The sequence below is a fragment of the Orbicella faveolata genome, unplaced genomic scaffold (assembly GCF_042242905.1).
Source record: "Orbicella faveolata isolate gen_17 unplaced genomic scaffold, um_ofav_v1 contig_3, whole genome shotgun sequence".
Lineage (NCBI taxonomy): Eukaryota > Metazoa > Cnidaria > Anthozoa > Scleractinia > Merulinidae > Orbicella > Orbicella faveolata.
Genome location: NW_028301558.1, coordinates 1,262,220 through 1,400,000, shown reverse-complemented (window position 1 = coordinate 1,400,000; position 137,781 = coordinate 1,262,220). Strand labels below are relative to the sequence as shown.

Here is a 137,781-nt window from a genome sequence, read left to right as displayed (position 1 = left end):
TCCAGAATTTTGATGTGTAATTTGCACTGGTGTTACACTTTTTGCACTGATGTTACACTTTTTGCACTGGTGTTACACTTGAACTGCACTGCTCTTAGCCAATCAGAATCGAGTAATTTTTTCATGTGTATTATTAAAGGAGTAATTGTGCAAGTAATTTCAAAATTGGCTGAGCACAAAGCGCAAGGCCGATTTGAAATTACCAGCATGATTACTCTCTGCACTGTACAACATGAGGTCCAATTACTAATTAATCATATATATATATATAACAAATTTCGGAGTTAAAAATGTCTTTTGAGAAATTCTTTTGAGCGAAAACGTCTATAGCACTTTTCGTAAGTAACTGTAAGAACTGTAAGAAACATTGCGAAGGAAGCCATTAAAGTGCATGTAATTGATGTGCGAATCATGTGGGTATCCAATTACAAGTATCCAATTATAAACAGTTCAAATTGGATACCTGTAATTGGACACCCACGTGATCATGCACCGATTACGTGACGAATAGGTACGTGGAGAACCAATCACGATAGAGAATTTTGCTATCGACGCGATTAATATTTTAATAATACACCATGTAGTTACCCCACGCAACCCACAGGTGTAACAGAATGATTAGGTTCAGCTTTCTTTGTTTCTTCTTTCTTCATGTAATTGGCTTCAACAGAATCTTCATCAACAGTCTTTGTAACTCTGAAAAAGCAATTAAAATATTCTGATTTTTTAAAAACAAATCAGTCAGAAAACAGAATTTCACAGAAATGCCTGTTACCTGGGTGGCCTGTACAGTGTAATGTGGTTAGCTGAAAGCCAGTTCATGATGAAAAAATTAATCAGGAAAAGAGTCAAGAATGAAGGGTAAAAGTATAAATTAAAAATTAAGCCAAACTGAGAAGTTATAACACTGATGTCCTGTATGTATAACTTTGCAAATTTTGTGACAATTTGCAAAATAATTTAAATTATAAAAGCACATGCAATTTCCTGATGTTTTCAAGCATGATCTAGGTTTTCATTATCATAACTTCTTTTTACACAAGAAAATAAAGTGATAATAATCTGTAGTACACACAATGATCACAGTTTTGGGTAATACCTTGTCAGTTGTTCTTGTCTAATTTCAGAAAATATCAATACCCCCAGTTCACTTATTAAAGTAGGCTGTTGGAAAGTCCAGTATAGAGAAAGAGAGGGAGAGAGAGGGATTTCAAAGTTATAAGCTCAACTGAAATTTTAGGGAGGGGTGGGGGTGGGGGTGGGGGTGGGGGCTCCAAAAAAATAAAACCCTTTTGTAGGAGGGATACACAGTAATACCTTTTTCAATCTGAACAGCAGTTTATAAAATTGGTACCTTTAACTACATGTAATAACTCCAAACTAAAATATCAGGTGTCATAAACAGGAATGGAATAGAATGTTCCAGAATAACATGGAAGGACACCAGAATAGCACCAGAATGGACCAAAAAATGATCGTGAACACTCCTGCATTAATGGAGATGAAAATGAACCGGAATAGTCATGATAGTAGCAGAATGACATCAGAATGACATGACTAACACTGGAGTAAACTGAAATGATACTGAGAGGAATCACAAATCTTGGTGCAAGTTATAATAAGGAAAATTATTAGGTAAGGCCTACATGACTCCTGCTGCTCAATGTAGTTTCTTTGCCTTTAGAATATGGATCCCAAGAGTGTGTCCTCCAGTGATTTTCTCTTTTGTATGAGACAATAATTATATATTTAAATTTTCTCCAGCTTCTCATCAGTCTGGAACCCTAAATCCTTGTATCTGATTGGCTAATCACATGCACTCCAGTGGTCCTTTTTTCCCATCCAGAACCTGAGTACTGACCACTTCAAAATTTCAAACTACATGTACGACAACTTTTCAAGCTTTTTGTTACCCGTAAAACAACCAAAAATGTAAACATTCAACAGTCAGATAATTATGCAAACAGTATTGCTTTCTGTGCCCTAAATGTCACATACAGGGGTACCCAAAATTTGAACTGAACCACTTTAACTGAACAGCTTTAAGTGAAGTTGTCAAAATTGCTTATTGTGATACTGTTCTCCTGTCATTCTGGTTCATTCCAGTACATTCTGGGTCATTCTACAACATTCCATTCAGTTAGTGAATGGTGAATGGTAAATGTAAAACTTTGTGAAAATTCGAGAATAGATATTTTTTCTGCAAGCCTGAGACATTTTGCCTTCTTCAATTGTGAGACCAAGATTTCAAAGTGTTTTAAATGTGAGCTTGAAACATTCAGAGTTCAGGTTCTAAGACACTCAGATGTAATTTTTTTTAAGAAAAACCAAACAAACATACAAACAAACAAATAAATCGGTACTTTGAGACTTAAATAACTATAGCCTTGCATGAATGCAAGACTATGAGACAGCAGTCACCATCCCTTAATTTATCTTATGATTCTTGACATACTTACATAACAGCTTCACCAGCAAAATCATATGTTTTGGTGATGGACACTTTTTTGCCAGAGCTAGAGGAAGGCTAAATTCAACAAACATGTATCAGCAAAGTGTTAGCATTATTTGGGGTTAGTATTTAGACTTCGTGTGTTCATACATAGAAAAGACAAGGCTCCAAACAAGCAAGATTACTAATTTTCACAGGCAGTGAAGGAAGGTGTTTTTTTCTCAGAGTCCATATTTCTGCAATATTGCTTACAGTATTTGATGAGGAACTTTACTGTACACAACGGACAAAATAGCTTATAAACCCAACTACACAACATTACCAAAGTATGAAGCTTCAAGGGGAGTAAGGATGGCACAGTGGTGAGAGTGCTCACCTCCCACCAAAGTGTCCCAGGATCAAATCCCGAACCCGGCATCATATGAGGGTTGAGTTTGTTGTTGGTTCTCTACTCTGCTCCAAGAGGTTTTCTCCGGGTACTCCAGTTTTCCCCTCTCCTCAAAAACCAACATTTCTAAGTTCCAACATTCAATCCTTGAATGCACAGGCATTTCTGACTGCGTTCTTGTGAACTCCTTGGTGCTCCGTAGGTAAACAAACTACATATTTACATTACATATTTCATTAACAAACAAATGTATGTGCTCTTCTCCTAAAATTTAATTTAAATACATTAATGGTATTGTTCCTTAACAAAAGCAACTTAATGGTGGCAACTTGCAATTTAATCAGGAACCATTACTCCGACTCAAACAACTTGTTGTTTGATGACGTTTATGAGGGAACACTGCCTTGCATTTGGTTACTCATTCAACATCCTGCAATTTCATGACAAACCTCACTTGTGTCCCCAGCACTACCAGCTAAATGTCTGACAGCAGGTGCTGGTTTGGACAAGAGTATCAGTGAGCTGGTCACATTTAAAGGTGTTCAAAAAACCAAGTTTGGGGGACGTTTACTGATAAACAAGAATTAATTTTAATAGACTAATAATAATATCAAATAGTCACAGAATGCATTTTCTCATTCTGTTGTTACTATTGATCAAACTATCTTTGGTTTTAACAATAAACATTGAGAAAACCTCTGGGGAATCTTCACAGCAAAAGTTCCTTGCAGCTTGCATTTCATGTTGTTCATATCACTTTGCAGAACTGATAAAATTCATGCTTGAAAGTTCTTTGAGCTTGCTCTTGTGCTTACTCTCAAATGGAAATTCCCAAAACAGAAATAAATCCTTCAACAAAAAAATAAAAATAGGCCCAGAAAAGAAATAAATAACCCATCTCTGTATACGAGAGGAAGAAAAAATGGAAAGGCTCTAGGTTTGGTCAAGAGCCCTTGACATGCATTGAAGAAATGGAGCAGTCTCCAAATACCCTTGGTGTCTTTCCCTTCAAAGCTTAGAAAGACAGAAAACATGTCTGCAATGCGATACTTTTCCTGTGAAATTCTGATCCATATTCATTGATGCAAGAAGGTCCTATTGCTCCATTGGTCTAGGGTTTCCTGAGATGAGATATCTTCCAGCGTCAAACAAGCTAAAATCTTCCATTTGATGTTGGGAAAGAATACATCAACTTTGAGCAAATTTCTAGGGTGTGTATTTGTGTAATAGATTTGATGAATTTTTGTGAAATTGTGCCAAAACTTTCCAGGGATATAGACAAATAGGAAATTTTGATTTTTCAAACATTTTTTCCTGCAGCACCATTAATATGCAATATGTCTCTCATATTCTTAGCTACTTCAACTTTAGATGCGGTTATCTACACTTGCAGACAACCAAACAGGATATTGAAAAAGCCTTGACACTTTACTCTCATAGTGCCTCCTTCCACCTAGGTATCTAAACAGGCACTGCAGAAATAAAATGCTGGGGTAATCCTGTGATGCACTTGTATCCCATTTGTGGGGGTGGGGGGGGGGGGGGTGGACTGGTAGAAATTCTCCTAGTTCTTTCGTGCCACTGAAACTAGAAACAAGGGCCAGCCTGACAGGTCTCTTGGCTCGTATGAAGACTTTACCTACCTTTTATGAACTTTTTGGTCTCTTCCATAGAAACCATTAATAAAAGCAAGAAATAAACAAAGAAAAAGAGTTATAAATACAGCGGTTATGAAAACAGCAGACAACATTCCTTACAATGAGATAGGGGTAATTTCAAATGATTTTCACCTTTGCACTAAAAAGGGAGAAGTGATGTTACTTGACATATAACTGCTGTGCTTGGGCAAATGATAGACTTTCTCAACGTCCTTCATGATTGCAGGTAGTCCCAACCTGGAGGACTTTCTTCACCTGCAACATGCCCCATTTGCAGGAGGAATTTTCCTCCAGTGCCATTTAGCCAATCAAAAGCATGAATTTCTAACTGAATGTTAGTCATATATGACAGGGAAAAGTGTGACTGCTTATAGATTATGGCTGGGTCAACTACATTGATTTTGAACATCTACTAATGTCCACCTCTCTACAACATTTGGCCACCTCTCTATGATGGCCACCTTTTTTTTTGGTTCCAGCAGATGATCCATACATTTACTCTTATTTCAACCTCTCTACAACTGCCACCTCTCCACAATGGCAACCGCCACTACAATGCATCCCATCTGCCAAAATAACCTCTTAACAATGACAACCACCACTACAACGCATCCCATCTGCCAAAATAACCTCTCCACAATGGTCAGTTACTAATCGATGACTCATGAATGGTGAATACAAAACCAAATTTTTATTGTAGAGGATCGTACTGTGCATTGTCTGTCTCTGTTTGGTTTCTGTCTTAATGATATAATTATTTTGATTGTGTTACATAAATACCTACATATGCTACAATAAGCATTTTTTAATGACAAAAATGTTACACACCAAAAAAGGACAGGTGTCATATGACACACCTGTATGGCACTACTTCCCAATAACTGCTACCTCTCTACAACATCACTAGTTCGTCTGTCCCTAAGGTGGTCATTTTAGAGAGGTTTGGCAGTATCACTTGGCTTTCATTTGACCTTGATCAATAGTTTGTTATCAAGAGATGAGCTGGGGAGCTGGTGCCTTTATTATGGGTGAAGCTGGGCACCAATTCTGGCACAGGAACCCTGTGTGTAGCCACCACCGAGTAACCATCACACTGAGCCAGTCAGTGCAATACTTACCAAATACAAATATACAGAGTTAGCTTGAATTAAGCCTTTTGATTCTTGAAAAATCCACATACCGGTAGCTTAGATGGCTAAATTAATAAGCTAGGGGAATATCTTTTAGTGATCTCACCATTTGTGAAAGAGTTGCTATACTAGAAGAGTTTGATGCCATCATCCCTGTGTCCCTCTTGAAAGCAGCCCATAGATCTTCTTCTTTTTCTTTCTTGGCAGCTATTTCTTTTTGTTGTTTTAATAATATCTCCTCTTCTTCTAAATCTTGTTTGCTTCCCTCATCCTCATCCTCTGTACTACTGTGATCAGCGTCATCTAGTTTAATTCCACCCTGTTGTCTAACAGATGTTAACAGTAACATACGTAAAAATGGAAATACTACCTAACATACTAATGTACTAAATTAGGAATAATGATGTAAAAAATACAATATTATGTTATTGAAACCTACATGATGTAGAAGTACATCAAGTACATGTTAGTAAGAATGAAAATGTAAGATTTCAATCTAACCAGCATTATGATCCATCAAATGTTTTCGCTCGCACACGATTGGTCTAAACATGTCATGTGACCGAATATTCCCCAGCTAAAACTGGGGAGTAGCCGAGGATGTTCCCCAGTTTTCAAAACCGTGCGTGTTGCTAAAAATATTTGAAGTATAATAAGCACATTAGCCTCCATTTGGCACAAAAATATGCTTAGAGATTTGTCCTTGAACATTATCTGTTCCTCGAAGCTCACAGTTTTGCTTCTCAGAACAGATAATGTCTGCGGACAAATATCTGAGCATATTTTCGCACCATATGGAGACTATTGGTTATATATTATCCTAGATTATGTTAAATGCAACATTTTTACCTATATGTAAAGATGTGTGAACTGGATTGAGTAAGCCAGTTGATGGAAAGGACAGAGAAGGGATAAAGAAAAAGGCTGGCAAGAAAAGTGGAAACAATGGCAGAATTGATTATAATATTGATACAATCAATAAATTGAAATGCATGGTTGATTGGCCTGTTTCTAGTGCTACAACAGTGGAAAAAAAAGCCTTTGAAACAGAGCAAGCGTTGGCCAAATATCAGTCAAAGGTCAGCTACTAAATCTGCCACCAATTGACTGTGGCAATCGCAGGCTGATATGTCCGGAATGAGGCAATGATAAGACTTGCTTTATGATTTTTGCTGGGAATCAAAGGTGAAGAGTCTGTGTCATAACTTTTAAGATACAAGTGTAAACATATATAGCAAGGAGACGCGAGTAGACCAATGAGATTAGTACTTGTAAAAAGTTACTTTAGGATAATTTGGCTCGCAAGAATAATTTTAATATGGAATAAAAAAATTAATTGGTCCATGAAGGTTTTTACAACAATAACATCCTTTATTTTACCCTTCTCATTACAAATTGACTAAAATTAATTAACGTTATAATTAAATAAGGGCACTGGCAACCTGAAAGAAACAGTGGGTTAACCAATAATGCCAGGTTGCCAATTTACAAGCTGGATATGCATAATATGGTGGGACAGACACACACTACACAACATACACAGACACATACACAACTATACAGTATGATATACACCAGAAAAACAAAGAAATGAGAAGCAGAGATCACACCTATTAACCATATCCTAAAGTATATAAATATGTTATACATAAACTAAAGTGAGAAGCAAGATACATATACACTGTAGTTAAGGCATGGCAAAGACAGTGATAACATTTCAGAGTGCAATATAGAGAAAACCCAATGTTTGCCTAGTAGCTCTCTGAAACAGGTTTTTATTTTATTTTGTGTCAAATATCATTCTAATGAATGTTGGACTCCATGACCCCAAGTTGAATACAGTGTATGAGTTGACAAATAACAAATAATATTATGTAATATGTATCCAACAAGAGCGAATGGAGTAATTGTTTAATAGACTGGATGATGTGAACATTTTACATTTGATCTAAATAAAGCAATGGTCTCAAAAGGGAGGGAAAGTTTGACAAGCATTGCTCACTTTTTGAGTTGAATGAAGCAGACCAGAAAAGCAAGTGAGACCGACACAATTTTTTTCTGAAATATTCTGCCCATAATCACCTCCAAAGCTTGAAAAATGTGGCAAACAACAAAAGGTTTATGACAAGATCTTAAGTAGTGGCATATTTGCCGTACTTTATATGCCTTGTTCAAGTCAAATGAAGCAAGAGTTTACTTGTTTACATGGCCGTCAACATCAAGACTACATATTGTGCTGTTCAGAATTGATCAAGTTTACTGAAGTATAAAAGGACAGGATTTAATATTGCAAGGAAACAAACTTCACAGGAGTGCTCAGATTAATTTTATACTGAAAATCTGTTTTCACTAACTGAACTGGAATGATAATGAGTCAGTTTTTAGTTCTTCCTGTGATTTTTTTGGCTCCTTTTTGATTCATTCAGTTGCTTTGCTGAACATTTACAAGACCTTTCAATTAATAAAATTTAATATTTTATGTGAATCTCTAGGTAGCTGAGTTAGTTGTTACATTTTGTGGCTTAATGTAGATTCCAGGATGGCATCACTGGCATTGTCTATTATTTATTATTGTATTTTTGTAACAGAAAACTCACCAAAATAATGTGCTGCTTTCAGCAATTTTTTTCCTGACAGAGCTTTCCTTTACTAGTAAAAATATTTTACACCAAGTGACACTTGCTGTACTCATTATCTTATGATTCTTCTTTCTCTCACTGAGCTTCTATATTAAGGAACAATCTCCTGATATCTTACATATGTATGTATTTCCTATGTAAGGTCAAACACAGGCATACTTTTGGCTGGTAACAGGGATTCAGTGAACTAATGTAGAAAGCTAGAAAATTATCAACAATCATCTGATGTTTACAATTTGATAACTCTCATTAAACCACACTGAAACATTTTCAATACATCAAATTATTTCATTTAGTGTTTTTTTCTACAGTGAGTAGTTATGCAGATTATATGGTAAGGTTCATGAAGTGAAACTAGAGAAACAATTTCGGTACAAACAAAACCAACTGAGATGTAAAACAGCTCAAGGACATAAAATGACAACTGGTGATTACACATTTGGTGGTGGCTCTAGAACATGCACAGATTGAACCCACGCAACAAGATACTTAGTAATAGCCCTTTCAACTTGGTAATTATTGTAATAAAAAAAATTAGTGTGATTGTTTTTCCACCTTTTTCTTAATATATTAAATACATTTGACAGAATTAATGAATAATGCACCAGAAAGGTGGCTAATTATGTTCTAAGGTCTGAATGGCTCTAGAAATCTTCATTTGGTGCGACTGGTATCCATGTGGTAGAATTGAATAATTATTTCTAATATTGAAAAGAACTAAGCTTTGTTCCCTTGTAATCTGTAACTATGTAAATGGAGATATCTCTTAGACACAAGTAGTAATTGATGCATTCCAGTAGGAAAAAAGTCTAACTTAATGAAGTTGAATTATGATGATAGATTAGCTATGCTTCAAGTATTTTTACCTTATTCTAGTCTTTGTTATGGCCCTTTTAGCACTGACTTTCTGTTTTTCTTCATCTCCACTATCTCCTTCATCACTGTCATATTCTTCTGTTAATCAATGACAACTAAAATTATATATTACAATCATTTCAAATAAGTGTACATCCAACATAAAAACTAAAGTTAGATAGGAATTGACCACCTGGCACAAGTTCATTACAAATATCAGGGACCCCAAAGGGGGAGGGCTGGGGGGATTTAGCCACCCCCTCCCCATTTTTTAAAGCAAAAAAGAAAAGATATGATTCAGAACTGAAATATGTATTTCATTGTACAAAAGTTGGATTTGACACTGAATTAAAAAAACTGGATGACAAATTATTAAGGTTGAAACCCTGATAATTCCTCAGAAGTGCATTGCACGTCCATACTGCATATGATTTTTGTGTCATTAGCATACACAAAATCAAGAGATTTCCTTCAAGCTAAGCTTGGCAGGGAAACAAATGCTTATTTTTAGCTCATTCATTGTGTCATAGCGCAATGGATGAGTCTTATGGGGGCTAAATATGGACAGGAAGGGTTCAACCATAGATGGAAATACACATGTGCAAGAATTTAAATGTTTCTACAAACTAATAAATAAACAAATAACATCAAATCACAATTTCAGGACTTCCAAGTGTGCAACATGGATCAAGAAGTCGAAATCTTCCAACCCAGGGGACCCAGAATGATTTTTTTGACACGCTCGCCTGCACAAGGCAGGCCACAAAACTTGCCTCGAAGAGGTAGATTGAGGCAGCCATTATTGGAAGGTCCCTTGTTTGTCGCAGATGTGCCGTGACATCACGTCACACACTATGTTCACAATGTAGCATGGATAAGAATGGAATGAGCACACCTTCAAGATGGTGTGGTAATGTTGTTACAAAATGTTATTGGAAAATGAGCCTTTATTCTGTCTTGAATGATTGAACAAACCGCAAACTACAAGAAAGCAACAACAGATTTTCAAATTTTGAATATTTTACACTTTTTTGTTTTCCATGTTGGTAAGTAATCAATACTTTGCTATTGTGCTTTTCCTTTGGAGCTCTTCAACATACAATGCACACATCAATAATAGCAGCCAAGATAGTCACACTAAGACATTTTCTGAGCTCCACCAGTTTTGATCCAGACTCGAGGTTCGCTCATATCAACCGCTTTACAATCTGCTTTACAAATTACTTTACAATCTGCTGAAAAATATTTGCAATACAAACCAATCTCTCGTTAAAAGTGCTTGAGATGGATATTAGCAGGACTTAACTAGTCTCGACCTTGATTATTCCGGATGTCACAAAAACCTCATCCAATAATTGTGTATAATTTGTGTCAACAGAAATTCGAACTTAAGGCATGAAGGAGTAGAGCAGTGTCAAAAATTCCCACAACCCAAATAAAGCGTCTTCTCCAAAAGAGTACATAAGCTGTAACTAAAGTACTAAAACATGTTCGAAAAGTTGTGCCACAGTCATCAAAGCTTCATGCATACTTGCGCAAAAAAAGTGCATACCATAGGTTAAATAATAAATTTAATTTGTGGAATGTGTGATCATAAGTATAAATCAGCTAGAGAGCAGAAGTTGAACCTCAATAAAAAAGATTATCAACCTATATCACTGCTGTCCAAAACAACAAAGACTGTTTGCTTTTTGTACAAACAAGAACACGAAAACACAAAAAGTCAGTTGCCTGTGTTTATACTGATGAACTTGGTTTAAAGAAATAATAATATACATGAAAATTTTTTTCATGTTTATACTATTAATAAGTAATCATACAGTTTTTCTCGTTCAATTTGGACTTAATTTGGAATTAAAGCTGAAATTGCACTCACTGAAGCCGCTTGTGCAATTTCAGCTTTTTGAAAAACTCACTCGTGCAAATTAATTCCAAATTGAACTCGAAACTGCATGATTACCTATACTTTAAGTGCTCCTGTGTACAAATACTATGGGTAGTTCATTGCATAATAGCATTAAGATGTAGAGGAGAATCCTGGGCCTTTCACTCAAACAAATAATGACAAGAATGCTCCATGTGCCAAACAGGTCAATTCAGTTTCACTATTGGAATCCAGATTATCTGAACTTGGTAGACTTCTAGTCAATGTATTGGGAGATGGAAACTGTTTAATGTAGAATAATTAACTACTTGTTTGTAAATTCTCAGATTATAACACTACTCAGTTTCAATTACCATTTTGCTGTTCATGTTTTTATCTCATTTTGAAAGAAAGTTATCTTGTATTAACTTCAATTATTTACGTGAATGTGGCAATTATACCAAAATAACCACACAACATTCCACCCTACTTTTCTAATCCTAAGACATTGTACATTTTGATAATGCATGGGGATACTCCTGGGATTCAGGAAAGGGGGGGCTGTTCAAAATTGGGCTTCAAAGCAGGGGACATTGGCCAAAAAATAGGCTCCAAGTAATTACTATAAAGTGTACTATAACGGCATGAATAATGTGCATTTCCAGAACAACACAATGAGGCAAAGTAACCCATTACACCCAAAATGCCATTTCTGAATTTCTGAAGATTTAAATTTTTCCCAGGGAGCATGCCCATTAACCCCCACCTCTGTCGTTTGTTACTTGAATACAGTTAACTCACACTATCATAATGACCAATCTAGAAGCAGTGCTTAGGAAATTATCAGCAGCCGGGCTAAGGCTGAGACCAGAGAAGTGCTTGTTCAGGGTGCCAAAAGCCACCTATTGTCAGTGGTTATGTGATAAACAGGAGTGGTTTTTAGCAGATAAAAGCTAAGGTGGAGGCCATTCAGTATGCCCCAGCACCTGAAAACATCACACAGCTGAATGCATTGCTGGGAATGCTAAATTACCACGGCTTCCTGCCAGATATTGCCACAGTCCTTCAACCAGTCCATAAACTACTTAGAAAGGGCAAAACGTGGTGCTGGAAGAGAGAGTAGCAAAAGGTATTTGGAGAGTCAAAGAAACTCCTGCAGTTTGCAGAACTCCTTGTTCATTTCAAGCCAGATCCAGAACTGATCCTAGTAGATCCTAGTAGAAGTACTTATGAGGTTTAGAAACTTGATACCTATTGCAGCCAAATTAAGAGTTTTTAATATTTGCGACCTCTCACACGAAAACGTACACTACGGCTATCCGTTTGAATGCCTAAAAACCGTTCACTTTCCATTTGCCATCCATTTGTCATCCATTCGTGATTGATAGGATGCCGTTCGAACAGATTGGATCATCCGTTCAGAAAAATTTCTAGTCGTTCGAACAGCTACTGCTACCCGTTTGAAAAAATCTTCATCCCTTCAAACAGCTGAGGTTATCAGTTCAAATAAAATCTTCACCCGTTCAAACGGCTGAGGTTATCTGTTCAAAAAAAATTGTCATCCTTCGAATGCCTGAGGTCATCCGTTCAAATAAAATCTTCATCCATTCAAATGGCTAAGGCTATTTGTTCGAAAAACTGGTTATCCGTTTGAAAAAATGGATATCCCTATTTTTTCGCTTGCATTTTTCGTGCTGCACTCCAACTAACTTAACCAAACAAACTTTGAAAACTTGAAACTCAGACTCTAAAGGGCCATTGGAAAAGACGTTCTTTCTTTCTCTTTGGAAAACTCAAATCTGGAATATTACAATAAATCAAATCGATTGACGAGGTATTACCAAAAGACAGACAGGACATAATATTATATATAATATTATATATAATATAATATTATTGAAATATTTGTCTTGACACCTGTGCCTTCTTTAAAATTTATGAATTTCCTGGTACACCTTGTCCATCTGGGGGTTAACTGTTGCAGTACAAAATTTTGTGTTGTGTACTGTTGGCCACAAGAGTGTTTTGGTTGGCTATTATGGACTGATAAGTTATGCCAGCAATGTTTCCAAAAGCTTTGATTATGTTCAGGATTCATAATTTTGCTGATATGAGTGCTCATGGAGTTATAGAACCCTCACAGGTTCACCCAAAGTTCCACTCACAGGATTCACTTGTAAATAAGGCTCACCATCCAGCCCGCTGGAATTTATCCCCCCCCCCCCCCCCCACTGTGAGCTTGAAGGATCTACAAACAAATGTGTTAGAAGTCATAGACTCTTTGTATTCACATAGTTAAACCTACATGTACCTAAGTTGTTTCAAACAGCTACTAGCAATGACTCAGTTACATGTGTACTGACTGCAACAAGTATCAATTGAAGAAAGGTCAAAGTACATTTCAATGCATTACACTGTGACACTACTTTGAAAAGTCAAAATGTCTGAAAATCGATATTGTTCATTGACAAATCGATTTGATTACATCTGGGATGGGTGAGTGACAATTGGCTGGATTGGCTGGCGATGTTCAAAAGCCCTGTCAAAAGACGGCTGCGAGGTCGAAGGCTGCGAGTCTTGGGAAAAAATCTGCGAGCCAAAGGGTGGAAACAAGACATTCCCATACTGAGAATAATCAGGTGAATAGTGCAAATTTGTAAAATTTAGTATGGGTTGAAATGCGCCATAAGGACCAGATCAAATGTTTGTAGAGAAAACCACTGACTAAAATTTTGAACCGATAGCTGTAGCTAGCTGTGCACACGCGTTGTCTTTGAAGAATTGCAAAAATCCAATTTTTGCCAGTATTTCAGATTTGATTGACGTTGCGACAGAAGAAAAACAAAAAAATGTTATTTAAGGCCATTAGACAAGATATGACCAGCTTCAAGGCAGGACATCGGCTTTTTTGATCTTAAGGTCCTTCGGACATAGTTATGTCTGGTCGGAACAAAAGGGTCGCACTTGTCGCAAGCACGCGATGACAGATTTTATGTCCAATGTAGACACCAAAAGCACTAGTGTGACCGCTGCCATATTCAACAACCAAGGGGACCGCGGACAGCATCGATGGCATTTAAAGCTTTTTACACTTGCTTTACTTGAATGCCGGTCCGTCAACCGTGTTTTCGCGAGCCTTATGCTTTCAGAGTGTTCCGGTATTGTAAAACTGCTCCCGAATATGTCCTACAAAATTTATTCGAGTGGAAGGGTATTCTGCTACCAGGCAAGCACTTGATAAGCTGATCAACACATCTGAAAACATCGAGCGTGTGCCAGAAACTTCAACAGTCGACCCTGACTCCTTTCGGAGATCCCCACAATACAGACACCTCTATATTTAGGACAGTTCAATCAGTCCCCACGAAACCAGAATTCATATGAGCTTAAATCACTTCCTTCATATAGCACAGGCACTCAGCTGGTTCGACTCGGTGAAAGCCCGACGTTTCGGGTTTGGCTCTTCTTCGGTGCAAAATATTCTTATACCCTCGCAAAAAGCCGTCCAAGTAAATAGAAGTTTGTAAATTTTCAGTTAAACGTAATTTCAGAAGCAAAGTGCCTGCTTACCTGGTACATAATCCTCGTCTTCCTCGCCGCTGCTACTGTCGTGTTCTGAGCCAGACATCTTTTCTCTGACACTTGTCCCTCCTTACATGACGTGTTGGAGTAAATCCAGAGAATACCCTGGCGACGAGTAGGTCGGTCGATCAAGGAAAACATGTCTGGGAATTCTGCTGATATAACTTGTGCCTTTGTTATCATAGGAGGGGGAATTTCTGGTGTTTCTTGCGCGGAACATTTATCATTATTGTGTCCAAAAGAGACCATTGTTCTTATTACAGCAACTGACGTAGTCAAAGCTACCTGCAACCTCAAGAAGTTTGGTAAAACATTGGAAGAATTTGATGTTGAGGAAAGATCAGCTTCATTAGTGTTCAAGGACAGTCGTAATGTTGTCATTGTAAAATCACTTGTCACCGCCTTTGACCCTGAAGGTAGGCAGACACAATCTAGTATAGAAAGATACCTATATAGAAACTTTATTAACTTGTCAATACCTTATTGTGTGGGAAATCTCATACTATATCAAACACCAGGGGTAGTTACTCGATAAAAATCGATATCGGAAAACCACTCGATAACTCGACAATAATCGATAAATTGAAATCAAGTGTTATCGATGATATCGGTCACTCGAAAAACTCGATACTCGCATGCTTGCTAGGTTCAAAATTATCGATTTTATCGGATCTATCGATCAATGCGTTTCCTTAGTTTACGCTTTAAGGTGGCTGAACACAGTTTTCGGTACCTGTGTTTCATTCACCCTTTTCTCTAAGACCCTTGATCTCTCGGTCGCCAAAAATGGCAGCAAGCAAGTTAACAACACAAACTTTGGTTTTTTGATGGTTAAGCTGACGTGGGTGACGTTGCCATTGCAACATCAATAAAAATAAAAAGGCATTTAAAATCGGTTTTGTTTATTTGTAGAAATCATTAGATTCTCTTTATAATTTGCTTGCAACAAACTTGAAACGGTTCTCACAAGTTAACACCATTTTGCTAATAATTTAACAGAGAGATCTTTAACTATCCCTTGCTGAAGGTTCACTGGAATATCGAGAATTTCCCTTGTTAAAGTTCAATTATTTTCAAAACTCCAGTTACTTATTTCCTAAAGTATTTTCCTGCCAAATTTTGTGAAATTCTAATGTGTGGTTCTTGAGAAATAGGCGTATTTCCAAGAGTGCAATTTGTCATTCAATTGCAATTTTTTGACTTACTACGCATGCGCTGTGTTTAACTGGGTTCTTTCGGTAACAAAGAAAAAGCTGAGAATTGCTGGGTTCTTTGCATCGTTACCTTTTTTAACATATTGTTGTGATAAAAGACTAAAGCCATCAATACACTGCGTTCAATTATAGAGAAAAATAGAACAGATAGTGCGGGTGCTGAAGGTCCCGAAAAGTTTGCGCACCCAGAAAGCTCTAGCTAACTCTCAAACCTTATGATTACAGAACTGTTTTATTCACATGTTCTTGATGTCAACAGAGGTTCTTTTCATACAAGAAGTTTCAGACATGTACACCTCTCAGTTTTTATATGCAGAGTAATTGAATATGGCTTTACGGGCCCAAAAAGTTTCCGGGGCTTTCAAGAAACGGGCCCCTGAGCTTGAAGTAGCAGAGTGTTAACAACAGCTCTTTTATGTTGTAGATGATGTTTAGAATGAAAATTTAGGTATTGATCAGTATTGGTCGGTTTGTGGTATACAGTGATCTTGGTTGAGCAATCTTTGTTCACGTATAGGCAGGTGTCAAGAAATAGAATTCTGTTGGTTTTTTTTTCCTCCGAAGTGAACTGAATGTGGCTCTCAGCTTTGGTCTTGTCTTTCAGTTGGCTGCAAGCATGCTCTATAGCAGCAATAATATCTGCGACTGGAATCTTTGAGGGAGTAATGCTGAGTGATCACCAGCTATGTGGTATTGATATATTGATGAAGCAATTTTATTATCACCAAAATTCATGAATACACAGTGAGCTCATTTTCCGATAATCTCAATGCCACTTATCCTTGTTTTTTGCTATCACTCCAATTTGCATGACCAGAATGCAGAAATATGTCTTCGTATGGGAACGCTATATATGCAGGGTACAGGGTAACCCTCCTTGAGTCATGCCCACCACTTGAATGTTAAGAAAATTGAAAATGTTTGACAAAAAGCGCCAATGAGAGGGAAGGTCAATTCAAGAGGACAGTTTCATTTAGTTTATTGCCTGACCTTAGGGAATACAAAGATTATCTGTCATTAAGGTCATTCCCAAGTATTGCATTGCGCATCCCTACTGCGCATAATTTCATGCATGATTAGCGCGCGCACATTAAAAAATGGCGGCTTTTTCTTTATGGCTGAACCTCGCCGTAGGGGTAAATCGTGATTTTCTCACAAATGAGTATGGCGACCTATCATTTTTTCTGTTGTTTTGAATTGAGTAATAAATTTCTCGTTGTAAAATAAATATGGACCAATTCTTAGCGTAGAACAAAAAACAATAGTCAGAAACGTGAATTTAGCAAGCAATCGTGACTACAGTCATGGTGCTATCATAAGGATTTATTGGGTATAAACAAGGTGCTGTTGCTCCTAAATGAACATGGGGACCGCTCATTTTTATTTCAAAATTTAAGTTCCTATAATATAAACAATCAATAGGCAAAGTTTCACAAAAATCTCAGTGTAGGTTCTATTTCAGTGGAATGACCCTAAGTGTTATCAGAGAAATGTTTGTGTCTAATTAATATATTATTGTACATCAAAAGCATGTTTGGCAAACTTTAAAGTGTTTTTGTGTTTCATTATATTATTATTATTATTATTATTATTATTATTATTCTTTTTATTGGAAGATCCATGTGCTTTACAATACTAACGTTACCTACAATGCTAACGTTATTTACATCACTAACATTACTTACAATAGTAATATATATATTTTTTAAATTAATTACTTCATGGCATATATTACATTACAAATACAAAATACTAACTTTAAAAGCTTACAATTTACAACACAGTATTAACATCGACTTATTACTTGATACAGTACTAAATTATGATTATCGCTTACAAAATGCTATTTTACCTACTTAAAGTGCATCATATTTCTTGCTTACAAAAATGATTTACTACGTATGACATTAACTACTTACAAGAAGTTGCATAAAATCACTGTTATATTACTTACAATACGTTATAAATCTTACTTACACCAATCACTTGCACCAGGTGGTAACATAGTGACTGTAGTGTGGTTATCATTACCTTTTCTAAAGCAACACGCACGCGCGCACGCACACAGTACAGATACACGACTAAAGCAAAGCGGCCCACGTTTCTTTAAATTGATCAAGTTCTTTGTTTTTAACAGCCAAAGTGCAAAGGATACAGAGTTTGTCTTTTAGGCGCAAAAGAAAGCCATCAAAGTCTAGGGAGCCAACGTGTATGCTTGAAGCGAAAATATGATATTTTGCAATTATTAGAGAGTAGTTGAGGGCTATGGAGTTAATTAAGCTACAGTTATGATGCCAGCCATATAAGATTACTTTTTCTGATAGAACTATATGTTGGTGCCACCAGCGAGTAAAAAGGTCCCAAAATTTCATGGACTCACAGCATGTGATCAGCAAGTGAGCCAATGACTGGCTTTCTAAATTACATAAAAGGCAATTATCGAGGTCCGTCAAACCGGCGCGAAACAAACTGGATTGTGTAGGTAAGATGCTGTGGATGATTTTAAGTTGAAACATTATGAGTTTTGCTTCTTTTAAGATACGAAATGGGAGCAAGTAAACATTATGAATGCTCTCATTACTAAAACCGTGATGTAGAATTTTGGGTTCTGCTGTTGGTGGTAGGTATCTTTTTTCAAGTAGTTTTGAGTATGCTAATTTTGTGGAGAAATGTTGTGTAGGTGTTGCGACTCTAGGTGCTAAACTGTTGGCAGAGGTGGCGGTATTGTGGAGAGATTATTTGCAAGTTTTTGGAATTGCATTTATGAGGCCATAGCATACTGTAAATGGGCATTTTACATGAAATTTTTCTATAAACCCCGTTAGAGACAAAAAATTAAAGTCTGCATTGAGCAGATCTTGGATGTAGATGATGCCTTTGTTGTACCATTCATTAATAAAGATTGTCTTTCCATCCAGCCAGATGTTGCAATTATTCCAGATTATTTGATCATATACGGGTATTTGAATTCTTGCCAATAGCATAGAACTGTGCAGTAGAATTTAGGGAGTTGTTCTAAGTTGAGCGTCTTTACATCGTAGTCGCAATTAATCAGGAAATCAACACCACCGAACTGTCTGACTGCGTAGTTTAGGATGGTTTTCCACGACGCATCACCACCTTCTATAATGCGTTTGATTCAGGTTATTTTCAAGGCGCGTTCCATGATTTCAAAATCAATCATTTTCAAGCCACCGCATTTCTTTTCTGCAATAATGGTTTTTTTCTTAATTTTGGGGTTTTTGCCTTCCCAAATAAAACTAAAAAGAATTTTGTTAATACTGTCTACAAGCAGCTTCAAGATTGTCAAAAGTGAGGTGCTGTATACAAGTTTGGCTAGACCTAGTGTTTTGACAATGTTTATCCTGCCAATGAGAGTGAGGTTTCTACTTTTCCAGCTGTGTAGAGTTTGTTCTAGAGTGTACACCTTTTCTTTGAAATTTAGCTTATTAGCAAGTACAGGGTCATACAAGAAGTGAACACCCAGGGTGTAAATTGAGTTTTGGCAAAACGCAACTAGAGGCATTGTTGTAAATGACATCAAACCAATTTAGGATGTCAGGACCGAAATTAAACCTTTGTAACGCAGCTTTTAAGTAGTTCCATTCAACTGTGTCAAACGCTTTTCGGAAGTCTAAGAAAATGGCAATACCGGGTTTCTCCTCATGCTTAGTGTGAAACAGCGTCTTGAATTAGCTGAACATTCTCGCCTATGAAATGGCGTTTGATATAAACGGTTTGATAAGGGTTGATGATTTTTGGAAGAATTTTTTCTAACCTTTGCGCAATTGATTTTGTCAAAATTTTATAATCGATATTAAGTAGTGAGATGGGTCTGAGATTTTCAAGCAGGCTTTTATCCTTGTTTTTCTTGAGAATTAACGATATGATCCCGCACCTTTGGCCAATAGAAAGCATTCCCATTTTGAAGGCGTAGTTGAAGCTACCGATTACATCAGTACTGATTTCTGACCAAAAAATTTGTAAAACTCCGCAGAAAGGCCATCAATGCCAGGGAATTTACAATTTTTAAATTCTTTTAGAGCTCATAGGCATTCATGTTCAGAGACTATGCCTTCACATGATAATTTTTCTTCTTCGTTTAAAGAGGTAATGTTTTCAGTCTCAAAAAAGGTTGGTTTGGACTGCGTGTGGGTTTCAGACTTCTGTGATTTGTAAAGTGTTTCGTAGAACTTTTCTTCCTCCCTAAGAATTTCAAATTGGTTGGACATATACTCATTATCAGTTATCTTTAACTTTGTTACAGTTTTTCTGCAATGATTCCATTTTTCGAGGTTAAGAAAATACTTTGTATTGTGCTCGCCTTGCTCTTGCCACCTGGCTCTGCTCCTGAGGATTGCTCCTTTTGTGTTTTGACGCATTAGTGCTTGTAAGTATAGATTGGTGGCGTAAAGTTATTTAAAAGCTTTTTGTCACTGGGGTTCTTTTCAGTTTGTTCCAATAGCTGATTGGCTTTATTTTGTAATATAGATTCTTTATTTCTTCGTTGTTTGGCCTTAAGTTTTGAGAACTTGATTGTAAAACCACGAATTTCCATTTTGACAAGGTCCCATTTTAGACTTAAATTTTGGACGTCTGAATACTTGTTCTTAAAAAGTGGAATCTCTTCCTGAAGTTTGTCAACATATTCGCAATCTTCCAGTAAAGAGTTGTTGAATTTCCAGAAGCTGGGTCCTTTGGGTTGCAACAGGATTTCGGATTTAAGTGTAGCATGATGGCTGAGTGATCTGATTCAGGAGCATTGATTATGGTGCAGGATTGCACGTCTGTGGAAAGGTTATTTGAAATTAGGGAAAAGGTCTAGCCGAACCTGAATTTTGCAAGACTTGTTTCTCCACGTAAATCATTCTGTGTCCGGGTTGCAACGGCGCCAAATGTTGGATAAGTCATACAGGTTGATAAGGCGTTTGATTTCCTGAATAACGTGAGCTTTTTTCAAAATGGAGTTCCCTCCCTTCTTGTCCATGTCCATCAAGCGCAGTTAAAGTCTCCCGCAACAACAATATTTTATTGCGCGAATTCTGCAAGTAGGTTTTGGAGATCTTTAAAGAAGGTTAACTGCTGATTAACATCATTCAGTGCATAAATATTAACAAGTATAATGTGGTACTCGTCGACGATTAAGTCAAGTAGAATATTTCTTCCATTTTTGTCGGTGATGCATTTTTCAACTTTTAACTCAAGATTAGGGTTAACAAGTATCATAACCCCTTTAGTGTTCGAAGAGCCGTGACTGAACAAGGCTTTCCCACCCCACTCTGCTTCCCAGAATTGAGCGCATTCTTTAGTGCTGTGCATCTCTTGTAAAAATGCAAATTGATGCCTCTGGTTGTGCAACCATCGGAAGATTGATCATTGCTTGATTGATTTACCAAGCCCTTTCACATTTAGTGACTGAATTTTAATATTCAGGTTCGGGTGTGACAATGTTATTGTGTCAGTCAAAGAAACAGCATTCTGGAATGCATTGGCATGAGACTTTTGGAGCCATCTTTAGGCCTAATTAAATGTAGGATTGGTAGACTGCAAAACAGTTGTATTTTTTTGCGAACACGAGCGACAGTCAATATTCGAATGAAAGGTCTGGAGCGAGTGTAAAAACGGCGAGGGAGAATGGGGAGAGATGCTAAAAATTACGACTGTCCGCTATGCACATGTTAAATTCGTTCAGAATTTCCCGTTCTTCCAGCAACGAAAATTTTTACAAGTGCACCGCTGCAAGGTTTCACTTTTTCAGGTAAATTTTGCACACAGTCGGCAACGACACGTCCACCAAAACTTAGGTTTTGTCCAGACGCTTTTGTGCTGAAGGTCGCGTGGGATTGATAACCGCTGGAAGATGTGGGTGGAGCTGTCAAGCAATTTCTGTCACCTCAGCGACATTATAGGACCCCCGCTCAGAACGAATTCGTTGTATGAAAAGCCGACAGTCGTTTTCTTGCCTCACATGCCCTACGGATGCGTGAGGCTCGCGCGCTTCACATGCGAGGATCACACTTACAGCGCTTCGCGCCTTCTGAAAATGTCCGAAAACGACTGTTTTGCAGTCTATAGGATTGGCAAAATTAGCATACTTGTGAACGCGAGCCAAAACAGAAAACAAACAAATAACGACTACAAACAACCAAAAAAACACAGTAGACGACGTAAAATAGCGGACAACACATGGCATAACACACCGACAACTAAGAAAGGCTCAGTAAATGGCCCTCCAATGCGCCACAATAGAGTGGTTTCATGTTCTGTGCTGAGCTGCATCATAGAAATAAAAAGTATTGACACGATTAACGCTACCGCTTAACAATTCTCATGACTAGTAATGTTTGTGCACTTCGAACTAAAGAAGCGAAAACTCGGTAACTATTAATTGGCAACAGGATTTACAATGTTTTACACACAAACACAGTTCTGATTATGAAATGTCTCATACCAAGTGGGTCAAGGGCAGAACTTGACAGAAGACTTCTTCATGCCTGTCATCTTCCTGGGGCTATTGACACATATTGACACTTGAACCATTTGCAGTGGGTTTATAGTTGGCGGCCATTCATTATATTATTGATTGTGTTTATTTGTTCAGAACACAGTGTCGGTACTGAGATGGGCAACACATATTTTTACAAGAAACTGTGTATCTGCACAGGAGGAAAACCAAACATCATCGCTGAACATCCTCGCGTCATTGGCATCCGTGACACAGAGAGTGTGCAGCAATTGAAAAGTAGGCTTTCAAAAGCTCGCAGAGTGGTAATTGTTGGCAATGGGGGAATAGCATTGGAACTTGTGTAAGTTCAAAGATATTTATCGTGACCATCGTCGTCATCATCATCATCATTTAATGCCTCACATGAAGTATTTATTAATTCCATTAGCTTAGACAGGGTGAGGAGACTCTCAGAAAAACCACCAGGCTAATAGGGGAGGCCACCTCAATAAAACATCAAGTTTTATATGGCTTGGTCAGTTCTGTGTTATTTTATTAACAAGTAAGTAATAAGAACCTAACTTCAGAAAACTATAAAGTATGTCAAATTGTTTAATGGTTTGGGGGTTAAAAAGACTGAAACTACTGTCTACAAGGGTGGTGGATGTTTATTTAAGGTTATGCTATAGGTTTGTGGGTCATTTTTCTTTCACGTGACACAAAAAATCTTCTCTAGTTGCATTGCTTTTGTATATTTTTATCAGCCATTCAAAGCATGATGTGAGAGATTTTTTGGGGCTCAAAATTGCAACTCACTGGTAGCCAATGAAATTCATTTCTCATGTAGGGTAGATAGATAGATAGACACCTTTATTTAAAGGTTAAAATCTAAAGGTAAAAATTTCAGAGTAGTACCTTCAGGGAGCTTACAAAGCATCTCCGCAATCAATAGGAGCCCTGATGCTATTACCTGATGTAGATTACACAATAATAGGATATATACAAAAGTAACAACATAAATATAGGAAAGTATATTACAACAAATATCAAAAGCCTATAACTACCATAGTAAAATCTTCAAATTTAAGTACATTTAGAGTATTTATGAAAAACCGTACTTCCATGATAATAAAAAGATCTCCTGGCTGTTTCCGTTCTTATTGCAGGCAGATGTAAAAGATTACTCTGCCGGGTTGGGCGAGCATTAATGTACTTATTGTAAACAACCGTAAACACCGATACCGTATTGTAAACACTGACCATCTATGCATTTCCTCACAAGCTTAGGGATATGTTCATCGTTCCTGGTCCTAAGGCTTGGCCATTTTAGAGTTCCATAGCAGTGTCACTGCTAGATGTCTTTATTACTATTCTTCCTACTCGCTTCAGCAGAGCTTCTAAAGTTCCGCTGTTTACTTCCCCGCAACACGCCCAGGCCCTAGCGTAATACTCTAATATGGGTCTAATCATTGAAATATAAATGCCATTAGCACTATGTAATGTGATGTAGCACCGTGCACAACCTAGCATACCAACCCCATCTACCAGCCTTAGAAACAATAGCTGTAACATGTTCATTCCAACTGAGGTGTTAATCAAAGATAACATCCAAATAATTAAACTCAGTAATGCACTTTATGGCAGACCCACTGATAGTGACTGAGAACTGATTTATCTTAGCAAGTTTCTGCAGAATCCCAAACAACATTGCCTCAGTCTTAGTTATGTTAATAAATAAACTATTTAAGTGAAGCCAACATTCAATGGCATGCAGCTCCTTCACTAAAGTAGCCCAGATAGCAGATACTTCAGGAGCTGAGAAAAATTCTACATTATGATGAGATGAGAATGAGAATACTGCACTCCACCACCGCACTGGGAAGATCATTCAGGTGGAGTATAAATAACAGTGGCCCTAAAATTGACCCCTGTGGAACTTCAACAGATACAGGTTCAGCAGCAGTAGACACACCCTGAAATTCTACAATTCGGGTGCAGTACTGTAGGTAATTTCTAAACCACTCATGTTTGCCATTCATCACTCCAAGACCCCGCAGTTTGTTCAGGGTGACTGCATGACTAGAATTTTATTGCTCAGGGATATTTCGTTACTTGAAACATTAGCAATACATATAATGATTCCTACTCAATCCAGGTTCTCAAGGGTTCTGAGTTTTTGAGGTCTAATGTCTGTGGTCTGAGGTTTCAAGGTCTGAGTTTTCAAGACACCCCATTTCAACGTCTTATGCTCTGTCATTCACTGACTGAAATTATACTCAGTGATGCACAAAATGGCAATGTCAAAACTAGTAAATCAAAGGCCTTATGGCTGGGCTGTCTTGTGTCACTTGTTTAGTGCAAAGAAATCCACTGTCAACCCAAACAAGTGCAAGGCAAACATAACGCTTGATCAAGTAGGCAGGATACATGTGCATTTTCACTTCCGTTAATTCGTTTTCATTTAGTGAGACTTCAGTATTTACAACCCTTCATCAAAAGGGTTTCTTAAAACAGATTGTCACAGATGTCTTCCATTTCAGGACATTTGTGCAGCTCTGTATTTAAGACAATTTTAAGCTTACATCTGTTGTTTGTTGCTTTATGTCATGGATTGAAATGATATTGATATCAAAGGAATCGACAACCAGTCAGTGAGAATAACATCTGGGTAATTTGCGTATTGCTTCAAAGTTTAGACTATGTCCTCAAACTAGCCTGTGTACAGACTACTCTTGTGCAAAGTGAACAGAAGGCAAGCGATTCACTTCTGGTAGCATTACAAAATCAATGCAAAAATATTCCATCTGGCGTGATGCCCTGATCTGACTCATGGTGGTATATATACAGTGATATATTGATCATAGACCTAATGATTAATTTTTGTGAGTTATACCTGTTTGTTTATTTGCAGAAAATGCACTTTAGAGGTTAGTTTTTAATCCACTTGTTGTCATCTTTGGATTTTTCTGCATGACTGAAACCCATCACTTCAATGTTTTAAGCTTGTGATTTGTTGTCAAATTTGATTTAAACCCAAGCGAGTTGCATGAACAGAGGCCTCTGACACTAACAAAATAAAAGTAATGCTAAAAATGGCCTGTCACAAATGGCTACAAATGCTCAAGTCTATAGGGTCTACTTCCCAGTCCCGGTAAAAAAATAATTGAACATTGTCTTGAATCTTTACAGCATGGGTGAATTCGCACCAAATGCTGTCAATTCATGGTTGGTTTCATACCTGTCCTTGGTAGCCAAAATTGATTAACCTGCAAGTTGCCTGAACCACCCTTCACAGGAATCTTACATCAGGAAAGCAAAAAATGGTTACACAGGAATGTCTTACACAGGAATGTACCTAACTCACTCCATATCCTTGTGTCTACGTGGCTTTGGTCACATGGACATGAGGTAGAAAAGGAAGAGTTCAACACAACATTTGTTGCTTCCAAGTTTTAACACAAGTGGCATGATGACTTGCTCTCATACTAACAATAAAACAGTAAAACAGACTTACACAGGAAAGCAGCAATTTTGAGCCCTTTTTTATCTAGCATATATTATTTACACAAGGCTTGCAAAATAATTCAATACTGCTTCTGATCACTGGTCCCATGTCTGGAGCAGTTGACTTACTAACTTAACCATGACTTCACAGCCATATGTTCATGGCAACAACATTCAAATGCAAACTTGCACAGGCAGTCGTCTTGCCTACACAAGTGAATTTCATTGTCATTATTGTTGATGCAAAATATGGGTGTGAAGTAAAATTGACTTCTCACAGCTTTATTGCTTCTTATAACACTTTGTCATTCCTGTTCATCGCTTAGAAGATGTTGACTTGTGGAAAGTCTGTCTCTTTTGCTAAAACAAATGATCACACAACAACATTTACATGGGGATATCGCAGATTGATGACATACTATGTGATACCATTGTGAACACCATTTTTGTCTGTAACATAATCATTGCAAACTGCATGTGGGTGTACATTTGTTGCCCTGTTTGCAGCACATGGTGTGATCATATAAGACAAACATATTAAATGAAAGCTCAATAAAATTGTTGTTGATAAAAAGCTACCTTAGTTAACTTATTAATTTACTGCTCAAGTTTGCTTAAAAAGACTTGTGTTTGCTTTCAGATATGAAATGCATGGCTGCCAGGTGTTGTGGGCCATTAGAGATGATGCTATAGGCAACACTTTCTTTGATGAGGGTGCAGCTACTTTCTTCCTTCCTCACCTTTGTCCTAATCTTCCTGTTTTGAGAGAGAAACAAAAGTTTATGGAGACTACTGTTAAAAGAAGGAAATATGATATTGAGACCATGCAGAATGACAACTGTGGTCAGTATGCTTAACTGTGGTCAGTTATTTCTATCCCAATGTAGCCACTGTAGAGAGTGTCACCTGTAGTTTACCTGATCTGGAGAGAGTCTAGAAAATAAAGATTTAGTCTTTAATTAATGAAAGAGGTCTGGAAAAGGTCTGGACTATTTTCCAAGCTACAACAGGCTTAATTGTGCAGTGAAATCCTTGTTAAAAAATTTCTCTTTTTGAAAATGTTCAATTGCAGATCTAAAATCACAAGGACTATCTCTCTGTCTGCTTTACCTGCTGACATCATTATTGTCCACATTCCATTATGGTTTCTCTGTTCCCATTGTGTCATGTTTTTTTAAATAGTAGTTTGGAGGTAGTGTATCAATCATGCAAGATCATGTTTGACCACATTTCCAAACACCGAGAAGAGAGTTGAAAATATGATGTGCAGCAGAGTATTTTTGACGAACTTCGAGGTGTTAAGAAATGTGGTCAAATGCTGTCTTGAGTGTTTGATATATCTTCTGAATCAAAACTAAAACTAAGGGGAAAATGGAGAAATAAAGTGGTAAAAATCTATGTTAATAAGATCAGATATCCAAACACCGGCACGGTCATGATGTCCTATGTTTAAACGTCATTAATTATTAATTAGGTATTGCATTTTGTATGTACAAAACAGCCAAAATGATCGTACTTTGTGAAAGAAGGTTAAAGCAGAAAAGGTGTCAAACAACAGCACATTTTGTGTTAAATTGAATTTTATCACAAGCTCACCATCACCTTGTGGTTACAGTTAGGCACCCTGTGAGGAATTAGATGTTCAATCAGGAATTACTGCAATGCTCAATTAATTCAATAATACTGAGGCTTTTGAACTGATGAAAAACTTGTATTACATATTCGCAGTTTACAGAATGATTCAACAATGTTCAAATCATTGTGTACACTACATGTATTCCTCTATGATGGAAAAATATAAAAGAAGATGCAAGATACTGAAAACAATAGCGTGCTTTTTTCAATGCATTGCTTTATTATACAGGAATGTAGTACATATAAATGTTATATATGTAAAGTTTGTAATGATGGCAGTTTTATTGCTTGACTTGAAACATGTCACTAATATCATGACTTATTGCAGTTAACCAATTTTCTTTCTGATAGTGGAGCCCCATACTGGTATATGAAAGAAAAGGAAACCCATAAATTGATTTTCTCATGGTTATCATGGCCAGCGGTATTGCTCCTGGGCGCGTATGCGCATCAACAATGTTGTCATGCAAGGTGGCGGCCATATTCCAGTTAATAGGTTGGCATGCAGCCTTGGTTTATAGGGTCCTTTGAAATTAGACATGCCTGTTATGGTCAATTGACACCTGTCAAAACAAGGTATCTGCTGACCAGTATCACATGACCATGTTGTGGGCTCAAGGTTTAAGCTTGTCAAGGTCACTTATTTTTTTTTAAGTTGACCACTGGCCAAGTGCTGGTTTTTGATTGGATCACAGGCTCATGTCAGGTTAACTGGTTGTAATCAGGGCCGGGTTGTTTGGAAGCCGGTTAACGCAAACCCAAGATTAAAAGTTAATTGAATTATAAATTTTTCTTGTAAACAAATGTTTTTCACTGCTTTTGTTTTGTGTACTTTGAGATTACTCAAACTCAAAACAGAAGGCCAAACAATATACAGGAAACCTCACCGCAAAGCTGCAAAACTCAAATCAAAATTCTTGCTTATCCTGGGTTAGCTTAATCCAACTTTGCACAACCCAGGAGCTCCGCTTTTAGGCTTGGCTAAATCTATGTATTAAAACTTTATACTTATCTTTAAATTCTTATGGTGACATGTAAGTTAGTTGCATTTTGTTGTTTTTTAGGGACTGGTGGCTGTATTGATCGTTCTCAGAGTATGTGTGGAGGGGCATTAGGACCAGACTGGAGCTCTGACCTCACTCTTTGTGGTGCCCGCAGCAGTCAAGATATAGCTCAAAGACAGGTTCACGTTGAATACAAGTGTAAAGTAAAACAGATGTTTGAACCAGAAGAGTTTAAAATGTCTGGACTGAAGGAGTCACCTCTTCCGTCAAATAGTAATGGTTCAGACAGCAATTCAGCTTCTGATTGGCCAGTGTACATTCAACTTTCAAATGGGAAAATTTATGGTTGTGACCTCATAGTTTCTGCTACAGGTGTTATTCCTAGTACCCAACCTTTTATACTGTGTGCTCCATTTGATGTTGCAGAAGATGGTGGTCTTTCAGTTAATTCAAACATGCAAACAAGTATTGAGGATGTTTATAGTGCTGGTGACGTTTGTACTGCATGCTGGAACCCAGCTCCTTGTTGGTTTCAGATGAGATTGTGGAGCCAGGCACGACAGATGGGTGTGTTTGCAGCAAAGTGTATGTCAGCACATTTGTCAGGCGAAAAAATTTCTCTGGACTTTTGTTTTGAGTTGTTTACACATGTGACTCAATTCTTTGGATATAAGGTCATTTTACTAGGAAAATTTAATGCTCAAGGATTGGGAAATGATTATGAATTACTTGTAAGATATACAAAAGGTGATGAATATGTTAAAGTTGTCCTACATAGAGGCAGAATGTGTGGAGCTGTCTTAATTGGTGAAACAGATCTCGAAGAAACCTTTGAGAACTTAATTTTGAATCAAATGGATTTAACTGCAATGAAAGACCTTTTGCTTAATCCTGACATTGATATAGAAGATTACTTTGACTGACAGAGCTCCTATTGATTGATTGTTCAAATAGTTAGACACCAACAAGTGTGAAGGATGAAGTTAAAGGAGGTCACTCCAAAAACCGTGTATTTTTTTCCATCAGCAATAAAAAGTTCACATTGAGTTGAGTTACTTACCGTTGTTTTAGCTTCTGAAGTGGATGCGATCCCAATGAAAAAGAAGTGAAAAGTTTGACACCGGGAGCCGCCATTTTGAAAGGATCTTGAAGGCCGGGCCGCATATCCGTGACGTCATTCCGTCCGAATTGGTGCGAAGCTCTAAGGCTAAAGCTCTTCTTTTCTGTTCTAAATCCGTTTATTCGGTTGTGAGCTAAAATGTAAAACCGGGCTGTAAAACCCGAACTGAAAAGGATAGGGAGAGAGGAGTGACTTTCCTTAATGTGCCTGCAAAGAACAAAAAATTGGTAAAGAAGTGGCTTGAACAGCTTCGCAGGGATGAGAGATTCATGCCAAAAAAACCCTCGAAAATGTGTATGTGTGCAACGAGCATTTCACAGACGACTGTTTCAAAACTGAATACCGATTTGAGGTTGTGGTGGAAACACAAGAAGGAGGTCATTGAAGAAAAATGCTTTCCGACAATTTTTCAAGGGAAGACCCTTGTTTGGCCGGCGATAAAACCAGGAACATGGAACATTTTGGAACATCCAGGAACATTCCGGAATATTCAGGCGGCTTAATATATTTTCACGAAAAAGACGTTAAAACGGCGTGAATCACGTATAATCGTGTATAATCAGTTTGCCGCTTTTTTCTATAATAACAGGGAAAATGGCTAAATGAAATTCTTCATTTACCAGTCTTACGAGTATTTATAAAAAGTTTCCAAGCGTTTTGAGGAACAAGTAGCAGGAACTTGTCCCAAAACTTCAAACCAGTTTGAATTCGTGGGACTAGTCGCAAGGACCAAATTTTACTCCCTGCGACCAGATTTTGTAGTAAAAATGGCTAGTACTCACGGCTGGAGATAAATGGAACATAAAAGCGAAATATCTGCTGAAAATTCGAAGAGGAACGATTTTGTTTTATTCAAAACGCAAATCTTCATTTCACCGATAAACAAGAACTAATCTAATCATCAAATAGTCACGTCGAGTCACGGAAGAGTACGTTCTTATTGAGTTAATTTTTTTATGACAAGATACGTCTTAGTCGGCGCGTCAGGTATGTTATGGACGGGTCAATGGATGAGTGAGTGAGAGATGTATGTATGTCACACCAATCAGATTGGATCTACTATAAACAGCCAATCAAATTTCTTGTTGTAAAGGTAAATGTTATGTGAGAAGATTTGATCCCGATGCCGTTCAGAACGGCCATACACATTCTTCTATAAAAGAGGAGGAAGTATTCATATATTGGGCTTACTTCGACATCTTCTGTGGGTTAGGCTGAGGATTTTGTGGACGGGTTTGATAATCATTTGCAATTGGATAATCAATCAAAGAAACATAGGGTTTGGCATATAACTACGAGCATGCGATAAAGGGTGAGCTTTTCCCATTAGATAAGGTTTTGAATTAAATGAGTCTTATCCGTTCTACTACTAGGTTTAAGCTGTGAATGAAAAAAAAGTTGATGTGGTTTCTATGATAGGGACGGAATGCACTACTGGAAATTTGAAGAGGTTACTGCCAGGTTCAAATCGTTTGCGTGTTATATTGAAACCTAAATATTGCTTCAGAGTTCGTATAATGAGTGTTCTGGGCGTGTCGTTAATTTCAGCACCCATTGATAAGTTTCAATGTGAAAAGCGAAGAGACTACAATTAATTTGGGGATGTTACTAGAACGGGGAATGGGGAATGGGAAATGGAAAATTGAAAATGGAAAATTGAATTTTTTTTTTACATTAACTTTTTATAATGTGGAATAATTTCTTTCAGCGGCTATTATCGACATCCACGTTTTATTTTTTGCAACGTTCTGCGCCAGAATAAAAGGATATGATAATGGAGGGGTCACCCTGCCTTGTTTCTTTATTTCACTACCTGTAGCTATATTTGTTATCGGCCGGCTGTGAAAAACTGTGACCGAGGTCTTGAAAATGCTGCCCTCGCCCTGCGGCCTTGGGCAGCATTTTCAAGCCTGAGGTCACAGATTTTCACTATACGGACCGACCCTGAGCCTTTTCTTCCAGCAATAAATTGGCTTACAAGTGGGTTTGAATACGCAACTTTGTCATTTTATCGGCTTACGCGCCGTCTACGGAACTCTATTTCGAGTCTATCTTTTTGTCGAGGGTCGCGGGTCGAAGGTTCATGTCGAGGGTCGAGGCTCCAGGGTTGAGGGTAATATTTTTTCTGGGTTTGTTGTTTTACTCCTTGTAGGCTCGATTTCCGCCGCTCAGTCGAGTCCGGTCTACATTTTCTTCCCCGATTTGGTTAAATGTAGTCTTCTCGATTCAGATGTCTTTTTGGATCCACTCCCATGCCGAGAGTTTAATAATATATCACAGACCTGATTATTTATCTATAACCTTCTATAACATTCAAAGTCCGGTTTTTCATGTGACTTCATCACGCTGGATGCTTTGGCCGATGTACTAATGCCATCAACTTTCGAATGGCTATCCGCGTAGAAATAAATCTAAACATTAAGTTTTGCAGTTGTAATTTCTTCAACAAAAAGATAACACATAGGGATAACAGAATGTGGTTCGCGTTAATATTTGTATTGATAGTGATAGTGACATATTGCCATTCGGCAGGTGCGAACTGTGTGATTTCTTTCATGACAATTAAGCTTACATAGCGTTGACCGGTATTTCCAAGCGCGGAAGCTACGTCTCTTATCTTGGCAGAGGTTTCTTCAAGTTCTTATCTTTTAGCGCTTGCTTCCTTTAGTTTTTGCCTCTTTTCAGGGGCACCCAACAACCGTTTTCTCTCAAATGCTTTTAAATGCTTTTAAATGCTGTTTTAGGCTATCTGGAGTACTTTTAAAGCTCTGTAGGTTAATTTTAGGTTGCGCTAAAAAAAATTTATCTGTTCGGTTGTTCTAGGAGAACTTGAGTGTTCTCGAATTTATTAGGGCTTTTTTGTCCATTCCCCGAAAACCTTAGGTCTTATCGCCTTTCCGAAAATGGTAGCTGACCGTTTTTCGGTTCCCAAAACGACATTTTTTACAATTCGAAAACAACAGACATTAAATTTTTCACATCACGAAACTTCGAGGTGACAATTCTCTTCAGAAAATCAGAATGGATTAAAGGCCTTCCGAACAGAACATTTACCGAAACGATTCGTTGGGTGCCCGTCTTTTCCTCAATGAACCTTTCACATGGGCTAAGAAACTGACGCCTGCTTGTCGGAAGAGAAACGTCGCTCGTTTTCGGTACTCGATACTCGTCCGCATCATTGTTCAGTTCACCTCGACGTGGAGACCTTTTTTCGTGCAGGAGATTTTAAATTTGATTCAGGGCTTTGTAACTGCTGTGTTGACGCTGTTTGACGCTTCAAGCTGCTTTTTACTCTCTCAGGTGTTGTTAGCCGAGCAATCATGTTCAAGACTAGTCTTTTGTTACCTTTTGTGGCCTTCAGGGAGAAAATGAAGATCATCTTTCGCTTGATACCGCGCGGACAATGTTGAGGTGAACCTTTTCTTCCTTAATTCCCCTGGATATTGTGAAAGATCACAGTCGATATCCGACAGAAATTTCTCTTTTGATTTCCTATAATTCATTCTGATTTTCAAAACTACAAAAGACAAAATGCCCGTACGCGTTGCTGACTTTGCTCCTCTTCAAGTGTTTGCGGAGTGGCGCCAAAACATTTCCAAGTGGGCGGGTAAACTTTGAAGTTTGATTGTCAAAACTTTGAATTTTGATTGACCGGCAGTTGAAAGGGACGGTAAGATTTTTTTTGAACGTTTCCTCCACCGGGCCCTTCCTTTGTAATAGCTAGTAGTTACAGTGTAGTCACGGCGTGTATTTCAGAAAATTTATTGAAAAGCTCTACTGATCGTGTGACAGGAAGTCACGCCAACATTTTACCAAATTAGGTTTGATGTTAATGACAAAGCAAACACACTTCTATGTAGTGAATGGGGTTGACAAGCCTCCGATTCACGACTCCTACGATTTGTGACATTTGAAAAAGAAAAAAAAAAAAACCTCAGAAAAAAAAATTACCCTCGACCCTCGACCCTCGACCCTCGACCCTCGACATGGGACCCGCGACCCTCGACACTCGACAAAAAGATAGACTCAACGTTAACCAATAATTGTTTCGCTCCTTGGAACTAGAAGGCTTCGTCTTGCTCGTTGTTTTCAGGATCACAACGAACAAACAAACATATGAAGAAAAGAACCAACGAACTAACAAACATACGAAGGAAAGAACCAACGACAAACGAAGGAAAGAACAAACAAATGAACGAAAGAACGAACAAACGAAGGATAGAACTAACGAATACGCCAACCAATGAACAAACAGACGATGGAAAGAACTAACAAATAAACGAACGAACAAACAATAAGCGAAGGAACGAACAAACAAACCAACGAACAAACGAAGGATAGAACTAACAAATCAACGAATAAACGAATGAAACTAACCAACCAACAAACTGACCAAACGTCAACAAAACATCAGTCCAATATCATCTGATATCATTCTTTCTAGCTTTTCTTCGCATTAGACAGCGTTTGCCTGTACATATCCGTCGATTCACTGCGAGTTTTATCGTGTTGTTGGAAAAAAGACTTTTCCTCGGTCTCTTTAAAAAGGTTTTAATAAAGTATTTCAATGAAAAACTCAAATAAAACTGTGTACCAAGCAATTTATTCCCAAATATTTGCATGAAACAAACACAGAATAACAACGTCCGTTACTAACTTTGCCGGGCTTGTTCTCACTGCAGTCCGCATTTACAAGTGAAAACTTACAATGCTAACAACGTGCCTCGAATTTCTGGAAAGAGTCACACAATTCACAGCTCAGTAGACCGACAGAAACTAGCAGAATGCCAGACAACGCTAAGCGAAAGATGACCAAAACCCCTGCCGAACATCCGAAATACGAAGAGATGATTAAGACTGCTATTCTCACGTTGAAAGATCGCAACGGTTCTTCACGCCAAGCGATCGAGAAGTACGTTAAGGCCAACTACAAGGTGGGAGATACAGCATCTCATCACGTCGAGACAGCTCTGAAGAAGGGTACAGCCAATGGAACCTTCATCCACACCAAGGGAGTGGGAGCTTCAGGATCATTTAAGCTACCAAAAGAGCAGAAAAAGCCGACCAGAAAGTCTGCTACGTCGAGTAAAAAGCCGGTGGCTTAGCCAAAGAAACCTGCTGCTACATCGAAAGCTTCCACCAAGAAACCTGCGGCCAAGAAAGAGACTTCCTCTAAGAAAAACTCTTCCACAAAAAGTCCGTCATCCAAGAAAGATACGTCCAAGAAGCCTGCAGTCAAGAGGCCATCAGACACAAAGTCACCAACAAAGCCGAAGGTAGCTGCGAAGAAACCTAGCACAAAGAAAGAAGTTAAAAAGCCGGCCGCAGTCAAGAAAGCTAAGGTGACCAAGAAGAAATAAACGAAAAGATATCTTCGCCCGGCGTCCAATAAACCAAACGGCTCTTTTAGGAGCCACAAATAAACAAAAGCAATGACCAACTTGAAAAAAACATATATTTCCTTCCATATATTTGACGGAATAATAAAGTAAAACTAGGTGCAACACACACACTCGCACACAGAAAAAAAAACAAACAATCGAAGATCAACGCCCGAAAGCTGACAGATCTCGAAAAAAAAAACCGAAACAAGAGAGATCTTGAGCGTTGTTTTATAAGTTTCTCTGATGCTTGACCAGAGATGAAGTGAAACACTCGAGCGCTTGCGGAGAACGTGAACTGAACCGTGCACTTCGGTCTAAAAAATCAAAAGAAAATAAAAACTGAAACCCGATAAGGTAGAAAAATGTCAAAGGTTCATCATCTTGTGAAAAATCACAAACGTTTCTGGCATAGGCTTTCTTCAGTGTGAAAACCATTTTATTTTATAAGTACTGAGATTTATCCACAGAGATGACAGAGATGAAAACATCGTTCTGTTTTTAGTCGCAGCCAATCAGCGACGCGAATGATGAAATTTCACTAGTGAAAAATCATAGTTCGCGACGTCTGATTGGACGAACAGTGTTTTTCACTAGTGAAAAGTGATCGTACGGCAAGCCACGTCATCCTTGGCGCGAAAACTGGCAAGCCGCCTTTTTATTTTCAAGATGTCGGAAAGGTTTGTGGACGTCGGTTCAGTTGACAATTTTATTGCAGAACAAGAAAACAAAGCCACATTACAAAAAACACAACGAGATGTAAAACTTTTGCAAACCTTTTTAGGAACCAGGAATGAACTTAGAAAAGTTGAAGAAATTCCAGCATTGGAGTTATTGTACTGCAACCAAGACGGCGTCCTCGTACGAAAAAGCCAATCCAGCGATTTCTCCATCTACTTCTGAATCACAGCAATCTACGGCTTTGTTCAGCGGGGCTGTCATTCAAGGGGGTAATTTTTCAATCAACATATACACAGTTAATCAGTCACCAAAGCTCACACTACAGGAATCTAGCCCACCAGAAGCGTTGCCACGATGGAAGAAACTCAGGCCTTTGGAGGACAGTGACGATGAGTAAAAACATCGCTATGATATGAATATGTTGTTATATATCACTAGCTTTAAAATTTCCCTTTTCCCTTTGCTGAAGTTTTGAAAAGAAAATGTTGAAGTTTTTACGCTTTCGAGTGTATAAAACTCATTTCATTGTCTAGAAATTTTGAAAAGATGTTGGATTTTTAAAGAGCGTATGAGTAAATAAAACTCATTTCATTGTCTTATCGCTGTTAATTGTTATTATTGTTTGAAAGAAATCTCAGCACTTATAAAATAAACAAATAACTTCATGGTTGGTTCGCTTGTACGATTTTTATTCACTTGTTGTGAAGAATCGCAAACGAACGAGCGAGTCTTCGAGCGAGTGAGTTTGCGATTCTTCACAACCCGCGAATAAAAATCGTACGCACCCACCAACCGTGAAGTAATCTATATATATGATACTTCGTGCGAGTGTTCATTGGAACGTAACAAACGGAAGCTTTAAGCGCGCGGAAACTGCCTGTTAAATTATGCGCGTGCGGAGAACATGACATTAAGTGCCACTGGCTTGTTGATTTTGGCGGGGAGTCTTATAATAGTCCACGATAAACGTTGATGGCACACGGAAAGTTTGCGTGAAAAACTGACCGGCAGCGAGTCTCTCTCGAAATAAAAACGTTCTTGACTGACTCTCAACCCGAGGAATGTTCTGGAAGAATTTTTTTAAAATCTTGGTTAATCTCAGCCTTAACGTTCTTATATAAAAAAAAGGTATAGTTGTCTCAGTCATCTCATTTGCCTACTGAAAGACTATTGCAACTTAAAATTGTTAACAGATTGGTCTTGAAAACACACCATAATTTAACTCTTATCTCGACGGCCTTGTTTGCAAGCGCTTAATTTGATCAACGCTCGACACCTAAAACCCAACACTTTACATACACAGAACTTTGATCGAAAAAAATGTCAGCTATCTTTGCAACTCTTAACTTCTGTTTTACATCACTAACGTAACGCAAATCAAAGCTCAACATAGAACTGTTTGTTGCTGTTGTTAAAAATGTATCGCATTTATTGCTGGTTGGGACTTTCGTTAGACTTGTTGGTTCCTAAGGAGCCGTTTTTTAAGGGGGAGCTTGTAGTCAGGCACTTCCTTAACCACCAAATCCGTAGAGAGTACTCCTTGGCGTTTGAGAGCGTAGACCACGTCCATGGCTGTCACTGTCTTTCGTTTGGCTCTTAACTTGCCACTCTTTGCACGATCAGAAACATTAAATCCTTATCCCAATCAATTCTCCTCGGGATACGGATTCGCCTTTGCAATATCTTCAATAAATTTACGTCATGAGATATTTGCATATCGTTCATATCCTCCCATTATTGATCTGAAATTTCAGATTTCAGATTTAGATTTTTAAGAAGAACCTCTTTTGTAAGATAACGGTAAAGGTAAACCTCGACAGTTTACATTCTCGTCCTGTGAAAAGCTTTTGATTAATTTTCTATGTAGGAAAATTACTTCTTCTATAAATTATTAGGCAAATATTGGACTAACCCCTAAAAAGGAGCTGCGTCGTTATTTTGTTCTACTTTATTTTACCTTTTTTGTTATTTTTAGTGTTGAAAAACTTCTCCCACGGTCCCTAGTCTTCAGCGAAGAAGAAGCAACAGCTCGTTTGTACTCTTTCCGAATCCAGGATGATGGTTGTTGATGTAACAACCCATTGTCAGTGTTTGCGACGCCACCCACAGTGATGCCATCGTTCCGGATTATTCTTATGTGATAGATCTCAGCTCCCTTGAGCAGAATGCACGCCGCCTAACTCAGGAACTGGGATAACGAATCAATGAAACACACACTTGGTTCTATTTTATTTATACTTATTCCCGGCTAGAACAGGGTCAATTGCATGCATCCTTAGTTATAAATTGTGAGGGGAGAATTTACCGATATTCGTAACCATAAAAAAGCCAACAGTTAGCAGTTAAGTGAAAGTCCAATAACCATGGTAGCCAGCTGTCCATCTGTATTATCGTGTAACACCTTGTAGTGAGAACTACCTGAAGTTGTAAGTAGTTAATATTTACGAGCAGAATAACTGACTGCCCATGATGGAATAGCCTAGAACAACAATGAGCTTATTGGCAGCCAGTAGGGGTTTAGGATTACTAAACGAAAAATTAGATCACTTGTTTAGAGTCTAGCATAAATACAGGTGTTTTGTAAATCGTTCTTCGGTTACGCCCCCGGTGGTGGGACGCCGGATACCACTATCCCGTATTGGTTAGGTCTTACGTTCTATGTACGTTATTGGGTTAAACTCTACTGTTGGACCCAAGTAACTGCGTATTCTCTGTCTTCCCGTTGGATTGTTTTGCTGTAATAGATCCCGAGACCTCTAGGAGTCTGACAAACTCCGTCGCTGCAAGCGCGTTTCCCTCTGGATTGTTGTAACAGGGTTAACCAAAAAGTTGTTAGGTGTATCACAAAATACAGAATTCTAACTCTGCAGAATCATTACTTTACTGATTGTAGAATTGTTGCTCATGACCTCATATCATCCTCCACTGCCATTAGACATTCTACACACAAATAAATGAATACTTATCCTTGCTAGTATTATAGAAATTTCGGGAGCTGCATTTTAATTTCTGCGATTCCCGTAAAAAAAATGTATAAGTATCAGTTTTCGTGAGTATCAATTTTCGCCTTTTTTCCCAAAAGGCGAAAATCACGAAATTTTGTACGTTCCAAAGTTAGTAACAATAAGGTGAACAGCTCATTCAGTCTGAAAGATTTAAACATTTACTTTTTAACTTAGAAAATATTTATATTTCCCACGTTGTAGTGGTTGGACGATGAACAGAAAAGAGAATTGAGTAGCATTAGAACGACTCAATTCGCTGTTATTTATACAGTATTGTAAAGAAAGACTTCAAAGATAAATACGGACATGGCGAAATGATTTGAACAAAATAGTTGATAAATAGAAAAAAAAGACATAACACAAGAATGGGGGTTCAGAAGTTATTACAACAAGAGTTACTCCATCTAAGGAGGAACCCCGCCGAACAGGGCTTAACTTTGTTGAGCGGACGAGACGCGGTGCTGTCCTAGTGGTATTACCGTAAACGTCCAATAGTAACGACCCCCCGAAAGCAACGTAAAAAAGTCGTTACCTCTAGTAAATCCCTAAAGTAGCGAGCCTAGCCCCACGCCAACTCCACCTTCCCGCCAAAAATAACGAGACCAAGGTTTAACACAACGTTATTTTAATTTTCCAATCAATAGTCAAGTGAACAGGAAAATGAAGTTTTCTTTGCATTAAAATTCAAAATTCTTTATGTCATTTTCAACAGGAACGTCGGTAATAACGGAAACGTTTCAGCTTAAAAAATATTGAAAAATCGGCTGATTCTCTTATGCGGTAGTCCGGTCAAAGCAGGAGTGCGCCCGAGAGTGTGTGAGTGCAAGGAGCTTAAGGAGGAGGAATAGAGATTCCTTGTTTCCGTGAAAAAAGTAAGGTGATTAAAGGGCTCAGAAAAGAACTCTGGGAGAAACTTGCACAACTTGTGCCTGCAACAGAAGACACGATGCAGACATGTAGAGGACAAGTCCTCTCTTTATGAAGGGAAAACCGGAATTCAAAAAAGTCGCTTAAATCAAGTTAAAACGATAAAATAACCACACCAAGAGCAAACAACATACGTACGGAATAAGGTAAGCCATTTTTATTGATAATTTTTACTTTTAACTACCTCCATGGATATCTTGTAGAAAATCCCATATAAACCCTTATAATTCGATGCCGTATTGTATGGCTTGTGTGGTTCATAGAGAGAGCTTGGGCTGCCTGTGGTGAGAGGTACGTGTCACGTGATAGCTTGTGCATGTGGCGAGGCCTCGCAATGTTGTTATTTTCCCCTCAGCTGTGTTCGCACTTTGGAGTGAAAGAACAGCTGGAGATGAAAGGAACCTTGTGAGTAGTTGAATTTTATGTCTAAGCTTTGCATTAGCTCAAATGCTTGATAACTTACAGCAGGTAGGATAAACGACGAGTTTACTTCGCTCGCGGTACTTTTAATTGCAAGCCTGAGATGTGTTCATCAGTTGTCTTACGATAAAAAGCATTCCCGGACCTCAAGTTGCATGTAAAACGCTGTGAAGTTTACTTGTTTTAAGTATGTATGGAACTTTGTCCAGTCTGTTTTGTGCTTCGAGCGTATGTTTTCCTCACTGTCGTCTCTCTTGTAAGCAAATTCGGGACAAATTCTTGTGTTCTCCGCTTTATTAGCTAGCGATATTCTTCGTAGCCATAGTTAAATGTGTTGCACAAACGTGTATAGTATTACTATATGTGTTTTTAAATGGCCTTTGGCGGATTGAGTGGCGTCGAACCCCCTAAACTGATTCTCAAACGTTAAAAACATGAACGGGTTTGAAATAGACCTTATCACGGTACTTGCAGCTAAATACAGGAATTGCACCGACCAGTGATTGGAAGTTAAGGTTACTGTAGACCTTCAAGGGCCTATATTGTTCAAAATAATTATTTGCACCAAATTCAAGACTTCTACTTTATCTGAATTTTGCGGAAAAAATTATTTTAAAAACTTAAAATGCGAACGAGTTATCTACAATAACGTAAATTTTTAAAACCAGTCAATGAACCGCAAACTGTTATCAGCCAATTAAAATGTGTCAACCTTTGAGTTGAGCAGGAACAATTTTTGCGGCAACTGATTTCATCCACAGAGTAGTATTTCGCTTCTTTTGGTCTTTTTATCCCGTACGTCTTGCAATTTCTCGCACAGAAATCTTTGCTTTTGTTGATTGTTTTTGTCTCTTAAGTGATAGACAAGGCAATTTTGCACGGTCTTCGTGTTCCTACATTTGAAGTGCAAATTGCACTGATCTTCAAGCGAATGTTTCGTCGATGCCCTGCTCTAGCTTCTTCTGGCACAGACGTTGATTGCCACGGACTTACCGACGAATTTTATCACTGATATCTGACAAAGCAGCTTCTCCAAACGCTCCTTTCCTCTGCTTCAAAGAGTGTTTTTCCATATTCTAGTAAAACAAACAGGCCGATGAAATACGCGTTTAGAATTTTTAAAAAATGTGAAAATATCCTCACTCGACTCGGTAGGCCTGTTCGAGGTCATTCCGCTAGGCCTATTCCTCTTTTTTCCCTTTTCCTTCTTTGCCATTTATCTGCTGATTCGGTTTATAAGCTGCTGAATGTTTCACAGCAGACTTCCGATGTAAGATATAAAGATATACTGTAGATGTAAACATTGCACGTTTATTCCTGGGAAGCATTACTGTATCCCGCCGGGGAGTTCAAAGCTGCTTTTCATTGGTTGGTGGCATGGCCACATTGACAACCGCTTCAGTGAGGTGCGAAAACTGTGAAAACTGTGAACTCTTTAGGCCGAAAACATAGGGTTTATTTTTGCGTGAATTACCTCTATTTAAATGAAATAATAGGGTATGTAGATTTATCGGATTTTAACGAAACTTGGCCAAAATCTTCGTCAGATATTAGCGCACCAAAGTTTGTGAGGCTTTTGTGAAAATTGAAATAGTTTTCCTGTGACGTTCCATTGAGTAACAGCAGTCAGAAAATTTCCTATTGTCCAACGTTAAAAGGGATTTCCTAAGCAACCAATAGAAATATCGAAAAAGCGTCACACATTTTGTTAGCCCATCAACTCCTGATTGATAATGTCCAGTCAGTTTGTCCGTGGTAACACAAAGGCTGGCAATTCAGTTTAGCCAGTACGGTCATTTTTGCTTCTACAGGCTTGTGCGTGCCTATCAAAACAAAAGTAGCAAAATATATTGTTATTTTCGGAATCTACAGTTTATTAGCTTAACAATGATATATAGTTTACCGCAGTTTTCTTTAAAGCAGTGTGTAAAGAAAGCATTTTCCGGCAGGCACCCCTGAAGGTCTACAGCAACCTTAAAAATAGCATTAGTCACGCTGTTGAGCTCAAGAGACCTGTAAATCATGTAGGCATTTGTGGACGAAAGTTATGTTAGCATTAAAAATGTTTCCTTTTTTCAAATCAAATAAACACAAGCTTTGATATTATCGCTGGAAGATCAGTTTTCGGGTCAAATCTACATCGGTAAAGGGGTAAATTTATGGCGTGGATTTGCTACCTACCATTTGTTATTCATCGTCGAAAATACACCACTGAAACAGCAATAACATTTGTTTTTGCTTCAGTATCGAGCAGTTTGCGTTTGTTAATTGACTCGCTGTGTAATATGTTCTATTAGCAAACGTTTTGCTCTTGGTGCAATTCCTTTCTGTAATGCAAGTCTTAAGGTCATTCCTCACATTTGCGTTGCGCATCACTGCGCATAATTTATGGCGTCATTAGTGCGCGCTTGGGCACGCGCATATTGAAAACATGACGGATTTGCCTTGATATTGAGCTCTGTCAGTCGAAAAATGGCTCTAGCTCACCAACGAGCATGGGCACCCCAATTTTTTTTTCCAGTCGTTGTAATCAACTAATCATAAGCTTTGCGTGAGAAAAGACTGATCTAAGTTCTATTGCTGAAAATTGAATAAATAAGAAAAATAGCAGATACACTGTGGTCTTTTCTATTTTGCAGTTGGTAACCACGTCAAGAAATTTGGTTCAAATTTTTAATCAAGGATTTAGCTTTCTGTCTGAATCAAACTTAAACGTTTATTTGTGTCCGACACAATGTATTGACTGTAGTTTAATGCGTGTTCTTATGAGTCCGGGCTTACAAAGATGTTACAATTACTGGGAATGCGTTCTTATAATAAGCATTAAGTAATGCAAAAATGGGGCATTTTCGATGCCTCACTGCTCCTTAATGAGCATGGGCACACCCCTTTTTTATTTCAAAATTGAAGTTATCATATGACAAATATTCAGTGGACAAAGTTTGAACAAAAATCTATTGTCACTTTTATTTCAGAGGAATTGCCTTAAATACAGGAATTGCACCGGCTCGATTGGCCGACTTCCAGTGGTGAAAAAAGAAAAAGCCGAATGCGATAATCTTTCTTCCTTCAGTCCAAAGCCTCTGATCTTCACTAGCGAAGTTATTTTGTCCACAGCTCCCGTTCTGAACCTGTGTTCAAGCGGCTGCTTTTCCTGCCTTTACGCTTTCAATAATTAAATACAGGAATTACACCAGAAAGAATACTCGACTTTGGTGTCGATTACATGACTTAATTACGAGATACCGCTGTTCAGAAGCCTCGCACATTCACCCAAAATAACAAGAGCAGGAAATACAGAGGTAAGACTAAGACTGGAATGTCCCTAATTTAATTTCGTTTTTAATTTAATGTGTGGATGATATTGTTCGGGCGGGACATATATAGTGGCGAAAAGCGTCTATGTAACACAAAACAGCCTTCCGAACACAACGAGTTTAATGACAACAGAGAGAGTCACTAGCAACACAAACAATGTCGACCTTTCATCTGGGATTACAACCTTGTAGCAAGCTGTAATAACCTGCGAAACATGACAAAGATTACCCTGCAAAGTGAAACTAGAAACAAATTATCTAACAACTTACCACATGATGAAAGGACGGCGTAAGGGAGAGAAATCACAACTTAAGTGTACTATACATGAGCGCTTCTCCACGTGCGATTGAAAAGTGAACAAGCTACTGAAGCATTATGGTCTTGCGTAATCTCTGTGGAAAATTCTGGAACCATGGAACGGACTTAACATTAACGACTTGTTGTAATTTATTACAAGACTTCAAAGTTATCTATATTGTGGTATCAAGATGAAAATGTTTAATTTAATTTCCGAAGTGCTTCATATTATACCATCTCACAAGGTCAGTGGGGATTCTAGGTGTTGTGGGTTTTCAATTTAAGCAAAACTATTTTCCAAGGAAAGTTTGAATCTAAAAACTGGATTCTGGAAGAGGATGGGGGTGGTGGGCAAAAGGTACATACAGAGGAAAGGGTATTGGCACAAAGCAAATGCTACACTGATTTATTACCTGCAACATCATGCCATGCCGGCTGCAAAGTAGAACTGATTCAATAACATGCCAACATTAAAAATATTTCACTGCAAGTGTATGATTATCTGGAACTAATAATTTTTTCAGTGACACTATATAAATGCAGCTGTGCATGTGGTATTGTAGGATCTAGCCCTAGAGTAAATTGAAATTAATGACTTGTAATCATAAAAAATATCAGTATATTATATAATAAATTTTCAAACTTTTAAGGAGCTCTGTCACGGATGGCACATCTTGAAAAGTTGAGTCTAGGATTTTCAAGTTTGTCAATTACAAACCTTCTTCAATCTGCCTCTTTCAAAGCCATAAGTCGAAGTTCCTAATAAAAGACATATAATACAAGAAGTGCTTCGAATATGTTCTATACTTTACCTAAAGTAAGAACAAATTATGGAATATTCAACATAAGATTTAAGGGCCCCAAAGTATGGAACTCAATTAGTGAAAATGAGCAAAACATTTGGAAATAGAACATTTTACACAGAGAGTCAATCAACGAAGGAAAACTGCTTGATACTGAGGTGAAAACAAATATTATTGCTATTTCAGTTGTGTATTTTTGATGATGAATAACAAATGGTAGGTAGCAAATCCACGCCATAAATTTACCCCTTTACCGATGTAGATTTGACCCGAAAACTGATCTTCCAGCGATAATATCAAAGCTTGTGTTTATTTGATTTGAAAAAAGGAAACATTTTTAATGCTAACATAACTTTCGTCCACAAATGCCTACATGATTTACAGGTCTCTTGAGCTCAACAGCGTGACTAATGCTAGTTTTAACTTCCAATCAGAGGTCGGTGCAATTCCTGTATTTAGCTGCAAGTTATTCAAGTATCACGGTTTTTGACGCCATCTTGACAGGTAGGCAAAACGGTGAGAAATTACAATGTTTGTATGGTTATCCGATGGCAAATAATGTTTTCCATAATTGAATTTGTGAATTAAAACCTTAAAATACTTGGTTTCAAGAAGATTGTATTCACCATTCTAATTAATTTATTCATTGAACCCCGATTCAACAATTTTCTCCTACCTCCCTTGCTAAGTACTGTTTTTGTCCAAGAGTGTTCAGTCGTCAGGAAGGTTCTTTGACGAGAGGGGACTAGAAAGGCGTGCATTTTTGCCTGATAAATCGAGAGATTGGGGTACGAGTTTGTTGAACACCTTGAAGATTGAAGTTGGCCATTTTGTTTTCATGTGATTTTCTTTCGTAAATATGTTGTTTTTGGCCTATCGGCTTTTGCTCACACCTAGATGAAAGCTAGTAGAGGTATTTATGACTGTGGTAATGTATCGTTCACAACAGCACGGTCGGCAAGGTCAAAGAATTGATACAAGACACCCGGGAAGATAAAGCCAGAAAGTGAGATCGTGATTAGCTTTTTTTCTTGGCAAGAGAACTTGATGGTTTCCACTCGCTTTCTCTCATTATGTAGTCTAAGGTAAGCTTAAATTCTTGCAAGGTTTTGGTTTCATCGTTTCTTTATTGTTTTATTTTGTACGGACACATTGAAATTCTGCCAGTGTTAGTATCGCAATCTCCAAATTTGTAAGCTTGCTTTTAAATACTTGGGGGGCAAAAAATTCGAACTGCCTTATCTTTTAGTTTTGTTGTCGTTCATACTACATTTCTTTTGTATTCCATGTAGTTCGACCAGAGTGAAAATTTCTTCACGGATGATAAGCAAGGCAACCTACATGTACAATTGAGTTAATACACAGTGCAATATTTTAGTGATGGATGAACAAATTAAGTTTAAGAGACTGTGTAGATCTATTTTTTGCGAGAACGATATGCTGTCCAATTGTGTCGAAAAGCCGGATGCATGGTGGCTGGTGATGTGGAGTTTTTTTTTTTTGTGCCCCTAGAAATGAGAGATTTAAACAAATTGACATCAAAACTTGAATTATGGAGAAGAGAATGCTTGTTGCTTGTCAACATAAGTATGTTCTGTAATCGTTGCAAAAATCTATTAGCAGAGACATATCTGCAATCCTTTTGAATATTACTGCATTGCTAGTGAGACTGGCACAAACAATTACCAAGATATACAGGAATAAGATACCGTGATTTTTGTTTCCAAGAAAAAAATTATTGTTATTTTACTTGCATGCACTATAATATGTAGTATCCTTATTATCATATTGCACCAAGCTGGGGGACTTCTTCCTACAGTTGACCAAAGGTGCACTTTTTTCAGGCTGGAGGTATTATAAGACTTAACAGGACAGGGATTTCAAACATCAATAATTTTGATTATTTATCCCAGAAATAAGATCTGGTGGGTCACATTACAGTACCGCTCAAAAGTAAGTTACCACCTCTCGTCTCGTTTCTCGCGAGACGAGAGTCTCGTCTCAGGAAACGAGAGTCTCGTCTCGCAACAACCACTGAAGCGTATATTTTGGAATAAATTACAAACCGTTAGCTTGTAAGAAAACGATTAATTTCTCGCAAAGCGGTGAAGTTTGCCCCGTGAGAGCATTTGGTTTTGTGGGCTCTTGTTTTACATGCCGCTTCAAGGGAGCCAACTTTAACTTACAAGCGAAAAACTTAAATGAAAGTGATGAAAAACGAAGGTCAAAGACGTTCGCCAAAACTGTAGTTCGATGGTCGCTTTAATCATTTCATTGCAGCATGTTGACTTTACGTAAGTATGAACAACAGCTCTTACGTGAAAACTTGCTTCGCAAGACCCAATACTATCATCGCAAATGAAACAACTGAATGGAAACATTGTTTTTATTCTCAAATCAAGACGGTGGTGAAAGTGCTTGAGTAATCGATGAGTAAAGTGTCAATAGTTTCCCGATTATTATTAGTCCGTAACGCAGTGAATTTGTATAAGTGTGTGTGTCCTTTGAACTCGCTTTTGAATCGTAAAACCGTTGTTTTCATCAATAAAATTGAATGTAAACAATCGTAAAAAATTGAAGTATTAACCACTGCAAAGTGAACTTCGGTAAATCTGTACATGTTTCGTCTGACAGCGAGAAAGGAAGGATCTCTCATGGTTTCTGGTAAACCAGGCTAATAGGAAGGAAGGATCTCTCATGGCTTCTGGTAAACCAGGCTAATAGGACTCGACAAAAATCGTCTCGATATAATGGGTACTCGATATGCCATGAAGACGTGACTCGCTCAGAAAACAAGACACGTTTGGGAAACATTCGGAAAAACGAGACTCGTTTCGAATAACGAGTCTTTTTCCAAACGAGTCTCGTTTTGAAAGTCTCGTTGAAAACGAGACACATTAGGAAAACGAGACACGTTCGAAAAAGAAAAACGAGACTCGTTTGGAATAATGAGACTCGTTCGGAATAAGTTCGGAATAACGAGATTTAAAACGGGACTTGTTCGGCAGAGACTCGTTAAAACGAGACTCGTTAAGAAAACCAGACTCGTTCGGGAAACGAGACTTATTAGCAAAAATACTTCGTGAAACCATTTTCGTTTGTGAAGGGAGCCTAGTTAATTATTACGTTCATTGTCTTTTCATTAAATTAACAACCCGACTAATTGATTTTGCTTTTAATTTCAATGTTAATTGTAAATTTTAAATATTAAGCAAAACGTTTTAGTCGCAGTCTTACAAACGATATAAAGGCAACCAGAAACTGTGACTTTAAAAATTCTTAACCTTGAAGCCACTTCAGTTGTTATGGATGGTGTCAAAAGCCTTGATAATTTAACAAATGAAACGCGAAAAAATTTTATCTCCAAAAGGAAGTCTGAACATGGGGCGCGGAAGGGTTTATTTGAAATATGTGTCAGTTTCATATTTGGCAACGTTTTTTTTTTTATTTCATGAATAACTAAGAAATTGATTGGCCAAATATTAAGCTTGCTTTAAATTGTTGTACTAGAAACTACATCATGAAAGCTACATTGTGTAATACATAAGGTAAAGAAATAAAAGATGATTCTAAATCAACATTCTTATCCATGAGTTGTGCCTTTTTATGTCATTAAAAATCATTTGCATCCTTAAATTTTTTTTTCTCAACAGTAACTCAAATTTGGTAGCCCATAGGTTTCATAAAGGGCTTCTACCATTCTATCTACAAACTGCAACTTGCTCAGTATTGAATCACAGACCTAATTGGTAAATAATTAAATAAACGATCCGTGTTACTTTAATTAAATAAGAAAACGATATTAATTGTCAGAATAAAAACAAAAATTGCCAATCGAAGTTTTGAGGAGGAGATTAGCATAAACTTCCAAAAGGACTGAAGAAGCCATCAGGGATAAACGTTTACGGGCGCCTTCCACTTGAATGGTGGAAAGTTAAAAGGAAAAGCCTTTTCCACTAGATTTTTTCAACAAAAATAAATAAATAAATAAATAAATAAATAAATAAATGGAATGAACGACTGGTGACACTAGCAGAGTGTCCAATGAATAAATGACTCTCTTGTTGCAAAATGCAGAATCCAGGTTCTCACACGCTTGCCCGGTTCCTTGTTCATGAGAAATTAAATCTTGCTTTTCTTTTAATAGAAAATTGTCATCGGTTTTTCTAAACAGATGGATAACGTCTCTGAAAACCACTTCATTCTCGGCTAAAAATGATACAGGCGATTTAAAAAGCTTGCGCTTGAAAGTCTATTTTTTGTTTGCTAAAAAAAATACCACAATAAACCATTTTTTTAGTCACTAGTCACTACAATCTGCGACTAAATTCAGTAAGCAACTTTTTAGGCCAGACTTAAAATTGAACTTTAAAATCAACCACACCTCGAAATACAATACTCCAACCCTTTCCTGCATTCAATGTTGTACAAGCACAGAAGGAAAAAAAACGAATTTATCAAGGGAGAGTGGGTAAAATTTAAGGAAATCAAGGCTAAAATAATTCAGAAATATTGTTATCTCAACGGCAATGTGTGGGCTATTGTGTCGCAGATTGTAGGCAACTTTTTCGTTCAGACGATATTCTGTCAATATTATCCTAAGGAAAATACATGCATTATTGTATGTACAAACTGGAACACGATCTATCTATGTTATCCTAAGTAAAATACATCGAATTTACTGTGCTTTAAATAACATGTTAACGATGGAGTTGGAGATTCATCATTGAAAATACCCCATCAGTCATGCTGCGGACCTCTTTGGAACATGAGCTATAATTCAGAAGTGAGGGTAAAAGAGATATCATGCCCTTGAGTCGTGATTGTAGGATTTTGATCTATTTTGTTTGTCCCTTAAGATGTCCGTTTATATGATAATCGTTTTGTAGGCAGCATAAAAAGAAATCGCAAATTTTGTTCTGAACCTCAGAGTTCGCACGTTAATGAAAGGCGCAGTAATGAATTTAAAATCTGTTTAAAAATGACAAGTTTAAAACGGACAAAATATTTTTAAATCAGTTGTCAGTTTTGTGGTTTCCTTCCTTCTCTTTCTTTTTCTTCAGTCTTTTGGCTGTTGTTCTGTTCCGGTCCTTTCTTTTCCTTTTTTTCCTTTCTAAAGACGTGCCTGGCACGTCATTGTTATCATCGCTCTTCTTATCGTCTCCATCTTCTTTGGCATCAGTTTCTGCATCTGCAAGGATAATAACACCTTTGTTACTAACCTCCAACCAGCCCAGAGTAATCGTAAAATATCGTTCCCAAACACAAACACCCCCTATTTAATTTTTAACAGTATTAAGTTTACATAATGGCTGAAGGGGCACGAAAAATAAGGAAACAAATAATCTATAGAACAAAGAGAAAGATATTCAAGACAAAAGGAAAATCGTAGCCTCGTACCTTAAATGAACGTTTCGAGTTGATATTTTTTTCAACAGAAAACTAAATGAAAAGTTCTTACCTTCCAGGGTTTTTGACAGTGCACCTTCTTGGTAATTATAATTCCCCTTGAAGGAAACCTGTAAAAGAACATAGAAGGGAAGTATTCTACCCACAAGTGTCAAACAGTTATCCCGGACCCTTTAAACGTAGGATGGCTGTTTGACACATATGAGTAGAATACCCTCCTATCAATTTACCGAACTAAACGGCCAAGAAACAAAGAGATGTATTGTGGTTACGTTGATATTATAAGAACCTGCCCCGATTAATTGATTTGATATGAAAATTAATGCGCGGTTAAATTAAGTTTCTGTGTATCCTTACTACTCCTTACTTGAATATGGATGAAAGTTTGGAAGAATTCTAAGAATCTGGTCCCAAATGCCTCCGCTCACGAGGAGGCTGCTTTCAAGTGTTATGGCTCTATTAGAGAGTCTATCGAGCGAGGGTAAAATCTTAAGAACCTGTTCTCAAGTGTCTTTGTCCAAGTCTATCGACCGGGGGTAAGGTGCTTCATAAAGAAACTTGTCTCGAGCGATCCAGCAAAAATTACTTAATACTCGTTAATACCCCTCCCATGCCCACCAATGAGTTTTTGAATCTTAGATAGACTCTTAGGAGCCTGGTCCCAAGTGTTCTGGCTAGATTAGGAAGTCCATCTACCGGGGTACGTTCCTAAGAGCCTGGTCCCAAGTGCCCTGGCTCACGAAGAGCCTGGTCCCAAGTGTCCTGACTCGATTAGGAAGTCTATCGACCGAGCGTGAGTTGGCTAACAAAGAACCTGATCCTGAGTGACCACGCTTAAAATTAAGGACATCTTCACCGCAAGAAGTATGGATCTCGAAAACGTCCCATTTTCAAAAATGCTCCGAAACTTAAGCTGCACATCCAGGATAGTTATTGTAAATTTTCACAATTTTGAAGCGAAGTTAGAACTAAACAGTGTCTAGTACATTTCAAATACGTTTCTCGTTTCCATTTGTTGGTTCGAATATTAGATCAATCTACGTCGTTGTTCTTATTACACGGCATGATTAACCTCCACCTCACCCGGTTTATGACCAATCGGAAGGAAGAAATTTCAAGTTTTTAGATGGCTAAAACGCCGTGAATAAACAACCATATCAAATTTTATATTTCAAATCCCAATTTGAGATCTTGTATAGATTTGATCAAGCCAAAGAAATATAATACAATTTCCATCAATTAAATATGCATACGTTTGCACCAGTTTTTTCGGAGCAAAAGTTTTCAGAAACGCGAAACAAATATTATGGCTGTCTTGGGCTTTGAAATAACTTTCGAAAGAGATAGTTTTTGCATCAATCCGTTCGGTACTTTCCGAGAAATGACTTTCAAGCAGGTTAGAAATTTGAGTCTTGGCGCTTTGTGTTAATCATTCATACAGGGGAATGACGTAAGTTCTATTAATTGTTTAACTTTGGAGAAGCATGTATAATTTTCCTGCCTTGTGAGCGCTTTGAAAATATTTCCAATGCTAACAGTATGGTATACATGTAGTTTATCTTAACCCCCCAGATTTTCAATTTCGTATTTTCTATAGTAGTCGCGACCCGATGACACTTGGCCATTGCCTGCGCGATCTTTGACAGCGTGATGCGAAGCTTAACATAGATCGAAAAAGATTATCATAAGGCACGGGGATGTGTGCTCTCACCTCATGCTTTAACCTAATTCAAACTTGCGCATGGTACAATTTGGTAAATAGAAAATAATACATGGACGCGTCTGTCTTCAAGTTTCTATCAGTAAAACGATCACGGTGGGCGTTTGTCAAGTCACTTTGTACGTACTTGATATAAATTTTAAATTTAATTAATTATGAAGTGAATAAAAATCACATGAAGCAATACGTGACAATCGGCGCGCCTTGAGTTGCCTCAGGATGCGAGTTACATCGTTTATATAAGAAATAGTTTTCCCGCAAAATTCATAAGGGATTTAAAAAGAAGGTTGAAATGTTTAATTAGCACAATTAACACTTTCTATTTAGCAGCGTGTCTACATTTGAAAAATGAAATAATACTTAAAATTTTTTGATTACATATATTTCTTCAAAAGACTGAGCACAACATTGAAAAAGTAGCTGATTAATTGTGCTCATATCTATAGTGTTATTAGTTCTATTTTTGACGTTGGTTGTGGGTTACAAGTCAGCAGTAGCATTCTTCATGCATTAGATATGTGTTTATGTTCTGTTAAAACCAGTTTCTACTACTGAAAAGTATGACACGTGACTAAGTAAATAATACGTAACAATTATTGTACATACGAAAGCATGATTTTAAAATAAACGGAATACGTACAAAGTAAAAAGTATGTTTTCCTTCTGTTATCTCCCAGAACTTGTATTTGCCTCTCAGCTGCCTTTAGAGCTGCCGGTTAATCCAACCACAAAACAAAACAACATTGTATAAAAAGCTCGATTTCAGCGCGGGCAGGTTCGTAAAACGAGATAAGCTCGAAAATAAAAAAAATATATATCTATATGTATATGATTTTAACATTTTTAGCATCAAATTTTTGTTACAAAAGAAACAATTATCTTAAGACGGATTTTATAATTCAGTACTTTATCTTCTCACTAGACTGTTCAAACATTGAATAAGCGCGAAAATGAGAAGCGAACAGCAGGCTCATACTCGCGCGGTGAAGGGTCGTAGCATGAAGGCCATCTCGTTCCCAGGGTCTCTGAGCTTACCACTCCCCTGGGGGTGGTAAAATGAGAGACCCTGGGAATGAGGTTGGCAGAAAGCAAGACCTAAGTGGAATGCACGTCATGACGTCACCGGAAATGATCTTCACTACTTGCCGCCGTACTGCCACCTAAGTATTAAAGGTGTGTAAGACGGTGTGTACAAATTCTCTTACATTTTGAAAATAGTGATCTGAAAATATATATGTATATCGTGAAGATATCATGAACTGGTTTTCACACATCATCCATCATGGCGGGAACATAGAGGCACGAAATATAGGGCAAATCAAAAAAACATTCGTCTCTGAAAATAATTCTGGGGGTGGGAGTGCTGGGCTTTGTCATTTAATTACTCATTGAAAGACCTCCTGTAGCGAAACGTTTCTCGGAGCACGCTTTTAGTCCAAAGTGTAATCTTAGTGTTTCACTGCTCTTCACCATTATAAATCTTTCATCGAAGACGTTAAGCATGGACCTGCGATATTTTACCGATTTAAGGCAAGCTTCATCGGTAAGAGTAATAAATTGGCTTAAAAACCGATCTTTACTGGCAAATCCGCTCCACTGTGGAGGATGCAACCAAGCCATTACAGTGGTTGAAAGATCGGATGTCCACGTCGACGGATACCAATGGTTAGTATAAAGAGAGGGTATATTAACTTAAGAGTTGTATAATTTAAACCATTACTGAGCAGTAGGGCTGCAAGCACGCAGGAATGCTGGGTCCGTTTCTAGTGAGAGCGTAAACCATGGCTATAGCGCGAGCTACAGAATGATTATGCGGGAAAAAAAAGTCCGTAAGCAGTCTAAAGACATGCGGAATATGTACTTTATCTTAGTATATGCAAACCCGCGTCGATCGGACAGAGCATTCGAAATTCCAATAAAAAATCGTGAAGCGTGCTTCTTTACCTGAATGATTTGAACTAGCGATTATACGTGGTCTGTTGAACGAAATGTAAAAAACATCGCTTGATAGCCTGCTGCGAGCGTGGCACTATCACGCGCTTCATGTTCGCTCCTCTCGAGCTCTCCTTCTCACTTGCCATGTTGGATGGCAAGTCACGCAAGTTGGGTATACTCGTATTATATGTTGAACCATAAATGCGAGCTTCATTATTCCATTGATATTTATCATACGTCATTTTCGGCTTCTAGTTTTTGAAATACAAAAATCTAAGGGAACGCAGATATAAGGAGCGTGTAAATTAAGAAAACAAACCACGACCGCACAGAGAAATACGGGCACAAAGTTTTGGCGCGTTCTCTTGACAAAAATGGAGTAATAGTGCTGGGACTACTGGAGCAATATTGCGGGAAACGCATTCGTTGGGATTTCACACCTCTATCTCGAAGATCGTGTTTCGTTCTTGCAGGCTAACCGCATTGCTATTGTATAGCAAACGTCCAGAAGACGAGACTATGTCATATCTCGGATATGTCATTGCTAAAAACGCAGACTAAATAATTCTTCCCGGAACCCCATAGCAAATCTCTTACCCAAAACGCACTCCGTTTGAAGCTGTAGAGTGAGCCATTCCGCTTGGGCGTAGAAGATATGAGACCGAGAACTACTGTAGTAATATCCCTTTTAAATCTCTAATAGGGGCGTCCAAAGGAATTCTGAATTTGACACTGGTTCTATTCCTTTAGGAGATGCAGTACTTGCAGGAAGAAACGAAGCATCAGAACTAACAGTTTTTTTTGCCAAGTGGCCAAAAATCCCATTGGGGGAACTTTTAATGATGATTTACTTCTGGTCCACGGACCAGAGTCGTAAATCCACCGCTAACATGATGTCCATGAATAACAACCTAGTCTGCACTGTTTTCCGAAGTTTGGAGGACGCATGTTCAGCGGACATCGCAACACACCCTTTTATTCCGTTTGGGGGAACAGCTGTCGTGAAGTGCGACGAAAGCAAATTCAATCACAAAGCAAAGGTTAGTTAGTATACATGTCTTGGTTGTGATATTGCTGCTTTGTCAAATTTGGTTGAATTCTTTGACAAATAGTTTCACTAATCAACAATCGTTAACTCTATTAGTATAACCGAGGAAGAAGAGCTCTCGACTTGTGGGTCTTTGGAGTCATTTCAACAGCCACGAGGCCTGCAAAGGGTTATTATGAAGTGGTGGCGAGTCGGGATCGTGCGACACTGTTGCCGATTCTTGCAAAATGTCTCCAACCAGGCAGTGAAGTGTACACCGATGACTGGGGGGCCTACAGAAACCTGGACCAACATCGGCCCAACCACGTCGCTCGACATCGCGTTGTTGTCCACGCAGATAACTTCGTGGACCCAGTAACTGGGGTTCACACTCAGGAAGCCGAATCTGCGTGGGCAAATTTGAAAGGCCCCCTCAAAGGACGGCGTGGTATCTCTCGCGATGATCTCCAGGCCTATCTGAACGACAGGATGTGGAGGCAATGGCGAGGACTGGATCGCATCATAACAAATTTTCTCCTGGCATTGTCTTCACAGTATAGAGACTATATTGTGTAATACATACTTAATCACTGGTCCCGAGGGAAGCAGTTAGCTTTGTTTTCCCGAGAATGTCGATGTTTCCCGAGACGAAGAGGGGAAGGGGATTGGGGGGGGGGGGGGGGGTGGTGTAGGGCGGGAAACCAAACAAACTTTTTCCTAAAGGACCGGTAATTAAGTGCTTTGTTATATAGCTGGAGCCTGTGTCACAGTAGCCTGCGTGTGTTTACTATTTACTACTTACGTCTTGCGTCACAGCCACCCTCCCCGAAAGAAAAAATCGGTGAGGAACCTCTACGTTTTTTTCCTTTCGGGAAGAGTGCCTGCGTTGCAGGCTACGTTTAGTGAAAAGTAATAAATCAAGTAGAAGAAAAAGTAACCTCTGGTTAGTGAGAGAGCGCGCAATAATTCTGTAATTGTAATTTTTAATTTACGGTAATTGTAACTGTAACTGTAATTACGTGACCCTAAATCAACCAATAAGAACAAGCGTGATATTCAAATTAACTCCAGCTATATAACAAGATGCACTTAATGGCTGGCCCCACTTGAAACAGAGTTTTGTTTCTCGTAGGTCAGTCATGAAGTATTTGTTATACCTTCCAATTCAAAAATAGAATAAATCTAAAATGTACCTCATGCTTACTAGTTTTGGTTTGTTTAGTTCTAAGAACTTCATTGTTCTTAATTCTGTACAATCCAAAGGTTGTTTTCAAGTTTTTCTCTTTTTTTTTTGGTTGCTTTACTAGGGGATTAAGAGCTTTTTTGCTTAACTTCCTCTGTTATGACTTGAAAGTGTTTCTTTGCCGTCACTACGACGAGCAAGTTATTAGCTTGACTGACGCACAAATTTGCCGGATCTTCAACACGTTCGAATTGAAAGTTCGAGTTGTTATTTTTATAGGGCGAGAAAAATTACACGTGACATGTATTTGAGTTGGGAGGTATAACAATGAACTTTGTATTCCAGTTCATTACAGGATTAGTTACCCTTAGCTATAACAAAAACATAAAGTGTTGCGAAAGCTTTTGAAGTTTATTGAAATGAAAATCAGTGGAACAAATTGATGCGCAGTAGAATAATTAAGCGTAGTAAATGCGATGTATTTTGCTCCGGATAACAGATAGATCGTGTTGCAGTTTGTACATACAATAATGCATACATTTTCCTTAAGATAATTTTTACAGCATATCGTCTGAAAGAAAGATGGGCCTACAATCTGCGACACAATAGCCCACACATTGCCGCTGAGATCACAATATTTTAATATTATTTTAGACTCGATTCCCTTAAATTTGACCGACTCTCCCCTGATAAATTAGTTTTTTCCTCATTTGTGCTTGTACAACATTGAATGTAGGAAAGGGTTGGAGTATTGTATTTCGAGGTGTGTTTGGTTTTAAAGTTCATTTTTGAGTTCGGCCTAAAAAGGTGCTTACTGAATTTTGTCGCAGATTGTACGTAGTGTCTAGGGAGTAATTCAAAAATGTTTTATTGTTGTAATTTTTTAGTAAACAAAATATCTTGCAATTGGTGGAACAAAGCGTTTTAAATCGCCTGTATCGTTTTTAGCCGATAATAATGTGGTTCTCAGGGGCGTTACCCATCTGTTTATAAAAACCTATGACAATTTCGTATCAAGAGGAACAGCAAGATTTAATTTCACAGGCACAAGGAACCGGGCAAGCGTGTGAGAGCCTGCACGTGTGGCTTCAAGGTTAAGATTTTTTAAAGTTACAGTTTCTGGTTAGCATTTATATAGTTTGTAAGATTGCGAATAAAAACTTTTGCATAATATTTAAATTTTACAATTAACATTGCAATTAAAATCAAACTCAGTCTATTGATCGGGTTGTCAATTTACTGAAAAGAACTTGATAATTAACTAGCCTCCTTTCACGAACAAAAATGGTTTCACGAACGAGTCTCGATTTTTGAATAAGTCTCGTTTTCCAAACGAGTCTCGTTTTTCCAAACGAGTCTCGTTTTTCCAAACGAGTCTCGTTTTTCCAAACGAGTCTCGTTATTCAAAACGAGTCTCGTTTTTCCAAACGAGTCTCGTTATTTCAAAAGAGTCTCGTTTTAACAAGTCTCGTTTTCCAAACACTCCGAACGAGTCTTCCGACGAGTCTTCTTCTTTGAATAGTTTTCCGTCAAAACAAGTCTCGTTTTCCGAAAGTTTCAAGAACGAGCCTGGTTTTTTAAACGAGTCACGTCTTCGTTGCATATCGAGCACACATTATATCGAGACGATTTTTGTCGAGTGCTATTAGCCTGGTTTACCAGAAACCGTGAGTGATCCGAAAGGAAGTGAATTTTTGATTACATAACAAATCGGAAATGTGACTTAATGCATCCTTTGCTAAAATAACAAACACACGTGGCGGAAGTGTCCAAAGAAATGGAACGTGAAATGGAATGCAGAAGACGTCAGTTTGAATACTTAAAATTAAGTTGATCTTAATTTCCTCGTTAAACGCGCTTACCAAGAAAGTCAAAGTTTGTTGAGCGATTAATAGAAGGTTGCGATCTTTTGGTCAAATTAGTTGTGTTGATGTTGAACTCGCCTACATGTACCTCGATCGATAAAAGACTTTCGGAGAAACCCACAAACAAAGAGAAGCATTTCAAAGATGAAATGGCTTTATAGGAGTTTTAATAGCAAATGCTGAAAGATAAGAACAGAACTCGCTTAACTGCAAAGTTAGTAACGTGCGTCGATCAGCGATCGAAACACGGTTATGAAAATTGTGAACCGCTCGAAGGGCAAGAACGGTCCTGAACGGTCCGTGTTTGCTTTTAAACATGACACTGTTAACCTTTCTTTCATGTATACAGCACCGTTCTACTGAAATGAAGTTAATGACTTCATTAATCGCGGCGTTTGGTGAAAGAAGCCACTGAGATCGATCAGCAAAAGAAGCAATTTCAGCGTACAGGTCTGGACACCGCGGAAATCATGAACGATATGTTTTCGCTTGAAAACTGAAAAATGTGCAAGCGAAGCTTCGTCAGATCGCGCAAAGGTTTGCTGCGTTGTTGCTGCATCGTTTGCTTTACAATAGGCTATTAAAATCTCGCGAGAAGTTCAGGCAGCCGTACTTACAGTTTTTTCAAGCTCTCACGAGACGAGACTCTCGTCTCGCGAGACGAAAGTCTCGTCTCTGGAGACGAGACTCTCGTCTCGCGAGATGAGAATCTCGTCTCACTAGAAGGTGGTAACTTACTTTTGAGCGGTACTGTAGGTCTGTGAAAGGGGTTTCAGGCTAGAAGCTACATGTATATGAAAGGAAAGCCTTTCCTGTCAAAAGCACTGTAAAATGAATAGGTCTCTGACCTTGGGCCAAAGCCTCCTTGTACAAAACTTTGTTACTTCCCTTCCTCCTCTACATGGACATAGTTCTCTAGAAAAAACCGCTTATAAATTGTAATAAAAACATTCCCTTCACTTCAGGTTCATGATTGAAACAAAACTGTCTGAAATCATTTTTATAATATTGAAGGAAATACTTTTCTTCTATAGATTTCCTTTTTACCCGCAAGCTATAATCAAATTGTTTACGTTTGACTTAGTTGAAAGCAAACAAGATTTTGCCAATATCCATGTCTCACTTAGTGAAATTGGGAAAAATACTCTTGGCAGTCCTGGCATTCTCAAGTTGATTGTCTAAAATAAATTTCAAAATCATGTATTGTAATTTTTGCATACTAGTAATCATTCTTATACAGCTGTTTCGAAATGTTAACTGAACAAGGACCATAACTAATTTACCTTTACCCAAAATGTACTGCTGACTCATATACATAATTATATTGTCAATGTTGGACTGACTGGTAAATATGGTGAACTCTTATTTAATGATTTCATTTTGAAACAGACTGTTGTTATTATTTGACACTACATCATGTACAAGTTAATATGATAAAAATGTTCCAGTTCCAATCAAAATTAATTATTATCCATTTTAAAATTTATGAGCTGTCTGTGGAAACAACCTGTGAGTTGATTTTTGTATTTCTTTTCTATTTCGAGCAGTCTGGCCTCAAGCCCTGGCTGGGAACATTTTATCGTGTTCTTGAGCAAGACACAACTTTCACAGTGCCTCTTTCCACTCTGGGGTATAAATAAGTACCAGCAAATTTAATATTGCAGGGTAACCTGCTATGGACTAGCATCCCATCCAGGGGGAGTAGAAATACTCTTAGTTGCTTCGTGCTACAGAAACCGGGATAAGCTCCGGCCTGATGGGCCACTTGGCTCATATGCAGACTTTACTTCCACTTCGGAGTTGCTGTTTGCCTCTTTTAGAACGAATGCTTGTGCAAAACATTTCACATAAATATGACTTGATTTTCAAGAGAATGAACATACAGGTGACATGCATTTTGATATGAATAGTTTTGCACAAAGACTTGTTTTGCCACAGAGGCAAAAGTCAACTATTCATCCATGAGCTGGCTCAGGGAGCCTTTGATTTTTCCCTCAAACCCCGTCTAGACCATCTACCCAGCCAAATTTTACAGACAAATGTATGGATACTCCAGGAGTATTGAGGAAAGTCTTTCTGCAAAAAATGGATCGCTTCTTCGCATTGTTGGCCTTGTTTGACGTTTGTCTGAAATGCACCTTTAAGAAGATTGTCTTCCTTCCACGATGAAAACCTGTTATTCGCCATCTTCGAGAGAAGGGGCCTCTTGTTTACTCACCGTAAACAGGTTGAATGTATTTCAAGTTCCCGCCATTTTAAATCTCTTTACAATGCACGCAACGCATGCTGATAGTGGTAGCTCTCGGCTGGGTTGAAAATTTTCATTTTATTTTACTTTGGTTTTATTTATTTTTTTTTTTGGATTTCAATTGATTTTACTTTCTCTTTTATTTAACTTAAAATTAGATATATAAATAAATTGGAAAAATAGAACAAAATATACAAATCAAAAGAAAAAATATTAACAAAAATAATAAAACAATTCTTCCTTCAAAATACGGGTAAGGTAAGGTAAGGTAAGGTAAGGTAAGGTAATTTATTTTACGTCAAGAACACGGGGAGCGGTTGCCCAAGCCTCCCGAGCCAGGGGCTCATGATAAAAGTGTTTGACATACATGTTAAAAAAAAGATTTAAAAACTATATATTAAAAAATACAAAATTATCATACTATTAATATCTTAAAAATATGCGTTAAAAATACAATATTAAAAAACGATAAAAATACAACATGTCTATAAAGGAATCATTTAAGACAAGAACTGCATTGGCAGCCACCAATGTTTGTTGTATTAAGATGATTGATAAAAGCTGGAACGTTTGCTGCATTTTTTGCTGCCGGCGGTAACTGATTCCAAATTCTAGAGATGATATAAGAATACGAGCCGTGGAAGAATCTACTATTGAAAGGGCGTTGTTCTACGTTTAGCCCGCTGCTTCTAAGATTGTATGGCGTGACCCGGGGCTTGAATAAGTTGGTGATATAACGTGGGCCATTTTCTTTAAAACACTTAAAAAATATTATCAGAGATTGTTCAATACGTCTATGTTCTAGCGTTCTCATGCCCAGCAGTTTGAGTAATGACTCATAATTAGAAGTTTTCCCCGTGTTCATTACTGTTCGTAGACCGTAGTAGTTAGCGTCTTCCACTTTTTTGTTGAGCGTTTTACCTATACCAATCAGTAAAGAATTACAATACTCAAAATGCGGTATTATAAAGCTCCTGTATAAAAGTAATAAAGTATCTATGGGTACTAAGCGCTTGAGGCGACGAAGTGCGGCAATCTTAGCGTATGCTCTTTTCAGCATTACATTTGTGTGTTCTTTGAAAGATAACTTATTGTCCAGACATACTCCAAGGATCTTTAAATGTTCTTTGATATCGATTAAGGTGCCATCAAACTCCAAATCGTAATTGTATGTTGAATTCCCAAGAATCATTGCTTGTGTCTTGTCCCCGTTGGCTTGAAGATAGTTGTAGTTAAGCCAGGTAGATAGTTTTTCCATGTCTTGATTTAAGACGTGTTGAAGCACAAGAGGACTTTCGTCCGCCATATATTCGGTTGTATCATCCGCGTAGATGCGGAGGGAAGAGACGGAAACAGATTCGTTCATGTCGTTCATAAAGATGTTAAACAGTAAGGGGCTAAGGAGACTTCCCTGCGGGACGCCGCACTGTAAAAGTGACCAGCTAGAGCACGTATTATTGCATATTACCCTTTGTTTACGGTCATGCAAAAATGATCTTAAAAGTTGTAGGGCTGGTTCTTGCAAGCCATACGCTTTTAACTTTGCTAGCAGCAGATTGTGGCAAATGCAGTCGAAGGCCTTGGAGAGATCGATAGCAACTACACCCACTTCTTTTTTTTCATCAAGTGCGCGTCGCCAATCATCTGTTAATTTGATCAACGCTGTAGCGCAGGAGTGTCCCTTAAGAAAACCCGACATGTTGGGCGAGAAAATTGGTGCAAAGGAGGCGTACATCTGGTCGAACAGCACTTTCTCAAATAGTTTGGAGATTGCAGAGATAACGCTGACTGGTCGGTAATTGTTTTTATCGGTCACATCGCCCTTCTTACGGATGGGGGTGACATTACTCATTTTCCATTCTTTGGGCAGAGTACTCGTGCGAATACAGTAATTAAACAAAGACGTTAACGGAGTAGCCACGGCTATAGCGGAAAGTTTAACAATCTTTGGAGAGAAACCGTCGGGGCCAGTGGCTTTCTTGGCATTCATTTTTAATACGTAGTTGGTTACGGTTTCCTTGTTGATTTCCTTAAAAGCAAAGTCAAGGTTGTATGATTTGCTTTTAATTGCTGCTATGCTAGGATGGTCGCCGAAATTCTGTTCCGTTAAGCTCAAGGCTGAGTCCTGTATTCTTGGATTTACAAAGAAGTCGTTAAATACGTTGCTGGGATTAGATACGAGTTTCCCATCATCCAGAAGATGGATGTTAGCTGTGCCATCAGTGTTAGATTTATTGTTCGGAAGAAGAGGTTTCATCTTTTTCCAGAATAAACCAGCAGATGATGCTCCTGAGGCTGCATCGGCGCAGAAATTTTTTACTGCTCTTCTCTTTAGACCTGTAACTCTGTTCCGTTGTTCTTTGTACTTACACCAGTTTGAATGGTTTTGGGTGGCAGTTCTTGCGGATGATATTCATATCTAAGTTGATTTGGATTTTAATAGAATCTTGGCGATTGCTACTTCTTGGCCACCATACAAGTCTCAAAACCTAAGTTTACTGTATAACACTGGTGCATTCTCTCAATAGGTGAGTAGAATAGTCTGTCTTTATCAACAGGGACTCCTCTTATACTACAGTATTCCACTCGTACTGAGTTGACAAGAAACAAATATGGTTGAATTGACTCGTGGTAGCTATTGTCTAGAGGGGTAAAAAATGCAATGATTGTTTTAATCTTTTTTGCAAAGCCTCAATTGTTGCTCCAGGTTGTCCAATAAACACAACCCAAGTCTAATTATAAGGATTAGGTTGTACCCAATTGTGCACACTTGCCGGTTGATTATTCATGTGAACTGCCCAAGGATTTACTCGCTGAAAGATGTAGCTTCAAACTAAAAATGCTAAAACTGCAGTCGGGGATGGACATTGGTAATTTACATTGAAAGTTGTGTTTGACCCTGATGTTATTAAAACAGAAAACAACATTTATAGCAACTTATAGAAATATGTTTGGACCGAACAACTTTGCTCATGCTACACCAGAAAAATGGAATGAGTTAATGCTAGCATTACAAATCATGCAAGTGACTTGTAAATACTTGGAATGTTGCTATGTTTGTTCCCACATTTCAGTATCTGGGAATACCAGGCCTCAAGAGACAGTCTCTTGTGCTAATCATGAGTCTTGTCCATGACAGTGGTGTGATATAGTGAATATCATGGTCAAACTGATTTGTGAGCTATGTGGTTGGTCTTCCATTAATGATGGATTTTACTTCGCTTGTTTATACCTTCATGATTAAGACATGTTCTTTGAGGAGTACTGTTATGACTTTCCATACTGTTCTTATACATCTTTCGAACTCTCTTCTTTTGTGCATTGAGTCTGTAAAATATCCACTTGATGTCTTGTAGCAGATATCAGTGTTCTCAGGATGATTTTGCCTTGGGGAGTCCCAGGGCCCCCTCTGCTGAGAATTAAGGACCCTGTAAGAACATTAGGGGGACAAAAATACATGCGGTCCACAACCGGTGTGGAAAAATTCTTTCTAATTTCTCTGCCTTCCATTTCATCAAAGCACATTAAAAAAACACGCACTATGAATATCCCAAGCCTGCAGTCAAAATGGTCTATGACATGAAGTACTTACCTGATCCAATATGGCAGACTAGGTGTCTAGGATTCAATGATGATGCATACATCAGTCTTTGCCACGTAGGTGGGACCAATGAAAGTAAAGGGAATAAAATTAAAGACTTTGAATCTTTTATCATGTTTTTTTATTCATTCGAACAAGCAAAATACTGGGGTGTTAGGTTGACCATTTAAACTACTTAATTATTGTAGACGTTCTAAAGTCTGTTTGACTCATAGCTTGCCCTTGCGCCCTAATGGGAACATCTTCTTGGCTCTTGATGTGCCATTTCAGTTTTTCTTGGGGAAATCCCACAAGGCCATGGCCTGGTTAGAACACTGAGATATTCATACATCTGAGGATTATTCCATGCCAGAAATGCTTCACACAGTTCCTTTTCACCTTTAACAGAGTTACTTCTGCTGTCTGACCTGATTTATTAAAGACATTGTCTCCTTGCAATGAAATGCCCAAGAGCATTGATTAAAGATTTGGTGTCCAAAGAATAAACCACTTCAATATGGACTGCACGGATGGGCATGCATGTAAGCAATACACTGTATCTCTATACAACATTGAGTTAATATCCGATACGGAGCCAACTGCTTTGTCTTAGAATTGGGTTAGAGCACCAACCAGTGTGTTGTTTAGATTTGGCTCCTTTGACAACTGGTCATCAAGAGAGGCGCCATGATACTTTGCTGAGCAGCTAAATACAGTTCAAATGTCTGACTTCTATGGGCAGCAAGAGAGAAGTTTGCACCAGTCACCTTTTCAGCATAGGTGTGGTGCAGGTTCATCAAACCTTAATATTTATTTTGTAGGATTGCATCTCTTTGTGGGTGCCTCTTCAGTGTCTGGAGTCCATATTTTCCTTGAGACTTGTTCTCTAAACACAGCGGATCATTTGTCCATGGGAGACTGATTCTGCTTCACTGTGCGACTGGAACATGTAGACTGGTTTTGGGAGGTGCACAAAACTGTTGCTGCAGGAAAAAAATGTATTTGGTTTAACTGATGCCACATATGTATAATTTACTTTCTCTAATTTTCACTTGAGTGTTAAAAACTGTGTTAAAGAAAGAGGAATTTTGACCAATTTAGCAGGAAAATGTTTATGTTGTGGTTGAACTTTTTGTTGAATATCAAACTGAGGTACAGCCAACAAAACTGTATTTTGTAAATAGCTGTTACCGTGATTCTAAAAATATATGGCCCTTGATAGTTTTCTCTCTGTGAAAACATATGAGCCATGTCGACATGATGATAGAAATGATTTTGAAAAACATTTAAGTGAGAAAATTAACGAACGTAAAGTAACGTGATGTTACAACAACTTCATGTCATCAATGACAAATAAATAAATTAAAAATAACAGGAAGGCATATTTATAGAAATAGGGATGTAAGGAAATAAATTAGCAAAGGTGACATGAATGGAATCCCCTTGATTGTTCAGTTTTGTTCTTTTCTTAATATGCAGCATTTCAAAGATCAAACATTCAAGTCTTTATGACTGTAAAGTTCTTAATTAAGTCGTCAGGTGTTAAGCTGTGCTCCCTGAAATGTTTTCCTCACAATGTAGAAGAATGTAAACATTCTGGTATATCGCTTTTGATAGATAAAATGTGGGCAGTGTGTAGCATCCTCTAGGTAACTTAATTGAAAGGTTAATATTGAGGTATCTCATTCTGCCATTCAGGAGCTTCTAGGTTCAAAGGAAGGGATTGACCTACAGGTGTGTCTTTCATAGAACTAGGTAGCCTTCTAGACAGGCTGAATTCAGTATCTGCTGATAATCGTTCCGAGTATCCATTGTTGTTTTCTCTGAGTATGTGTACACCTGATGCTGCGTTCACAGGCAGCTGTCTCACTATAGATTAACCAATCTTTCAGTGTTGCTTGGGTTTGTAAAAGTGAAACACTTTCCTTATCTTGCTCAATTTCTGAAGTAATTTTGCAATCAACTTGCTCTCAGTATGAACATAAACTGGTTCTTTGTTCTCTGCCGTCACCTTTTCAGTTTTAATTTTTAACTGGGTTTTGTGTTGGTGCAATTATAGTTATTCTTTCATCTCGTGTAGCCTTTTTAGCAACGCAGTGTGAGTGTTTAAAACACCCTGTTTCTCTGCAGCTCTCACTCTGGTACTCGTAGAGTTGTGCAATGTGTGTGACAAGCATAGCATGACAGACTTAAAACTAATGTTTGATATGCTATCATCAGGATTTTTTCAAAAGATCTTCTTAGCTTTGAGGCCTCCACCCAGCTAGCCAAAATTCTGTTGTCTTTAAATGTTCTATTTGACTGAGAACTGACCCATAACAATTTCCTGATTCTTCAATGAACTCTCAGTCTTCTAATTGACTATGAAACACCTGACACGCCTCTTGAAATTTCTTAAACACTTCCTCCAGTTCAAGTGACTTTTTATTACTTTGTCAACATTGCTTTCATTAGTCATTAATCATTAGACTGGAAATGTCTTTAATTAATCTTGTTAGTCAAGATTCCCTTTGCACTGCTATGTACCTTCTTTGTTTCCATGGGACCATTACAAGAGTTCCTCTCTTAAGATCTCTGTTGCCAAACATCAAGATCACAACTGGCTTCCACTTTCTGTGACAGATATTTTTGACAATGTTAGCTATTGTAACATCTGGTACTGAATGGAAGGAATATGTCATTGGCAGTCTGAGTCACAACTTTCACTGTGGGTTTTTCTACCTCCTATGGACATGAGCCATGAAATTTTGGTCAGAGAGTAAATTATTTGTCCCTTTTGATAAATGAAAGCAAAATAGACCATTTGGGGTCAGTCTCTTAAATTGAAGTACAAATTTACTTAGACACAGTTTTTTCAAAAAAATATCCATAAGAATGAAAGTAGTTAACTTGTGAGTTAATAACTAGTTTAAAATAGTTTTATAAAGTCCTTGTACAAGGGTGGATATTTCCTATCCTTTGAAAAAAGGAAAACAATTCTTTCACAAGTAAACTTTTAACAATCCTTACTCTGAGTGTGAACCTGAAGTATTTTGCAGATTTCCATAAGATGGGAAATTGCTGTTTTGTTAAGTCTGCAGGCTAAAGCAGACCTGTTTTACAGCTAAACCTGTCTGTAAAATTGTTAAGAATTATGTGGTATTTTTACAAAAGTTGCTCCAAGAATTGAAATTTGTTGCTACAAAATTTCATCATCAGTTATCAAATTGGTTATGTTAAGCAATTTTCTAGCCAAAAAATATAAAATTTGTTACAGCATCTGAGGAACCAATACCCATCATTCTTCTTCCATACCCTGAGAAGAACTTGAATTCCTCTCTTATTACTATGCCAAGAAAGGTGTTAATAAAAAAAAACACACAAGGAATTCAAGAGTAGTGATATATGCTCTTAGGGGCAGTAGCCAATCAGGAGGCAGGGATTATACCACGTGACCAAGGTTTTCCCATACATTCTCTTAAATTTTCAAGATCCAAGATGGCGCCTGGGTAGGTAAAACATGGCGCCCGTGACGTCACAGCTCTTGCATGCCCAAATAAGGAGATAGACCGGAAGTGAATTTCACAATTGATTTTTATTGATTACAGGACGTAAAAATTACAATGGTGAGTATCCGTATGGAAACGACATGAAAGTGTTCGTGTCTATGACGCGTTTGTCGAAGACGAGTCCGTAGCGTTTAGTCCTTGTGATGACTCTGAGATGTTTGGTGGCTGGGTTTCTCCAGAAGAAGTTGGGGTTGACGACGTGGATATTGCGTCGTTCATCCTCGAGAGGTTGTGTGAGTTCGTCGAGTAGATTTTGTCTCATGACGTCATAGTTGAGTTGCCTGGATCCTCGTACATTGAGTGAGAAGCCTCTGACTTTACAGCAGACTTTGCCTTGGTGGGTTCTGTAACCGTAATTTTTGGGTCCAGCGGCGGTGAAATCGGTGATGAAATCGCCGTTGTCGAGTTCGTTGGTCATCTCTCCCAGGTAATCTCCTAACGGAACATCGGCTTGGCCTGGTTTGTGCGAGTAGACGACGGAGTCAGTGTCAAAGTAGAGAACTTGTTGTTTTAACTGTTCTAGGTAGCTGTATAATTTGAGACGTGCCCAGCAGGTGGTGAAAGCGGCGACGAAGATGTTGATTCGTCCGTTATCGGGTTGATTGTTTTTGAGTTCGGTGTGGACGACTTCTAGGGCTTCGTCGTTGGCGATTCTGACTTGTCGTATGTCATTGAAGGGATTGGAAACGAGGTCAAAGAGTTGCGTGGCGTTGTAGACGACTTGGGTGGTGGGTTTGTGTAGGTTTTCACCGAACTTGCCCCAGAAGGAGTTGAGCATGAGTTTGGCGGTGGCTTTGCGTCCTGGATTTTTCTGGATCATGGTTGGATCTAGAGCGATGCCTTCTTTCTGTTGGTATTGTTGCACGTACCGTGCCTCGTCTTCGTGGGTGTTACACCAGTTGGGGTAGCCAGCGGATTCCTGTTTGATTTTTAGCCAGGTATTCACGTAATCGGCGAAGAGGCCTTTACGGCGTTGTTCTGGCGGGAAATGGTGGACTTCGTGTATTTTGTTGAGCGTGTATCGCGTGGCAACGGCTTTCTGGATTTCTGGTGTGCACCAGGTCCCTCGTAGCGTGCGTTGCTCGGGCGTGTGAGGGCAGTGATGCGATTTCTCTAGGAGGGGTTTGGTCATTTCGTGTTCCACGCACGAGCGGCAGAGGGGGAAGGTGAGTTTACCTCCGTGCCTGAAATGTAGAACGGGATGGTATAGTTCGTGAGGCGGTAGTATGTCCACTTTGGCCATTCCGAAGTAGTGATGGATGTCTTGATCTTGGGGGTTGACGATGACTTGCGGGTGTCCTACAGGGTATTCGCCTTCCTTGTTGGCCCAGGGGTAGAGCGACGTCACGTCGACGTACTTGGTTTTTTCTCCTTGGGCCATGTCGGTCACGTGATGCAGTTTGACTGCGTTCGTACGGCCTCCGAAGAAGGCTTCTCTGGGCTCGAGCGGTTCGACGATTTGGAACGTGTCTAGGAACTTGCGGAGATCTGGGTCGGTTTTGACCTCCAGGTCCCAGTCGCATTCCCACTTGACGCAGAGCTGGTAGCCTTGGCGACTGAGAAGGTCGTGTTTCTTGAGCGTGGACTCGTAGACTTCCTGTAGGGTGCGATCGGTGTGACAGATGGGATATCGGTCTCGTTTTCGGGGGAAACAGCGAGGACATCCGTGCCATAGACATCCGTGGAATTCGTAGACGGTTCGAGTGTCTGGATCGTATCCGTCCACGAGTTGATTGGCTAGACGGATTTCACCTCCGTTTCTCACGGTGCGTATACGATCGCCTTGGTCAGTGTGTTGTAACAAGTGTTCTTGCCAGGCTAGCCATTTCAGGGCTTTGACGGACTGATTGGATCGTGCGCCGTGCCATCCTCGAGGTGGTCTGGAGGCGATGGTGTTGGGTGGTACGAGTTTCTTGCGCCAGAATCGGTTGCAGGCGGAGGCGATGGTGACGCATTTCTCCATGGGGGTCAAAGTCGGCTTTTTGTTTGAATTCTTGCCGGAACTTTTGGCAGCCCACTTTGAGAAGTTTGACGTCAGACTCGCAGTAAGCTTCCATTTCTTGTCTTAGTACGAAATGGTAGTTGTCGTTGACTTTCTCTTGGTACCACTGTTCGAATTCGGCTTTCTTTTTGGCAGACATGCCATCGGGATCGTACATGTCTCTCGGCGGCATGGGTCCTTCGTACTCTTGGTTTTCTAGGGTGTTGAATTTGTGAGGGAAGAATCCCTTGCAGAGTTCGTGGATTCCGAAGGTGGCTGGAAAGTTGGCCAGCGGGAACGGGAGAAAGCATAGGGAATCTTTGAAAGTCAGTCTGTCAGATCTCAGGGACAGTATCTTGGTGCCTACGGTGATTTGGTCTGTGACTTCTCGATGCGTGGCGTAACAGTGTTGTAAGATGAACATCCCGTTGTAGCCTTTGAGATTGTGAAAGAGGACGATGACGTCCTGATCGTCTCCGTCCACATCGACGGCGAGGGATTCGAGGTGGTCGAACATGTCGGAGGTGCAGTTGGGACCGTAGAAGGAGCAGAATTGATCCTCTTCATCGTCTTCTAGGCAGAGTAGAATGGGTGTCTGATTCCCTTCGGCGTCGGTGATGGCTTCGTAGTCGCAGTATACTTGAAGGGGCGGATCTCTGACCACCCAGACGCGCGTGTCTGGATCATCGGGTTCGGGTTCTTCGAAGGGTCGACCTTTGACTTCGTCGCGTGACACGCGTTTCTTTTTGGGCTCGTCTTCGTCTTCGGGGATGCGTTGGATGTAACATCGGTGCGTCTTCAGAAAGACTTTCTTTTCGCAGATGTGGCATTCGCCCCATCCGCATACGTGATCGGGGGTACGACGGTCACCTCCTCGTCCAGTCCTGTGTTTAGGTTCGTAGACGTGGCAACAGTCTGGGCATTTTTTGTAAGTGTCGCAGATGGATGGAATGTTGAGGCTCCGGCGTTGCAGGTGGTAGTTGTAGCATTGGTCTCCGAAGAATTTTCTGTGACATAATCGGCAGATCGAGGCGGGTTCGGGAAACTTGCCTCGTGCTAGGGGTCGTTTGGCCTCGATGAAATCGGGGCAGTCCTTTCGTTTGCAAGCGGGACACCATTTACCGTTGCAGGTATGACTTTTAAAGTCGTCGTGATCGTAGCCTCGATTGCATTCGTCGCAGAAGTAGGATTTGTTGAGGAACCCACTGAACGAGTTGCATCCGTCGTAGTGACTGTCTTCTTTGATGAGGCGAATGATCTTGTCCGAGGGTTCGGGTCCCGCGTAGATGAGCATGTGGGGTGGATCGATGGAAAGGACTTTGAGTTGGTACCCAGGTAACGCGGCCTGAAACTGCTGCAGTTCTGGAATGCCGCAAGGTCCTTCGGGGACGTGGGCTAGACGGTGGAGTTCTTTGGCCAATCGCTCTTGGATCGGTAGCCCCTGTTTGAGGTTGTGGTAATCTGGGTCTCGCGAATTTCCGTTCGCGTCTACCAGGGCTTTCATGGTGACGATGGCGCGAGTGCAGAAGAGATTGTCTTTGTTTTTGATGGTCACGCGCGACCGTTTGACGATTCCCCGCACGGCAGCACAACTCGGTTTGTATCGTTTTCCGTGACCACGCCCTGGACCTGGGGTGTGTATGAAAGTGGTTTCCATGGTAAATGTGTCGTCGAGGGTGAATTCTTCGTTGGAGTTGAGTTTGGCCGCGAGAGACTGGAGATAAGTGTCTAGTCTTTCACTCCCTTCTTCGAATTCGCGCACGGTGAAGGTGGTGGATTGAAAGGCGTGCGTGAAGGCACTGGACTGCATGGTGAAAAGGACCGTGGAGTTGGGTGTCAGGGTAGGATCCTGAGCGATTTGTTGCTCGATGGATCGTTGAAGGGCCTGAGTCAATTCTTGGCCTAGATTGTCCCTGGGAGTCACGTCTCTGTGTTGTCTGAGCGTGGCTTCGAATCGTTGTTTGTTGAGGACATTTCTCCAGTTACGTCGAGTGCCTACGGGTCTTAATTCAAATTCTACGAGGGGTCTTGTACCACCACCTCCGGTTTGGATCATCACTCGGTCGAGAGCCGGATCAAAGATCCAGTCGTCATCGTCGTCGAAGAAGGCTTCGTCGTGGGTCCGTCTGTTCTGTGAAGACATGAATGAGACAAATGTTACGAACATCGCTTTTTAATCATCTGAGAACGCATACGCTCTTTTGTCATTTACATCACGGAGTGCGTCTTTGAAATTATATCCTAAAAAGACTTTCTTTTTGCTGTTATGAATGTCTACATAATGACCGTGGATGGTCATGTGATCAGGCTTGAATCGCCCGTACATCTCATTACAAGCGTCGAAATCGCATTTTTTGGTTCTTAATTCTATGTGACCGTACCCCCATCGTATTTTCAACATATCGTAATGTACAATTTCTTCGTGAAGTTTGTTCAATAGTTCATTGTTCCTGCGGTCGAATATGTGTTGCCAGGTTGCCAGGCAAAGTATGTGACACTTTAGTTCTTCTGGTAGCCTATCCCAGTGACTCTGTAAGAGAGTGAGAACGCTTTCTTGACCACCTATTATTGGCGTACTTGGTGGAGAGATCAGGGTAGAGGAAGGTCTTTTCTATGGGGACGCGTTTCTTGGCCTCTTTTATAGTGCAAGATAAATACGTTTTTTGGGGTTTATCGTCAATGTCGATGTAACATCCGTATATTCTTATATGTGGAAATCTGTCTATTCTCTTCTTTTTTATACAACATGGTGAATTACATCGACATTGAACAATCTTAATGTGTCCTATGCCCCATTGTTCTTTCAGTTTGCCGTATTCTATTATTTCCTTGAGAAGACGTCGTAACTTTTTGTTTCTTCTGCGCTCGAGTAGGATTTGATTCCTGGCTAGACGCATTATGTAGTCCTGTAGTTCATGAGGTAATCGATCCCAGTAATTGCTATTCTGTGGGGGGTGAGGATATCAATCTCTTAACGTCCGGTATTCTGAGACAAGCATGATTTAACCCGTACCCTAAAAATATGGCTCGCTTAAAGTTGCGTTCGTCTGTGTAGAATCCATTCATGACCATGTGCTTGTTTTTCATTCCTGGAACTCTTCCTTTGGGACAATAATCTAGCAGACATGTCTCTAGAACTACTTTGATTGCACCTAGCCCCCATTCTGCTTTGACCTTAGCGAAGGCTCGAATCTCGTTACAAAGCTCTCTCCTCATTTCACGTTCGCGCCTCTCGACGAGACTGGGACTCTCTGAGGTGAAGGATGTAGGCCTGCATCTCAGGGGGAAGACAATCCCAGTAACTCTGTGAACAAAGGCGTGCCAAAAAGATGTCGTCAGTTGTCTAGGGAAGCCACGACCGCACTTAGATAGCACGGTGTGTGACAGATCTGACAGTGCAACTTCTCGTTGTTCACCCCCTTGTTCATCTGATCATCGAGTGCATCGACGAAGCAATCGAAATGCACGTGGTAACGGCAGCACTTGGTACGACCGCAGGTTTCAGTTCTAAGGATGACTTTCTTACATAGGGTGCACGTTATACTCACTGCTTCATGTTGATCCATCAGTTGGTTCATCTCCTCGTCGGTCGGCTCCTCTGCCATGATTTTAAGCGCTCGATACAAGTCAAAAACTCAGAGTGCCGTGAACGGTTCGAGCCGATCTTTTTATACTTACGGTAAAAACTGGATCCCAGGTTGCACTCGACCTGGACCCAGTCTCCGACCGTGAGGTGGGCGTGGTAGGGGGATACCCCCTATCCCCTGGGTCTACCCTGCACACGTGATGTCGGCCTTTTTCGTTTGATTGGTGCATGATTGACATAAAGCGAGGCAAACGCATTCGGCATTTTTTCAGTTTTGGTGATGGAGACTGAATCTGGATGCCGCAGCCGCCGACCTCGAAGTCAGTCCCCCGAAGAATCACTGAGACGAGTACGTCGTCGTCGTCGTGCACGATCACACGATGACGATGAACCACCGAGACGTAGTCGTCGCCTTCAGGGTCATATACCCGAAGAAACACCGATTCAACAAGTGTGTTTTATTTGTCAGAGAGATATTCACGTCGATTCTCTGGCGTCGTGCCAGCGTACTCCTTGCTGCGGTGTGTGGATGCATCGACGTTGTTACCAGGATATGGAGAGATGGGTTCTGAACTGTGGCAACTGCCGACGCGTGATCGGCGACAATCAGCCTGAGGTCGTGTTGGAAACCGACGAGGAACTCGAGGAAGATGATCATGAGGAGCACCAGTTAACGGCAGGTGCGAATGATCGTTTAGTTAGAATGGATCGAGAGATTGAGCGATATCGTAGTGAGGGTAGACCTAACCACTGCCAGTGCGAGGGGTCGTACTTGTGGAATAATTTGCCGTATGACTTGGACTCTGGCGTTTGGCTACGTTATTATACCTTTCTCAGAAATTTCGTGACTCTGTATCGGGATCGAGACCTGTACATTCACGGAAGTGTGCGTCTCCCCGTGGAACCGACCCGAGAGGTCAGAGCTATTTTGTACCGTCTGTTCATTTACAATACCCCTTATTATACGTATAACTTGATCCGAATTCAAAGGTTCAGACTCTTCTTTAGACGCGTAGAAAAACAAAGGGATATTGAGATTCGACAACTGTGTCTACTACCTTTTCCTGGGGGTCCCTCGCTTTACCAGGAGGATGGACTATGGACCTGACACTGTTTTTTTCATTCGCAGTGGACACTCATCGCAGAATGATTCATGACGCCCTTACCTATATGAGAGACCATGGAAAACCCTTCGACACGCACAATTCCTTGACGCGTTCCTGGAATCATTTGTCTTATCCCATTCCTGTCACGGTGTGATTCCAGTACTATCGCGAGATGGAGGACTTTGTGCGATCCTTGGAGTTTCGAAGTCCCATGTACATTCACGGCACCGTGTTCTTTCCCCTCAATGTCATTTCGTACGATCATATACGCATGGAGGTGTATCGCATGTTTTATTTCAACACCCCTTTCTTAGTGTTCGAATTCACCTCCAGAATTAGGTTTCGGTTGCTGTTCATATCTTCGTCGACATTCGGGGACCAAATAAGGTTCGAACGTTTGTTTGTGACACCGAATGCCTCGAATACTCTGTACCACAACGGCATGACGTGCGAGAGTTGAAGAAAAAACAAAGAGACTCTTTTTGAAAAACAACAAAGTGTGTAACTTTCTTTAATTACAACAATAAAGTTTACAATTTCCAACGTTTCTTGGTTTGTATGATTTTCTTAACAATGCGTTCTGTCATGGTTTTACGTCCGGGTAATTTGTCGATGGCTTGGATCATCTTGGTGTCGGCGTTCCATTTGTCCTGTAAGTTCTTGGCCCTGGAATAGTCAATGTCGTGTTGTTTGGCCAGTCGGTCCAGATGGTTGATCCCGGGGTCTCCTCGCGCCAGACGTTTCTTCAGTTTGGTACCAGGTCCCATGTACTGATAACCGGGCCAATGAAACTCGATCCCAGTCTTGCCCAACCATTTTTGGATGTCGAACCCATACCCTCGTTGACGTCGGCGACGTCGGGTACTTCTCAGGGGTGGAGCCCTTTTCTTCTTCTTACTGCGTGTCATAGCCTAGTTTTCGTCTTGGAGGAGCGTCCCAATTTTCCCAACCTGCTTGTAACTGTTCGAATGTGGTAGGCTTGGCCTTCTTGTACTTCTTTGCCTTGCCTTTACGACTGTAACCTCCTTCGTCGTCTTCTAAGAGTGATTTCAGGAAACCTTTGGCTGCTTTGCCTACGCCTGATTTCTTCTTCAATCCTTCTTTTTTGCTCACTACTTTTTTACCAGTGGATGATATGGGAGTTTTGCCCAACGTGACTGGTTCAAATGAACTGAAGGGTTTGGGGGTTTTCTTCTCCCTTTTAACACTCGGTGTAGCGGCTTCTTGTTTGATGACGATTGGGGGTGCTTGTTCTTTTTCGACTCCCTTGAGGATCTGTTTCAACAGACTTTCGAGGGGTGCGTCCACCATGCCTTCGGGTTCCGTCGTTCCCTGGTACGAGATGGGACCGCTTTTACCCGTCCGTATGCGTTTCACCAGTTTACCTTCCTCGGTGGCGATGGATTTGGTCATCTTGACGGCCATGCTGTCGGGGATACGTTTGTCGTTCAAGATGAGATGTTCTTCAGCGGCCAGACATCCGGCTTTGTTCAACAAGGCGCTCTTGGTGATCTTACCCTTGTAATAATCTTGCAGACGATTGAATTCTTGAACGGGTACCAGCATGACTTCGTTCATACCTGACTCAAGGTCGTGTCAGGAAACTCGGACAATTCTCTCAAGGCCGTCTCGTAACAGTCTTGCCAGTACCGTATGGATTCGTCTTTCTTTTCCAACTCGAGTTTGAGACTTTGAACGGTTTGCTTGCCTTTACCGCATTCCCTGCACAACTCGATGCACCCACCGGGCGGCGTGGTATCTCGTTTCGTTTGACAGGATTGGCAGAAGTCACCGAACTTTAAAGCCATGTACTCTTGATACAGGTCGTGGTATCTCTTGTTCAAGAACTCGTACGAGTCTTTCCATCGGGCTTCGCGACGATTGGCGTCTGCAACAACTGCACGAGTTTAGGAATGGTATTGGACTCATCTTCTCTCGGTGGGAAATTGGGTATGACGTCGATCCCCTCCAGCGGGTAACCGTCCTCGCTGCGTCCTTTCACCGTACACAACATGCTTTGAAACAACCGTGTAATCCACTCCAGAACCCCGCTCTGTTTTGGCTCAGGAGATGTTCTCTTCGACGTTTGAGAGAGTTTTTGCGTCTACCCACTTCACGCAAAACCTTTTTATGTCTTTTCAGTTTCCCATAAGTCGTTGCGTTGATGGGGACCCTCTTTTTTAGCAAATTGAGAACCATCTCGCTGATGGCGTTGATCTGATCTTTGTCGGCGAATTGCAACATCCGTTGACGTTTGTTTCGATTGGCTTCCTTCAGGACGTGCGTCAAGAAATGACGTTGTCGTCGTAACCGCTTCATCGTGGCCTTATGTGCACGAGGGTGTTGACGTACTCCTTTTATCCCATTTTTCTTGCCATTCTCAGGTAGATAGGATTCCATATGCCAAATGGACCATAACTATCTCTGGCAAATTGTCGTCTGGCTCTTTGGTATTTTTTGTAACCTTGAGCTAGTTGTTTGAATCTTCCTTTCAGAATCGCGGCTTCCGCCGGAGATAGACCTCCACCTCTTTGTTTCCTCTTCCTCCTACGAGCCCTCATGGTGACGAGTGAGGTGTACGACGCTGATCCTCGTCCTTTTATTTTCACATGATGGAGCAACGGAACGATTCGCCACCTTCAACCCACTTTTCGCCTCGTCTCATCCGTTCCAACATCCTTTTGGTATGTTTCGCTTCTTGTTTGGCTCTCAGGCTTCCGATGCCTTTGGTGATACTCCAAGCCGCCTTGGGTAAACCCGCCACCACACTGACAGCCCCTTCTCCCGTTTGGTACCGTCTTCTTTTGGTTTTAGTGGTTCTACGCCTTCTCGAAGACGTTTTCTTTCTCCTCGACCTCTTGGGCATGTTGGTTACGAATGAAGATTATGACTGCGATGTCATTTTTTATAGCGGCACGTGACGAAATCGTATGTCGTAGTCTCGAACGTATCGGTCGTACGTGGGAGATGTGAAATCCGTCACCACGTCGTCCAACGTTTGCATCTTGGTCAAAAAGCCATCCAATTCCTCCACACCACCCAGAGCGTAGTTCCTGAGTTCTGTCAGCGTCTTTTCATACGTCGTGTAAGCGAATTGGGCCATGTCCATCTTGAACGAATACTTCTTGAAATCGTTCCATCCTCTCAGTAAGGTGGCAAAAGCCGTCAATCCTACCACCGTGTACCCGTCTTTCCACACGGATCCCAAGACGATACTCACGGCCACAACCAGTAAGGCCAGTCCGTTGAGAATGGCGTTGCACAACTTGAAGTAACCGAACATCGTCCTTCGACACCACCAATACTTGTGGTAGAAAGCGTACAAACCGTCCAAACGTTTCAGGGAATCCAAATCCACCACGGTGTTGAAAGGCTCATCCAATAAACATACAGAAGTACTCATGACTCTTCTCTAACCAGTGCCAAACGTAGTCTGACTTTCTATCGGGACGTTTGATCCTTTTAACCTGTTGCTCGTATTCCCAGATCTCGTCCTTGAAGGCAGTTTCTATGGATTGGTTCAGGATGTCCTGGACTTGTCGGTAACTATCGCACTCGTCCGCGATACGTTTCATGTCTTCGTGATCCATGCTGGTCGCATCCCAGTAAGAGCGAGAGCATCGGCATAGATGCAGGAAGTAGGGGAACCACTCGACTTCACTCCTCAACATCTTGATTCGAATGGTTTTTCATCGGCGAGGGGGTCGTCTTTTCTTAAGTCTCACGAGTCTTCATATCCTGCGACCCACGCCTACTCCCGCAGCACCAATGGCGGCGGTCGTTCCAGCTCGGATTCCTGTTTTCACGGCGCGGCCGCCCAACGCTTTGGCCAATCCCAAGGCAGCCCCTTTGCCAATGGGTAACATCGCAGACAAGGCATTTGCAAGAGCACCGCCCAATTGCTTTCTCCTTTTCTGTCGACGACGGCGTCTTCTCATGGTTGTTCTCAGTTACGTACACTGGTCGAATTGCGTGTGACGGTAGGACGTTGTCCGTTTTTATAGGTAGTCGTGATCGTATTGGTGGTTGTGATGCCCGCAATGCGACGACCCGCGGCCGTCTGTTGTTGTTGGCGTAAAATCTCTTCCAATTGTTGCTGCATCTGGGCTTGGTCGAGAACACGGTCTCCTCGCCTCCTTCTTCCTCCTCGACCCGATTGAATCGACGAAGGCGGTGTGGAGTCACCACCACTTCCACCTCCTGCACCTCCACCTCCCCCTCCTCCGCCTCCACCTCCACCTCCGCCTCTACCTCTACCTCTGCGTCTTCCACTACCACTAGCGCTACTTCTTCTACGGCTGCCGGAATCACTGGAGGACGTCGGTGTATTTTGACGTGGGACGCGTCTCGGTCGTTTCCCTCCTCGAACAGCACGTGCCAAAGGTGTGGAGTCTGTTATCCTGGGTGCACCGACACCCACTGTGACGTTGGAGCGCGACAATGATCCAGCACTACCGACACCTGCCGTGACATTGGTCTGTGACACACCCGAGCCAGGAGTGCCTACTCCGACGGGCGAGACATTTGGCAGGGGTGGTGTCGGCAGTGACGATAGCGGTGAAAGAGCGTGAAGACTCACACCCACACCCGCTGCAGGCGGAATCGGAGTAATCGTCCGATTCGGTGTCCCCCAAGGCGAATAATCGTTCAGAGCCGATAGGTTGAAATCGTCACTACCATAAGAGCTCATTTTTATCCATTCCCCTCTCTCTTTCTATCTTGTTCTCGGCGAGTTCTCGTTGCTTATGAACCAAATCATCGAAACCTTCACCATTATATGCGTTTATGATGGACCTCACTTGACGGTAACTCTCGCATTCTGTGACCTGTCTCATCGGTTCGTAGTCCAGCTCATTGGGATTCATGCAGTATTTGAGTCTGGTCTTACAAATGACAATGAAAAGTGGAAACCACTCGACCTCGCTCCTCAGCATGACGGTGTAGCAAACTGATGGCATCGTACGAATCCTTCGTCTTTTGGCACATGGCTGAGGACGCGTTGATCGTCCTGAGTGGCTGGATGAAGATCCAATAGCATGTAACCGTAAGGTCGATCAGTGACCTTTCGAAACGTGTCCAACACGTCCTGCCATTGCGTGGGAAACGATTGCAGTAATAGATTTCGTATCCCCAACTGATCCCGAGGGTTCTTGAAAGCCGCGATGTAATGAGCGTTTCGGGAAATGGTCTTGGCGAATTTTCTGTTGGGGAATAGATCCTGGCACAGGTAAAGCACCGTGATGTTCCGATGATGCGAGTGTTTGGTGAAGAGATCCAACACGCGCTTGTCGTTGCCACCCTCGTCCATCAGGTCGTCCAGGACCAACACACCCCCTCCAGGAAACCATCTGGGTAACTGTTCGCTTTCGGGGATGCCTTCGTGAAACTTGACCCCACCCTTCTTGAGCTTTTGGAAACCATCTTGCCACGATCCGTAGCAGTAATGAATACTCTTCGGTGTCTGTTGGAACAAGTCTCCGTTCTCCAAGAGCAGTTTGGTAGTGAACACCGTCTTGCCGCACCCAGACGGACCCGCTATCAACAAACTCGACGGAGTGTGAAATCGAAACGCTTTGCGTCGTTCCATGATCTTTGAATGGCCCCCTGTCTCGAGACGCTCCGTTTTTATCCGAACAACTTGGCCAATGGGGTCTTGACGGCCGGGATGCGTCTCAACAGACCCAATAGGGTGACCTTACGATTGAAACAGATGGGTTTTTTCTTGGCATGACTCTTGATCTTGGCCATGGCTCTCTTGGCGGCGGCTCTCTTGGGACGCTTGGCAGGCGCCGATCTCCTTTTTCGAGGTTTCTTGGCGAATTTACTCAAGTCTCCGAACTTGTCTTCGTACCAATGCCTCTTTTTCATTCTTCTTTTCCTATCTTCTTTCTCGGAAAGCCTCGGCATGGTGGGCGCTTTCTTGTGTTTCCTACGGGTGGTCACAGTAGCCGGTAATTCACCTGTGTGAAGGACAGCCGGCGGTTGAAAAGACACTTGTCTTCTGGCGGGTTGAAGTATTTTAAGATCGAGACGTCTTTTCGGCGGTTGGTTTTTCTTGAAATGAGCCGTACTGGGTTGAGGCGTCTTTTTACCAGCTTTTCCGTACCGTTTTTCTAACCTGGCTATCACGTCGTCCAAGTGTCTATGCCCTCGAAACTGAAGATCCATGACATGTCTTGTTTTGTTAGTAACTCCATAATGAACGATTTGGGTTTACACCGCACCTTTAGGCACTCACAAAGTGATGGCGTAAGGACTTATTGCCGTAGCGAAGAACGTGCCAATACGGGTAACACTTGTAATCTCTACTAGCGTTCGTTTGAAGTCTGGCTCTGATACTCAGGTGGAACAGAACGTATCGAAGCCAATGATCTTTTTCCTGGTCCAGTATGAATCGGACTCGACGGTAACTGTCGCAATCCAAAATGCGTTCCATGACCTGTCGAAGAGGATCGTCCGAGGACAATTTCGTATACTCTTCTCGACACAGTTCTAAGAATCGATGGAACCATCTGAATTCACTACGCAACATCCTTGTTCTCTCGAAAATGAACGTCTTTTATTTCGAACAGCTTACTTTATAACAAATGACGCACTCCTCTGGAGGAACCGCGCGTGTCCTGGTGACACGGGGTTTTACAAATCTTGCGCCAGGCCAACTCGTCCACGATCAAACGTTCTAACATGTGTCCTACTTTACGATCGTTCTCCACAAACTCGTTTTTCTTAAAACGACTCAAGAAATCGTTCATGTCACGACCTTCGGCTCGGTCGATCAGGAACATCAGGGCGTAACCGCCGCAACTCTGACTGAACAGGGACTGTAGACTCCTGCCGTTGTGAATCTCGTACTTGAAATGACGGTCCAACCATTCTTGGATCGGTTCGGCGGTTCCGTACGCGTCCAACGGTAGACCGTAACTGTCCAGTATCTCGCATTTTGTTCTTGTCGGCCCACAAAGCGATCCAATGCACGCCCGGTTTATCGTGAGGGTCCGTGTTCACGATGTAAGTGGTCGGTCCTTCTTGGGGCAGTGCCCTGGGAAGTCGATCGCAAGGTACCGTGCCGTAAAATACACAGCGTAGGGACGGATTCGTCCGTGCCAAATGATCCAATTGTACATTATTCAAGGCTACTTTCTCCATTTTTTCTTCTCATTGGTACACGTCGTAGATGACGACTCGGTTCTCGTTGATCTCCAGCAAGTTCTCGAATTCGCCGTACAACAAGATAGTCAGGTTTTCTCCCGGATTGGCTCCAAAATCGATCACAAGACGCAGTTCACCTTCCTGCTTGGGATTCAACACTGGACTGTCCAAACATCCATTGGCCGTGTTGTCAAATACAAACATGTTGCATCTCTTGCCGTTCCCCCAATCCACTTTTCTCACCATGTTTCCTTTTCCCCTGCACAACGCTCCTGAGGCTTGTAGGAATTTGTAGTAGCCTCTCTGATCTTTACTGTCCCCATCGTGTTGAAGTTCCAAGGTCTCGTAGGGGTACTCTTCACCTCTCACTAATTGTTTGATGGAAGCCAGATTGAATTTTCCAAAATTGAACGGACTCTCGGTGATGGTTCCGTTGAAGGCCACTTGTTTCAACAACACCACCACTAGTCTATTAGGTAGTTTACTGTGGAAAGGATTGCTGCACTCAAAATGACGATTGTCGTTGGGATGCGAGTAAGTGCGAATTTCACCTCTCACCGTGGGGTAAGTGGCCACTCTTCCACCTTTCAGACTGGTCATGATCTCTCGGTACACCGAGGGAGTCACTCTCACTTGAGACACGAACAATCTCACTTTCACGTCGGCTTCAGTCAGTCTGAGAGTATCGGCACCGGCCCAACGGATGGTCCACATGGCTGGGGTATTGAAGTACATGTCGATCTGGATCTGTACGCCAGGTAACAGTAACTTGCTGAGATGAAACACTTCCAGGAAAGGTTTGAACCTCAAAGTCACGGCTTCTCCATCCAGAAACTGGGATCGTCCCAGGACCACGTTCTTGAGATCTTGAGGTAAAGCAGTATAGTCAGCGTGAGGAGCAGCAAAATTCAGCTGATTTGCAGTCAATTCATCGGCATCTCCGTCGTCGGGTACACCGAGACAGTTGTACCAACCGCTGGGTGTCAGGATCGATTCACCGTCGTCTCTGTCGTAGTTCAACAGTGTCTCGATGTAGGCTTTGAGGTAGTAAGTATCCGTCTGGGGGCTGATGAGAGTACCATTCAATCTCACATTGATCTGTTTGAAGAGGGTGTGGGCCAGATTGTTGGCGAGTCCCATGACATTCGCCGTCAGCAGATTCGTGTTGTTAGTTTTCTTGACGGTCAATTCCACCTCGAAGAAACTCTCGTTCAAGTCGATAAAGTCTTCTTGAGGATCGACTTGGAAGGTCACTGGATTGATCCCCGTATTGAGCGGGTTGATTCTCACCAAACGTCGAGACGACATGCTGACATCCGTGGAAGGGGTACTGAACATGTTCAGGCGAGGGTTACGAACCCCCGCCGACCGGGCATGAGCCACGAGGTCCGTCATCGTCTACGTCGTCTTCGTCTCCTTCTCAGGGCCGACTGCACCCAACGATAGTTCGGGCGTTTTGATCGGGACAGGAAGATCGATCCGCCTTTATACGTTCGTCGTATCGGGATAAGTCTCACGCGCCTCGAGTAAATGGGATTCATACTCCAAATAGGTCTTTTCTCACTTTTTTCGCCAACGCCCGTTTGATCTCTTGCGTCGCTTTACGTTTCACGGCACGTCTCGCTCCTCTCTTGACCCCGGCGAGTCCACCTCTCCAATTGGGCTTTCCTCCCTTGCCGCCTGAATTTAAACCTTTCAGACCCTCCGTGGCCGCCTCGGTGAGAAAGTCTCGGAGAATGCCGGGACCTCGTTTCTTGACACCTCTCCAAGCCATGCCGAATCCGTCTCCAGATTGCTTTATTTTATCGGGATGAAATCGTACCAGCGTTCCACCGATCATTCTTTCTTAAAGTGTAACGTCACGATCGTATTGCCCTCTCCAAAGGTCGTCAGTTCTCCAGTTGTCTCAGCCACTTGCACCTCTATTATGTCAATGACGTCTTTGCGCACGGGAATATATTGAATGTGGTAAGGCTCGAAATACTGGACACCCGCACCTCTTCGAATCAAGTTGACCTCTCTCAGTAAATCCGTGACCTGATTTCCCACCACGCCACTTCCACCCACGTCGGAGTAGACGAACAAAGATCGCGAACTGTTTCCCACCACCACCTCGAAAGCTTCGTTCAGGTTCAGAAAACGCCAATTGGAATAGATGCTGAGTTTCAAAAAATCTCCATGTCCTCCTTTGTCTGTGATGACAGCCCAAAAGGCAGGTAATCCGTCAGCGTCATGTACGTCCCCGACGACGCTAATGTCTGGAATGACATCGTCAAAAAATTCGATCTGCAAGTTAGGTCCCAGATTATAACCGTTGCCGTTCTTTTCGAGCCATCCCATTTTACAAGCCAGTTCAACATTGACGTGGAATGCAGGAACAAGCGTGACCGGACGTAAGATGTTTTTGTTGTCCGTGACCAGGTCTTCGCCTTCCCACTTTAACCTGACGTATGTTCTTTTCCCATCACTCGTGACATATTTGGCTCCAAATTTGGGTCCAGATTGTTTGAAGACGCGTTGTCGATCGAAATAGGCGATCATGGATTTCATGAGTCCAATACTGTCCACGTTGTAGAACACCTTCTTGAGGTCCTCCGTGTCGAAGTAAGCTTCTCCATACGTGTAGCGGCTAATCGATTCTATGCGTCTCCATGCGGAAAAGGACAATATGGTTTTATCCGTAGAAGCGGTGAAGGAAGGCAGCGACACGTGCGCATCCGGCATGGCGATGCTACTCATTCTCACTTTCCATCCTCCGTTTCCATTCAGGCGTATGGGGTGTGGTAACCTGATCTTGAAATGGTTCGGTTTGTTGTCAGGGAACTCGCTCTTACTACTGTGACTGGGTAAGCTGACGTAAAAATCACTCATCCTTTTTTGAAATGCAACGTGATCGTGGTCACGCCAGACGCAAAGTCCACCAGTCGTCCGTCGTTCTCAGACACCTACGTCTCGACAATGTCCAAAAAGGTCGTGCGCACCGGTAGATATAGGATGTGTCTCGGTTGAAGGTCGACCACGTCCGGATCGTAACGAACTTGTTTCAACATGTCCGTGACTTGATTCCCCGTCACCATACTCTGTCCCGCATTCGAATACACGAACAAGGAACGACGCTCGTGACCGAACGCTTCCTCGTAACTGCGATCCAGGTCCGTGAAGACCCAATTGATGAAACAACTCAAATGTAATGTGTCCGGGTCGATCTTGTAAAATGTCTCGTCCCCGTCATTCTGTCCTATGATCAAGTCCATGGCCGTGGGTATGACTTCCTTGGGAAATTCTTTCCTCAAGTGGGGTCCCAAGACGTAACCCGGTCGTCCGTTTTGCAACGTTCCCATCTTGACCCATTTCATCTTCTTGGCCAATTCGATGCCGATGGACATTTGGGGAAAGACGCATTTACCATGGAGGAGGCTGAGGCACGTTCTCGAGTTGTCCAGGACGCACTCTCCATTCTCGGCCCTATGCATGACCGTGTACAGCAATTCGGTGGGATCGTCTGGTTTGCTCTTTTTCTTGTACATGGTCACGTCGGCATCCGTTCTGGATCTCAACCTATGCATGTATCGATCTCGTATCATGTTCAGTAACTCGGTACCATTCCTCGGCGTGAATTCCAAATCGCCCTCTCTCGTCACTGAAGAGACCTGCGTGTATATGTTTCGATCCGCGTTCACCATATCGATCCACCAGATTTCAAACAGAAGAGAATCTTTCAAGTCCATCTTACGCACCACGGACGGAAACGAGAGGTCGCTGATACCCACTTTCCATCCCGACTCTCTCAACTGCAACGGGTTCGGCAGACCGTTCTTGAAACTGTTGGCCTTGTTGTCCGGAAACTCGCTCGTACTGGCATTGCTCATCAGTTGCACGTAAAACTCGTCGGCAGACTCATTCATACTTAAAGTGTAATGTCACCGACGTCACGCCCGATTCAAAGTCCACCAATCATCCGTCGTTCTCGGCCAATTGCACCTCCACTATATCCAAAACGTTGCTGCGCACGGGTTTATATTGAATCTGAGTCGGTTCGTACGTCATCTTGATCGGGTCGTGGGGGACTTCTCTCAAGAGGTCCGTGACTCGATTCCCCGTGATGGTGCTACGACCCACATTCGAATACAGGTACATGGGACTGCGAGGCGTAGGGAGGTCCGGATGAATGACGACTCCACGATGATAGGTCTTGGTGTATTCCTCGTCCAGGTAACTGAAGCGCCAGTTGCAATAGGGACTGAGCTGTAACACTCCGTGGCTGGTCACATTCCAAAAGTTATGAGATCGATTGTCGCTATGGTCGGTCCAGTCTTTCTTGAAATCAGACAGAACGGTATCGTTGGGAAAGATCTTGATCATATTCACGTTCAAGTGAACGGAGTAATACGATTCCTCGCGAATCAAACCCAACTTCTTGACCAGTTTAGGACCAAAATACACTCTGGGACGTTTTCTGTCTCCGGACTCGCTGAGGAACGTGTCGGTGTTGTCAAGAATCAAATCGTTCCCCTCCCATCGGAACACGGGGTAGTATTTTTTCCTCTCCGGCGCTCGTAGACTTTCGTTGGCGCGATCCATGTAATGATACATGCGTTCGTGAAAACGATTGATGAGGTATTGCATGAGAGATCTACCACTCGTCACTTTGTGTAGGTCACGGTTCAGTTCCTTCCCGGTGACGCTGAATGGTACGCTGTATCGCGAAGGACTCCACGTAAAACCATCGTCTTGCAACCTGAACGTTTCAATGGTCCACTCCACTCAATACCGAACACATAATCGTTGTCACCAAAGTCGTGCGCTTGAGGGACCGGTACTTGATGCGGTCGTGACGGAGGGATCGGGTAAGACACGCTCGCCAATCCCACTTTCCATTCCTTGTCGGATTCAAACAGGAGCGGGTACGGCAGACGGTTCTTGAAACTGTTGGCCTTGTTGTCCGTGAACTCGCCCGTGCTGGCATTGCTCAGCAACTGCACGTAAAAGTCTTTCATTTTTTTGTCTTTGGCTTTTTGGTCACGTACAAGCCTTTTTTATCCACCCAACTGTCGTACTTGACTGGCCAACCTTTCCAACGCACCAAGACTTTATCCCCTTTTCGTTTGACGATCTTGTCGATGCGGAACAGATCGTCGTCCCTCACGGACACCTTTTGCAAATCCTGCGCGTAAAACATGCCCTTGACCGCCGTGCCGTCCCATTCTTCCACCTTGTACGTGGTGACCTTACCAGGACGCACCCTGCGTATCACAAACACCTCTTCGGTCCAACCGGGTAAATACCCTTTCTTGAACTGTCGGAACTTCTTGTTCAGTCTCACACGATCCCCGACTTTCAGTGGAGGTCGTCTCGATTTTTTTCCTTTTTTCTTCCCGTAAAGAGTCTCTCACACGTCCTCGCTATTGGCTAAAGTCACTTGATCGGGAGCCATCTTGATACTGCGATGATACGATCGATTGTACCCTCGGACAAGATCTTGTAACACGGGCACAAACTTCATCGTATTCTGCACGGTGAAGTATCGGTACAAACGTTCTTTCAGGGTCCGATTGAATCGTTCCACCACACTGGATTTCGTATCCCCACGCGTCGAAAAATGATGAATGCCTTTCCGCTTCATCAAATCCTGAAACGTCTTGTTGTAGAATTCCTTCCCGTCGTCCGTCTGCAGATTGATGGGTTTTCTACCTCCTTTCAAGATCTTATCCATGGCTTCCGTCACCGCTTTACCCGTCTTGCTCTTCAAAGGCTGGACCAAGGCGTGCTTGGAAAACACGTCCACCACCGTCAAGAGATAACGATACCCTCGATTGTACCTTGAAATATTGATCACCTCGATCAAGTCGGCCGTCCACTGCTCGTCGATGCCGAACACCACCACCGGGACCGTGGGAAAACGACGACGTCTGGGTTTGTGCAACGTGTTCCCCAAATCCCGTTGCAAGACCTCGCGAGCACGTCGTACCGAGATCTTATTAGCCTTGGCGAATCGCGTCAGACCGCCCAGACTACCGGGTCTAGAAGGATCCCGATACCGTCCCAGTAACGTACCTGTCGAAAGCGGCTTCTGCTTCTTTTGACCTTTCTTCATAGTCGATAAAGTTTGTAAACGCACTGTCTCCACAACTCGAAACGCTGCTCACGTACCTCGAGATACTTCTTAAATGAATCGGGTTGCCGTTTCAACCACAAGATATAAACGACAAAACGCATCACGTTGGGTTCGACGTCGGTATAGTCAAACACCTCCAAGGGCGAATCACTGAAATGGTCAGGGATGGGTTCACCCTTACCGTATCGATCGTAGACTCTAGTGCACTTGGAACACAAGGTTGTCCAACACCATCGATCGGCCATGGTCGCACACACTCTCGAGATCAACCAACTCAAGGCATGAGACATAATGATTTGAACCCAATTTTTTTATTTCGACTTTCTTATATGTACAAAAACGTCGTGCCTGATTGGTTCTTACGAAAAAACAACTCTGATTGGCTAAAAGAAAAAGAAGGCAAAGAGACTAGTCTGAATCTGAAAAGTATTGAACATATTCCGAGTTCTTACATTCTAGACCATACTCATTATCACAGTCTTCCTCATAGGTATCCATGGCATAATATTTACAGTTTCTCCAACCACAATCCCCTTTACCGGGTCTCCACTTCAGGGCTTCCTCCTCGTCCCCCTTCACATAGAATGCTTGTCGCATACTCTCTCTACACTCACCACAAGGTCATCCTCATCAGCTTCGAGGGCACGGAAGAAAAACCGATCCTTCCACAGATCACGCTGACGCATGACATCGTAGATCAACTCTTCCAACTTCAGACACGTTTCCTTGTGAGCGCACCTGTTGAAAGTCAGTATCTCCTCCACCCTGGGACTCTTGTCTGACTCCATCACCCGTCGTGATAGGTCTCGAGCGAACCGCAAGGGTTCAAACAGATCATGGATGGCATTATTCATCATGTACGTGAGGTTATCCGTGGCGATCAAACAGGAACGCTCGGCGTCCAGGGCGGGATCCCGACAATGAATGAATTTGAATTGACCGCTACTACTTCTGTACATCACGCGACACCACTCACCACAGAACAAATACACATTTTCGTTCCTCTTCATCATCTCCAAAATCGTACCACCCCAGTCAGGACGACGTCTCATCAAGAGCTCGAAAGACCACAGACAATCGGGTATTTGTCCTAACGGTTCGAAGAGATTGTCAAAAATGTACATGTCCACTTTGGCTTCCGGAATGGCATCGAGATCTCTTAAAGTGTGTACCTTCTGATCCACGATCCGCTCCACTAGGTCCCGAATCTGGTTCGAGTTGCTATAGTAAGTCATCTCTTGCCTCGTCAAACCTCTTTCTTCCTAGATACGACAATTCAGGATGGTGCTTCGGGTCCCCCCAGTCAGTCAGGTGTCTTCGAAGCCTAGAGAACAAGAGATCAACAACGTGCAATTCCAAGTTAATTATCCTCGTATAGGGTGACTTCTTGCCTTCTTTTTCGATTACAGCCAAATTGTCAGAAGCTAGATTCAAATATCGCCTCAGATCTTCAATGATCTCTTCAAAGTCTCTGTCATCCAAAATCCTATGAGTCATCACCGCGTCAAGAGCAAGTCGAGAATGATTCACCGCGTCAAACGGGCTCCTTTTATACCCGTGCCGTGGATCCACTTTCACTCCGTACTTTCACGGATCGCGTGCCCTTTTTCAATCCACCAATCGAAACGAAGACCGTCACATGATCCCATCACACCACACGTCACCGATTGGTCGTAAAAAACGTCCATAAAGTCGAACCACGCATTCCATCACGAGTCACTTTTCAGCAGTCGTCATGGATTCACACGTCGAACCCGACAGGAAAAAGAAAAAATCCTCCAAAAAGAAGGAGGCACGTAAGAAACTGAAACTGCTCCTACCCAAGAGAGTGGAAGGACAAGTAGGAGGTAAACTACAATCCACTTTAGATAGATGGTTATTCAAAAAACCTCGTTCCAGACTACGTTTCAACGAACGCGTCCTCTTCAAAGAGATCACACCGGACTCTGTCAGTTGGACCACCGTCCCTCTCAAAGGCTTCTCGCAGCCATGGAGCGCCTTTTCGATCAAACGTCAGGAAGTCAAAAGCCAAATGAAAAGTAACCATTACAAGCGAAGGCAAAGACTGACCCCCAAAAACGTGCGAAAAACCACACACATCCTAGAAACCATGCTACGGGAAAACACCCTGTTGGGATACTAACTCAATCTCTATCTTCCTCGTATAGACTCAAAGCTACCTGCCATTCAAGGCGGATGCCTGACCGTGATAAGAGAATCACCTCCTCGAACCATGCAAGTCCTGGAACCCATGGGACTCGACAAATTCAAGAAAGACGACCTCGTAGAATTACCACCTGAAGTGGATGACCAAGGAGAATTCACCGAAGTACAAGTGTTGCAGGAATTCGACCCCGATCAGTTCCTGAACCAACTGAAAACCCAAGATTACACCTGCCCGCGTTGCATGGTACCCATGGAATATGGAAGAGTGAAAACCCCCGAAGGTGGTACCTGGTGGGAGTATTACCGATGCCCCTCTTCCAGATTCTACACCAAGTGTTATGTGACCTGTGGCGCCAAAGAGGTGAGCACCTACCTGAGACGCGTCGAAGAACAGACCCATCCCTGCTACAGGAACATCGACCCAGCTCGTTTCCGATGTCTATGCAACAAGTCCCTGGTCTTAGCCACCTCCCACTCCCAGTCCAACCCAGACAGGCTCTATCTCAAGTGTCCCAAGCGTAACTGCAAGTTCTTCCAATGGATCGACGAATACCCACGCGGAGTCGCCCAAGACATACTGATTCATGGACAGAACCCAAACTAAGAAAAGACAGACACAGTTTTTGTAAAAACACACTCTGATTTTTAATTCACATTTCTTTTTTACATGTTGGGTAATCTATCGTTCGCGTCGATCATCGCTCGCATTGTGTTCTGATTACATTTGTTGAAAGTACTATAATAAAAGTTGATGACACTGACATAACGTCTCACCGTTTTCTTTTGTCTCTTAGTCCACGTGGACTGAAACGGTTCGAAACCGTAGCACAACATAAGTCTATGAAACGTGATCCGGTCCACGGGCGGCTTCACCTTCACGTCCCACACAAGGTTCCTGCGTATAGCTAGGATCGAGTTAAACAAGGTTCTGCCGAAACACTTCTCGATGCTAAGGTACTTGTGCCGGGTTCGGGTCCAGTTCTCCCTCTGCTCATCCATAAAGAATAACACCTGGTGTAACATCACCTCGAGCTGGCTTGAATCCTTAAACTGTATCAGCCAACGTCGGCCCGCCAACAAATCCCGGATGGGAAAATTCATATCCTCGTAAAAACGAGTCCAGGGTTCGTCCATTCGGTCAATCGCTTCTTCATAGGTGACCTCAGGCTTTCTCGGTCTGAAATTGTTCTGGATTTGTCTCTCCCTCAAGGCCATGATAGCGCTCAATACAAGTCAAAAAACTCAGAGTGAAGAGCGGACGACGCTGATTCGCTTTATGCAGATCCGTTCAACCAATCAGATCAAGACGAAGTCACGTGTTACCCCAGACCCAGGGGATAGGGGGTATCCCCCTACCACACCCACTCACGGTCGGAGACTGGACACCATCATACCGTGTGTATAAAACAAGCGAGTCGGACCGTTAAAGGCACTCTGAGTTTTTTGACTTGTATGAGCGCCCATTACAGAAGACTGTGGATACTATCGTTGCTGTGGCTTCTCAAGGTACCAAGTGAGTATGGAAGTATTAGAGCGATGTAACACCGAGTTGACTGCCATGAGAAAGCGAGTGCGAGAGCGGATGAAGGACGGAGAAGAGACCCCCTTGTACAGGGAATTTTTAGATATCGTCGGGGTGGCCCTGGACGAACTAGATCTTTTGTTCCTGGAAGAGAGGTTGGGGGTCGCCGACGAGGACGATATTAACGATTTAGTCCTCCATGTAGACTGGACCCATAACACTTACCATCGACTATTTCAATTTTAGACATGGAACCCGACCCACATTGTTACGTATGCAAGCAAACCAGACCCTGCTGCCGCCTACCGCTCCTAGAGTTGGGTAAACGTGGGACCCACGACAAATTCGTACGTACACTCTCGGGACCGTTGAGAGAAGCCTGGGGACTAGGGTGCGTCTGGGCAACCTGTTGCGGGGCCATCTACGGCATGTATCCCAATCATGAGAACCAAAAATACGAAGCCATCTTTCTGGGAAGCCATTATGAAGAAGCCATGTTACGTGTCAATCATGTGAAATCGTTCTTGTAACAAGGGCGCAGGTCATTAGGATCATGCACACGTCCCACCCTGTAATAAGTGGAATGTCCAATAAAAAGTTGTTTTTGTTTCATTTTCAGACTCCATGTCACGATTTCCTAAACTCGAATGTATATGGTGTAAGGAAGGATACACTCCCAATCACAGTATCCAAGACTACTTCCTGACACCGTGTTGCGACCAATTCTTTCACGGAAGCTGTAAAGCCCTCCACACCTGGTGGTTGAAACCCTCCCAAAGACTCTGCCCTCATTGCAAAACCGTGAATTTCGGACTTCCTCCCGATGACATCCCCAAAACCAAGTCCTAAAGAGGTAAGCGCTTCGATGGTCTAATGGTTAAGACGTTGAGTTGTGGCCTCAAAGACCCAGGTTCGATTCCTGGTCGGGGCATTAAAAATTTTTCTTTTTCCATAGAGACCCCTGGCCTGTAAAATCCGTTTGGACGAACCCCACCCCGACGAGGATGTCATGCTCCTCTTCCTCACCCAACATTTTCCCTACCCCTGGTACATGAGAAGAGACCTCTCCAAGGTCTGGCCCTTCGGACGCGTTTTCGAATCCTCCTCAGGCTTTCACGGAGAATTTCTCACCCCACAAACCATGATGCTATCCCTCGTGCACCTGGGAACCAATGACGTGCAAGCACTCAAGATGATGCAAAAAATCACACAACAAACCATGTACATTCTCTCGTTAAAGGATCTTTATTAATTACAGGCATGATTAAAATGCTTTTTCACTCTGTGGCTGATAGTGGTGCAATTTCTTAGATAAATGCTTGGTACGCCAACTCTTCTCTGTTGTCCCAACTGCTCTTCCACGCGTCCCATCCGGCCTCAAATCCATCCGGCAACTTCTCCAAACACACTGGGTCTTTAAACGATCTTGACTGGTCGGCAAGCATCTTATCAGACAGGAGTTTTCTGAACCTCAGTACATCATCCGCCAGCTTCGTAATTTCTTTCCTCAGGAGGTTATCCATCGCGCGAGAAACGGCGTTCTTCATTATCTTTCCAAGAATACCCTCATGAACGGCATCCATCACTCTCGATGCAAATTCTTCTCTCGACATGCCGTCTGGTAACTCCTCCTCAGGAACGCTATTCACCTCCACCTTCGTCTTGCTCTCCTCTGAAGACATCTTCGCGTCAATCTCAAAACAACAATACCCACTCGATACTCACGCTAACCCTTTTATTTCCACATCCGAACTTCGATTTCAGGCATTGGCTAGCGCCTTATTTGACCATGCACGTGACAACCTCGATTTCATGTTGCCCTTATTTGGGCATGCAAGCGCTGTGACGTCACGGGCGCCATGTTTTACCTACCCAGGCGCCATCTTGGATCTTGAAAATTTAAGAGAATGTATGGGAAAACCTTGGTCGCGTGGTATAATCCCTGCCTCCTGATTGGCTACTGCCCCTAAGAGCGTATATCACTACTTTCAAGAGTAATAAGTGACTGGTTTTAAGACTGTTGCTCACATTTTCAAAGCATAACTTAAGTTCTGAAAGTGATTCATTCCAAATTCAGGCCATACACGGTAATTTATCAATCTTCCTTGTCATTCCTTTGACACAGGACATTATTGCATTGGTGGTTGCTTCAGAGTTTGGAGATACTGTATTGGGGGTGGCTACAGTTTATCATAGTAAGTTATTACTTGGGTCAATAGCTGGCGTTCAGTTCTCAGTTTGTCGAATTTCTGCTTTCCTGAACTCAGCTGGGTTATTCAAGAATAGCTATTCAAGAATAGCTATTACGAAACTCAAATGGCTTCCCGTAAAGGAACAACGCGAATGGAACCTACTTAAGGCAACTCACAAAGCCCTTCACAACCCATATTGGCCAAGTTATCTGAAACTTAATGTATTTCAACACGAAAGATGCTTAAGATCTAGTAACAGCATTCAGTTAGAGAGATCTTTAATTAATAATACTCTACAGGACCAGACTGCAAGTTTATTTAACACGTTGCCCAGCAACGTGAGGTGCTGCCAAGACTATATTAAATTTTGTAAAGACACCAAAAACATTATTTTTAAGAGAGCTTTAGAACACCTGGCATAATTTTAATTATTTATTTATTCATTTATTTATTTTAGCATATCTTAAAACACAATTTTATCTCGTTTACATATAGATATAAATTCTTAGATATCTTTCAATCTTTTTACAATTGTAAATTTAGTTAGCATCGGGCAGGCGAAGAGCCACCCTGTGGATATACTGCCCGAAATGCCATTATTATTATTATTATTATTATTATTATTATTATTATTAAAAAAACAACATTCAAGACTAGATGTTTTGAAACATGACAAAATTGTCTTGGAAACTGCCTGCTCCAGTGGGAAAATCACCTCTTGGTTGGACTTGCCGAAGCTATGTAGTCAAGCAGGTTGCTTATATCTAGGTCCAGCATTCATTCAAGGTTGTGAACTCTGTCATCATTCCTAACTAAATACTTGCTAAAAATAACCTACAATACTTGAACGTAAAATGATGAAATTGTGAACTTGGTCGCCTGCTCCCCTGTTTGGGGTTGTCGTCCTCGACAAGCATCATACATTATTTTAGTACTTACTAACTTATGGCTTTTGCTACAAAATCAAAGTAAAAATGTGAACATTAAAATTAACTTACTGTGAGGCTGCTACAGAGTTCATTCTTGCTGCTGGACATGGCTCCCTGTTTGGGTCTTCTTGCTTGCCTGCAGCTGATCTTGTGGATCTGCATGTTGTAGGTTCTGGTTCCTTATCTGCAAACTCTGTTTGCTGAACACCACTTTCATCAGGGTCGTGTGCAGGAATGTCTGAAACATTGTCTTCAGGAACATCATCTCCAAGAAACTCGGGTATATTTTCTGCATTGTGCTCAGGGTGGCTTTTGAGTAATAAAAAAAGCAAACAGCTTGCTTACCAAGTCCATCTCCTCCATGTCCCTGCTGCGATGTTAGGCTATCCTGATAGCTTTGATAGGCCTGTAGACAGTGTTCTCCTGAAAATTTGAAGTAGAGGGAGAATAACTTTGACTAGGCGGCGGACAATGCCGATAAAAAGACATGGAGTGGTTTTATCGGAGCCACGTGGAGGGTTGGGGGGGAGGCAGCGTAACCTTTTATTGGGAGGTCCAGGAGCCCCCCGGGAAAATTTTGAAATCGGGGTTCTAAAAAGTGCATTTCAGTGTATTTTAAGCAATCATGGTTTTGTTCTTTTGTTAAAGAAAAGCAATTTCACCGAGAAAAACATACATGTAATGGATTGTGTTAGTTGAACAGGTTAATCATCGTCATCCGTATCAAATTTGAAAAAAATCTCAAAAACGTTCTCATTTCGTGGTCAATCACGCGTGTAAAAACAGATGAGAAAGCCAAACGAGAAAAGAGTTTTGCTGGTATTGAAGGTACTAGATTGAGGTTTGACATTTATTTTGTTAAGAGGCAAGTTTTGAATGGCTTTGACACAGTGCTAGGGGTGGAATTCATTGAACGTGATGAAGTTTGTGATTGGTAACCGTTGCAAGCGCAAGCCTGTAATACTTGGTGAAGTTTCCTGTGGATTTAAGCTCAGAATTTTTTCTGATTAAGCGTGCGGACCATCATCAACGTTTTGAAACTTTGCGGTAGCTTGGGTTTTTCGTTCACTTTCAATATTTACACAAACATCTTACAGCTGCTGAGTTTAAAGATTGTGTAAGATCTTGCAAAGTTTGTTTCTTTTGTTGAAAGAAATCTTTGCAGTTATTTGTTCGCGACAATCCTCCATGTGTGAGCCAAGCACTGAGTTGCATGTCGTTGTGTTTAAAGAACTAATTAGAGACTTTCATACCGGGAAGCCTGGGTGGTAGTTTAGCGGTTTGTGGGGACAAAATTTTCGCGGGAAAAATTGTAGATATGGCGGTCCTTCATGAATTGTCATAGTTTTAAAAACTTTTCATCATAAATTCGTCTTTGGAGGTAGAAAACCCTATGTAAAAGTTAAGAAAATACACATACCCGCTTTCAAGTCGTTGGCCATGCAGAAAGAAATTCAAGAAATATGGAGAAAAGTGCAGAGTTTGACAAGGAAAATTGTGTGAAGTGGTTGGCAGATATCGGAGCCTCTACATGTGGTTCAAAACAAGAACTAACAATGAGGATAAATCGATTATCAAGATATCCAGGACTAGTCCAGAAACGCAAGGCAAAGTCAGAAAAAGCTTACGTATTTCCCTGTAATCTTGATTCCGCGGATATTCCACCAGCCACAGCCAAGTGGAGGGGAGCCAATGACGATTTGCCCAAGATCAACAATAAAATGTTTACCCAGTATGTTTCCATGAAACGGGAAGGTAGTGCTGGTCAGCAGAAGAAAGCGTTACAAATGTTTACAAGTAGAAAAATTGTCAATGTCAAATCTCTTGTCAACGAGCGAGTAGTTTACGTGAAGGCTATGATAAAAAAGTCTTACGGGTCCATGCAACGCCCCACAGTTATTATGTTTGAAAATGGAATACCAACCAAAGCTCATTGTAGTTGTCCAGTAGGACTAAGTGGAATCTGTTGCCATGTATTAGCATTGCTTCTCTTCTTGAAACACTATCATGAAACTGGAGAGAAAATACAAGCCTTAACATGTACAGAACAACTCCAGAAATGGCATGGGTCCTCACACAAGAGTTTATACCAATGGTACCACTGAGGGAGTTAAAAGTTAAATCTGCTGTAAGAGTTGAATACAAAGGAGGTACTCTTCAAGTGGCTGATCCCCAAAATAGCACGATGAAACGTGATGTTCAAAAAATGAGAGATCAAATGAAAAGTGGAATCATTAAAATTGAGGACACCTTTAAACCGTTTGAACATCATGTGTACACAGTACTGGTTGAATCCACTGAACAACCCCTGACTTTTCAGTGATACAGTTATCTGTAGAACCTGGGTAGATATCACTGAAAAAAAAAGACCCATCCCATGTGGTGCAATTCCAATGAGTGCTTTGCCTGTTATGGTGTTCTTGTAGTTAGAAAACATGAGAGAATTTAAATCAAGATTTAATACATGCTGAAATTTGAATTCAGTACAATTGAGGATCATGTCAGTGAGTCCATGGCCAGTCTTAACAAAAATGTGTGGCATCTTCTTTAGTAAAAACCCAACCTCAGGCTTAAGGTTAATACAAGTGAAGATTGTCTCAAGGAAAACTATCCAGCTAACAAATATGCACTGAATTGTGCTCTCTCCTACTTTAAGCATAAATGCCATCACACCCTGATGGAGAGAATGTCAACAGATTGTAAGCACTGCAAAGAGTTCTGTTTGTTTATCTAGAGATCTCTTCCCAGTACCTTTACAATCAGTATAGATGATGACATCACTGTAAGGCTGCACACAATTCCAGAGAATGAATGAATGAATACCTTTATTTAAGTGTCAAACTAAAATAGCAGTAAATAACCACTAAATGGGGACACTATAAATAAATTAAAATTAATAAAACTATTTAGAATTGATAAAACGAGTATGAAATTAATGAGATTATTTACCTGTGCATGATCGTTGAACGTGGCTTAGAACTATTTACAAATACAGATAGACTTTATAAAATACTAAAGTGTCTATTAAGTACGACATAAAATACAATCAGAACAATGAGCATCAGCCAGTAAGGAATTTAAATCAAACTTTCTAATACGCTGCCTAAATACAGATAACGCAGGAAGGTCTTATATTGTTGGGTATTAGACTCCATAACTTTGGGCCAATGTATCTGATGGAATGTTTGCCATATGTAGTCGTGTTAAATCTTTGCATGGCGAACTCCTTGTTTCTCAGTGAATATTTGGTGTCTGTCATATGGAGGAGGTCTGCAATACATTTCGGACAAATGTGTTTTTTTGTCTTGTACAGAAAAACAGCCATATCCTGTAACCGTCTGTTACGCAGGGTGCACAGATTAGCCATACTCAGTAATTTATCATTTTGAACTGTTCAACAGATAATCCACGCAAGTACTTAAATGTATTTGGCTTCTTAATGAGATTGGAGTAGCTAAATTGCTCTTGTTGTAGCCTTTTTACAGCAATCTTCAGTTCCTCATTTTGTTTATTGGTATTTTTCTGGGTTTGTTCAATGTTTCGCAATTTAATTTTTAAACTGAGATTTTCAGTCCTCAGTTTTTTAACCATGTCTTGAGCATTGGTCAGCTGCTCGGTCAATAGCTGCTTATCTTCTTCCAACGCACCCAAACGAGTAGATGACTGTCCTTTAGATACCTACCTTGACCTTTCAGCAGTTCGCTGATCTCTTTCTGTTGGAGCTTCTCTTTTTTTAGATCCAGAAACGACAGAACACCGCTTGGCCAGAAAAAAGTTTCCTTTCGAGACTACTTACTTTTCATTTGGCAGGCTTTGTTGCTTTTCTCTCTAGTTGAGCTTTCGCCTGTGTAAGCTTTTTTTTCCAGTGTCACTAATTCAGAGGCTGGGGCAGGGATGTCAGGAAAATCAGCACTCGCGTTCACTCTATATCCACGGCTCCAATGTTCCGCACAAATATGGCTAGAATGCCAGGTTATACCCGTCGTTTGAAGAATCCTGGTGTAGGCAGCTTGAACCTCAGGGTCACGGGACAAACGATAAAACTTGGTCGATTCCCCTTGAGGATTTCGCGTTGGTAAATTGTTGGTACAGAACGCTGAACAACAGAGCCACTTCCCCATTCTTTCTTGTCACACTGCCGCCATCTTTGTTGTTGTCCCTACAAACCGCGAGACTAGTACCCAGGCTTCCCGGTATGAAAGTCCCTAATTAAATTACACGTACATTGCCTGATTTCATACCGTGGGAGCCTGGCACAAGTTATCGGTTTTGCCGGACGGAAGTGCACTTCAGTTTGATGGCGTAGAGATGGCGACTTACACGAAAACTTGGCATTGGAATTGTGCCAGTTCTTTGTGTACGAATAATTACAGAACTAAAGGAATAACGTACTACACTTTGCCCAGCGATCCTGAGCTTCAAAAAGGATATAGGAAAGTTCTTATGAACGAAAATATTAACTGGAGAAAACATGTTATATGTAGCGCTCACTGGAGCTCGGGGAAACGAGAGAACAAGAATCAATTGCCAGACATAATTTGTACAAAAGAATATGCTGCTGATCTGGAAAAAGAGTACTCCCAAAAACCATCTAGGGAATTGAAAAGGAAGATTGACTGTACAAAAACGGTTCTTGCTTCGTCGAATACCAATACCGTGAGGAGTACTCCGAGGAAAGCCCCTGCAAGTAGGACGCCGCTTCCTTCACGCCCTGTTAAGAAAAGGAAAATTTTATCAGAGAAACTGGAAGCTGAGAATTCCAGCTTAAAATGCCAGGTTGAGAGTTTAACTAAAGAACTCGAGCAGAAAAATAGTTGTATTGACAAATTGCAACAAGAGCTAAGAAAGCTTCAAACGGAAATGATAGCCTTACAAGACAAAATGAAGTTTGAGATAGATTCTTTCGAAAAGAAAATAAAAGAAATGAAATTCGACCTTAATAAGAGAAGATTCACCTATGACTGCTTGAAGAACAGGGAAAAGGAATTCTTTGACATGTGTGGACTCACTGTGAATGAATTTGACTGTCTTTTTGCATGTGTGATTCCTTTCTTACATCTGATTTTGTATCCTGACTGTGTTCAAACTTTGGAAAAATTAGATTCACATAATAAACTTCTTGACAACAGAACAGAACTCCTTGTCACACTGACTGTGGCAAGACATGCAGTGGATCTAGTCATTATGGCCAAGTTAGTTGGTGGAAGTTCCTCAACTATTTCAAGAGTGTTTGTTGCTTGGATGGTTTTCCTTCGCTGTATGCTAGACGAAGTTAATCTGAAGCCATTGCCTGGCTTTATAGAAGCTTTCCTCCCTAGAGTTTTTGTTGATGCAGGGTATGCTGACTGTGGAATTCTTGGGGACAACACAGAGACCTGGATTGCTCAATCGGAGAATTTTGAGTTGAATAACCTCACCTTCAGCCATTACAAAAATCACACAACTGGTAAAGTATCTGTGTGGATTTTTCCTCATGGTGCTTTATGCAAATGCTCTGATGCTTTTCCTGGGTCAATCTCAGATGAACAACTCACTGAACAACTTGGAGTTATAGACTACTGTCCTAAGGGAAAGGTGGTTATGACTGATAAGGGCTTTGCAATTAGTGATTTATGTCATGAAATGGGAGTACATCACAACAGGCCACCATTGAAGAACAATTGTCAGTATGATGAAAATGACATAAATCTAAATTTTGATATTGCAACCCTTCGCATTTATAATGAAAATGCAATTGGCAGAATTCGTGACTGGTCAATCTTGAACAAATGCTGGCCTTCAGGGAGAGTTGACCTTCTTGGAATTTGTTGGATTGCACTGGCACACATTGTTAACTTGACTAAGAAACCTGTTGGTCCCAAGGAAACACAAGACAGCAAAGTGCAGTAAAATGACATTTAAATACAACTTGATATCCTGCTAACAGGCATTGTTACAAGACATGCTATCTTCATAAACAGAAAACACTTTACAGTTTTAATATTTGATTTCTAAATTAACATTTTGTACAAGTACTATATTTGTAGCATAATGCAAATGAGCTGCAGATGGTCAGAGAACAAATAAGAGCTCATGTTTGTAACCCAACAATAATCTCTGTCAGCTTGCTTATGTCCTTCACAGCTATTTTTAAGACAAATTTGAGATTATTAATCTGAAGAGTTTATGTCGATTTTCATTACTTTTTTGGCTTCTTCTTTTACCCATGATCTCAATGGTTTTGTGCTTTGAAAGGTTGGCACCCTGCCAACATTCAGCTCACCCAGCTTTTTAAGGAGTTTGTTCTCTTCATGAGGCCATTCACAGATAATACTTTCAGTGATCATGTGATCAATGATGGTTTTTGTAACAGTGAGAAGCAAGTTGTTTTTCTGTATTAAAAATAGATTGAAGCTTTTTGTTTCAGGATGATAGGATTGCAAAAACACAATAGTTGCTCCAGTGATTGCCATCTGGTAATTTGTCTGGAGAAGATGGTTAGCTGTTATAGCGATGAGAGGTCCCTCACTCCCTGCCACCCTTGTTTTAACTTCCAATAAAAAACCCAGGCCAACACCATCTGGGCTTCCCCCATAGTTAATATCACTTGGGTGGGCAAAAAAACCACATGAAGTGACTGGCAGTTTTGTTGCTGTTACAAAAGCTTCAACAGCTTCACCCTCAAACTGTCTACCTCTGGTAAAACTAGCAAATTTCTTTGGGTTAACTTTATTAGGATCTATTTTGTTTTTGACACATAATAAATAATGCAAGTGCTCTTTCTCTCCAGCAAGTCCAATCAGATTACCTATTATACTGCAGGTTACTTTTCCAATACGGAGATGAAACCATTCTTGGGTATTTTGTTTGACTTCATGGTAATTAAAGCCAAATGCATAAACTGGTTTCAAGGGAGGAACTGATATGGACAGAACTTTGGTATTTTTGTCCCCCTCACTAACAAGATTACCCTTAGCAGCCTCAACAATACCTTCTAACTGCTTAACATACAAATGTACTGTTTCATGTTCATACATAGTTTGATTCTTTGCCACTGAAGCACCAGGGGCATGTTGATCCTCAGCTGGGGCTAACATTCCTGTGACAAGCTGATCATCTTCAGTGTTTGGATCTTCAACAATGTTATCAGTCAATAGCAAAGGTGCATGCCAAACATCACAATCATTCGCAGAAAATCTTGGCTTTAGCACTTGCTCATCATGAAAGCAGTCCTTTGCATAGTTGTGATCTTGAAGGGCTTGTTTTAATCTGTAATTATAATTGTAATGCAGCTGCTCAAAAAGCCCAGATTTCACATCATATTTCTTTAGCTGGTCATAGATATGGCTCTCAATGTTAACCTTAGTTTCTTGAATCCCATTTCTGATTCTAGATACCATTCCATCGATATCACGTTTCGACCAATCATTTTTCTCCAATGACTCATCTGACAAGGCTTGGTCATTTGAAACATTCAACTTTCTTTTTGGGCGTGAACTGTCCAGTGTCTTTCTGGATGATCGCACATTTCGGAGTTGGGACAGAGGTACATGACACAGCTCAGTTTGCTTTGTTACACCCTTTCTGTGCCACTTTTGAATTTTCTGAGTGCAAGTAAGAGCAAGAAATTTAACTCCATGGCTGGTGTAATGTTGCAGATATATCAGTAAGCACACAACATGACAGCATAACCCTGAAAGTCCCACTGCACATTCACAGTGGCCCTTAATAGGTGTACCATCCTGGAACAGAACAACTGCAGGTCTTGTTACTCCATTGTTTGTAGGTGTAAAACTTTTAAATATATGTGCTTTTACGAAAATAGAACTTCCTTCTTTGCAGACTTTAACGGTTTTAACTTTCCTGCTGTTGAACATGCGGAGAGCTTTCCGGTACTGACCTAGGCTACCTTGGCGCTTGAGAGCTTGATAATTTTTGATCATGGCACCTGTAACCTAAAACAAAAATTCTACCCATTGTACATTGAACAGCTATACTTAAAATAAACTTCATTGAGTCCCAGCTCGCAAATTACCAGTCTAAATAGAACTTACAACAGTTTATTTTCAATGGGAATTCTTGGTTAGAAAAAAAAAATCAAAATAAGAAACAGGTAAGACTCATTTGTTCACGCAAACATTAAAAGTGAAAACAAAACAAAACAAAACAAAAATGAATTACCTTTGGATAATGACTTGAATCTGATGTCCAGGTTGCTTCTGGTGGCGGAATGTTGCGTACTAAGAGCCGTGATTTGAACTTGAAGGATTTCTCTCTCCTTAATATAATCTTATCCAAGATCAGTGGGTTTTTTTTTAGGTTAACGATTCTCTTGACCAAGAGTTCCTTCGATCCAGACACACTTTGCCCAAGTTTAAGTAAGCACTTCTGAAGGCATTCTACGCTCCACTTCGATGGATCCTCGGAAATAACCTTCGTTTTAACTTCTCCAAGGGAAATTTCGGGCTGGCTTTCCTTTTTCGCGGTCTTTTTACTTGATTTGCTTTCCATGTTGTCGAGAAAAGGCAAGTCATAAGGTCACGAAAGAAAAGCCAAAAGGCCACTTCCGTCCGGATAAAATTAAATTAGTGCCAGTCTCTCTCGGTTTGAAATTGGGCAATTGACTGGAGATAAAAGAACTAATTTTAATTGTATTTTTGAAAGAAAACAACTTATGACCTTCGTTTGTGCCATCTTTATTTTCTTTTCAATTTATCCCTGGTACTGAACAGTGATTGCTGGGTTTTTTCGCTTCATTTTTAGAGGAAAAACTGAGCTTCAACTTAACCTCGGCTGTCAAATATTTCAGTGCTGCTGTTACGGCTCAGTGCCCACGTCACGTTTTTGGTGGCAATTCTCACGGCCCGAATGATTTCAGATTTCTTTTATCTTACAGCTATAAAAGTTGTATTTTCTAATCGCTACGTATTTGTTGAGAGAATTAGACATATTGTTTTTATGCTTGATTTTATTGACGGATAGGCTCACATTGTTACGAATAAATTTTTTTTTCATAATTTATTTACTATAGGTAGCCGGCGCACCAAGGACGACTAGACAGCGAATTTTGCCGGTCACCGGAGCTTACGGAGAACTCTGCTGTAGATTTCAAGTTCACTGGGGTAACTCTGCATTGCCATAGGGTAGATTGGCATACTGTGTTCCACCTGTCGGCAAATGGAACATCAAGGTGCTTGTTTGTTTTCAATTCATGCCGAAAAGAAGCTTTCACATGGTTTGGTACTTGCCAATCCTCTGCCGTCACTATCTTGTCAATGTCTGGAAACACACCAATGGCCAAGGGGGACATCCAATGTAGGTGACTCCCTCTCTCTCAGGAAGCAATTCTTGGAAGGCTTCAGATTCAGACTGTTCTTTGATGCATGTCAGGACTTTATCCAGTCTCTCTGGGTGTTCATCTGAAGTCTTGGAGATCACAGTGATGGACAGACACACCAACAATATCACTGTATTAAACTATGAACCGATTTACTCACTGTTAAAATTCCAAATTTGCCTCAAAAACTCTTTTGAGCCAGCCACAGCATGGATATCATAAGGAAGTGAGCTCCAGTGCTTTGCTGTGGTGTAATGCCATGACTGTAGTATCGATATGTATTTTTGAAGATGTAGGTTAAGGAAAAGAACGTGTTGTTGTTATTGTACCAGGCATTCCTACAATTTTGGCATTTATATTGTCACCATTTTTAACAACCCATATCATGAACTGTTTATTTTTGAAATTATTTGTTATATCGATAGATAGTTGTTTGTTACGATTGAATGTGATTGTAAGTCGGTAAGTTCTACCACCACTACCACTACTGTCTAAACGGTTCAGTATTCTTATATAGAATATGTCTCTCTGAGTATTTACAAACGCGCCAAAATGGATCGTTTTCGCTGTCACGCAATAAAAAAATAAATCGAAAACCATCCAGTGGAAAAAGCTATGAAATTGTGGTGTTATAGAAGATAACTAAATAAGCCACTTCTTCAAGTTTTAGACCTGTGCGTTTCCCCAAACTTCAGATATTCGTCGAAATGTTTCGCAGATATTTACAGAGCCCAGTATTAAAACGCCATGTTGGTGTACCTCCGTGGTACACCAATATGGCGGCCTGAAAATAGTGTAAACATCTTGAACTTACTTTGGCTATCTAGGCGACTGATTATCAGTACTGATCAAACAAGCATTTACATAAGCACTTTTCCTAATGTTCTAACTTCTAAAAAGGCTCAAAACCATGGGATAAGTATATATTTTTCGACAAACTCGATCATAGCCTTGTGCCACGCACCTCCATAACCCTGAAATTCAAAATGCTCGGGATTCCAAACGAAGAACGCTATTGAGCTGTAAAGTTGTAAACAGATATAAATATAACGCCTCTTGTGCCTGATGAGGATAAAAACTTTGGTGGCTCTTTAGTTTTGGTTTATCAATATACAGGAAGCTCTATAGATCATTAGTAGCTTTTTCGTACAGTTTTTTTATCAACGTTGTTTTCACGACATAAGAGTGATTTTTCATTTGCTGATGGAAATTCATATATACAAAAATGAGAGCAGTTTAGTCTAATATCCTTTGGTGTTTTATAGTAGCTCTGACTGAGATATATTACTGAACAATTCTTGTGTCTTCCTCTTATAAAATAATCAATTAATGGCGCTTGGTTCTTTTCACAAACAATGTCATCAAATATGACTAGCTTTTGGTTATTACCATTCATTTCTGATACAGGTTTTATTTCATCATTACTAAACTCTAATATATCATAACCAACTTCTTCGCTTATTGGTTTGAAAGTCTTCATCAGATATTCGTGTTTTGATTGTTCGAGATTTTTTGCATATAAATAACATTCATCGAAATACAGTAAATTCATTATCATATGAAGCAAACTATTTGTTTTTCCTGAGCCCGATGGGCCACAAATTAACGTTCTGAAACAACGTTCAGGCAAAAGTTGGTACAATTGTTTGTAAGCACCAACATCCTCTTTGATATCATAATTTGGTATTGTCATACTATGTAGGTATATAATTTTAGTACACGGTGTTTTATCTAAATTAATACTATAATGAGTTTACTAAAGTGGAGAGAACTTGCAAAAAAGAAATCTGAATTGGGTAACAAAGTCGATTATGTACGTAGGACAATATTACAAAGTGATATTGATAAACAGACAAGTCATGAATCTTTCAAAAAGATTGTCAAACCGATTACAACTAAATTGGATGATGTTGTGGCTAGTAATTTGAATATATCACCAGTGAGAAGAAGGCCAAAGAAGAAGGAAGCAGCAAATGGTGGTATTGATTATGCGCCTGAAGTAGATCCGTATGAAGATATGGATGTTGAGGGATTAATAGACTTTGGGGACTATGTACCTCCCGAGCAAGAGAAACAAATAGTACCAAAACCACCAACGTATGAAGAATCGTTGAAGGATGTTTTGGAGGGTAAAAAAGAGATTTATGTTGATCCTCAATATTTGCCTCAAGAACCACAAGAAATGCCTCCAGAATATGACGATATGACAAAAGAATAAAGCATATCTTAACAAAAAAATAAAAGAAGCGGAATTAAGACGCAATCAATTGAAAGGTTATCAGTCAGCTGTCACAAAACAGTTCAGAAGCGGAAAAATAGCTGAAGCTGAAAGGCAAGAGAATCAGAAAAGAATAGAGTGCAAATGCTTTGTTGGGCCAATATATAAAATATTACACAACCAAAGTGAAATCTATGAAAGGATCTGGAATTAGAAAGAAAGGTGGAAACGTTATGTTTTTCAACGATCCAAAACAGCTTCTCAAAAAATTAGAGATCATAATAGGAGAGATTAATATTATGGCTGGTAATACATCAATCAAAATAGAAATATTGGTGTTGCCATTTTAGACACGTTACGATTATCAGCAATCAATAAATCGCAGTACAATAAGCTGCACAAAAATTATTTCGCATTATAATCTAACTAACTGTATATGGAACGAGAAATTGTATTATCTAGTTATTTCAATAACAGTAGCGCAAACAATACACCAGCTCATTTTGTGACCAATTTTGATAGACCAATTATTTTAGACAGTAATCATGAGTACATGATTGGTTTGAACAGAATCATTAATATGTCCTTCACCTGGTTCAACGTCGATCTTGGTTATAACGACCAAAAAATAAGATACAGTACAGATACTGGTTTATCTTGGAAAGATCTTACACTTCCAGCTGGTGTTTATAATTATGTTAATCTCAACGCATTTTCAAAGATAAGACCAGTCTGAAAAAAAGATGATGACGATGATAAAAAAGATGATGATGATGATCTTGATAAACATCCAATAATTTTAAAATTTCAGTACTCCACCTTCAGAGTATTAATAAAATTGAAAACAGGTTACCAACTTGATCTCACCCAATCAAATTTTCATGAGCTCGTTGGCTTTCTTAAAGATCCTGAAAATTATGGGTCACGAATGCCTGATTTAAGTCAAGATACAGAAATGCTAAACATACACTGTGATTTGGTTAATACCAGCCTTGTCAATGGAGGAGATACAGATATAATTTCTTCTTTCTCAACCACTATCCTCAAACCGTCATTTAGTTTCACTATGGAACCGCGAAGAGTCACATTTAATCCTGTGAATAAGAACACCATTTCGAGAATAAGAATATATATAACCGATGGCAAAAGACGACAGATGAATCTTAATGGCGCAGATACAGCTTTTAGCTTACTGTTGAAAAGAATTGTGTAATCTATTTATATGAAATCGTATGAATTCAAAACATTTTACCATCTTAAAATGGGTAAATTGATGTAAAAACACAAAGGAAACGGTTTGATTGTTGACAATATATTCAAACCGATCAGAAGTATAGCATCATGTGTATTCCAAAATGTTGCCAAACCAATCGCGAAAAAAGCAATAAAATCTGGAGTAGAACACGCTGGTGAGCGTTTGGGTAAAAAAAGCAGCAGAGAACTCAGGTGATCTGATCGTGAAACGACTGAGAGGTGTGAAACAAAAAACACCAACACTTCCAACGATAAGAGATATAATATTGAATCGTTTAATATCAGGAGAAGGTGTAAGAAAAAGGAAACGGACTACAGCTCGGAAAAAACAGTCCATTCAACTCAATTCCAATACTTGGTCAAATATTATAAAACACGAATTTTTATCTAAACTAATAGCATAATGGCTTTTAGATCAAGTCAAATGTTGCAACGAAATGAGTTTGTAAGATACCAGTTAGATGATGCAATCAGAGCACCAGCTAATGGTCAACACCAAGATAAAAATGGATACATTTACAATGAGTGACAGATCAGCGTTTTACGATTGGTATAATGCTTATTTTAAAAATTCAGTTTCAAGTACAAAAGCACGCTGATGGAACAGCTTATGGTGGAGGTGATAGAATTACGGTCATCAATGGCTCACACTCTTTCATCAATCATCTAATGATCAAATCTGCTGGTAAAATCGTATATGATACAGATAATCTCCACAAGGTCAATTTTGTTAAGAATCTATTGGAGTATTCTGATGATTTCAGCAGATCAGTTGGAAGAAACGGTCTTTGGTATTTGGATAATAACCATCAGATTGCTAATGCTAATCAGAATGCAGGATTTGAAGCAAGACGAACGTTAACAGTGGGAAATACTGATGTCAATGTTATTATTCCTGTCAATGGATATTCGTTCTTCGAAGTGTTAGAAGATAAGATGCTTATACCAATGCAATTACAATTCAATATAACACTTCAGAATGATGATGAGCTTATTCAAAAACCAGATGCTGCCGATGATGGAAGAGTCGTTATTAATCGTTTGCTATTATGGGTGCCCAAATTAATTCCAAAAGATAGTCTATATGACAATTCTGTCAGCTCATTTTTGAAAGACACTAAATGGTCCTATCTGAGATCGATGTATCAAATTTCCGCTCCAGTACAAGCAAGTGGTTTTTATCAGATATCAGCAAGTGTGGATTATGTTAAACATATATTTGTATATCTCCAAAGAAATAAAACAAATGTCGTGGTAGAAAATCCTTACTTATTTGATACTTACAAATTGAATGCCGCTGATGCTAATAGTTATCTGCCGACATGTACATTACAATATGGAAATGGAATATTTTATCCAGAAACTGAGTATGATACAGAAACTAAGGTGAGAATTTTTAACGATTTGTCTTATGCTGCAAGAAGAAATGATTTTAATACTGGTACACAACTGAATCTTGCAAATTTTAATAGTCTTTATGGTATGATATACTTTGATTTAACAAACCAAACAGAAAAAGTTACAAGGGATCCCAAACAGTTAATTTTCAGATAGAAAATAAATGCTGCTCCAGCAGCTGCATTCAATGTTCACGCAATTGTCTTTTACGAAGAGATGGTTGTGATTAACAAAATTGGTAATAAGTTAGTTATTGTGTAAATAAATAGAATAGGAAATGTAGAAGTTAGTTATTCCTCAATACGAGGATGTTTTTCAAAATACATATTTTATATAATCTATATAATATATGACGCAATTATTTGAAATAAGGGTGAAATTATCACCAAATCAGAAAAAGAATCTTGCTAGTGCATTTCATAAGCGTGAAACCATTGTTCTCAGGCTTTCAAAAGATGCACTAACTGGAAATAACGTTTTCTGCGTTCCACAAAATGTGGTGAAACGATTGCACAAGAATAAACAGCTGAATAAAGGAATGCACATCAAACTGACTAAGACAAATACCAGAAACCAGGTTCGAGGTGGTCTGTTAACTAGCATATTAAGTTTAGGTCGTACTTTTGCACCTACAATAGCAAAAACACTTGCATTATCTGCATTGGCCGGATTATCTTCAGAAGGTGCTTCCCAAATTGTGAAGAAAATAACGGGAAGAGGCCAAACAGGTGGTGCTTTTATGATACCAAATAATAGTATTAGTGATCTTGTGAATACTTATAACCATCTATTAACCAGAAAACAAGTTGGAGATCTGGCAAGAGTATTAGCAAGAGGTGATCCGAATGTTCTTCTGAAACTTTCCAATAAACAAATAGATTCCGGACTAGGTATTTGTCAGAAATCCAAAATTGTAAAAGAAAGCGATTGATTGGGGAATTAACAAAGCAACTCCTGTTATTCAAAAAGCTGGATCTGAAGCAATTAATTAATTATCAATCAAAGTGAGACCAAATTACAAATATAAAACTGACAGAATGGATCTCGATGCTAACATGTACAAGGGAGGTGCAATTGATATCCAAAAAGCGATTGGCAAAATACCAAAACCAAAGGCTGGATGGACACCAGGAAAGTACAAATATATGGGACCATACAATCCATTGAATAAGCAATTAGAATACAACCCATGCACCGGTGAGTTCTTAAATGGTACGTACAACCGTATAATAAGGTGGATGAAATAGCTGCTGATCACGATATTTGTTATGATATGGGAAGAAACAAAGGTGATTGTGATTGGCAAATGGTTTCATCACTGAATGAAATACCATATGGTAAAATGCCAAAGGGGGGATCAACAGCACGATTCTTGATTGATCGATAAAAAACAGAAACTGGGTCTTGGGGTATCAAAAAACGGAAGAATCCGTCGAGTGAAGTGAACTGGCAAGAAAAATTAGCTGATGAATTACACAAACCACTAAAACGTAACTTTACTTGACGGCGTGTAACAGTCAATCATATTGATGAAATATGGTGTTCTGATTTAGTTGATATGCAGCAGTTCAGCAAGTGGAACAAGGGCTACAGATATCTTCTGATGGTTTTAAATGTGTTTAGTAAATACGGTTGGATTGTACCGTTGAAGGATAAAAAAGGTGAAACTGTAACTGAAGCATTCAAATCCATTATCAAAGAGGGAAGAAAACCTGAGTACTTATGGACTGATGAGGGTAAAGAGTATTATAACAAGCATTTGAAGGACTTGTTGGATAGGAATAATATAACACTGTATTCCACCGAGAATGAAGAAAAATCATCTGTTTGTGAAAGATGAATGAAACAATAAAAACCAAAATCTGGAAGCATTTTACTATTTAGGGTAATGCAGTAATCAGTATTTGGATATTCTACCCAAAATACTAGAACAGTATAATAACACCAAACACGGTTCAATAAAAATGACACCTGTTGAAGCTAGTCAGGAAAAAATGAAGGAATTGTATACTTTAATCTGAATAGTAATACAGAACCATCATCAAAACCGAAGTTTAAAATCGGTGATAAGGTTAGAATAAGCAAATGCAAGAGAAAAGTATTCGACAAAGGATATACCTCTAATTGGACTGAGGAAGTATTTACAATTGATAAGATCCAATATGCGAATCCAGTCACTTACAAATTAAAAGATCTCCACGGTGAAGAGATAAAAGGCAGTTTTTATGACCCTGAGCTGTTAAAAGCCCAACAGGATATATTCAGAATTGAAAAAATCATTAGGAGAAATCATAAGAAGAAGCAAGCGTTAGTAAAGTGGAAGGGATACAGTGATGATTTCAACAGTTGGGTACCACCAAAGGATGTGCTGAAAATATAAACGTTAATCGAGTAATGTATATTAGCGACATTACTCGGTTGTGGTGAAAATAGTATAGCTTATATATACAGATAGATCGTCTATCAGATGTGTTATTTTTGCCATATCTGCTTTTGCTATTATGATAGCCAAAAATATTATTGTTTCTGGCTATATGCATATTTTATATAAAGCCATATATTCAAATGAATACTTGGAACCGTCTAACTTTGAAAAGGCATATTTATAGCCATATTTTTTATCGCAAATCATTTTCACTGAACCGGCACTAGCATGAAGCTTTTTTCCAGCACTGGATAAACGTTTGAAAATCATAATCGTCCCATCGGAGCAGTTTATTGATTTGACTTTTTTCTTATTCAAATGATTATACTTCACAAAAGAATAATCTCGATTTTTTGCTGCTTTCGTACTATTTTCACTTTGTGATAATAATTGTAAATTACACAGTCTATTGTCAGTTTTCACATCATTAATATGATCAATGACTTTATCACTCGGAATTGAACCGTTGAGACATTCCCATATAAATCTGTGAGCTAGCATTGATTTTTGTTTGAATCCCAGCCCGCTGGCAGAACAACGATTATATCCAAAATGATTTAAGCTGCACCCAACTATTTTCATTGTTCTGGTATTAATAACCTTGCCAAGATTCGACGCGGCATATTTATTATACAAAGGATGAACCTTATATATTTCAATTTCATTTTTCATACTCATACTACCAATATATCAAAAACGTTTCTCTGTTATATAAAATTCAAAAGCTCTGTTTTGCCACTTGGTGAATAATTTTTTGATTTGCAGAGGCCTGGGATAGCCTAATTTATGCTGTTTCTGGCTAAAGGAGTTTTTTGATTTCCAGAGGGGTGGCAAGAGTACTTTTTGGTCATGACCCGACTTCGCGAAGTGTTTCTAGCAGAAGGATTTTTTTTTGATTTCTAGAGGGTTGGGAGACATGAAATTTGCCAATGAGAGGGCTTAGGACAAAACATACCCTAAGAGGCCTGACTGAATGCATTTTTCGAGTTGAGGCCCGGCGAGGGTATTTTTTGGGTTTCCAGGGGAGTGGGTATGCCGTTTTTTGTATAATGTCCTAGTACCGCCATTTACTATACTACTTTTGGTTTTCAAAAAAATCGCCAGAAGAAAAACGTTTTGAAAACTTACTTATGAGCAGTCTGGCCGAAGTATTAACTCACTTAGTGACTATAACTAGAAAGTTGCCGAGACCGGGCTAGGCACAGCGTAATTTTGACCAACTTTGGGTCGATTTCCAGGAATTTGGACGATATTTCCCAGCCCTAAGGTCTCTAAGCTAATTGGAGAAGACTTTGGTTTTCAGTGAAATGGCCAGAAGAAAAATTTTTGAACGCTTACTTATGAGCAGTCTGGCTGAGATATTAAGTCACTTACTGACCATGACTAGAAAGTCGCCGAGACCGGGCTACGCTGCAGCGAGATTTTGACCAACTTTGAGTGGATTTCCAGGAACTTGGGCGATATTTCCCAGTCGTAGGGACTCTAAACGAATTCGAGAAGACTTTGGTTTTCAGTGAAATGGCCAAAAGAAAAATTTTTGAACGTTTACTCATGAGCAGTCTGGCCGAAATATTAACTTACTTAGTGACTATCACCAGAAAGTCGCCGAGACTGGGCTAGGCGCCGCGCGATTTCAGTTGACCAACTTTGGGTGGATTTCCAGGAACTTGGGCAATATTTCCCAGTCGTAGGGACACTAAAATAATTCGAGAAGACTTTGGTTTCCACTGAAATGTCCAGAAGAAAAATCTATGAACGCTTACTTATGAGCAGTCTCGACGAAATGTTAACTCACTTAGTGATTATGACTAGTAAGTCACAAATACCTGGCTACGCGCCGCGCGATTTTGACCAACTTTGGGGCGATTTCCAGGAACTTGGGCGATATTTCCCAGCCCTAGGGACTCTAAACTAATTCGAGAAGACTTTGGGTTTCAGTGAAATGTCCAGAAGAAAAATTTTTGAATGCTTACTTATAAGCAGTCTGGCCGAAATATTAACTCACTTAGTGACTATGACCAGAAAGTCGCCGAGACCGGGCTACGCGCAGGATGATTTTGTTTAAGGGACCTTTGGGGAAATTAGCCGATCACCTCAATACTCTTTGTTTGGCTACTTCTCTTTTTATTTCCACTATTGATGACTTCATTACAATACTGACAACGTTCTCCTACTGTCACTCTTGACTGATTACAGCAATTACCACAACTCTGATGCGTAGGTTTGGCCCGCGCTCTTTTATCTGGATCACATCCGTGCTCTCAATCAGCTGTCTAATACGTCAAATTCGGAAATCAACGCTGATGTCAGTACATGCGCAGTGTTCTACTAGCAAGAATTTGCAGAATTTACTTAGTGAAAAATCTTTTCATTTCTGAATTTCCACTATCAAGCATAGGGTGTATGATCCAAATAAATCAGCACGTTCCATATAACAATTATCAAGAATAAGTTTACAAATTAAAATCAAGGAAAAGTGCCAGGATCTCTAATAAAAGTTGTTGTCGAAAATTCTGTGCGACTAAAGTGTTACAAGAAATAGGCATGCAAACTCCCAGCTTCGTGGGAGGGAGCTCCAGTTAAAACCATCCATCTCATAAAGTGAACGTGCTGTTTTGGTACAAACATATCTTAACGAGGTGCCGCTGCTATTGTAAGGAATCTTTTCTTTATTTGGGTCGAAGTGTGAACGACAATCAACAAAAGTCCTTGGCACACCTGGACCAGACAGCACGAAAATGCGTTGACAAGGTATTTTGGGGACAATACCTAATCACATCATTAGAGGGGGGAACCCCCTTCCCCCCCGACAATGTTGTAAGCGGGCAATGACGACTTCATCACGATTAACAAAATTGATTTGGGCGGAAGGGGGCGAACTGATAAATTGCCCTGACAGATATTGCAAAAGTGGGAAGGTGTGCCAAGACTTTTGTCGGAGATTGTAGGAATAAAGTAATTAAACATCGCTATAAAACTCCCTGAACAGGTCAGTAAAAAGGGCAAGGTTTGACTGAAAAGTTGGACAGGAGACTAAAAATAAGTTAAGGAGTCTAACGCGTCTAATTCCAAAAAGAGCGCTTCCAAAATCTAGATTTCAATTTTTATTTTGTTTTCTCGATCGAAACCCGCGAGTAAACAAACGAGTTGCTGAACAACACAGCTGACCCGAAAACATGTAGTATAGCAACGGTGCTCGCAGAACATGAATGTACCAAGGTATTTTAACAGGTCTAACAAGAATCAGTTAACAAATTATTTAAGTAAATACTACATTAAAAATAGTTAGATTACAGGGCACTATTTCCAGCGTAACAACAGTCAAGTAATTTACGCATACGAAGAACTAGTTCCTAGGAAACGCAGCACCTGCGTATACAACAACAACGATAAGAAAGGCAACATTTGATCAGCTAGTAGAGGTGCAAGTCCATAATGTCAATGTATCCCAAACACCTAAAATATTCCAATATTATATTTCGAATGACCCAACACCTGTTTCTTAAAACATTACCATTATCTTTTTACCCATTATTACAACGAATAAATATGGTTAAGAATCGATATCTTGTTTGCATTTTATTGTTTTACATATTCTCCACCCTTAGATTGAGCTAGTCCCTAGCTCACAGTGAGTTAATAGAATGCAAGCAAGATAACACGACAATACCATAACAAGAAAAATGGAGGCATATATGTACATATATATATCTTCACGAACTCAACACTACAGCTGAACAATGTATAACCTACAAGTAAAAATTATGTGGACACACGGCATTAAAAGAAAATCGCATAAGTGAAGGGTTGATAGGAATAACAGTGTTCAAAAATGCTCACGTAAAATCTTAATTGTAATATAAAGTGTAAACAAAAAATTAAACCTAGTTGAGTTTCTTACTGCTGAGTTAACGGACAAAAATTTAGTAATATTCGTGTCAAACCCCGCTTAGTAACTTCATGAAATGGTTTCGTCACTGTTTGTGGTGATAACATCTTTGAGATGTAATTCTTTCCTTTTTAGGTCATCTACGTAGGTACTATGATGTTTATCAATAATCACGGTAACGCCAGCGTTAATGTTTCCGGACAAATTGACATTTTGTTAACACATTGTGCGGCGTCATCGCTCAGTGAGAAAACTGTCTCATTTTGCGGTATTCTCTCGGTAATATTAATATGAACATTACCAGTCTCCATTTTATTTTCAATTTCTGATAAATGATATTTGCGCACTTTCACTTGTGTATTTCTGTTAACCTTTCTTTTATTGCGTCTCGTATGTTGAGAACTCTGGTTCAATTTGGTAACTGTATTTAATTTTCTCAACATGTGTTATCAAGAGTTACATTGTGATTACTATTTTTCGTCGCCGAAGAAAGCGGACATAAAGATTCCCTAGACTGTGTTTCAGACACGATATTTTTAGTAGGATATGGGTGTCCCGGGATTACCACGATATCCGAAATAGAAGGGTCCGAAAAACTGTCATCAAGACGATTGTGACTATTTGCAATTGGCGATTCCGTGCGAATATCATCAATACTATTTACACCTGTTTTACAAGTAGAAACATTATGTCGAGCAACCGAATGTCTTGGAGAGAATCTGCTATCTATAGTGGTAAAGCAATTTCTGATTGATTGTTGTCTCTAGTTGCTCTTCGAAAACCTTGTCTACAATATTTAAATAATTTTGTTCTGCCAAAACGGACTCTTGGGGTACCAACAAGAGTCCTTAGGCGTTTCCCTGGTTGGAATTTGGTGGTTCCTCTATGGCTAATATAGAACGTCGATTGTAGAAGGGGGGAATACGGAATTCATTACTATATTCATCATTCCAGCTTCTGTAAGATCGGTCATATGAGCGATTGGCGGAATGGCGCGGATTCTGATACGGCCTTAAAACACTCTCTAAATATGTTAACCGTCGCTGTAACTGGTCTAGTTGACTGTTTGGCCCCCTGCCAAATACTAGATTGAAAAGGGCGCGATGTCCCAGGAGGCTGATCATCATAAGCAGCCATAGCATGAGTTGCGTTTATGTGGTGCTGCTGACGCTGTTGTTGTTTTTGGAGTGTTTTAATGTGATTGGACAATTCGTCCAGTTTCTTTTCAGCAGCTGAAGGACCTGGAGCTGGCGCAGCGGCGACTATCACCGCATTGTTCAAGCACTAGAGGGTTGCTCCAGGAATTTAGTAAACGTGGTTTGCATTTTCGTTAACACAGATTGAGTATCTGAAGCAGCCTGGCGGCGATTGACGATGTCCTTCATACGCTTGAGACTCGGCCTCCTAAAACGTCTTTCGCCTACCTATAGTGTCACATAGGCTTGAAGGTCGCCCTGTAATCCCTCAATAAAATATCTCACTGTTTCTACGTCAGACAATTTTAATCGTTTGCATAGGCGCGTAATATCAGTAATGTAATCGTCGATGGGCTCGTTTGGAGCGTGTTTACGCGCACTTTATTAAACCATTTTGAAATCACTGGTTATCCTTGCAATCTGATTGGCTCTCAATGGTGCGACTTATTCACGAATCGCACTATTTTTTGCTCTAAATCGCATCTTTTTCTCAGCCATTGAGAATGGGACAGTGAAACAAAACAACAAACAACCCAACAAACAACCCATCAGATTTCAAGATTAGTTTAAAGTAATCAATAAAATTTCAGGAAAATGAAAGGCAAAAAGCCATTGTGTGGAGAATTTAGCAACTAGTATTGCCAAAACTTTGTTGTTATTGTGTTTTTTTTTCCAAAACTTGACGAATGTAATTAATTACACTTTCTAAATGACGATTATCAGCTCCTTCAGGCTGAACACCTACTTTGATGGACGTTTCCAACTTTCAGTGTCCATTTTGACGAATATTTTGGCGATTTTTCTTCAACATCTGCTCAAAATCCGTATGATACCGAGTCCAGTAAAACATAAACAAACGAAAACCACACAACAACAAATTCAGGGCCATCTCAAGAAGGTAGATGTTTCCAGGTTTCTGGTAGTTTCAAACGAAGCAACAAAAGAGCTCAACTCTGTCGCTGTGAATAAACATAGTCAAAATACACCCCGCTCCACAAAACAGTGAATGAATGAACGTCTTACGAAGCTGGTGTTAGTTCCGCCATCTTGAAAATATCTTGAAACAAATGGCACCGCAAGAACTTGACAAGGTCCTGAGTATTGAGTCCTTCGCCGAGGTCACAAAAAGAAACGGAGATGATAACGTGCTGGACTCCCTTAAAATCATGCAATTAAACGGTATGAAAGAAAAAAAAACGTACCATCCACTGGGCATCGTGCACTCGAGGGAGTTTCACAACTCAAAAGAAATCCATCGCAGAATTACGCAGGATGCACCTTCAATTTCGTTCTCCAAAGACAATGAAAAGTCTCAGCCTCAACCACAGGAGAAAGAAAGACCTTCCATCATTGATTCAGGCGACGAGAATTGAACTTTTATACCTGAAAGCAGACTATTTTCGTTCTGACTTCAAAACCGCTTGCTTCTTTGTCATGCTCGGATGAGTTTTCGTCACATGACATACTAAATGACACGTAAAGGCGTTTCCGGTTCCGCTTTTTTTTTTTTAACAAAGCGGCTACTGGAACAATACACCAAAAGTCTAAAAATTAAGGCGATAAAATTGTGCGATTTCAAAATGGATCTAATAAAGTGGCAATTGAACTTCATGTCGTGCAATTTTGGTCTGAAATCATACTTGTGATTTCAAATCGAACGAGCGCGTAGCGCTCGTTCGATTTTGAAATCAAGCGTATGATTTCAGACCAAATTGCACTCTACTCAGTTCAATTACCATTATTAATTGTTGGCTTAAAATCCAATCCTGTGGGCCAGAGCCAAAACGTGCGCGAAACGCATCAAAAAGAGCAGTTAAAGTGCTGGTAGTTTCCTCAGTTAATGTGACAAACCAGGCGTGCGTAGTGTCCCGCAAATAGAGTGAAAAAGCATTAAGTTGCAACTCCTCCGACCAATTATTTAATTTGGCTATGCCACGAAAATTCTCCAACCATACTGACGCGTCCGCTATAGGATTTCCATCAAAAATTTCTGGCTTCAAGCCGTGATCATGGCTAGTTGCTTTTTGGTCAATCTTATTTTGTAGAGAATCTAATTGTGTGCGTGTCGTATGCGCTTCTTTTTCTAGATCGCCTTTTATTGTCGTCAGAAAAGAGGTAAAGAAGGCTTTACATTCTTCTTTTTGGGCAGCATTCATGATACCGGATACAGGACAAACACAAATATTACTTTCTCTGTGCGTTTCAATCAGCTGTACCTGATGTATTTGAGAACGCGTAACGATCTTTTTAGAGGCTTTAGGCCTAAGTGGCATAAATTGCAAAAACCACTATTCCTATCAATCCCAATTAAATGTCGGTGCAAACTTTCAACTAAAAGATGACAGAATTGGATCACCACAACGAACAGTAGCACAAGTACGTAAGTACTAACAAATATATTATTTAAAACTAACATAGGGTGCTAGAAACGGTTACGAAAAAGGAATAATGAGTACGCAACATCAGTAGGCCTTACGCTCCATCTGGCAGGTTGATGTCCTGGCTTGCCCTGGCTTGACTTGGTTTGTGCTGGCTTGACTTGGCTTGACTCAGCTTGTCCTGTTTCTCTTAGTTCTGCAAGTAACTCCGTAAAAGAAAGACACGCACGCGTCGGCCTGTACTTCTTGGAACTTAACCCTCAATGTTCAGTTCTGTTTATTTTTTGTCTCAGTTCCCTTTAGACAGCGACTGTAAACGTTAATGTTGGTGTTTAATCCACCGTCTGCATATGATGATGATGTTAATTACAACATCCACGGTCGGGCAGTTGGTAACCGGAGTGGTTCGGTTAAAACATTACGGCCATAGCTACGTACAGTCATCCACTGATCGGATTTTCGACTCAAAATCCGGGCCGTCGGGCACCGAAACCGGAACTCCACCAGCTTGTTAAAGCGACCTTTGGGGAAATTAGCCGATCACTTAAACACTGTTTGCTTGGTTAGCTCGCTTTTTATTTCCACCATTGACGACTTCATTACAATACTGACAACGTTCCCCTACTGTCACTCTTGACTGATTACAGCGATTACTGCAACTCTGATGCGTAGATTTGGCCCGCGCTCTTTTATCTGGATCACACCCGTGCTGTCAATCAGCTGTCTAATTCGTCTAATTCGAAAATTAACGCTGATTTCAGTACATGCGCAGTGTTCTACTAGCATGAATTTGCAGAATTCACCTAGTGAAAAATCTTTTCATTTCTGAATTTCCACTATCAAGCATAGGGTGTATGATCCAAATAAATCAGCACGTTCCATATAACAATTATCAAGAATAAGTTTACAAATTAAAATCAAGGAAAAGTGCCAGGATCTCTAATAAAAGTTGTTGTTGAAAATTCTAAAAAATTGGACAGGAGACTAAAAATAAGTTAAGGATTCTAACGCGACTAATTCCAAAAAGAGCGCTTCCAAAATCTAGATTTCAATTTTTATTTTGTTTTCTCGATCGACACCCGCGAGTAAACAAACGAGTTGCTGAACAACGCAGCTGACCCGAAAACATGTAGTGTAGCAACGGTAGTAGTAGTAGTAGCAGTAGTAGCAGTAGCAGTAGTAGTAGCAGTAGCAGCAGCAGCAGCAGCAGTAGCAGTAGCAGTAGCAGTAGCAGTAGCAGTAGCAGTAGCAGTAGCAGTAGCAGTAGCAGTAGCAGTAGCAGTAGCAGTAGTAGTAGTACTAGTAGTAGTAGTAGTAGTAGTAGGAGTAGTAGTAGTAGTGGGAGTAGTAGTAGTAGTAGTAGTAGTAGTAGTAGTAGTAGTAGTAGTAGTAGCAGTAGTAGTAGTAGTAGTAGTAGTAGTAGCAGTAGTAGTAGTAGCAGTAGTAGTAGTAGTAGTAGGAGTAGTAGTAGTAGTGTGAGTAGTAGTAGTAGTAGTAGTAGTAGCAGTAGTAGTAGTAGTAGTAGTAGCAGTAGTAGTAGTAGTAGTAGCAGTAGTAGTAGTAGTAGTAGTGGGAGTAGTAGTAGTAGTAGTAGTAGTAGTAGTAGCAGTAGTAGTAGTAGTAGTAGTAGTAGGAGTAGTAGTAGTAGTGGGAGTAGTAGTAGTAGTAGTAGTAGTAGTAGTAGTAGTAGCAGTAGTAGTAGTAGTAGTAGTAGTAGGAGTAGTAGTAGTAGTGGGAGTAGTAGTAGTAGTAGTAGTAGTAGTAGTAGTAGTAGTAGTAGTAGTAGCAGTAGTAGTAGTAGCAGTAGTAGTAGTAGTAGTAGTAGTAGGAGTAGTAGTAGTAGTGGGAGTAGTAGTAGTAGTAGTAGTAGTGGGAGTAGTAGGAGTAGTAGTAGTAGTAGTAGTAGTAGTAGTAGTAGGAGTAGTAGTAGTAGTGGGAGTAGTAGTAGTAGTAGTAGTAGTAGTAGTAGTAGTAGTAGGAGTAGTAGTAGTAGTGGGAGTAGTAGTAGTAGTAGTAGTAGTAGTAGTAGTAGCAGTAGTAGTAGTAGTAGTAGGAGTAGTAGTAGTAGTGGGAGTAGTAGTAGTAGTAGTAGTAGTAGTAGTAGTAGTAGTAGCAGTAGTAGTAGTAGCAGTAGTAGTAGTAGTAGTAGTAGTAGTAGGAGTAGTAGTAGTAGTGGGAGTAGTAGTAGTAGTAGTAGTAGTAGTAGTAGTAGTAGTAGTAGTAGGAGTAGTAGTAGTAGTGGGAGTAGTAGTAGTAGTAGTAGTAGTAGTAGTAGTAGCAGTAGTAGTAGTAGTAGTAGGAGTAGTAGTAGTAGTGGGAGTAGTAGTAGTAGTAGTAGTAGTAGTAGTAGTAGTAGTAGCAGTAGTAGTAGTAGCAGTAGTAGTAGTAGTAGTAGTAGTAGTAGGAGTAGTAGTAGTAGTGGGAGTAGTAGTAGTAGTAGTAGTAGTAGTGGGAGTAGTAGTAGTAGTAGTAGTAGTAGTAGTAGTGTAGTAGTAGTAGTAGTAGTAGTAGTAGTAGTAGTAGTAGTAGTAGTAGTAGTAGTAGTAGTAGTAGTAGTAGTAGTAGTAGTAGTAGTAGTAGTAGTAGTAGTAGTAGTAGTAGTAGTAGTGGTAGTAGTGGTAGTAGTGGTAGTAGTAGTAGTAGTAGTAGTAGTAGTAGTAGTAGTAGTAGTAGTAAGACTTTATTTTACTAGGGTAGCATATGACAGTAATAAAACTGATAACCTAATGGCCCTCAACATAAATGTACCAAAGTATTTCAACAGGTCTAACAAGAATCAGTTAACAAATTATTTACGTACATACTATATTCAAAACAGTTAGATTACATGGCACTATTTCCAGTGTAACAACAGTCAAGTAATTTACACATACGAAGAACTAGTTCCTGGGAAACGCAGCACCTGCGTATACAACAACAACGATAAGAAAGGCAACATTTGATCAGCTAGTCAAGGAGCAAGTCCATAATGTCAATGTATTCCAAACACGTAAAATATTCCAATATTATATTTCGAATGACCCAACACCTATTTCTTAAAACATTACCAATATCTTTTTACCCATTATTACAACGAATAAATATGGTTGGGAATTTATATCTTGCTTGCATTTTTATTGTTTTACAATTTCGACCAACTTTGGAATTCCAGGAACTTGGGTGATATATCCCAGCCCTAGGGATTCTAAACTAATTCGAGAAGACTTTGGTTTTCAGTGAAATGGCCAGAAGGAAAATTTTTGAACGCTTACTTATGGGCAGTCTGGCTGACATATTAGCTCACTTAGTGACTATGACTGGAAAGTCGCCGAGAGCGGGCTACGCGCAGCGCTATTTTGACCAACTTTGGGTCAATTTAGAGGAACTTGGGTGATATTTCCCAGCCCTAGGGACTTTAAACTAATTTTAGTAAGACTTTGGTTTCTAGAGAAATGGCCAGATAAGAATTCTTGACCGCTTACTTAGTAACTTAACTCACCTAGCAACTATGACTAGGAAGTCGCCGAGATTGGGCTACGCGCAGCGCGATCTTGACCAACTTTGGGTGGATTTCCAACAACTTGGGCGATATTTCCTAGCTCTAGGGACTCTAAACTAATTCGAGAAGACTTTGGATTCCAGTGAAATGACCAGAAAAATATTTTTGAAGTTTTACTTATGGACAGTCTGGCCAAAATATTAACTTACTTAATGACTATGACTAGAAAGTCGCCGAGACCGGGCTACGCGCAGCGCGATTTATACCAAGTTTAGCCTGCGTAGCAAGCGTTTCTGTGGGGTTTAAGGGTAAGGAAAGACCGAGGAACGGGATTTTCGGGGTTTTGCCCGCGCGAAAAATGGGGCGAGAGCCAAAAAGCGAAAGAGGGGGGTGGGGGAGGGGAAGGAAGGAAAGTGACCAGAAAGTCGCCGAGACCGAGCTACGCGCAGCGCGATTTATACCAACTTTGGGTCGATTACCAGGGACTTGGGCGATATTTCCCAGCCCTAAGGACTCTAAACTAATATGAGAAGACATTGGTTTTCAGGAAAATTGCCAGACGAAAAATTTTTGGACGCTTACTTATCAGCAGTCTGGCCAAAATAATAACTCACTTAGTGACTATGACTAGACCGGGCTACGCGCAGCGTGATTTTGACCAGAAGAAAAATCGACCAGAGGAAATCGACTAAAAGTCGCGGCGACTTTCTGGTCATAGTCACTAAGGGAGTTATTATTTCGGCCAGACTGCTCATAAGTAAGCGTTCAAAACTTTTTCTTCTGGCCATTTTATTGAAAACCAAAGTCTTCTCGAACTTGTTTAGAGTCTTTAGGGCTGGGAAATATCGCCCAAGTTTTTGGAAATCGACCCAAAGTTGGTTGATTGGTTGATTGTTGAGTTGTTGAGTTTTTTCCATAAATAACCAGAAGAAATGTTTGAAATTCATTACAAAACTGATTGGGAGCGAGGTCTATAATCACGGTGAAAAATGGTTAAGGGCTCTTTTTATGACTGGATATGTCGTATACAAGCTCACTGACAAGACTCAACATCTGAGACGTTGTCAGATGTGATACTGTCAAGCAAACCGCAACTCTTTAAACAATGTGTGGCCATAAATTTACTTTGACTTTTATCCAGAATGCCTGGGATTTAATGGGCCGGACGTCCATAAATTTCTACAAGTAATTAGGCAACAAGAATTGCAAGCTTCGTTAATAAGGGATTTATTACGACACTGAAAATGTTCAGAAAAATGCCACGATCACAAACTGGAGAAACATTGCAAACTTCAAACGCGCAATTCTGATTGAAGGTCGTCTAGTCGCATACTCGCGCCTGATGTTAAACAAAACAGAAGGGAAAAAGAGTTGGAAAGAAAACAAAACGAGTGTTTCGTGTGATCAAAGCAAGCTCTTTCAGAAACGCCATAACACTAACGAAAATCTTTAACAGTGATCGTGGGGGATCATTCTGGACAGTGTCCAATACTTAGGGAATATTGTACCAGCAATGAAGCAATTTGATTGGTTAATCTGAGTTCTTAACCCTCTGAACTAACTTAGTGATGAAATATAAACTAGTTATGTAACGTTTTCTCTTGGTATACATTGGAATATCCCACTTGTATTCACTTGGTATATACAAAGAAAATACAAGTGACACAAGAGAAAGCGCTGCATAAGCGTTGCGTGGGAAAGGATACCTCCTATTCCCTCCCCGTTTACACCTGCTATGCAGGATGTATACATGGCTTATCATTATAAAAATAACAAAAATATTACAGCCGTAAAATAATGTTTTCAGTGACACGGCTGCAAAGGTAACAGAAAAGAAATACCACAATGTACAGCAAACACAAATTAATTTTTATTCCTAAAACATTCCAAAGCAAACAGAGGATGGTAATATTATCTAAAAAAAGCTGGAAACACATCCATATCTACGAAGAGGAAAACAAAAGGAGCAATGTCAATGACAGGCCAAAAATACTCAATACTTCTCATGAACACTACTATTAAGCTGCATTTAGCCAAGTCTTGCCATCACCTCGAGTATTCCTTTTTTTTTTCAATAAAAGGTCATTTACAGTGCGAAACAGCATCTCGGTAATCGATCAACAGATTATTACAAACAATTTCTGCTCTAGCCAGTGCCAGAACCTAAGGATTAATTCACCATGCATATGGAATGTCATTCATTTTTATCTTGTTCAGTGTCAACTAAACTGCAATATTAATTCTCAATACTGATGTTCATTCAGCTCCATCTTGCTCATTTCAGAACTAAGATAGTAATTCTCCACATTAATTGTCATTCAGTTTTATCTTGCCCAGTGTCAGAACTTAAATAGTAAATCTCCATACTGAATGTCGTTCAGTTTTATCTTGTCCGTTGGCAGAACTGATATTGCAATTCTCCATACTGATTGCTGTTCAGTTTTATCTTGTCCAATGTCAGAATTGATATTGCCATTCTCCATAATGATTGCTGTTCAGTTTTATCTTGTCCAGTGTCAGAACTGATATTGTTGTAATTCTCCATAATGATTGTCGTTCAGTTTTATCTTGTCCATTGTCAGAACTGATATTGTTGTAATTCTCCATACTGATTGTCGTTCAGTTCTATGTTGTCCAGAGTCAAAATTAATATTGCAATATTCCATACTGATTGTCCTTCAGTTTTATCTTGGTCAGTGCCAAAAATGATATTGTTGTAATTCTCCCTTCTCATTCTCATTCATTTTTATCTTGTCCACTGTCAGAATTGTTATTGCAATTCTCCATACTGATTGTCATTGAGTTTTAACTTGTCCAGTGTCAAAACTGATATCATTGCAATTCTGCATACTGATTGTCGTTCAGTTTTATCTTGTCCATTTTCAGAACTGTTATTGTTGTAATTCTCCATACCGATTGTCATTCATTTTTATCTTGTCCAGTGTCAGAACTGATATTGTTGTAATTTTCCATGTTGATTGTCGTTCAGTTTTATCTTGCCCATTTTCAGAACTGATGTTGTTGTAACTCTCCACCCTGACTGCTGTTCAGTTTTATCTTGTTTAGTGTCAGAACTGATATTGTTATAATTCTACACACTGACTGCCCTTCAGTTTGATCTTTTTCAGTGCCACAACTGATATTGTTGTAATTCTCATTACGAATTGTCATTCAGTTTTATTTTTTGCAGTGTCAGATCTGAAAATGTTGTAATTTACCATGCTGATTGTCACTTTTTATCTTGTCTACTGTCAGAACTGATAATGATGTAATTCTCCAGACTGACTGCCGTTCAGTTTTATCTTGTTCAGTGTCAGAACTGGTATTGTTTAATTCTCCAAACTGACTGTCATTCAGTTTTATCTTTTGCAGTGTCAGAACTGATGTGGTTGTAATGATCTATACTGACCACCGTTCAGTTTTATCGTGTCCGTTGTCAGAACTGATATTGTTGTAATTCTCCACACTGACTGCCATTCAGCCTTATCTTGTCCATTGTCAGAAGTATTGATGTAATTCTCCATTTTACCTGTCGTTCAGTTTTATCTTGTCCAGAGTCAAAATTGATATTGTTGTAATTCTCCCTACGGTTGTCGTTCAGTTTTATCTTGTCCTGTGTCAGAACTGATATTGTTGTAATTCTCCATACTGATACTGGTTAAGTTTTATTTTGTCCAGTGTCAGAACTGATATTGTTGTAATTCTCCTTACAGATTATCTTGTCCAGTGTCCAAACTGATATTGTTTTAATTCTCCACACTGACTCTCATTTAGTTTTACCTTGTGCAGTGTCAAAACTGATGTTGTTGTAATTCTCCATACTGACTACTGTTCAGTTTTATCTTTTCCGTTAATAGAACTATTGCTGTAATTGTCCATACTGACTGCTGTTCAGTTTTATCTTGTCCGTTGTCAGAACTATTGTTGTAATTCTCCATACTGACTGCCGTGTAATTTTATCTTGTCCTTTTCAGAACTATTTTTGTAATTCTCCATACTGATTGCCATTCAATTTTCTCATCCATTGTCAGAACTATTGCTGTAATTCTCCATACTGATTGTCATTCAGTTTCATCTTGTCCAGTGTCAAAATTGATATTGCAATTCTCCATACAGTTTGTCGTTCAGTTTTATCTTGTCCAGTATCAGAACTGATATTGTTGTAATTTACCACACTGAATGTCACTCATTTTTATCTTGTCCGGTGTCAGAACTGATATTGTTCTAATTCTTCACATTGACTGCCATTCAGTTTTATCTTCTTTAGTGTCAGTACTGACATTGTTGTAATTCTCCACACTAACTGCCGTTAAGTTTTGCCTTTTGCAGTGTCAGAACTAATATTGTTGTAATTGTCCATACTGAATGCCATTCAGTTTTATTTTCTCCGTTTTCAGAACTATTGTTGCAATTCTCCATACTGACTGTCGTTCAGTATTATCTTGTCCAGTGTCACAATTGATATTGCAATTCTCCATACTGATTACTGTTCAGTTTTATCTTGTCCAGTATCAGAACTGATATTGTTGTAATTCTCCACACTGACTGCCGTTCAGTTTTATCTTGCTTAGTGTCAGAACTGATATTGTTGTAATTCTTCATACTGATTGTCATTCAGTTATCTTGTCCAGTGTCAGAACTGATTTTGCTGTAATTCTCCATACTGACTGCCGTTCAGTTTTATTTTCTTCGTTTTCAAGACTATTTTTTTTAATTCTCCATACTGATTGTCGTTTAGTTTTATCTTGTAAAGTGTCAGAATTGATATTGCAATTCTCCATAGAGATTCTCGTTCAGTTTTATCTTGTCCAGTATCAGAACTGATATTCTTGTAATTCACCAAACTGATTGTCATTCATTTTTATCTTGTCCAGTATCAGAAATGATGTTGTTGTAATTCTCTACACTAACTCCTGTTCGGTTTCATCTTGTCCTCTGTCAGAACTAATATTGTTCTAATTCTCCACACTGACTGCGGTTGAGTTTTATCTTGTCCATCACCAGAACGATTGTTTTAATTCTCCATAGTAATTGTCGTTCAGTTTTATCTTGTCCAGTGTCAGAGCTGGTATTGTAGTAATTTTCCATACTGATCGTCATTCAGTTTTATCTTGTCCAGTGTCAAAACTGATATTGTTGTAATTCTCCATACTGACTGTCGTTCAGTTTTACCCTGCCCATTGCCAACTCTGATATTGTTCTAATTCTCCATACCGATTGTCAGTCATTTTTATCTTGTCCAGTGTCAGAACTGGTATTGCTATTCTCCAGTGACTGTCCTCCTTTTTTTATCTTGTCCAGTGTCAGAACTGATATTGTTGTAATTCTCCATGTTGATTATCGTTCACTTTTATGTTGTCCGGTGTCAGAACTGATATTGCTGTAATTCTCCCTACTGATTATGATTCATTTTCATTTTGTCCAGTGTCAGAACTAATATTGTTGTAATCCTCCACACTGACTGCCGTTCATTTTTATCTTGTTCAGTGTCAGAACTGATATTGTTGTAATTCTCCACACTGACTGCTCTTCAGATTTCTCTTGTCCATTGTCAGAATGATCGTTGTAATTCTCCATACTGCTTGTATTTCAGTTTTATCTTGTCAAGTGTCAGAATTAATATTGCAGTTCTCCATATAGGTTGCCATTCAGTTTTATCTTGTCTAGTATCAGAACTGATATTGATGTAATTCACCATACTGATTGTCATTTAATCTTATCTTGTCCAGTGTCAGAACTGATATTGTTGTAATTCGCCACACTGACTGCCATTTAATTTTTTCTTGTCCAGTGTCAAAAACTCATATTGATGTAATTCTCCACATTGACTGCCGTTTCTCTTTATCTTGTTCAGTGTCAGAACTGATATTGTTTAATTCTCCGTACTGATTGTCATTCAGTTTTTTCTTTTGCAGTGTCAGATGTGATATTGTTGTAATTCACCATGCTGATTGTCATTTATTTTTATCTTGTCCCATGGCAAAACTGATATTGATGTAATTCTCCACAGACTGCCGTTTACTTTTATCTTCTTTAGTGTCAGAACTGATATTGTTCAATTCTCCATATTGATTGTCATTCAGTTTTATCTTTTGCAGTGTCAGAACTGATATTGTTGTAATTCTCTATACTGACTGCCATTTAGTTTTATCTTGTCCATTGTCAGAACTATTCATGTAATTCTTCATACTGCATGTCGTTCAGTTTTAACTTGTCCAGAGTTACAATTGATATTGTTGTACATGTAATTCTCCCTACTGGTTGTCGTTCATTTTTATCTTGTCCAGTGTCAGAACTGATATTGTTGTAATTCTCTATACTGACTGCCATTTAGTTTTATCTTGTCCATTGTCAGAACTATTCATGTAATTCTTCATACTGCATGTCGTTCAGTTTTAACTTGTCCAGAGTTGTCCATTGTTGTACATGTAATTCTCCCTACTGGTTGTCGTTCATTTTTATCTTGTCCAGTGTCAGAACTGATATTGTTGTAATTCTCTATACTGACTGCCATTTAGTTTTATCTTGTCCATTGTCAGAACTATTCATGTAATTCTTCATACTGCATGTCGTTCAGTTTTAACTTGTCCAGAGTTACAATTGATATTGTTGTACATGTAATTCTCCCTACTGGTTGTCGTTCATTTTTATCTTGTCCAGTGTCAGAACTGATATTGTTGTAATTCTCCACACTGTCTCCCGTTCAGTTTTATTTTAATCAGTGTCAGAACTGATATTGCTGTAATTCTCCATACTGATAGTTGTTCAGTTTTATGTTGTCCAAGTCGGAACTGATAGTGCTGTAATTAACTTTCTTATATCTCTTACTTAGTACACATGCTGTGATTGGTCAATTTATCAGGCCGTACTCTCCTGTACGGCACGCTAAAATTTAAAGCTGGTTTTGTTGAAAAACTGTTGTGTGATTTATCGCCAAGTGTTGCTAACTTTTATAGCAAGTAAACATTTGACTTTTTTTTACTCTAAATTGTGTATTAAAGCATGCTAACAACTTAAAAACAATTTCAAATTGACTCGTTTTGATTTTGAGGTGCATCAGAAATTTGAAGGCATTCCGCTTAAATAGAAATCGTTCCTGAGCCTGTCATACACACAATAGAGATATAATAAATATCTTACTAACCTCGTTTTCTCGGTCTGTACCGTAAGTTACGGATCCTCGTTTTTCCCCCTTCGATTTATGGCCTGTGTGCTTTACCCTTGAGCCATAAATTAAAGGGGAAAAAAACTCGGTCTGTAACTTATGGTACGACCCTCAAACTCGGTTAGTAAGAGGTATATACCGATTGTCATTCATTTTGTATTTTGTCCAGTGTCAGAACTGACATTGTTCTAATTTTTCACACTGACTGCCGCTCAGTTTTATCTTGTTCAGTGTCAGAACTGATATTGTAATTCTCCATACTGATTGTTATCCAGTTTTATCTTTTGCAGTGTCAGAGCTGATATTGTTGAAATTCACCATACTGATTGTCCTTCATTTTTATCTTGTCCAGTGTCAGAACTGATATAGTTGTAATTCTCCACATTGACTCCAGTTCAGTTTTATCTTGTGCCGAGTCAGAACTCATAATGTTGTAATTCTCCGTACTGACTGCCGTTCAGTTTTATCTTGTCCGTTGTCAGAACTTTTGTTGTAATTTTCCATACTGATTGTTGTTCAGTTCTCTCTTCTCCAGTGTCAGAATTAATATTCCAATTCTCCATACTCATTATCCTTCATTTTTGTCTTGTCCATTGTCAGAACTAATATTGTTGTAATTCTCTGTACTGACTACCATTCAATTTTACCTTGCTCGTTGTCAGCAATGATATTGTTCTAATTCTCCACAATGACTGCCGTTCAGTTTTCTCTTGTCTGTTGTCAGAACTATTGTTGTATTTCTCCATACTGATTGTCGTAACGTTTTATCTTGTCCAGTGTCAGAACTGATATTGTTGTAATTCTCCATACTGATTGTCGTTCTGTTCTATCTTGTCCAGTGTCAGAATTAATATTGCAATTTTCCATACTCATCCTTCATTTTTATCTTGTCTATTGTCAGAACTGATAATGTTGTAATTCTTCATACTGATTGTCATTTAGTTCTATGTTGTCGAGAGTCAGAATTAATATTGCAATTCTTTATACTGATTGCCCTTTGTTTTTATCTTGTCCAGTGTCAGAACTGATATTGTTGTAATTCTCCCTACTGATTCTCATTCATTTTTATCTTGTCCAGTGTCAGAGTTGATATTGCAATTTTCCATACTGATTGTCCTTTAGTTTTGTCTTGTCCAGAGTGAGAACTGATATTGTTGTAATTCTCCATACTGATTGTGTTGTTCAGTTTTATCTTGTCCATTGTCGGAACTCATATTGTTGTAATTCTCCATACCGATAGTCATTCATTTTTTTTTCCAGTGTCAGAACTGATTTTGTCTGGTGTGAGAACTGATGTTGTTGTAATTCTCCATGTTGATTGTCATTCAGTTTTATGTTGTCCAGTGTCAGAACTGATAATGTTGTACTTCTCCACACTGACTGCCATTCAGTTTTATCTTGTCTGTGTTCAGAAGAATTGTTGTAATTCTTCATACTGATTGTCCTCCAGTTTTATCTTGTCAAGTGTGACAATAAATATTGCAATTCTCCATACAGGTTGTCGTTCAGTTTTATCTTGTCCAGTATCAGAACTAATATTGTTTAATTCACCGTCCAAATTGTCATTCAATTTTATCTCGTCCAGTGTCAGAACTGAGATTGTTGTAATTCTCTCTACTTAGTGCCATTCAGTTTTGTGTTGTCCAGTCTCAGAACTGATAATGTTGTACTTCTCCACACTGACTGCCGTTCAGTTTTATCTTGTCTGTTGTCAGAACAATTGTTGTAATTCTTCATGCTGATTGTCGCTCAGTTTTATCTTGTCAAGTGTGAGAATAAATATTGCAATTCTCCATACAGATTGTCATTTAGTTTTATCTCGTCCAGTGTCAGAACCGATATTGGAATTCTCTATACTGAATGTCCTTCATTTTTATCTTGTCCAGTGTCAGAACTGACATTTTTGTAATTCTCCTCACTGACTGCCATTCAGTTTTACCTTGTTCCTTGGTTAATCATTTTAACCTTAGTTGGAAGTAGATTTGTAATCCTAGTTCTAGTTTAAAACCTTAGTTTTAGTCTCACGTTTTTATTTTTTATTACTTCTGTATTTTAGACATTAATTTTAATGTATATTTTAGACTTGTATTTTTTAGAGGACCCTCCTGGAAACCACCTTTAGGTGATTGGAGGCCTCCTTTTAAAATATCAGTTTATTATTATTTTTCTATTATTATTATTAAATCCTCAGTAGTTACAAGATATAGTATTGATCACAGTTTCAGGAATATTAATAACATACATGTATCCAAATTAGGGAACTCTTTCCTCAATACCAGTGCTTTCCTTATCACCACAAATGTTCCCAAAGTAAGATTTGCAATGCTGTCAGATAAATGTCACATAGCAGATAGCAGTGGCTTCATTCATTTCTACCCATTCATTAAACTTAAAATTTTCAACAGATTTTTCTTCTTTATTAAGGAAAAAACAAAGTTGAGATCACAGTGACCCAAAATGTTCTCCAGCTTTTACAGGTATTAAACCAGTCGTGCTGAATATTTTCCTTGACTCTTCTTCAAAATGTCAATTTTCCCTAAATTAACAAAAAATTCATTGACCTTAGAAGAATTTTTTCCTGACCATTTCCTGACCTGGTGTGGCACCCCTGTTTTAACTATTACACAGAAAGCTAAACCATAAAATTTATCGAGAAATGAGGCTCCCAACCATCACCCTATTCACAGATTCTGACATCAGACTTATTACCTTAGAAAAACCACTTCACTAACAACTGGTTCAAGTTCAGCAGTAACTTTCCTTGAAACCCTCAACGACTACCATCCCTCTATCAAATTCACCATAGAAGTGGACACCAATACAGTTGACTCTTGTTATAGTGCACATCCTTGAGATCGTCATTTGTTGCCGTTATAGCAGGGCTGCCTGCAGTACAGGGGTGAGATGAAAATGACTCAATACAAGTCATGTAAACCCACATACAGTGCACATACTGCTTTGTGCTTTTAAGCAAAAAATTGTAATATATGTAGTATAGGTCAAAATAGTGTACAAACTACCGGTAGTAAACACTCCAAGACAACAGAACAATGACAAATCACTCAATACATTCAAGGTGTCCCTCGTAACGATTGAGAAACACTAAAAGAATCAGTGTGGGATCATATGAAGTGTCCACAATTTTGCAATAGGGATAGGATAATAGCCATAAATCAATGGCTGCTCCATCATTCAACTCTCTGCCAGACAGTGTCAGAAAATTGACAGATTGATTTTCATTCATTAAGGCCATAAGACACCATCTGTTTCAGAAAGTGATTAAGATTTATTATTAAGATTTAATAATAAATGCTATTTTCACTCTAACACTTAGTAGTTTGTAGTCCATTGTATTAGTTTTAATATTAGCTTTAATGTTTCAGTTTTAATATCCTATTATATTTTTTTCTGAGATTTTTACAGTTGGTGTGATATCACAGGATTTTTACCGACTTAACTAAGTGCAGATGTAGTTATTTTCTATTTTGCCAATTTTGACATCATAAATTATGGTTTTTCATATATAGCCTCTATCAGTAACATCAGGCTGTCCATAATAGCAGGGGGTCTGCAAGGCAAGAGTTGTCTGTAGTGTGCTACCAGTTATTGCAAAAGAAAGGCTGCAAACTAGAAAGGAAAGATCTCTCGCCTTATTGTAAAAGCCTTGCCAACTTATTACCACTAAGGCAATGGATCAACACCGTATGCTACACAAAATGACAGCAGCTGCCAACAATTTTTCTCTTAAAAACATGAAAGATGACTGATTGATACTTTCAGCAGGGCTCGACTTTCAGGAAAAAACCTTGGGGCCAGCTGGCCCCTTAGTTTTCATATTAATTTTAGTCACCAGCAAAAGTATTTCAGTCAGCAAAAAGCATGGAAAGTTAGTTGCCAGTGAAAAAATTGGGTTGCATTGGTGACCCCAGCAGTCACAACGTTGAGCTCTGATCAGCTTACAAGCACCAATCCTCACCCACGCCGAAATCTTGGGAAGTTCTCTGTCTGATGTTGCTGAGGAAGGAAGGTTTCAAGAGCTAATCAGAGAAACTTCTCCAAGCTAAATGCAATGCCACATGGCCAGGGCAAAGGCCACAAAAAGACTGCAAGTCAGATGAAAATGATGACCAGTCTCCACAATGCCTTGTACCCTACAGGGCATGATGAGTCCATTGTTGCTAAGACATGTTTTCTTTGTTTCTTCTTTTAGTCTTCGACCACAATTTGGATGCATTTTGTGTTTAAAAAAAATCAGTTCATAGGCCATCATCCTGTTCAATATAACTAAACAAAATCCAGTAACAAAATTAATTAAGGACCATGGCACAGGTGTAGCTTATTCATCTTTTTTATTTAAGTTTGCAATAAATTATTTTCATTTGCATGAAAATAATTGAGTGATGTTTCTTCTATGCACCTTTCATTATTATATACCGGTAATTTGTCATCATATCATTATTGTGGAAATTATTTCATTTCATTTTAATTGTTATGTGTACCGGTTTGTACCAACTAATTCCTATAAATGGCTTGTTCTCTTCAGGGTGTTTTCACGAAAGCTGTGAAACAAACTATTTCTTGATGAATATAACATAATATTGTCTACTGCATACAATATTTCATAAAGACAACTATTTCAGTTTAATTATTACTTTAGCATATTTAGCTTTGTATCATCTCATTACACCAGGATCTCTCATTGCCAACAACAATTGTAATCTATTGGCAGTGTTTAAAACAGCTATTTCATCTGCCAAAGGCAGCCCTAACAGCTGATTACTGAATAACATTCCCTAACAGTCCCTGGTGCAGTTGCAATTTTAAGATCCACTGGACAACGTTTCATGTCCAAAGTCAAGCTGGCTTCACCTCTTGACTGCAAGAGAGGAATTATGCACACATTAGTGCAACAGACCTTTGACTTGGGCATGGCTGAAAAAGCTGAGGGTGGGCTGATTGCAGGAGATAGATAAATCAGGTACATGAATGATGGACCTGAAGGGGAATAAAATTGTATGTTCCAATCAAGCAGCCATGTAAGGTGCAAGACTTAGCCAAAGTTTCTGTCAACATCAGCCTGTTGAGAAATATTTTTCACACTTGATTTGCAAAAAAAATGTGACTGTATGTTTCAGCATGCTGCAGTTTGTTGTTTTCTGTTGAAGTCATCTCAACTCAAACGATGTTTTTGAATTTAAGTCAACAAAAGCAAATCATTCTGTAAAAGCTGAATGTTGAGGGCAGGAAGGTTAATGTATATAATATTACTCAGCATTCTTTACCAGGATAATTGAGTCATAGAACGACCAACCACTTGTCGTTATAGCAGGCAATTTGTCAGCTTTCAAAAATGAACTTGAAGTTCATTTAGGTATTTATATAATTTTACTTTTGCAAAACGCTTCCATATGATTTTTACTATCTTACTATTATATTGGTGTTTTCTTCCCTTCATTCATGTTTGTAATTTCAAGGAAGTTTTCATTTATGGCCAACCTCACTTACTTCTTTGCAGGGTGCCTATTTACCTCTGTTTGTGACTAATCATTTGTCATTGCTTTGTTTTACTCTTTCATCTTGTTACTTCTATTAATTCGCATCAAGGAAAAGCCTTCATTGTGTCATTTATATTGTACTTTCTAGTGTTACACGAGCCCTTTAATTGGTGCAAAGTTTACAGATCTAGAACAAGAAGAAGTCCTAGGTCCACAACCTACAATTACAAAATAAATGTCAAAGAGTTACCTCCAACAGTAATAATAATAGTAATAATCATAATGTCTTTATTCATTTGATAAAAATGCATATCAAGTGTTACAATTAATAAAAGATAAAATGATTAAAAAGATATCTAAAAAGCAGTTTTGCCTCCAGCAATGTCCCCAACAATATATGCTCTCTTTCCATGGTCTTCATGAAGCAACCGACTGTTGACATACTACCCACAGTAATCCTGTGCCTGTGCTGCTCTCCTCCAAACCCCAAGCTTCTCAGCTAAACACCCTGGGTAATCCAACACAGGAGAGCATAACAGAAACAGCCCCTGAACCAATGGCAGCACCATCTCAAAATATATCAGACTGTCCAGTCGACCAACCAAGTCCAATGTTATATAGTAAAGGGAAAGTGACTTGCCCTCAGTCTGGATCAAATACCCAATAAGGCATGAAACAAAACAACCTAACCGAGATTAGATCAGGCTGTATGTCCAAACCACTTGTGTGCATAGACCTGTGCACTACCATTTCAGCCATCAGTATGGGGGGCATGAAGAGGTGACATCCCAACATTACAATGGACACGGTGTGCAGTATGCATAGTGGTGAGGCAGAGACTGGCCGTTCTCTTAATACTGGAATCTTGAAAACCAATAACTAATATCTCATGATTAAACTTTCACACAGGTCCTCAAATTCACAGGATTCTGCCAGCTGGCCCACTCACATCATAATCAACCAATAACCTCATGTTCAGCTTGATTGTTGAATTCATCAAAACTTCAGGACAACTCGGATTAATATTAATCCATGGATTATAATAATAATAGATTATTATAATTCAGTAATAGATTAAGGCAAGGCAAAAAAATTGGAAGGATTAGATTATTAATATCATTTGGATTAATATTAATCTCAGAAATTAAAAAGTTGCGACAGGCCTGCACAACTCCCATTATACCCAAATGTGTAATTTTTGCCTTTAGAGTTTGTCATGTACTTACGCATTGTTTAGACTCATTTTTATTGCAAGATTTGTTTGAAGTCTCTACATGCTTGCTTTCAAGGGACAAAATACGAAGCTTTCCGTGAACATTTTACTTACTTGCATTATATATTATGATGCCGGGCCAGGCTGTGATAAGAACTGTTTGCAAGCAGTAGGTACATCCTTATCACAGAAATCATACTATTTGTCCTTGAATGGTTTTCTTTGGAGATGCTGTAGCTTTACTTCAAGAAAGCTATATGTTTCTCTAGATACAAATTTTATGGATTGTTGAAGCAGTTGAACAGTTGGCATCATTGTCCCAGGTTAGAAGTGGCAACATTCTCATTACAGTGAATAACAAGACATGTATAAAGTATCGTTATCAACGCATACAGGATATATTATCAGCAAGGTCACTTGCCAACATAATGCTAGGGTTCTTCCGTACAGCTGAGATTGGCGGCAGCTCTTCAGTAAGTCAGGCGCGCTCGTGGACCTCACCAGCTAACCAACCAGCAACAATAGCCCCTTCTATGACATCAATCCTGAAACCCTGTCCTTCATCACAAACTCCTACTCTAAGTCCAGTATATACGTAGACGGTCCATTTTATGAAATGCTCCCAAGGAAATGGCAATCTCTATGGATCCAACTCAGAAAGGCTAAGTCTTTCAGCAATAACTGGAAGGGATTCACAGATTTCCTTTGATGACGTGCGTACTGACATCCATTTCACTTTGTTATTTTTTAAGTTACTCAAGATCTTTATTCTATTCTACATTAAGAATTTTCATGGCCCTGCAAAAAAGTCAGTTGCAACTGTACTGTATTACCAGCAGAGCTGACACAACTGCCAACTTCTGCTACTAAAATATCATAACCATTAATAAAGATTGCAAAAGTTGACTGAGTGTAACAACATAAAAGAGTTTTCTTCACAAACTACTAGCACAAGAAGCATATCCATTGTGGTTGGAATAGAATATTTTCTTTATTGACAGACTTGTACAAATTTGTGCTGCCAAGTCTGTGTCATATGAACGAAATATTTCCACAGCTTATATAGTTATGTAAAGCGATTGATACCATTATTTAACAAATTGCCAAGAGATAGTGATAAGGATGCCTTAGATTGTTAAATGATGTCAATCTTCAGAAGCTTTGGTCAAAGATTAATCCTAGGTAGGAATAATATTAATGCTACAAAGGATTAATAGGAATCCTATGTAGGATTGATATTTATCAGATTAATATTAATCTTACATAAGATTAATATTAATCCTGATTAATTAAGGCATGGCTCGAACCTCAGTAAAGGATTATAATAATCTATTACTGGATTATAATGATCTATTACTGGATTATAATAATACATTGCTGGATTATAATAATCATTAGGATTATCATTAATTCCATCGATATTAATGCGAGTTGTTCTGAAACTTGACCCCTTAAAATAACATGTTTCTGTGGCATAAAATGGTTGCTTAACTGAGGAATACAGAATCTTTTCAGGGTGTTCCTGATCTGCATCAGTTAAGATAGCAATATTCATAACTTCAAATTCACAGTTCTGGTGCTTTTGAAGGCAAAAATTCCTTGATCACACTCTGCTACTAATACACAAATTTGCTGCCTCTCGTCCCTTCTGACACCAGATTGAAGCTTGACATATTCAAGAGGTAAGTGACACTAACACAAATAAAACCCAGGAAGCCATAGATATAATTCTGCCCTTTGTTATAGATCCTTTGGGTTAGGATCCTTTGGGTTAAACATGCGATGCTTTATAATCTTCTTTAATGAAAAGTTGTTGAGACCATAGGATTTGCATAAGAGGGGAGCTGGAGGTCTGCTCATCTACTATGACTAATCTTCAGTAGAATTTTGTTCTTGAAGAGTAATTTTCAAATTCTTTTTGTCTTAAAATTTCTTTTGAGACGAAAAGGCATGATGTAAGATTGCTGTTTTTCCACTTAGTTGAAACATACCATCTCTTATATTGAGGCCTTACATTCATGCATTCAAGCATACAATGTGTGGTTATGTGTACATGTACATCTGCGCACTCTGTGTGATCCCTGCCTTGCAGGGGACTTTTCACAGCTTTAGACTATTTGGTCTAACCATCCCTGATTGCTCAGAGTGTGAAATGTTAAACTGGATGATAGAGTATATTATTTTCAAATCAATACTCTATCGTCTCTCTATAAAAATTAAAATAAAAAAAACGATTATGGGGAATTTTTATCATCTAATCCTTACAAAGACACTTGTAAACAGCTGTTTCTGCCTTTTTAAAGCAACAGTTAGCTTTTTGTTGCATGATCAAGTAAAGGGGAAAATTTTAGCACCTGGTGCACTGCAGGTGTTGAAATAAACCCCTTAAACCTTCTTACCAAAGAATAAGCAAATGAACAAGACTGACAACATTAACTTCATCATACAATGCACTTTGAATGTACTGTAATCTACCTCAAGCAACTTAAACCAAACCAAGTATTCACACTCTGCATTCCGACAACGCGCAGGGCTGGTGATTCATTTTGCATCAACTTGATGCTGTTGTGCTGTCCTGAAACTCCACAAGCTCCATCGCCACTTGCAGTTTTCTAATACCATCATCACTGATCCCATCCTATGCAGTTGAATTTCTCAAGTAGTTTCCCATATAGTTGTCATGAATCATGCCTGTTTTAAAATACCTCCAAGAATATTTCATATTAAGTTTCATGTTCCATACTAAAAATGCAAAGTACATTAACATTTGTCA

General features: G+C 39.8%; 12 protein-coding genes, 2 long non-coding RNA genes, 1 other non-coding gene and 5 pseudogenes across 15 annotated transcripts in view; 8 read left to right on the top strand and 12 right to left on the bottom strand.

Moving 5' to 3' along the window:
• Window positions 1-14,672, bottom strand: part of LOC110048747 (heterochromatin-stabilizing protein CFDP1-like) — an 18,879-nt gene extending 4,207 nt beyond the window's left edge. The window contains exons 1-5 of the mRNA XM_020754524.2: window positions 14,557-14,672; window positions 9,134-9,221; window positions 5,735-5,954; window positions 2,460-2,527; window positions 589-696 (exon numbers count right to left, since the gene is read on the bottom strand). Of these exons, the coding sequence (XP_020610183.1) occupies window positions 589-696; window positions 2,460-2,527; window positions 5,735-5,954; window positions 9,134-9,221; window positions 14,557-14,614 (542 nt within the window). The 5' untranslated portion in view covers window positions 14,615-14,672. The remainder of the gene's footprint in view (window positions 1-588; window positions 697-2,459; window positions 2,528-5,734; window positions 5,955-9,133; window positions 9,222-14,556) is intronic.
• Window positions 14,673-14,707: 35 nt separating this feature from the next.
• On the top strand, window positions 14,708-29,425 carry LOC110051795 (tRNA ligase complex-associated NAD(P)H dehydrogenase PYROXD1-like). Its single transcript, XM_089297295.1, has 4 exons — window positions 14,708-14,984; window positions 22,384-22,588; window positions 26,372-26,574; window positions 28,431-29,425. Exons 1-4 carry the CDS (start codon window positions 14,708-14,710, stop codon window positions 29,291-29,293), a joined length of 1,548 nt encoding a protein of 515 aa, XP_089153421.1. The 3' UTR covers window positions 29,294-29,425.
• Window positions 29,426-39,626: 10,201 nt separating this feature from the next.
• Window positions 39,627-43,571, bottom strand: LOC149106030 (uncharacterized). Its single transcript, XR_016209588.1, has 2 exons — window positions 43,492-43,571; window positions 39,627-39,869 (listed from the first exon to the last, which is right to left on the bottom strand). It is a non-coding gene; the product is annotated as an uncharacterized LOC149106030 (long non-coding RNA).
• On the top strand, window positions 39,799-103,511 carry LOC110048775 (uncharacterized). Its single transcript, XR_016209586.1, has 3 exons — window positions 39,799-39,889; window positions 42,880-44,826; window positions 102,594-103,511. It is a non-coding gene; the product is annotated as an uncharacterized LOC110048775 (long non-coding RNA).
• LOC149106029 (uncharacterized) lies at window positions 47,865-49,898 on the bottom strand (the record flags this gene model as incomplete). Its single annotated transcript, XM_089298285.1, has 2 exons — window positions 47,865-49,513; window positions 49,784-49,898. Coding segments are annotated over 2 exons (291 nt in total), but the record flags the coding sequence as incomplete, so codon positions are not given.
• LOC149106028 (uncharacterized) lies at window positions 53,393-55,053 on the top strand. Its single transcript, XM_089297304.1, has 2 exons — window positions 53,393-54,426; window positions 54,531-55,053. The coding sequence occupies exons 1-2, from the start codon at window positions 54,226-54,228 to the stop codon at window positions 54,987-54,989; spliced, it is 660 nt and encodes a 219-aa protein (XP_089153430.1). The 5' UTR covers window positions 53,393-54,225; the 3' UTR covers window positions 54,990-55,053.
• LOC110056284 (uncharacterized) lies at window positions 60,206-70,985 on the bottom strand (annotated as a pseudogene).
• On the top strand, window positions 70,973-74,896 carry LOC149106027 (uncharacterized). Its single transcript, XM_089297301.1, has one exon. The coding sequence runs from the start codon at window positions 72,685-72,687 to the stop codon at window positions 73,510-73,512; it is 828 nt and encodes a 275-aa protein (XP_089153427.1). The 5' UTR covers window positions 70,973-72,684; the 3' UTR covers window positions 73,513-74,896.
• LOC149106026 (uncharacterized) lies at window positions 76,416-76,947 on the bottom strand. The gene has a single exon (XM_089297307.1). It carries the CDS (start codon window positions 76,911-76,913, stop codon window positions 76,416-76,418), a length of 498 nt encoding a protein of 165 aa, XP_089153433.1. The 5' UTR covers window positions 76,914-76,947.
• On the bottom strand, window positions 77,265-78,211 carry LOC149106025 (uncharacterized). The gene has a single exon (XM_089297302.1). The coding sequence runs from the start codon at window positions 78,198-78,200 to the stop codon at window positions 77,457-77,459; it is 744 nt and encodes a 247-aa protein (XP_089153428.1). The 5' UTR covers window positions 78,201-78,211; the 3' UTR covers window positions 77,265-77,456.
• Window positions 78,295-79,097, bottom strand: LOC149106024 (uncharacterized). The gene has a single exon (XM_089297305.1). The coding sequence runs from the start codon at window positions 79,095-79,097 to the stop codon at window positions 78,438-78,440; it is 660 nt and encodes a 219-aa protein (XP_089153431.1). The 3' UTR covers window positions 78,295-78,437.
• Window positions 83,336-84,243, bottom strand: LOC149106023 (uncharacterized; annotated as a pseudogene).
• LOC149106022 (uncharacterized) lies at window positions 84,557-85,686 on the bottom strand (annotated as a pseudogene).
• Window positions 87,170-88,009, bottom strand: LOC149106021 (uncharacterized; annotated as a pseudogene).
• LOC149106019 (uncharacterized) lies at window positions 91,106-91,740 on the top strand. The gene is made up of 2 exons (XM_089297326.1): window positions 91,106-91,315; window positions 91,418-91,740. The coding sequence occupies exons 1-2, from the start codon at window positions 91,286-91,288 to the stop codon at window positions 91,712-91,714; spliced, it is 327 nt and encodes a 108-aa protein (XP_089153452.1). The 5' UTR covers window positions 91,106-91,285; the 3' UTR covers window positions 91,715-91,740.
• On the top strand, window positions 91,322-91,393 carry Trnah-gug (transfer RNA histidin (anticodon GUG)). The gene has a single exon. It is a non-coding gene; the product is annotated as a tRNA-His (tRNA).
• On the bottom strand, window positions 91,770-92,144 carry LOC149106018 (uncharacterized). The gene has a single exon (XM_089297310.1). The coding sequence runs from the start codon at window positions 92,142-92,144 to the stop codon at window positions 91,770-91,772; it is 375 nt and encodes a 124-aa protein (XP_089153436.1).
• LOC149106017 (uncharacterized) lies at window positions 93,794-99,979 on the top strand. The gene has a single exon (XM_089297299.1). The coding sequence runs from the start codon at window positions 97,892-97,894 to the stop codon at window positions 99,470-99,472; it is 1,581 nt and encodes a 526-aa protein (XP_089153425.1). The 5' UTR covers window positions 93,794-97,891; the 3' UTR covers window positions 99,473-99,979.
• LOC149106016 (uncharacterized) lies at window positions 98,613-102,180 on the bottom strand. Its single transcript, XM_089297298.1, has 2 exons — window positions 101,744-102,180; window positions 98,613-101,517 (listed from the first exon to the last, which is right to left on the bottom strand). The coding sequence occupies exons 1-2, from the start codon at window positions 102,071-102,073 to the stop codon at window positions 99,733-99,735; spliced, it is 2,115 nt and encodes a 704-aa protein (XP_089153424.1). The 5' UTR covers window positions 102,074-102,180; the 3' UTR covers window positions 98,613-99,732.
• Window positions 103,512-106,926: 3,415 nt separating the features above from the next.
• LOC149106015 (uncharacterized) lies at window positions 106,927-108,030 on the top strand (annotated as a pseudogene).
• Window positions 108,031-137,781: the final 29,751 nt, after the last annotated feature.

Bases quoted from the DNA above. Each gene is read 5' to 3' on its own strand.
- LOC110051795 (XM_089297295.1), top strand. From the start codon at position 14,708: ATGTCTGGGAATTCTGCTGATATAACTTGTGCCTTTGTTATCATAGGA. The intron at 14,985-22,383 runs GTAGGCAGACAC...TTATTTGTTCAG, and splicing joins CACCGCCTTTGACCCTGAAG to AACACAGTGTCGGTACTGAG. The intron at 22,589-26,371 runs GTAAGTTCAAAG...GTTTGCTTTCAG, and splicing joins GGAATAGCATTGGAACTTGT to ATATGAAATGCATGGCTGCC.
- LOC149106028 (XM_089297304.1), top strand. From the start codon at position 54,226: ATGATGATTTACTTCTGGTCCACGGACCAGAGTCGTAAATCCACCGCT. The intron at 54,427-54,530 runs GTTAGTTAGTAT...TAACTCTATTAG, and splicing joins AATTCAATCACAAAGCAAAG to TATAACCGAGGAAGAAGAGC.
- LOC149106027 (XM_089297301.1), top strand. From the start codon at position 72,685: ATGGAGACTGAATCTGGATGCCGCAGCCGCCGACCTCGAAGTCAGTCC.
- LOC149106026 (XM_089297307.1), bottom strand. From the start codon at position 76,913: ATGAGTACTTCTGTATGTTTATTGGATGAGCCTTTCAACACCGTGGTG.
- LOC149106025 (XM_089297302.1), bottom strand. From the start codon at position 78,200: ATGAGCTCTTATGGTAGTGACGATTTCAACCTATCGGCTCTGAACGAT.
- LOC149106024 (XM_089297305.1), bottom strand. From the start codon at position 79,097: ATGGAACGACGCAAAGCGTTTCGATTTCACACTCCGTCGAGTTTGTTG.
- LOC149106019 (XM_089297326.1), top strand. From the start codon at position 91,286: ATGACATCCCCAAAACCAAGTCCTAAAGAG. The intron at 91,316-91,417 runs GTAAGCGCTTCG...CTTTTTCCATAG, and splicing joins CAAAACCAAGTCCTAAAGAG to AGACCCCTGGCCTGTAAAAT.
- LOC149106018 (XM_089297310.1), bottom strand. From the start codon at position 92,144: ATGTCTTCAGAGGAGAGCAAGACGAAGGTGGAGGTGAATAGCGTTCCT.
- LOC149106017 (XM_089297299.1), top strand. From the start codon at position 97,892: ATGGCGACTTACACGAAAACTTGGCATTGGAATTGTGCCAGTTCTTTG.
- LOC149106016 (XM_089297298.1), bottom strand. From the start codon at position 102,073: ATGGAAAGCAAATCAAGTAAAAAGACCGCGAAAAAGGAAAGCCAGCCC. The intron at 101,518-101,743 runs GTAATTCATTTT...TTTTTGTTTTAG, and splicing joins ATTCAAGTCATTATCCAAAG to GTTACAGGTGCCATGATCAA.